This window comes from Archocentrus centrarchus, chromosome 18 (genome assembly GCF_007364275.1).
Source record: "Archocentrus centrarchus isolate MPI-CPG fArcCen1 chromosome 18, fArcCen1, whole genome shotgun sequence".
Classification (NCBI taxonomy): Eukaryota; Metazoa; Chordata; class Actinopteri; order Cichliformes; family Cichlidae; genus Archocentrus; species Archocentrus centrarchus.
Window position 1 is genome coordinate 5,394,490 of NC_044363.1, and position 142,390 is coordinate 5,536,879.

At 41.6% G+C, this 142,390-nt stretch overlaps 7 protein-coding genes across 14 annotated transcripts in view; 2 read left to right on the forward strand and 5 right to left on the reverse strand.

Annotated features, from left to right (window-relative positions):
* Positions 1-5,271: 5,271 nt before the first annotated feature.
* Positions 5,272-29,584, reverse strand: cfi (complement factor I). The gene is made up of 17 exons (XM_030754094.1): positions 29,323-29,584; positions 22,140-22,363; positions 21,444-21,597; positions 21,011-21,074; positions 20,766-20,922; positions 20,413-20,618; positions 14,562-14,663; positions 14,351-14,473; positions 13,773-13,802; positions 13,652-13,672; positions 11,744-11,892; positions 11,217-11,320; positions 10,870-10,974; positions 10,242-10,417; positions 6,706-6,807; positions 6,482-6,630; positions 5,272-5,521 (listed from the first exon to the last, which is right to left on the reverse strand). The coding sequence occupies exons 1-17, from the start codon at positions 29,380-29,382 to the stop codon at positions 5,453-5,455; spliced, it is 1,995 nt and encodes a 664-aa protein (XP_030609954.1). The 5' UTR covers positions 29,383-29,584; the 3' UTR covers positions 5,272-5,452.
* A 6,576-nt stretch (positions 29,585-36,160) lies between these two features.
* Positions 36,161-67,093, reverse strand: ttc39b (tetratricopeptide repeat domain 39B). Its single transcript, XM_030753636.1, has 19 exons — positions 66,838-67,093; positions 49,912-49,946; positions 49,625-49,729; positions 49,390-49,521; positions 48,307-48,377; positions 48,125-48,192; positions 46,706-46,770; positions 46,522-46,627; positions 45,773-45,838; positions 45,561-45,669; positions 45,333-45,400; positions 45,167-45,226; positions 44,767-44,928; positions 44,576-44,667; positions 44,076-44,196; positions 43,823-43,934; positions 42,390-42,507; positions 42,163-42,279; positions 36,161-40,234 (listed from the first exon to the last, which is right to left on the reverse strand). The coding sequence occupies exons 1-19, from the start codon at positions 66,874-66,876 to the stop codon at positions 40,138-40,140; spliced, it is 1,743 nt and encodes a 580-aa protein (XP_030609496.1). The 5' UTR covers positions 66,877-67,093; the 3' UTR covers positions 36,161-40,137.
* A 1,082-nt stretch (positions 67,094-68,175) lies between these two features.
* Positions 68,176-82,228, reverse strand: psip1b (PC4 and SFRS1 interacting protein 1b). 3 transcript variants are annotated; one of them, XM_030753106.1, is made up of 12 exons: positions 82,109-82,228; positions 80,098-80,222; positions 79,918-79,982; positions 79,702-79,837; positions 77,421-77,852; positions 75,552-75,719; positions 73,231-74,508; positions 73,045-73,151; positions 72,068-72,956; positions 71,182-71,283; positions 70,782-71,070; positions 68,176-68,983 (listed from the first exon to the last, which is right to left on the reverse strand). In XM_030753106.1, the coding sequence occupies exons 2-12, from the start codon at positions 80,179-80,181 to the stop codon at positions 68,964-68,966; spliced, it is 3,570 nt and encodes a 1,189-aa protein (XP_030608966.1). In that variant the 5' UTR covers positions 80,182-80,222; positions 82,109-82,228; the 3' UTR covers positions 68,176-68,963. The 3 variants fall into 3 exon arrangements, with proteins under 3 accessions (XP_030608966.1, XP_030608965.1, XP_030608967.1); XM_030753105.1 differs by having other exon boundaries at positions 82,031-82,167; XM_030753107.1 differs by lacking the exon at positions 82,109-82,228 and adding an exon at positions 80,379-80,469.
* Positions 82,229-96,672: 14,444 nt separating this feature from the next.
* LOC115796612 (uncharacterized) lies at positions 96,673-99,575 on the forward strand. The gene is made up of 5 exons (XM_030752977.1): positions 96,673-96,719; positions 97,004-97,064; positions 98,625-98,820; positions 98,900-99,145; positions 99,475-99,575. Exons 1-5 carry the CDS (start codon positions 96,673-96,675, stop codon positions 99,573-99,575), a joined length of 651 nt encoding a protein of 216 aa, XP_030608837.1.
* A 4,289-nt stretch (positions 99,576-103,864) lies between these two features.
* On the reverse strand, positions 103,865-108,736 carry LOC115796613 (zinc finger protein basonuclin-1). Its single transcript, XM_030752978.1, has 8 exons — positions 108,710-108,736; positions 108,388-108,490; positions 107,642-107,811; positions 107,494-107,559; positions 106,310-106,496; positions 105,399-105,455; positions 104,493-104,663; positions 103,865-104,088 (listed from the first exon to the last, which is right to left on the reverse strand). Exons 1-8 carry the CDS (start codon positions 108,734-108,736, stop codon positions 103,865-103,867), a joined length of 1,005 nt encoding a protein of 334 aa, XP_030608838.1.
* Positions 108,737-120,301: 11,565 nt separating this feature from the next.
* ccdc171 (coiled-coil domain containing 171) lies at positions 120,302-137,338 on the reverse strand. 6 transcript variants are annotated; one of them, XM_030754078.1, is made up of 24 exons: positions 137,224-137,338; positions 135,979-136,138; positions 135,221-135,491; positions 133,142-133,292; positions 132,500-132,669; positions 131,177-131,323; positions 131,006-131,098; positions 129,880-130,040; positions 129,607-129,745; positions 129,096-129,305; positions 128,923-129,012; positions 128,455-128,658; positions 128,001-128,168; positions 126,766-126,933; positions 125,164-125,659; positions 124,187-124,297; positions 123,928-124,106; positions 123,718-123,849; positions 123,369-123,548; positions 122,835-122,980; positions 122,691-122,745; positions 122,419-122,550; positions 122,052-122,204; positions 120,302-121,903 (listed from the first exon to the last, which is right to left on the reverse strand). In XM_030754078.1, the coding sequence occupies exons 2-24, from the start codon at positions 136,119-136,121 to the stop codon at positions 121,655-121,657; spliced, it is 3,948 nt and encodes a 1,315-aa protein (XP_030609938.1). In that variant the 5' UTR covers positions 136,122-136,138; positions 137,224-137,338; the 3' UTR covers positions 120,302-121,654. The 6 variants fall into 6 exon arrangements, 5 of the variants coding, with proteins under 5 accessions (XP_030609938.1, XP_030609939.1, XP_030609936.1 ...); XM_030754079.1 differs by lacking the exon at positions 137,224-137,338 and adding an exon at positions 136,826-136,891 and having other exon boundaries at positions 125,179-125,659; XM_030754076.1 differs by lacking the exon at positions 137,224-137,338 and adding an exon at positions 136,826-136,891.
* Positions 137,339-137,353: 15 nt separating this feature from the next.
* The window catches only part of wdr55 (WD repeat domain 55), an 8,416-nt gene continuing 3,379 nt past the window's right edge, over positions 137,354-142,390 (forward strand). The window contains exons 1-2 of the mRNA XM_030754082.1: positions 137,354-137,911; positions 139,338-139,444. Of these exons, the coding sequence (XP_030609942.1) occupies positions 137,354-137,911; positions 139,338-139,444 (665 nt within the window). The remainder of the gene's footprint in view (positions 137,912-139,337; positions 139,445-142,390) is intronic.

Here is a 142,390-nt window from a genome sequence, read left to right on the forward strand (position 1 = left end):
CACATTGAATATTGCAGCCTCTAGTTTTGTTTTACTTTTTTTTTTTTTTTTTAATATGTGAAAGAGCATTACATGACAGTATGGGATGTATTGCAACATGAATAAAAAAAAAAGATGATAAAATAAAAGATCAAATGCACTTTTTTGTATACTAGCACAACAGGTAGAGATAGGACAACAGTGGACTCTTTTGCAAAAAAAACATCTTCAAAAACAACATAAAACCTTCTTTTATATTTAACCTATGATGCTAACACAGTGCCAGGAGTAAGACCTTTGGATTCAGAGTGATGCTCAAGTGGAATGCACACTGACCCCCAACAATGCAGCCAAAGTTTGATTGTGAACAGTCAGCCTTTTCACACAGTTATGATTGGTCAGTTCAAATGATGCTCCTCACGCATTACTAAAGTAGGAATAACACAGTAATATCCTCTCTGTTGTTTTTGAAACGGGACGTCTATGAAGTTTGTAGAGTCATCAAGTAAAAAGGATGAATATTGTCTTGGAAACCCAAATAAGAGTCACACATACAGAGGTTCTTTCATTTGAAATGAGATAATGGTGTTAAATGACAAACACTGTCACCAAGGCTGTGTAACAGTCTACCACTACCTATCTATGCTCAGCTGACTCTGGATTCTTTTAAAAGCAGTTAAAAACATTTCTGTTTTAAAAGACCTTCTATTATAGTGTTTAATTACTGCTTTGTTATTTACCATGTACAGTGCTTTGTGACGGCTGTCTGTGAAAAGCGCTTAATAAATAAACTTTACTTACTTCTCTATATACCACTGTATGAGTCAATTAGCAGTTCTGCTGTGTAAAAAGTGGGCTGTTTTTTTTATTATGATCATATTACATGTATTGAGCATTTATGTTCAAAAAAATTCATTATACTTGTATGACACATTTATTAGGATACCTAGTCTCTGTGAATATCAGATCTCCCACATCTGTGGACAGCAGAATGGCTACAGGCCTGCTAGCATCTGCTAATGGAGCACAGAGTGTAGGTGTCTGCAATGTACTGTAATGTAAAAAAAAGTGACTTACTCAATGGCAGGGGTTCTATTACAAGATAAACTTTAGAGATGTAACTGACATCAGAATTTCTGTATCACTGCATTGAATCGATGCTCAGATCTGAACATCACAGAGGGAATGTGAAATGATCTGTAAAGTCATAAATAAAGCAAATCATGAGACTTCACAGAGGGAAAATCTACATGAACAGGACTGATTCAAACCATCTCTTTATGTACTATTCAACATCCTTCAATAAAGCTCATAATAAACACTCATTTGATATGAACCCATAACCATAACCCCATAACCCCTACCCTTAATTTATCTTATTTTATCTTTTATTGTATTCTAACCCTAAAACCCTTATTTATTTTATTCTAACTTCCTGCTGGAGGTTTCTTCCTGTTAAAAGGGAGTTTTTCCTTCCCACTGTCGCGAAGTGTTTGCTTATAGTGGGTTGTTTTGACTGTTGGGTTTTTTCTGTATTATTGAAGGGTCTTTATCTTACAATATAAAGTGTCTTGATAAGACTGTTATTGTGAATCAGTGATATAAATAAAATTTAATTCAGTTGAATTGCATCTATAGGACAATTTCAATTGTATAGCAATCAGCCATTAAAAATTATGGAATCAGCCACAAAAGTCTGCAGTCTCAATTTAAAGGCACTCAGTGAAATGAATTCTGTCAGTTTCCAATCTTTCTGTAATCTATTCCATGAGGAGGGTGCAGAGTAAACAAAAGCCTTTTTTCCCAAGTCAGTGCGAGCAAATGGGACAGTAAGTAACAACTGATTCTGAGAACGAAATAAGTAAGGAATATCGCTTCTCAGTGTAATTAAACCACAAATATAGGCTGGTAGTAGCCTTGTAGATAAAAGTGTACCAGTGACAGGATCTACGGATGGACAAAGCAGGCCACCCCACCCAAGCATATAGATCACAGTGATGAGTAGATGCCTTACAATTGGTGATAAACCTGAGAGAGGCATGATACACAGTATCAACCATCCGAAGGCATTGTGCCGAGGCATTCATATACAGCAAATCTCCATAATCCAATACAGTCAAGAAAGTTGCCGCGACAAGACACTTTCTGGCATTGAAAAAAAAAAACACAACTTGTTTCGAAAATAAAAACCGAGCGTAAGCTTCAACTTCTTTACAAGGTATTCCACATGTGGTTTAAAAGTAAGAGAATCATCAAGTAGAAGACCCAAGTATTTATAAGTATGCACCAACTCTATTTTGTGTCCCTTAAGAGTGAGCACTGAGGGATATTGTTCTTGCTTCTTCCTGGAATTTGAAAATATCATTAACTTAGTCTTATCTACATTGAGAACAAGTTTTAAGTTAAATAATGAATGCTGGCCAGCAACAAATGCTTGCTGCAGGGATTCAAGAGTCTCAGTAAGAGTTGGACCATAACAATAAATAACTGTGTTGTCCGCATAAAAATGCAAATTTGCACCTGACACATTTAGCTCTAAGTCATTGACATAAATAATGAATAAAAGAAGACCTAGTATAGATCCCTGGGGCACCCCCTTGTGGACAGTAACAAGATCAGAACATAGGTCATCATGTTTGATGCACTGTGTTCTATTACTAACACCAGGCGACTGCATTCTCTGAGAAACCTGACTGGAGCAGTCTAAGTTTTAGTATATCGTGATCCACGGTGTCAAAAGCTTTTGATAAATCAATAAAGAGTGATGCACAATATTGTTTCTTATCAAGTGCCACAGAAATATCATTAACCACCTTCATTGCAGCTGTGATGGTACTGTTTTTTTTTTTTTTTTTTTTTTATAGATTTAAAAAAAAAAAGGATGATATATAGATATCAGTGTTAATTTTGACAGCAAATTTTGATTTAGTTTTAGTCATATTCTTTTGACGAAAATGTAATTGAGTTTTAGTCATAATTTAGTCATCTGAATAGTTTTAGTTTTAGTCTAGTTTTAGTCAACAAATTATCATAAGAATATAGTCGATTAAATCTACAGTCAATTTAGTCGACTAAAATTTAAAGGGTCCATCCATCCATCCATCCATTTTCTTCCGCTTATCCGGGGCCGGGTCGCGGGGGCAGAAGCCTAAGCAGAGAAGCCCAAGCTTCCCTCTCCCCAGCCACCTCCTCCAGCTCATCCGGAGGGACCCCAAGGCGTTCCCAGGCCAGCCGAGATACATAATCTCTCCAGCGTGTCCTGGGTCTACCACGGGGCCTCTTCCCGGTGGGTGTAAAATGTAAATGTTTTTTCTTCAGTTCCCTTGAATTAGTCATTATACACACTTACACAAAATTAAACATTTATTAAAACATTAGCGTTTCACCTGCTTCCCACACACCTGATCATTAACACCACCTTACTGAGATAATCCGAGCGTTTTACAGCAGGACGCTCTGACAGGTACAGGGCAGTGTTCAGGACTAAGATTAGGAAAGGCTAATCCACCGCGGTGTGGAGATTTTCTCTAAACACAAATGCTAAACTGGGAAAAACACTTTACCCTGCATGACATTAAAATGCTTACCTTTGCATGGAGATCTGGGTGACTGGTTTGCAGATGTTGTTTAAGATTTGTCTTTTTTTACCCGAGATAGTCGCCCCACATGGTTTACACATCGTTTTGTTTGTCACAACGTCAAAGGAGAAATGTGTCCATACATCGGCTCTTCTCTTTCTCCCTGCTGACATTGGTTACATAACTTAGTTCTATCGGAAGTAAAGACAAATCACAGGATAGTTTGGTCTTCCCGGGTTTAGAGCAAATTTGTGCAACTGTGCGTTTGATTGGATGTTTTCCTAACTTGTCCCGCCCTGTCACAAAATTAAATCAGTTCTGATTGGATGTCATCCCCGCCAAACATTTTTGTCTCATTTTCATTCGTTGACGAAAGTTAATTTCGTCATCGTTTTTATCCTGTTAGGTAGTTTTTATTTAGTTATCGTCTTGTTTTCGTCATGAAAAAAAGGGCCATTGACGAAAAACTATGACAAAAATATTTTGTCAACGAAATCAACACTGGCAGATATACCTGACCACACATACATGTGCTCAACAGACAGACACACAGAGATAAATACAGTAATGTTATCTAGTTAATTTTGTAACCAATAAAATAGGCAAATTTGATGACGTGTGATAAGAAACAGTTACGTCTTTCATACAATGAATACACAAACATTGGTGATATAAAAATGAAAATAATACATGTATCAGTTCATCTGTGTAAAATAATCGATACTCTTTATAATCGACAAAATATTTATTGTGTGTTGTTCAATTGTGTCTAACTGTGACATGCATGGGAGGGAAATTTGCTACTGTGGCATCACCAACATATATAAGCACATGAAAAACTGAAAAGAAGAACTGAAGTGAGGAGGAGCAAAAGAGGTCAGAAGTCACTGGCAGAGTCTTCTCAGAGCGGAGGACATGAATCACATCTGTTCTTAATGTTCAAAGTGTTATCGCTCATAATTGTTACTCCAGCAGACTGATTACCTACAGGCTACATTCAGACATTCAAACAATATGTTCAGCCCACTGAAATGTGGTAAATTCTTTTATTGCAACTGAAAAATATACCTCAAACATTAACTATGAATTTGTTTGATCATAATAAGGTTTCTGTGTTGACTGTTGTGTCATTTTTATTTATATAGCGCATTTAAGGTGTGTTTTGTTGTGCTAATTAACAGTGGAAAGCAAAAATCAAACTAAAAGCCTGATGACTGATGATGGCCCTACATGAGCTGCTTTGGAATCAGCACTTGGTGTCAAATCCATACCAAATGTTGCAGTATCGCACATCCTTACAAGTTAACTCTTGACTCTCAGTTCCTGCTTTGTTTAGCTCCTGATCCGCTCCATGTTTATTTATTAAATTCTGAAGTTTGCCACCAAATGAAGCTGAGTTTTAAGTTCATGTCCTGTTTCCTGAGTACTGCAACAGGGTCCTTTCCTGCCTGCCATACAGCCCGTCCTTGTTACTACCCTTCATAAGATCACACATAAAAATCATGTGTTGTTAAAATGCCCTGCGACAGACTGGCAACCTGTCCAGGGTGTACACTGCCTCTCACTCTGTTGCAGCTGGGATGGGCTCCAGCCTCACTGCAACCCAGAATCAGATAAGCAGAAGAAGATGGATGGATGTGTTGTTAAAACTCCAGCAGTGTGTGTTAAGGCCTAAATTTAGTTGGGAGATGGTTACATGAAAAACTCCGTCTCATTAACAGCTTCACAAGCAGATTTTATTGGTGTTTTACTGGATACAAAGTGGTAATTTAATTCCCGTACAAACACCGAGCAGTCACATGAAACAGTGAAAGGATCATTTATCATGCAGTTTTAGCCCAAATGAAATAGCACAACTTTACTGAAATGTGGCCACATGCTGCGAGTTTGTGCTATCAGGAGTTGAATTTGGTGACAGCAGGCCAACCTGTTTGAAGCCTGATCCACTCAAAGTAATGAGCGACCTGCCAAACAGACACAGACACACAATGTTATTGTTTGTAATAACGCTGATATGCTGATGTTAGTCATGATATATGAAAATCTATTGAAAAAAATTTGATTGCAGTGCACTTTTTTGTAATCCAAATTGTTTTCTGCATTTTTATAATGCTCTGAAATAAAACCTAAACTGTCAAAGCTATTTTGATTTATACATCGAAGCAATTGATATCTAATTAAACAAACAGACAAAAAAAAAAAGAGCAAAAGCAGTAGGGGTTGGAAAATGACGCAATGGAAGTTCAAAAACTGCAGTTCCTCCAGTGTCCACTTGAGGTTTCAAAAAATTACTCAACCCCAGTTGACTCCAATGTTAAAATGTCCAACTTTACAGCAGAAATAAACATGTTTACAGCGTGTTATAAAAAAACCAAACATTTTGGTATCTCTGGTTAATTTCCTCCTTCTTAACAAACGACGGGTGGATTTTTTTTTGACTGACGGACAGAAGGCGATACAAGGTGGATGTAGCTGCTAGCTGTCTGGTAGGCTTCAGCTCAGCTAATTGGAGTCCCTGAACTGGACCTCTGGACCATGTTTATGCTGTTGGAGCATTTTTAACATGATTATCTGACCAGTAATATGGCTGCTGTGCACTTAATTGGACTAACAGACCATACAAGATGCCTGTGCCCCTGTTTTGGTGTGTGAAATTCTAGGACTTTTTCTTTGGATGTTATTTAGCCCTAATCAGCAGGTATTTCTGTGTTGCACATGTACAGTCTATGGAAGCACACTGGTTATCACTCCACCTTCACATTCAAATATGGTCACTTCTGACTCCAAAAGAGGTATACAGCTAAAATCTCAAACAAATGACTAGGTGATCAAATCAGGGATCTTTTGCTTCTTAGATGAATGTGTATTTTCATAGTATATTATACAGCACAGTATAAAGCATGTATTTTCTTTGTGTATTATACCTGTGTATAAACTCCCGGGAATCCTGGCTGTCCACATCTCTCGCCCCAGCTGACGATGCCCCAGAGGTAAGAAACCCCCAGCTCATCTTTGCAAACCAGAGGACCTCCACTGTCACCCTGGCAGGAATCCACACTGCCCTCCAGATCACCTGCACGCACGCACACGCACATATACACCTGCACTATTTCCAGGTAGCAGTGATGAGTGTGTGTGGATCACTCACCTGCACACATCATGCCTGGTTTGAACCGGTCTCCGTAGAACTGGCTGCAGTTTTCGATCAGAGAAACGTTGGCCCACAGCAACACCGAAGCCGATTTGCCCTCTGGACACAAAAGCAGCAATATTTAACATTCAGTCAGATCATCAATCAAACCAGCTGATGGTATAACAGACGATCTCACAAAGTAGATGTATGGATAGCATGGAGCTAAACAGTGTTTGTTTATCTCCATGCTGTTGCTGGTTCCCGAGCTTTCTCGTGAGCTTCATGTTCTCCTTACAATAGAACACAGAAAACATATCAAATGTTGAAACTGGTGAAAATCGGTCATTTTAAGAAAAATATAAGCTCACTTTGAATTTGATGGAGCCATGACAGGGCCGTGTTTACCACTGTGTAGCACCTCTTTTAAGAACAGTTAAACATCTGGAAACTGAGGACAGCAGCTGCTGGACTTTTGGGAGAGGAACGTCCCATTCTTGTCTGATAGAGGATTCTAGCCCGGGTCTTATTTGTCATATTTTTGTTTCACAATGCTCCAAATGGTTTCAGTTGGTAAAAGGTCTGGACCAGGGTTATAATAGTTTGGGATTTTACATTAGCGTTTAGTTTTAGTTCGTTTTTTTTTCCCCTCTAATTCAGTTAATTTTCAGAGTGGTTTTGCTCGTTTTTTTTTATTGGTTTAATGCTTTGTTTTAGTTTAGTTTCATTAGTTTTGACATGAGTTTTAGTTTTTCATACTTTGTCAGGTGCAAGATTCAAGGCGCAAGAGTGACTATTGTGTGATAAAAATTCAACAAAATATACCGTTTAAAGAAATATATTCAACAACCAATGGTTCACAAGACAGCAGCGCTACGTGCTAAATGTGTGTAATATTAAGGACACACATGAACATCAACAGGGAGAAACAAATGAAAAACATGAACTCCAAAACTCGGTAAATTCTACAATAAACTCCCAATAAACTTCAGCGTCAGTGCAGCAGATTAACAACAGCTACATGTGGTGTTTGACAAAATCAAACTCTTTGAAGGAGTCAGAGCTCAAATCCAGCTGCATCCTGATGTTGAAGCTGCTTCTGTTTTGGAGCTAGCTTGGTTAGATGCTCCTAATTAGACTTGCAGGGTTTTTGCAGCCTCTGTACAGAACCTACGGAAGTGGCCGACCTCATGTCCGCATTTATGCTTGAGTAGCGTGATTGTGTGTGTTAATTACCTTGTGGTCGCATGCTGGTGTTTTATATGCGGTGCTGACTGGGACTTTTTTTTGTTCCTCCCTCTTTGTGCTCAGTTTTTTTGACTGCAAACATATTTGTCCCTGTTTTTTCACTTTCTTCATTCCCTCGAGTCCATTCCGGTAGTTTCAGCAGTCTCCCTCCAGGAACTTGCTGACATTTTTGAGTCCTTATTGATTCTTTGATTATTATTCCTGATTGTTATTCTCTGACTGATAAAGTAGCCGGAAACGTACAAGGACGGAACAGGTTAATCACAACGTTGCAGGCTGAGTGGACCCGACGAGTAGTCACGTTTCTACATTTCTCCAGAGGTGAACGTCAGGTTGTGTCGGTTCAGAGCGGTTGTGCGCTTCTCAGGTGGACGCTGATGTTGGTGTTTTTTCCTGACTGAGAAGTGTTCCACACATGTTTTCATCATCCACAACAAGACACTGGCTTCTATCTGTGCTGTTGGAGTCAAAGAAACTCCATGTGGGACTCTGCTGCTTTCCCTGCAGACCGCTGCCATTACTATGCGGACCAGCTCGGTGAGCACACAGCTGCCTGATGGCGCTCCCAACTTAAACTCGGAGAGTGGAAAAATTATCAATCCATAAGGTTTTTAAATAAAATGACAAACAAGAAAAGGAAGGTCATTTTATCTATAATTTCAGTTAGTTTTAGTTTTTTAAATTCACACTACAGTTTTAGTTAGTTATCGTTTTTTCCTTTTAATTTTAGTTTTTATTTATTTCAGTTAACGACAATATTTTTTCAATTTCAGTTTTCATTATTTCGTTCGTTTTCATTAACTATAATAACCCTGGTCTGGACTGCAGGCAGGCCAGTTCAGCAGCTGGACTCTTTTACTACAAAGCCACGCAGTGTGCAGTTTAGCATCATAAGTCATAAATGGACTAGTTCTTGTATAACGCTTTTCTACTCTAATTGAGCACTCAAAGTGTTAATACAACACATTTGCATTCACCCATTCACACCCCATTCATACAAGCACTTCCATATGAATCTAAGTGCTTTTACTGTCTAACGTTCACACACATTCGTACTCCAAGGCTTGCGTCAGAGAGCAACTTTGGGTTCAGTATCTTGCCCAAGAACACTTTGACACGCAGCCCAGAGCTGCCAGGAACTGAACCTCTAACCTTCCAATTGGTAGGTGACCCACTCTACCGCCTGAGCCACAGCCATCGTCTGTGCATGTTTTCCAAAAAGAATTAAAACATTTTGACCACAGAACAGTTTTTCACTTTTCCTCAATCCATTTTAAATGAGCTTTGGCTCGGACACAACGGTGGCATTTCTGGACCCCGTTCACATATGGCTTCATCTTTGCAGACCTTTAGCCTGAATTTGTGGATGAAATAGATGGCACTAATTTCTGGAACTGTACCTCAGTCCATGCAGAAATTTCCATGACAGAACCATGACAGATTACAGTGTTACATGAGGGCCCAGAGGTCACAATTTGTAAAAACAGTTACTGGCAAATTAGTGAACAATCCATATCAGAAACTGCCTCGCTGTGATTCTCTTTTTATACACAGTCGTGTTACTGTTGAACTCTTGTCAATTAACCATCAAAAGTCAAAAAAGACCTTACTATTTTTTAACCCTGTAAGCACCTGAACAGTGAAATAATTGCCAGAAAATTCAATTTTTCTGAAACTGCAGTGTTTAATAAACCTTCTGACAAATTAAAAATATATATATATATATATATCAATATGCATATGATATATAAACTCATGTATCTAATATGATAAACTTGGCCTTCCAGGGTTAAAACGGTACATTTGATATGTTTTCAATGTTCTTTGTGAATAAAATATCAGTTTATGATTTGCAAATAATTTCATTCTCTCTTTATTCATGTTTTACACAGGAGCCAAGTATATTTGTCTTGGATTGTTTTTGTAAATTATGCAGTATATACTAATTTAAATGAAATTAGCTTTTTTGGAGAGAGGGGCAGTAAAAATAAACAATGAGGCTATCAAACCTAAAGGCAAAATGCTGTAGAGCACTGGTACGACAAAAGGAAAATAGACACAGCCTAAAATGATAATAAATACATAAATCATTGCTTACCTATAATTAAGTAAAATAAACAAGTATGGACTCTAGCTGGATGAAAAGGCAAGTATCAGTTTAAGTGGACAGATTATGAAGTGGTGCAAGAAAAATAAAAAAAGAAAGAAAAAAATAAAAACCTTGATTGCCTTTCATTTTTAACCTGCATTTAACAACATTTTTGTTCTTCTTGTGACTGAAAACAATATTTTTTTTGTGTCCATACCTGCAGTTCGCCCCCACCCAGAGATGCTGCAGGTGTGGTTGGGCTGGAAGAGTTGTGTGGACCAAGGAACACACACGGCGCTAATGGCCGGGTTGTCCAGCAGACATTTGTTTGTGAATGGAAGTTTCTTGAGTTTTATCAGAGCGATGTCGTTCTGATATGTGCTGGCAATGTAACTGTGGGATGTAAAATTTGTTTGTATTTAATTACACATTCAAATGGACCTATTGCGCTTTTTTTTTTCTGTCACATATCTGCTGTTGCAGTTCTGGATATTCATTTTAAACAAAGCTTTAAATGATGAGGTCACTGTACAACTAATCCTTATGAACCACAAGCTCAGACTTCAAGCTGATCTAAACACTCAGTTTTCTTCTACTACTGGATCTGTATGATATCGTACAGAGTGATTATCCCAAATATGGTCATCTCAGGTGTAGAAGCCCCACCTACCCACCCAATCATAAGAGAGTTACCAGACAGGAAGAAGTGAGTGTCCACACAAAGCCCAGATAAATCAAGATTACTTTAAATCCTGTGACGCTGCTCTAGTAGAGTGAAAGAGTAAAAATATTCAGCTGTAAATGAATAAAACACATTTGTGTGCCACAGATTGTGTTATTCATACTTGGGGTGGATGAAGATGTCCTCAACAGGAACAATATCAGTTGTGCCTTGAGCGCGAATTTTCTTCCAGAGAGAAAACTTCACTCTGAAGGCCCCAGGGTTAGGTCTATAAACAGCAAGACAGCAGAAAATATGATTATTACTGTTAATGCCATCACAAATACATTGATTTACAAAGCACAGCATGACTATTAAATGCATTGACCAGAATATGAGCTCCGTTTTTCTGGAAATTATATAAAATTTAAGAGAGGAGAGGAGAAGCTTAATGGGTGTGGACCTTTAAAGCAATGCCAACTCTTAACGAGTGTTTTAAATCTATTGGGAAGGGTGGATGATTTGCCCAACCTGACACAGTGAGCAGCAGTGATGACCCAGCAGCCTCCAATATAAGCTCCCCCACAGTCAATCCTCCTGTTTTCCTCGAGAGCAACCTGCCACTGGATCTGGGTCTGCAGACACAGGAACAGACTTTTCATATTTTTCTTGTTATTTGTAACAAGCAGCATATGTACAATTATCCTCCGGGTGTGCAGAATGCGATGTTGGATTGTCTAGTGTTGAATAATCAGGCCCCATCCAATCTAAAGACCTCATATCTACTTTATCTACTTTCTGATATTCAGATGTTGACAATTTTTTAAAAACAGTGGTTTCTGATTCTTCTTCAAGTGTTCAATGGGCTTTGGCTGAATGCTGCATATAAGGATCATAGTTTCCCCAACTTCTAGAAATCTCAGCAGTCAGCAGATGACCAGGTGAATTTCAATCTAGAAACCACTGCTACATGGTAAGATTATTTAAAAAAAAAACTCACAAACACACACATATGACCAGTAACTGTATTCAGAAAGTTAGATTTGATTCGAGCTTACCGGCTTTGCTGGGACTCCTCCCACTACCCTCTTGGCTCGTCCATGACTAGTCCTTCCTCGATCCCCTGCTTCCTCATCGTCCACTGTGGTTGCATTTGGAATGCCACAGTACAGCTTGGACTCCAGGATTTTTCTGCTGGCTTTAGTTTCTAGTCACAGTGATCAACACTTAAGAGTTGCATAACACAGTCTTGTTCAAATTCATATTCAGCTCTGATGAGACTTGACCTGGGGGCTAATCTTCTTATGGCCTCTGACAGTGTGTTAACCATAGTATTTTATGACAGAGAATAGAACATGCCATAGGTATTAAAGGTACTGCTCTGCAGTGGTTTGAATCGTATTTATCTAATAGACTCCAATTTGTTCATGTACTGTAAATACATTAAAACACTAAGGTTAATTATGGAGTTCCACAGGGTTCAGAGCTGTAAACAAATATAGCAACAAACTCTTTTTCAGGCTAAATGAAGATCTTCTAAGTTAGTGAGATACCATTCCCTCTCCAGCTTATGGGTTATCCGCTTTAAGCTGCGCATTTGTGAGTTATACCATGGAGTCAGGCCCTTCTGATTTGAGGCTTTGCCTTTTCAGAGGAGCCACAGTATCCATGGTCCTACGCAGTGAGGATGTGAAACTACTGATGAGATGACCTCTCTCTGTGGGAGTAGAGTTTAAGTAGCTACTCTGCACATTTTTCAGGGAATACTGTTAAGTCTTCAGTTTCTATCCCATATGTCAGGACAAGATCCAGAGTATGATTAAAGGGGTGGGCGAGCTCCTTTATATTTTTAGAGAAGCCAATTGAATCTAATAATAGATTAAATGCAGTGTTGAGTCATTTTCAGCATCTACATCCGGAGTTATAGGGTTAATCACCCACTGAAATTATTTTACCTGAACTGAGCAAAAAATCAGAAAAAAAGTCTGAGAAATCAGACAGAAATTCTGAAAGAGGGCCAGGTGGACAGTAGAGAACTGTTATGATCCTGTGCCGTCTGCCCAGCGTTTTGTGTTTAATTTTATTTTCCTTGTGTGCTCCCAGTTTGTTTTGGTTTTCATAGTTCTTAGTGCTGGCTTTATCATTTGTGGTTTTCTGGTTCCTTCATCCCTGTCTCCCCAGCGTCTGTGTTCTGGTGTCTGTTTGTCCTTTTGTCTTACCCCTGACCGTCTTTGTTTCTGTACTGAGTGTTATTCCCAGTGTTGTGACTAGTCTGCATTTCTGTCCCATGTCTGTCTGTTTCCCTGTGCCGTGTTCCTTCCTTGGTCACTTCCTGTTTTATTTTGACAAGTCTTGTGTTCCCCGTGCTTTGAGTTTAGTTTGCTTCCCCTGTTATTAATTTCATTTGCTTCACCTGTGGTGCCCTGCTGTTTCCTCTTGCCCTGATTACCTGATGTGTATTTAAGGCCTCAGTTTTCCTCTGTTCTTTGTCGTGTTGTCTTCTATGTCCAGCTGTGTGCGTCTTTGTTCCCCTCCCCTTGCGCTTGTCTCCTGTGCTTTGTTTTTAGTCTTGCTGCCTCTTGTCTTGTGAGTCAGATTCTGTTCACCTGTGTCCTGTCTTCCCCAGCTATGTCCTAATTATCTTAAGTGTATTTAAGCCTCGGTTTTGTTCACTTCGCTTGTTGCATCCTTGTCTGTGGCTTCTCTCCTGCTGTGTGCTCTGTTTGTCCTGAGTTTTGTCTTAGAAAAGGTATTTCTGGCTCCGTGCTGGCTCAGTTTATATCAGAATCAGAATACTTTATTGATCCCAGAGGGAAATTTCTGTTGTGTTTACTCTCATGTGTATTGGCACATAAAGCTGAATTTTGAGTTTAATCCTGTCCTCTGAGTCCTGCATTTGACTCAAGGATTAAAAAATACAATAAGGTGTGCCAGCTCCTCTGATGAATCACTTTGAGTCTACATACCATTCATGGGAGAGATGTACTCTGAAATAAAGAAAAAAGCATCATTGCTAATAATCATCACCACTAATAAAACATGTTTCCAGTTAAACATTCAAACAGCTGCTGTGAGGATTTCATTTACCTGAATTTTTGGGCACATCTGACTTAGACTCTGTTTTAAAAAACAAACACATAGTTGTAATCACTAGGGTGCACGGAAACAAATTGATGGTGGTAAAATTTCAGCTATAAAAATCGCGTACATGAAGTTAGCCTCTTTTAACGGTGATGACTATTTTTAATGTGGTTATATGAAGCAAATCATGACACAATCAGTGTAAAAAGTTAGTTCACTTAGATGTGAACGATCTAGTTATGTCGGGTGGACTTCATATTATGGTGACAACAGGAACATTTGAGTTACCTAAGCTACTTGAGTAACATTAGCATTTTAAAGAAATGTTCATGTTAATCTTGGCTGTGTAAGCAACAGATATTGTTGAACTATCTGTTAGAGTTAGGGTCTTGGATTTATTTGACTGCAAGCCAGGCTTGTCGGTGTTTGGGTAGATCAGGAATCTGAGCAAAACCAGTTTTAAATGCGCCCCCTTTTTAAGTGGAGGAAACTAAATTGCAAAAAGGAAAATAAAATCTTTTCTAAAAGCAAACATCTCCTGTTTTTCCAAAACTGAGTGGGAGCAAAGGCATTTTGTTCCTTACTTTGTAGGAGCACGGCTTTCTCTGTTTCATCCTCGCCATCCAGACAGTCGATCTGTCCATCACGGAGTGCATCTTTATACACACACATTCCCGTTTTACAGCGGAAAGCATTTTTTTTACACTCTGAAACACAGTCATTCACATTGTGAAACTTTGAGCATATAGGGATATTAAGCTCATCTACGTATGTGTTTGTGTGCGTTTGGTTTACTTTTACAGCACATCTCATCACTCCGGTCGCCACAGTCGTCAATTCCATTACATGCCTGGTTCAGTGTCACACACTTCCCATTGGCACAGGTGAAGGGACAGCCTAAAGCAGATAGAAGAGTCAAACTACTTTTAAAATAAAGAATAAAACTTTAAATTTCGTCAAAAAAAATTCAGTTCTCATATGGTAATCCACGAAGTCCCCTTTGCACTGTCTGTAAATGGTCATATTCAGGGAGCCATATGATCCTGATTATAATAAAAAAAAACTGTCAGTGTTGGGGTTTGGAAGCACAGCACAAGACGGCTGAGATTATGAAAACAGAAAGTTTAATTAAGGCCAAAAAATGCTTTGAGAAAGCTCAAGTAATGCCTAAGATACAAAGTTATCAACAAAGTCTGTTTTGTCCATGTGTCTTGGCCCTTTTCTGTGTTTAGTTTCCCTTACCATCGCTTACTTGTGTGTGCGTGTGTGTGTGTGTGTGTGTGTGTGTGGGGGGGGGGGGGGTTCCTTCCCTTAGTGTCCCTCCCTTGTGTTGTGGTGTCTCTCGTGTCTGTTTTCCCCAGTGTGTATGTGACTCCTCCTGTGGTGTAAAGTCCACATTTGTATCTTGTGTGGTCACTTCTGGTTTTATTTTGACAGTCTCGTGTTCCCTGTGCTTTGTGTTTGGTTTTGCTTCCTTTGTATTATTACTTTCATTTTGTTCACCTGTTGTTCCCTGCTGTTTCCCCTGTCCCTAAATTCCTTGTGTGTATTTAAGCCCTCAGTTTTTTCTCTGTTCTTTTTGTGTCATTGTCTTTGCTCCCCTAGCTGTGTGTTCCCTGTTTAGTGGTTTCCCCTCTTTTTTCTCCCAGGCTTGTTACAGTCGTCCCTCGCTATACTGCGGTTCACTTATTGCGGCATCACTGTATTTAAAAAGAGAAAAAAAAAATTATTAATTCAGTTTTGTGGAGTTTTCACTATATTGCGGGATTTTGCGGGTATATAGGTATTTCTGTAACAACCCATAACTATGTTCATCACTGGATGAAGAGATAAGTTACACCTTTAGTGGAAATAAAAGTTACAGCTGAGGGTGAAGATGCTGCACCACCTTCATCGCCCCCAGCAAATAAAGCTGATTGAGTTTAGCTCTAGTGATGGTGAGATGAAGCACTGAAGCTTTCCATTCAATCAGTGAACCCATGGGTTGAAGCTTCACGGTGCTTCATTTGCTCTACTGCACCATCAAGTGGACAGTCAATGTAAATTAGGCAGCGTGATTATAATTACAAAGTTGCTTTGGTGTGTGAAGCTTTGAACAGAATAAATAATTTTTGTGATGGTAATAAATAAATCCTGAACTAACTAATATGGTGTCTGTCTTTATGATACAATGTTGGGGTCAAGAGGGAAAGTGGAAATATATTGGGGAGAGGGTTTGATATGAATGTGATTGTGTTACTTGGTTTGTAACTGTGCTCACTAGGGATATTTTATTTATTCATTTTTATTTAGAAATAACACCTTTGCCACAGTGCTGGGCTTCACCTGCTTTAGAAAATACCCTTTCACAGGGCACAGATGAAGCTGGGGTAATAATTTATTACTATGCGCACACCTTATTAGGAGAGATCAGCTCAAATTGTTCCCAGACAGGGAGAATCTCCTCTTTCTAGATGCCAAAAAAGGAACAGCTCAAACACATTGCAAAACAATAGGCAATAGTCCCCAATACCACAAAATTGTTTCGCTGGGCCTTTATATTTGTTTCCTGAATCACTCACATGGTACAGTTGGCTTGCAAGGCCACATATGTCATCTACACAAGCCGCAAATCTCCCAGAAAGAAAACAGAAGACACTATCCATCGATACACGCTTGGAAGCCTCAGCACAGAAGGACACAACAATATTTAGCTCAGTTTCACACATCCTGCATTTGGGTCCAACCTTGCCTGCCGCACAGCCTCACGTGACAGTTTCAGGGTAAGATTTTTTTAACCTTAATTAATTCTAGAACTTCTAAAATTCCTTCTGCTACTCCAAGTTGAAGGGCAGCAGTCTAAGCAGAGCTGCTCAGACCTTCCTCTTCCCAGCCATCTCCTTATCCTTTTCTGGTATGGGACACTGAAGGGTTTCCATAAGAGGTGTAATCTCTGCAGCATGTGTTGGGCCAGCCCTTCCATTTGGACATGCCACAAACGCCTCACCTATAAGGTGCCCAGGACTCCTCATGAACTGCCTCAATTGGGTCCTTTCGATGTGGAGAAGCAGCAGTTCTATTCTGAGTCCATCCTGAATGATCAAACATCTAAACCTGTTCTACAGATCAGACCAGACATCTTTTAGAGGAAGCTTATTTTTCTCATTCTTTTGGTCTCATTGTTGTGGTCACAAGCTGTGAACATAGGTGACCACAACAGACCTGTACAATATCCATATTACTGCAGATACCAGTCTGTCTGTTGATCACTTCGTCCACACTTCTCTCACTTGTGAACAAGACTCAAAAATAGTTAAATTCCTCCTCTTGGGGCAGCAACTCATCCCAGACCTGACACTTCATCCATTTCCAGCTGAGAGCCATAGCCTCAGACTTGGAGGTGCCAATTCTTAGTCCCACCACTTCACACTTGACCTCAAACTGCCACAACTGTGAGGTCATGGAGGTCACCACCTGTCAAAGCCAAAAGAACCACATTAGCCGCGTTTCCATACGGAACGACTCGGCGCGGGTCGACTCAACTCACTGCAATTTGACGGCATTTCCATTATAATCAGGTACACTTTGCAGGTCCTTTTTCCGTACTCACTCGCCCGAGGTTCTAGGCAATCTGTAGTGATCCGAAAATGTGACGCGGAAGAACAGCATGCCACTGATTGGCCAGGGGGTGTTGCCACTAGTGGAGTCATGAGAGCAACTCCTTCGCCAGAATCAACTGTGACATTTTTAAAACCCGACAGCAAGAAACTGGAGGCACATACAGTAAAGCACCAGTTGAATGCCCAGACCGACAGTTTGCAGCAGTAGTTTTGCAACATGAGAGCCATCTGAAACACACACACAGCATACATATTATAACCCTATACTGCCGGACGATCACCACTGAAGCACCGTTACCTGCCCCTACTAGCCGAACAGCTGGTTAAAGCGGAACCTGAGGCAGCCGATCAAAGGAACTTTGAATTACTGTAATAACACGACGAATTACTGACAAAAAACTGCACTTCACCGCCAACATAGGGTATTACTATGGTGCTATTACGATAATTGTTGCCGGAAGTCCACACTTTTGAAGTACACTGAGCCGATTATGACATGTTCGGGGTATAGGGTTATAGTTAACAATGATAAACTTCATCCATTAAAATATTGTACGGAGACTTATGCATGATGATGATATTAAACTGGCATTAGCTGTTAGCTTGCCTCTATATCATCCATTGTTGTGTTGTGTTTTGAGCTGCATACAAATTACGTCAAGAGACTACTGCCCGCGCAGCTGTATCGACTCCACCCACACTGAGGTGGTCCTCAATTGCAATGGAAACACAACACGACCGTGGCGAGTTGTGTTGAGTGAGTCGATCCGTGCTGAGTCATTCCGTATGGAAACGCGGCTATTGTCTCCAGAAAGCAGAGTTGATCCTGAGGTCACCAAAATGGAAACCCTCTATTCTCTCCAAGCATGACATCCCAGTATACTTCAAGCCTAGTTACACTTTACGATAAAAATTGTTCCATCCCAAGGACAAAACCCCCAAACACAAGATAAGCAACGTAGTGTATGTTGTCTAGTGAAGAGTGCTTAGACCTCTACATTGGAGAAACCAATCAGCCTCTGTTTGGTTTTTCCAAACATAGAAGAGCCACCTCAACAGGACAAGACTCAGCTGTACATCTGCATCTAAAGGACAAAGGGCACTAGATGCCAATGTTCACAGTTTAGACTGGGAAGACAGATGGTTTGAAAGAGTAAAAGAAGCATCTATATCCACTGTGAACAACCATCATTGAACAGAAGAGGTGGATTACTTCACCAACTTTCCCCCACTTCCTGAGCTCCCTCCCATGCATCTCAACCCACATTCACACCTTTGTTCCTGTGACCTCAATAGGTCACTTGATACAATGGGGTGAAGTCCCTAAGGCCCCGTTTACACGACACCGTTTCAAAATGAAAACGGCATCATTTTGCTGCATTTTGGCCTTGCGTTTACACGACAACGGTGTCGTTTTGATGCGTTTTGCCCTTCTGTTTACACGACAACTGAGTGAAAACGATGTGTTTTGGAAACGGGGTCCAGAGTGGAGCGTTTCGGAAACGCACCGGCTTGCGTTCTCGTGTAAACGCTTGAAACCGGGGTGATTTGAAAACGGGGGACTCGCACATGCGCACTATGGTTGTGATGGCCACAGTTTTCCGCGCGTGCGCAAATTGATAAACAGTACTCGTGGATTCACGAGTGCTTCTTATGCTTTTCTTGTGTTTTTACTGTTTTGTAATTCAGCGTTGTGTGCACCAGCGATCCAACCTCATCGTCAGTCCACACAAAACCTCTCACATTGGCCGTTTTGTAAGTAATGAACAATTTGCCGCACTACCTACTGTGTCACTCCACGCATGCAAATGATTTCACTCAAAACCACTGATTGTAATGACCCACATCTCCTTTCACACCGTGGCACATGTGATTATGCACATGAACAATAGTGGGTCACAACCACCTCGAGGGGACTACGCCCACTGGGGTTTAAATAACTGGGTCCCTCCACCTCTTGGTTTGAGAAGTGAAGAAGCCTTTCAGATGAGAGGTGAAAAGTCTTCAAGAAACAAAAAGCAGTCCAGTCGGCCTTTTTTCAAGCTCCAGAGACTTCTATGACCTGGATGACTGAGAACCTACACAGACATACCTCTACCACTTGGTTATAGCAGAAATCTTGTCCATAAAATTTCAAAACAGAATTGGTGATCGATTTATAATCAACACTGTTAAAACCCTAGAACATCAAAGAAGTTTATTCTCTTTTTTTTTTTTTTTTTTTTTGGACATATGAATATTGGCTTAGTTAAAAAATAATAATAAAAAGACAGTCCAGGACTCGTAAAGAAGAAATCCACAAGAATCCACTATGAAAAGGTCTACTATAAAATGTTGTTAAAGTAGCCACTGACCAACAGCCAGATTAGTCTAGAGCAGTTCAGAAGGTTTTAAGATGGCCTCTGTAAACTCCTCTAATTCCCAATAATTTGGGTCAAATATTGGCACCTATGAAGAAACTAGATGACACTTCTTCAAACTCCTGCATTTGATCACTTTTCCATTGTCCATCTGTCCATCACACTTTCAATAACTGTACAACTTATTCACTTCAAACTTGGAGGATAGATATATATTGAAGAGTACAGGTGCAGAGGATGAGAACCATAATGCTACCTCCACTTATACTGGTTTAATCACTGTCGGCAAGCTTGTCATCATTCTTTCATCTCTCAGCTGTCTCAGCTCTGTATTTCCTATGTCAGATATCTTTATCAATATTGAATGAAATAAACTTCATGCATAAAATATATACAGTTCTACGGAGTACCTTTGAAGAACAATTATTCACTGTGTAGATCTGTAAATATTTAACTGCTAAGCTCAACACTTACTTTTGTTTACTTTCTGAGAAGCCTTTGAGCAGACACATGTTCTTTGGAACACTCTTGGTTCTAAGTACCTTTTACTTAAACAAACAAAAACATACTTTTTCCTGTACAAACTTTTTACCAATTTGTTTGAATTTGTTACAGATTGTTTTTCTCATGCACATCTCATTTTGGACAGTTTCAGAGAAGAATAGAGTAGAATTGGCACATACTGACCTCTTGGTGCTGTTGATTTCTGGTAACAGGTTGCAGTAGCAACATTCTTATTGCCATTAATACTGCCAATCGTCACCTTGTCGTAGATTATGCACTCAGCTAGGGACGTTTCATAACCTTGGCAGTAGACACTAACGCATTTTTCTGGAAGTTGTCCGAGTGTTCCCAAGCTCCTATACTCCACAGAGTCTTTGGATGCTGCACCCCTGTACACACAACATTAGAAGTGTGTGGCTCTAATGTTGTAGTTTGTTGCGTGAAAGATGTTTTTTATTGACCAATAGCTGATATGCATGTATATTTATCCTACATGTTTATGCTTTACTAATGTAAATTTACACAATTCCTCTCACAGTGGTATCTTCTGCTCCTTGCATGCCACGTTAGCAGCTGCCATGTTCCAAAACTTCTTACACACCAGTAATTCCTCCACACCGCTGCTGTTGGGAATGAAGAGCCTGACTAATCCTGTTTGTTCATCTATTGAACTTGTGAATTTTGGGAGATTTGCTGTTGTGAAGAAAAAGAGGTTAAAGTAACAATTTGCAGGACTGTCAGAAACAATCACAAGGCTTTGAATGTATCTGAGAGAACAAACCGTCACAGTTTTCCCCAAAGTGGGACATGAAGGATTTTTTTGTCCGGCATGAGAGCGCCATCACCTGGAAAAGAAATAAAAACTGTGTTAAACGACATGGTGGTGGTGGTAGTAGTACCTTCTCATGTACAAATTTATTTTCTAATATTATGAAACCTCTTAACATCCACAACATCGCTCGTGACTTATTTAGGTTAAAATTAGTTTCGTTTTTTTTAGCGTTTTGCCATACCACAAAAAAATCCCTTAAGAGAAGAACTGTAAAACAGAAACGCATGCAACACATGTGATTTGCTAGGTTTTGAAAATGTAAAAAAAACCCTATTCTTAAATTGTTCATGGTTAACTTAGTGGGTGTTAAGAGGTTTTAAAACCTTGGTTCTGGTTCCTGCCTGGAGGTAGAGCAGTCATACCGAGGACTATCCTAAGTTACCTGGCAGTAGGATCGGTAGATTCTGTTGTCGCGGCCACAGACTGGGTTCAAAGTCTCAGTGGGACACAGATAAGGAAGTTTACAGGTACATCTTCCTTCAAAACAACGCTCCCATGGAGGGCAGAAAGCTACATCACATGATGCACGAGTCTTCCTGATAAATGCACAAAAACAGACTGCAAATCCCACAATATTCATGCACAGATATTTACAGTAAACCTGTAAAATCTGACAACCTCCAGTGGTCGGTCTGTATCTCTCTCTCTCTCCTGTGTGTGTGTGTGTGTGTGTGTGTGTGTGTGTGTGTGTGTGTGTGTGTGTGTGTGTGTGTGTGTGTGTGTGTGTGTGTATGGAGATTTTTGGATTTCTCTTTGTTTGCCTTTGTGGATTTATATAGAACCAAATCACAACAGTCACCTCAGGGTGCTTTAGATCTCACTTGATGCTGACTTGAGTATAAAGACCCTACAATAATGGAGAGAAAACCCAAACTAATAGACAGAAATTCACTGAGATAACAAATTTAAAATTTCACCAACAATGAGAGAGAGGGTTTTTTTTTTCATATTTTTTGAAAAATAATGGTGGCCTTTGATCTTGAAAATAAAATCAAATGTCCACAAAGTTAAAGTTAAATTGGCTCAAAACTTTACTCAGAGGTAGCATTAAATTGTTTCAGGAAATGAGTCCACATACCCACATGTAAATGACTCCAGAAACTCATCACTCTCAGGTGTCTTGGGGGTTTTGGTAGTAGCCAGTAGGGTGGGAGATGTTAGTGTGGGAGATGGTGTGGGAGAGGTTGGTGTGGGAGATGTTGGTGTGGGAGAGGTTGGTGTGGGAGAGGTTGGTGACTTTGTTTCCAGCACAGGGACTGTCTCAGTTACATCTGCTTCATCCCCATTGTCTGATGGTTTTACCTGGAGGAGCAATAAAAACATAGTACAGTGTTACAGCAGTAGAACAGACACTATCCATACACATCTGGGGGGGGAAAGTATGAAAATTATAAAAAACTTCATGTACAGTATCATTATGACAGAATAATGAAGATTTTGCATTAGTTTGGTCTTGTCATCACATCATTTATATTCATTACTCTATGCAGTCATTCTTTGAATTTGTACCTGCTTGGCTCAACTCAACTCAACTCGATTTTTAGGGTTTTCCATAAGGTGTTAGTACCTGGTACCAGTGCATGCCACTGATTGGCCAGAGAGTGACATCACTAGATGAGCGACTCCTTCACAAAAATCAAGTATCTAGATGGAGAGACTGTTTGTGTTTGTTGAATACAAATGACATCACGTGACTTTCAGGCCGCCTTGCTGAGGTGATACTCAATTGTAACGAAAAGCAACTAAAACTGAGTAGAGCAGAATCGAGTCAGAGGACCACTGACATCGGACGTAAACCGTGTCTCTTTTCTTCGCCTGCGATGTGCAGGGAATAGAGCGGATTGTGGGACGGATACGGGAGAAGATGCAGAGGGAGACCTGCACAGGTGAGCTGACAGTGCATCACTGCATCACGCAGCAAAGTCCTGAAGACAGAACGCGTCATAAGCACCGTAACACTGACAGTGAACTTTATAATAGACAAAGGTTTAAATCACTGGCAGTTTCAGTCTTTTCTGGAGGAAATAGCTTCTGAATTTGGTGACGTGCCTTATCACACAGGTGCGATGAGCTGCCTGAGGACATTTGTCAGTTCATAGAAAGTGAAGGAAAAATCTCAGAGGGCTCCGGGGGGAAAGGTGGCTGTGAGAGTCGGCTTTTCTCTGTGACATAATGAAACATCTTAATGCTTTAAACCTGCTTCAGGGACGGGACTGCATGATTACACACATTTATGAGGCAGTGAAAGCTTTTCAAGTCAGGTTGCACCTGTTGGAGGCGCAAATGCAAAAAGTAAATTTATGACACTTTCTATGTTGCCAAAAAAAAAAAAAAAATCAAACCAGGTGTCCACCTGCTGTGATTGCAGCTGCACTTTTGCTGATAAGCTGGACATGCTGTGCAGTTTACGTAGAATTTTATGAGTTTCAAGCACAGAAATTCACATCACAGTTTTTACCTGGAAAAAATTGCTAATTTTCATTAGCTTGAAATATTCTCTAATATAATTTTTATATTTTATTTACTGTGTTGAGGAAAACGTTGCTGTTTTCTCGCCATTCAAATTCATATTACTGATTAAAATGTTTTAGTTTTAGATGTTCAATGAATGTTAGTTCTGTTCAGCCCATGACTTAGATCATTTTTTCAATTCTGGGACGTCTGGTGATTGAGTTCGACACCCCTGTCTTAAACACTACACCGCACAGTCACTGATTTCATGACTGTCCTATTGATATTAAATATTGACTGCCAACATTCTCCAGCATAAAGTTTTGATGGCCAGTTCATTCAATTAAAAAAGGGTCAGTTTTCAGATGTGGATTAAGCCTAGTCTCAGGCCATAAACCTTTTTTCAGGGGAGGTGTTCATTGGATATTTCTTGTAATTTCCTAGTGTATTTAAGAGTAGAATGGGAGGCAGAGCCTTCAGCTTTCAGGCGCCTCTTCTGTGGAACCAGCTCCCAGCTTGGATTCAGGAGACAGACACCCTCTCTATTTTTAAGATTAGCAGCATGTCTTGTGTCCTGTCTACCCCCCCCCCCCCCCCCCCCCCCCTTCACCCCCAACCAGAACCAGAAGTTTCTTCCTGTTGAAAGGTTGAGTTTTTCCTTCCCACTGTTGCCAAGTGCTTGCTCGTAGGGGGTCATTTGATTGTTGGGTTTTTTCTTGTTATTGTACGGTCTTTACCTTACAATCTAAAGCACCTTGAAGTGACTGCTGTTGTTATTTGATGCTAGTTGAATTGAATTAATTTGAGAGAAGGTGTAAAGCATGTCTGGAAACCCTGCTGGAAATCCATCGATTCACCCATTATCTTCTATGTATTGAAATGAGGTATAGTGGCAGTAGGCTAAGCAGATTTTCCAGATGTCCTCGTCAACACTTTTCCAGTTGCTCCTGGGGAATTGTTAAAAAAAAAAATTAAAGGAACACTTTTTAATCAGAGTCAGTTAAACTTCTGGGCGATTGAGCTGGTCAGTTAAGTAGCAGAGTTAATCAGTTTCAGCTGTTTTGGCATTGATGAAATTAACAACAGGTGCATTAAAGGGGCCACAATGGGACAACCCCAATACAGGAATGGCTTTACAGGTGGAGGGCACTGATATTTTATTTTCCTCCTCATCTTTTCTGACTGTTTTTTTTTCCCCACTAGCTTTGCATTTGGCTAGGGTCAGTGTCACTGCTGGTAGCATGAGGAGATGCCTGGACCCTACAGAGGTTTAGAATGAGCTCCCCAGTCTAGATCTGTGACTGAGCCCAGACACATTACAGAGGAAGCTCATTTTGGCTGCTTGTATCCACCCTTACTCTTTGGTTCATTACCCGATCACATGACAGTAAGTGAGAACTGGAGCATAGATGAACCAGTAAATTGAAAGCTTTCCCTTTTGGCTCAACTCTTTCTCCACTACAATAGGCCAGTATCCTGCTTGCATTACTACTGATGCCACATGATTCTACTGGTTGTCTCCACAACAAATTGTGTTGGTGGTGTTTGCGTGTGATGTTGGAAACTGTGTTATCCAGGGCAATATTCCCTGTTAGGGCATCCCAAGGTGAATTGGTCCTTGCAGGGGACCAGACTAAGATTGATTTGACACAGAAAATTTGGTGCTGGGTAACCTCGTCTGACAGTTTCAAGCAGGAAACTGAAACCCTTTCCTGCAGAGAAATTTTGGGATTGGGTGCATTGTGGACTGGGCCACAGGCAGAAGGCCAGGAGGTCTGTGGCACCATTATAGTCCTCCCGCAATTGTCCTGCTAAAATTTTGAGGATAAGATTTTATTTTTAATGCTAATCGCAATCTTTCCTCCTGCTTTGCAAACCAGAGAAAGCGCTCCATGCATTTCTTTAGTAGACTTTAACCCCGTCTATATTGATAATTGTTGGCCTCAGTTTGTTTAAAGTGCTGCTGGATGACTACCAAGAAACAGTTCAGTTGTTTGGCCCTTTATATAAACATGACCTTTCCAACCCTGAAATTTTATCTGTATCTCTGAGGCTTTTTGAATAGAAACTGTCAGCTGTTACCAGACCTAAGAGTAGAAATCTGCCCAGGCAGCAAACCTGTGACACTTCTGTTCAGAAGTGCCCTTTGGCTTTGACAAGAAACTAGAAGAATAATGAAATGAACAAGGGTTACTTTTTAACCATTATAGTTTAACTTATAGCAGTGCTAAATGAATTCTTTACATTCTCCACTTGAAGAAATATGTAGCCTATATGCCAAAAAAAAAAAGCTAAAATGAGCACCGCAGCCTATGTCTATCACTTTACCCTTATAATATCAATTGCTGAGGCTAGCACAGATGTAAACAATGCTCAGTCTAGACTCCACCTAGTATGTGGACAGTGTTGCTTAATGCTCAATCTGTCAGTGGATTTTGGTTAAAATTTATATAAAACTGGCTTATTTATTTTTTATTCAGTCTTTAAATTATTAGGTTAGTATATTTTTTACATTTACTATTAAAGTAGCCTACTTATAATTTTAATTTCTGCAGTCACAGGTAAGACTCAAAGTGGCATGCAAAGCTTTAGAGCTGCTGTCACGATCAGTGGATTACTGTCCGTGGAGCATGGAAAAGTGAGGGCTCCAAAGCAGGATGCATGGCGGCAAACAGGATGAAACTGAACGTGAGTCATTTATTGACAAGCTACTGAAATCCAATAAAGGAAAAACACATTGTCCAAAATGGAGAAACTGAAAACTATAATTATCAAAACTGTGGAAACAGACTGAAATACACAGCTAGCTCACTTAAACACATGGCCTGGACTCTGAAGCCAGCCTCCTGGAGAGAGGCTGGACTCTGTTCCAGTCTAGAGTTGCCTGAAAGGCAGTAGGCTGGGGTGGGTAGGCTGGGGTGGGTATCCTTGTATCCCCTCAGCTTGTTGCCTGTACATCTGAGTTTTCACCGGTAGATGAGAGGGTCTCTTCCCTGCGCGTCTGAGCTGGAGAATGGTAAGTGGCAAATGGACTAGTTATTATATAACGCTTTTCTACTATAACTGTGAACTCATACAATACGTTTGCATTCACCCATTCATACAAGCACTTAATTCTGTAGCTAAGGGCTTACTATCTAACATTCACACACATTCATACTCCGACAGTTGCAACTTGGGGGTCAGTATTTTGCCCAAGAATACTTAGCATGCAGCCCGGAGCACCCAGGAATCAAACCGCCAACCTTCCAATGAGTAGGTGACCTGCTCTACCTCCTGAGCCACAGCCACCCAGAATGGTCCTGACTCTTGTTTATGCTTATGCGCCGAATAACAGATTACCCAGTCTTCGTGGAGTCACCGGGTTGGGTGCTTAAAGTTGCTCCATCTGGTGGCTTGTCCTCCTGGGAGACTTCACTGCTAACGTGGGCAATGACAGTGAGACCTGAAGGGGTGTTTTTGGGAGAAATGGCCTGCCTGTTATTGAACTTCTGTGCAAACCACAGTTTGTCCATAATGAACACCATGTTTGAACATAAAGGTGTCCATGAGTGCACATGGCACCAGGACACCCTAGGTTGCAGGTCAATGATTGATTTTGTAATCATAGTATCAGATCTGCAGCTGCATGTTTTGGACACTCAGGTGAGAGGAGAGAGGAGAGGAGCTAAGCCATCTTCTGATCATTGCCTGGTGGTAAGTTGGCTCAGATGGCAGGGGAGGATACTGGACAGATCTAATAGAGTGTGCTGGGGACGCTGGCAGAAGCCCAGTCTGCGAGATCTTCAACTCCCACCTCTAGCAGAATTCCAAGGGAGTTGAGGAGATTGAGTCAGAATGGACCATGTTCTGCACCTCCATTGTTGAGGCTGCTGCACAGAGCTCTGGCTGCAAGGTGGTTGGTACCTGTCTCAGTGGCAATGTCACAGCTTGTGAGCCAGCCACTAAAAGGACTCAATAATGCATGACCTCAAAAAAAAACCAACCAAACAAAAAAAAAAACAGCTCTGCAGTAAAAATAATTGGGCATAGATAAATGTGCAAGGGAAATGAATGGGGGAAAAGTCCTGAGCATGGGGGCCACTGGGGAAAGAAAGAAATAGGAGGATTAATGTCTTTTGCATGAGCTCTCAAATACCAGATTGTGACTAGGGCTGAATTGTACGTTTACTTCACTATTCACTTGGTAATTCCTGAGAGGAAGGGGGATGACTAGGATGCTGCAAGAATCCCACAAGTTTCCAGGAGTAGGAGGGCGAGCAGGCAGGCAGGCAAGTGAGCAAGCAGATTATAGCCGAAGAAGAGTCTGTGTTCGCGGCAGCTACAAAGATGGAAAAGGTTGACTCCTCAGCAAAGGGCTCGTGATGGCTGCGATGGAGGAGAAAGTCGGCACTTCAGTGGAGGTGGTAAGTAAACCACTGTGGTACGAGACGATCTGGCGGAGAGTGAACGGATCCACTGGTCCTTAAATGCTGGCCCGAATTGCGAACAGGTGCGCGCAGCCGATGAGCGGAACAACACTCCACTCAGCTGGGAGGAGCCTGCCAAAAGAAGGCCCTAGACCTCAAAACGAACCCCACAAAATCCTATACCATGACAGGTAATCACTGAAACAGATGCTGAACACTGGAGGTGAAGGAAGATCAAGATGAAGAAAGAATCCTCCAGACTTGACTGACTCGTGGGACCTCGGAGGATGCTTTGGGTAGTGACCAAAAGAACAAGATCGCGGCTACATGCAGTAGAAATGAGCTTCCTCTGAAGGGTGGCTGACCTCTCCCTTAGAGATAGGATAAACAGTGCAGTCATTCAAGAGGGGTTCAGAACAGAGCCCCTACTCTTTCACATCAAGAGAAGCCAGTTGAGGTGGTTCAGGTATCTGACTAGGCTGCCTCCTGGGTGCCTCTTGAGTGAGGTGTTCCAGACATGTCCTACTGGGACAGTGTTCCCACAGATAAGATGGAGGATGTGGCTGAGCAGAGAGAGGTCTGGGTTTCTCTGCTTGGGCTGCTGCCCCCATGTCCTGGCCATGGATAAGTGGAAGAAGATGGAAGGATGGATGGAAGTAAAGTTTTAGCTTTGTTTAATAAAAGAAACAAAAACACAGTATTACTATAATTGTAATGCATACTTATAAATAATGTGCTACAGAGTAGTAATTATTTACTCATCCCTACTGAAAATACTGACAATAATTTACACTAAATGGCCTGTAATCTACCTTTATGAGGCTCAAACATGTTCCCAAGCTTTTTAAAGCAACACAGATGGCTGCATTGGTGGGAGTGTGTTGCTTCAGGTTGTCAGAAAGCCAAAATAAAAACTTACTAAGCAGGCTAACTGATTACACCATGCTTTCATCCAATTTTGGGCACTTTTGAACCTCAAGACGCCAATGGCAATAACGCTAAAACTAAGGCTTCAAAAGGTCTATGGTTCATACACTAAAGCTTACAGTTTATCAGCACTAACCATGTTGACTGATTACATTTGCCACAATGACTTTTGACCTCCAATTCCCAACTTAAAATCTTATTTTCATAAATATGCATTGAGATCCAAATAATTCCATAAACCTCTTCAATATTTTGCCCAAATTCTTTTAAACAGAGTTACTTTAAAATAATACTTGAAACAGAACTATAAGTAATGGCTGTATATACTATAAATATGCTCTATAACAGTTACAGCTGCATATTATGCTCTATTTTATTACACTGTACCGAACTCTGGCCTTATTAGCCATGCTGTGCAGCACATAAAATGCTGTTAAACCCAAAAAGCCAGGGATTAAAGAGAGGCCAACTCACCATGTCAATGTTAATGAGGAGAAGAAATAGCAGGGAAAGAGATACTCTGGCAGATCTCATCCTGAGAAATTTTACCAGAACTGGTAAAAATGTTCGCAAAAATGTTATTGTCTTGATCGTCTTGTTCTTCCAGAAATGTTCTAACAGGTGAAGCAGAAGAAATAAAAATGACTTAAACCTATTAAAATAACCTGCAAGTACAGAGAGTTATTCTCTCTGTCATGGAACAACTGTCAGTCTCTCTTCTGGACACAGATGTCCCCAATCAATCATTAGCTTGTTTGTGTCGACAGATAAGTACACAGGATGATTGATCCGGCTGACAAATGATGAAGAGTAGGGGGGAGGGGTTGTCCAGTGCATATAGGGAAAAACCCAGATTCAAGCAATGAACACAAATGTGTTTTGAGGGTTCTATGACTAAGTTGCTAAATTACAGGTTGAGCCTAAAGTTGGAATTTCATGGTGGCCTTTTAATCTGAATATGTTACTTAGGCTAGAACCATAAATTAGTCAGGATAATAGCATTTTTAAATTCTCAGCTATATAAATGTGTTCCATATATTAATAATGGCTCCAAAGAAATACGTGCAATAATGACTAAAGGATTATACAAGAGGGAATTCAAGGAGTAGCGGAGATTCATGATGTGTACTTTCTTTATACTGTAACTGTGGCAACTTACTATGGCAGTAAAGTTGAATGAAAGTGTTTTTCTTGGCGTACTGTATCATGGCATGAATCGGCACAGCACTGGTTCAGAGCTGTTGTGTGAGGAGCTGTTAATGAACCTGGATGTTTTAATAGTTGTGTAGTGTAAGTATAGCTTTAAGGGAAAAAAAATTTATGAAATAATTTTTAGGCAAAGCCACCAAACATCTGAAACAGTTTTTATTCATTGAACTAACGATTCTATACATGTTTTTTTTTAATGTCCCGGTGACCACTGAAATAAAATTTAAGTTGTCTCTCTATGCATTTGCATTTCTTATTTCCAACAAGGTCTTCATCAAAGCTAATAAGTTTATACTTTTTGAATTGGAGGCATTTGATTATGTTTTCATCAATTCTAGAAAAATCCCAAAACAACCTCCTTTTTAATCTTTCCTCACTGATGACAATTTAACACTGAGGAAACAAAGGTTAGCACATCTGTAGAGCAACCTGTTGGGATGCTCGCAGGTATTAAAGGAGGGGGTTATCATTTATGGCTTCCACTTTATACGCCATTTTGTGAGGTGCCCAAGCCTATTTAAGACACAGTTGGCTATAGTGCACACCAACATTCCCTGCATTCATTTTAATGGACAAAATGTTGGGAAATAGGCTGGACAGTCTAACCTAACATCATTGATTGGCTTTGGACTCATGAATTTTGCAATCTTTTGACCATCAGTTGTTAGTTTTTTGGAGCCACAAGTGACCATACTTAGACAAGTGCTAATTATTAAACAGTGGTTGGCTTGGTTAACAAGCTGTATCCATAAACTGTATGGGGGTGAAGTAACATCCAAATAAAACAAAGCTATCCCCAAGTGTATATTAGAGAATCTGCAGTTACTGCTTCCAAATTAGTTGTCAATGACATCTACAGTACTAGTCAAAATGGGCGAGTGTGTCCAAACTTTTGACTGTGTGTCTTTGTCAAGCCACTAAACCAAAATAAACCCCGGCTATGTTGAACTTGCTTTGTTGGTACACGCTTCTGGCTTTGCTTGATTTACTTGAGTCTGGCTTTGTTTGGATCTTTTTTTTCTTTCCAAAAATTAATAAAATGCTCACTATTCTGGATCTACCACCTGTTGAATCGATGGTTGGCAGCAGTAGTTTTATACGTGTTACCTTCAAACTCACACCATGGAACTGTTTGTAGCTAAAGATGTTTTCACTGATTATCAGCAAAGTATGGTGGGAGCAAAGCAGTCTGCAGACTTCATATTTGTTTCCTATTAAAAATTTGAAATGCAGCAGTTTGAAAAAGACAAAGTCAGTTTCAGCATATTAGTCTTGCCTATATAAACCTATTGTTATAGTTTTACAGGACACCTGCATCTAAAAGTTGTGACTAATAATGCTAGAGGCCAACGGTCTTAAGTGGTATATATCCTTTTCCTGCTCTGCCATGTTATGTTTTTGTTGAAAAAAGTGGAAAAGGGGTTGGACCTGATGGGAAATAAGAGTAAGAAGAGGAGGGCAAACAGACAGATGGAAGTACAAACAAGTTAATATTAAATGCTGAATCAATAAAAGAGCATTTCAAAATCACTGTGTAACACTGACACAGACTGAGGCATCAGTTCCCACTGGCTACTCAAAGGTAAACTCTGGAGATATTACACATTTTTTTCAGTTTAGTGGCTTTACAGTTGTTGTCTTCGGGCTCTCTTGTGTTCAAAATTTATTGATAACACACCAGAGTCACACATCCCCACTGACACAAATGTATTTATTTGATAAAAACTATCATGAGCAAGGACTTCCAGGAATCTCCAAGCTTTTTCCAAAATGTTCAACTTCCCCTCATATTAAATGTTTTTTTATCGTCAGTTTCTGATTGTAACATAACTTTAAAAAGAGCTCATTTGCCTCTAACAGCCTGCTGACTGATTTCTCTGTAAAAGAACTGCAGGTTGCTCTCTTCATCAAGTGTGAACATCATTCATTAATGTTAGCTTAGAAATGGAGCTCACTAATCACCAATGTCACCAGATGACCAGATTCAAACAGCCTCCAACTCAAACTCCACATAAGGGCACTGAAGTGGCTTCACATAGGGTTTAAAAAGAGACATGATTAGAGACCAAGGATGCTAACTAACTAGCTGCTTCATTGTCTGCCTGTGTATGTCTGTTTGTCCCCATTAGCAGAAATTACTGGCTAACATGAATCCTGAGAAAACCAGTATTATCAAAGGAATTTGACCATTACAGGAACATTATGGTAAACACTAAGATGGTCTAAAAGATGGATATATGGATGGATATAGTTACCGTGAAGCTTTGAGATAAACATTTCTGCCATTACCATCTTGGTTACAAAAAAAAAAACTCGTTCATTGGCTAATGACTTGTGATTGACTAGTTGTTACCCATTGAGCGTGTGTTTTGACATCACAGATAATCCTTTTTTTGGGTGGTTTTTGCAACCACAGCTATCACCTTCTGGTGGCTTGCCGGTTTAGGGTACATCCACATTGGCTTCATTTTTCTGACAAGGAAACTTCGTCCATGTTTTATACTACAGGTCAGCATCACAGGACACTCGATTCTCAGAGGGATAGTTCGGTTTTTAGAATCAAATCTCACCCTGAGCTTTTTTTTTTCTTCTGGCTAATGTTAGCCAGCAACATGCAGGCATCTCACATAGCAAATACTGTCCATCATATCTACAGCTAGCTGGCAAGCCGTGTCTTGTTTGGGAATGTTATTGCTAGCAAAATCACATCTGAGCAGAAATGTAATATACAAAGGGATTTGCATCAGGAAGGGCATCTATTGTAAACATCTATCTGCCAAACCAAATGTGGTGACCTCTTGTGAATAAGGGAGCAGCCCAAAATAGCTTTTATTAACAATAATGTATGTAGAACCATAAAAAAAAAATGAAGAACCCCAGTAAGTTATTGCATTTGAGACCCTGGAGATTTCATTTTCACACCTAGTTAAGTTAACCAAAATAATCCTGCAAGGCAGGTTTGGTTGGTTTAGGTCTAAAGATGCAGGCAGAGGCTGAGTGATCTCTAAAATATAATAAAAACATTTTTACAGGGTTTAAGCAGATCTTAGCTTGGAAATAAAAATCACATCAAGTCCACTTTAGAAGATTTGATGTGGTTTGAATGGCAGGTTCTCAAGCTGTCTTATGTGTGTTCATGTGTTTACTGTCATGTTAAATTAAGTTATGCCCCCCCCCATTTTCTTAGTAAGACGGTTTACTCAGTGACTAACAAAACATGCCAATCAGCGTGACAGCAAGCACGCAGCCCAGCTACTTTAGAAACAAATGAAACCTATAATTTAGTCTACTCTGACATCTAAACTCTATAAACTAAAGAGTGGATTTTGTTACAGTAAGAAAGGCGTGGTCTGTCTTTCCATTTAAAACGGCTTTTCTATGATCACTGTAACAGTGTATCACTTTCCAACAATAGCGGGTTTTCATATATACAAAAATTCTTGGCACCCATCCAAAGCTGTTTTTAGACAGTGGAAAATCACGAGTGCCACGATGAAGAGAAAAAAGCAAGTCAAAGACAAAGCAGTTGAACAAACAGCAAGCTTAAATTAATGTGAAATGGAATGGATGTTCAGCGGGTTAGGGTGAGACGGAAATGTATTAATGAGTGAAGAGAGAGTGCTGAGAAGGTGGAAGGAGTACTTTGAGGACCTGTTGAATGAAGAAAATGAGAGAGAAAGGAGGGCAGTTAGTGAATCAGGAAGTGCAGAAGACCGGTAAGTAGGAAGTGAGGGCAGCTATGATGAGGTAAAGACTGGAAAAATGGCCATACCTGCGGAGGTATGGCAATGTCTAGGAGAGAGCGCAGTGGGCTTTTTGACCAGATTGTTTAACATAATCTTGGAGAGTGAGAGGATGCCTGAGGAATGGAGAAGTAGTGCACTGGCACCAAATTTCAAGAACAAATGTGACGTGCTGAGGTGTAGCGACTGCAGAGGGATCAAGTTGATGAGTCGTACTATGAAGATTTGAGACAGAGTTGTTGAAGCGAGGTTTAGAAGAGACAAACAATGAGCAGCAGTATGGTTCATGGCCATAAAGAGCACTACAGATGTGATGTTTGCGTAGATAATGTTGATGGAGAAGTATAGAGAAGGTCAGAGGGATCTAGAGAAAGTGTGTGATAGGATGCAGAGATAAACCGTGGTCCTGCATGAGGAAGTCAGGACTGGCAGAGAAGTATGTGAGGGTGGTGCAGGACATATATGAGGACTGCGAGACAGTGGTGAGCACTGGCACTCAAAATACTTTCTTACCCAGTACACACATTCATGCAGCTTTCTAACATTTGCACGCAGTTAGAGAAGCAAGGCTGACATGGTTTGGACGCGTGCAGAGGACGGATAGTGGATATACTGGACAAAGGATTTTAAAGATGGAGCTGCCAGGCAGGAGGAAAAGAGGAAGACAGCAGAGAAGATTCATGGATGTAGTGAAGGAGGACATTCAGAGGGTTGGTGCGACAGAAGAGGATCCACTGTGGTGACCCCTAAAGGGAGCAGCCAGAAAAAAAATATGGTACAATCAGTATGTAAACCTTGTTCTAGAAATAAATGAAAACACAGAGCTTTAACAGGCTTTTATTCATGTTGCTAACCACCAGCTGCATTTCCAGAACTATTTAGTCCAAGAGATCAGTTGATCACATAAACAGTAATATGGTTATGAGTGTATATGTTAGAGGAGCCAGAGGTTGCACCTGAATAAGGTAACCAGATTTTTCCAGAAATCTGGGGCATATCCATTTTGGCCAATATTGAACTGAATTTTGTTTCAATATTAAACCCAAGAAGTATAACACTAGAGTAAATATTCACACAGTTAGCATTGTAACAAGATGAGTAACTTTGTAACTATGCGACTATACAAAAGTCATCTTGTTACAATGCCATGTTGTCCAGATTGGATGTAATGTTGAACAACTGCTGCTTAGATGTAAATTTTACCATTATTCGCAGTGAGTCTATATTTCGCAGACAACTCAACCCGGGTACACAAAGATCTCTAGACCAGAAGCATTAATCGTGTACATTTCTTAAAACCAACACAAATTGTTTTTATAATAAGAGACATTTCATAGATGTTTTTCAGAAGGTCTAAATGACAGTATTAGAATAAAAACATACAATAAAAATTACAAAATTTATTATTGTTGCCAAAAATGGTGCGAATGATTTGGTTGACATGTACTTTCCAGTCTTAACTAGAAATAGGCCAACATAATGCATTTATTGCATTATTGGCATTGACGGGAAAGAAGAAGCAAAGAAGCTTTATCATCTTGGAGTGTAAGGCAACTAGCAAAAGAATTATGGCTTTCAAAATGTACTGAACACATTTCACACATAGTAACTTGGACAATACACATATTCTTTAAACACATACAATAAACATTTACCCACGAGATGAATCCAACAGCCCAGCAGTTCACTCAGATGATAAATGAGCACTAAACACAAATCCGTTTGATAACTTTTAAAGTCACAATGATCTTTGTCTTATTGAGGTTTCGCATGTGATGTCACGTGCACGTTGCTCGAGAGTTGTCATTCTTCCCCTCGTGAACAGTGGTCGCCAGATGGCCGCGGACCAATCTCCAGGCCCGTGTGACTGAGGCCTTACTCACTCGACCCAACATTCAGAATAGCGGACACATGACTACAAAACGTCTATAAATAAACCATTTCCGACAACATTTTAACTTAACATTTGAAATAACTTTGCTTTGAAGGCTAAAAGGTGTAACAAGGATTTAAAAATGAAGCCATAAACCAAAACAAACCATGTATTCAGTTATTTTTCAACCTTCAAGGTACAGAGAAAAATTTCAAGCAACTGAAGCTAAGTAATGACAATCTATTAGAATCACAACTACTAACATAGAGGCTATATGAGTAACCTCTATAATTAGTAGTTGTGTGTTTATTTGTGTACATATACACATATGTGTGTGTGTGTAATTGGGTGTATGTATGTTTAACTACAGTGGACTTTGTGCTCTTCGTAAATCTAAAACCGCAGACACAAGCAGTGACTCACTGACACACAGAAGCACGTAAACACACCAATAATAAATTAAAAACACACCATAATTCAAAATGAACAATATTCTTCTGTTTTCGTTTTATTGCACCGCGTGGATCACCACATCTAACGCCTGTGATATCTCCTGGCATAAAGCGCACACAGTAACGTATCATAACTGAGAGAAAAAAAAACAACACAACCAACAAACAGATTAAACTTATAAAGAATAAACTGTGATGCAGCTCCTATAAACACAGAGGCACTGACATAAGCTACTGAATGAAAAACACGTGGACCAAAGCCTTCTATGAAGAAAGTCTGTGCCCACAAAAGGTGCACATTTTTAAAAAACCAAAAAGCACAAAGCCGTGATTATTTATTTTTTTTGGTGATTGATGCCAATAAGCTTAGATTCTAATCAACTCAAAAATGCCTCCATTGCCTCACGTTAGCCACTGATTATTTCATTATTTATTCATTTTGTGGCTCATTAATTTATGTCGACTTTAGGCCCGTCACTTCTTTAGTCCTGCATTTATCTAGTTTCCTCAAAATTGTCTAAGGACACACTGCACACCATGCTGAGGTATGCTAAGCTTTTGGTTAATAGCTCTTTGGGAAACATCTTGTTGGTGCAAAAATTCTATTTTACATCTGTCAAACTGTTATAGCGGGCATTTTTCATCAATTCAGCTAAAAAAAATTGGAACAGATGATGTGTTTTTGTGACAGGCAGCTGGCATCAAAGTGTCTTAAAATACTATTTCAGATTAGTTCTTTGCCTAGTTGTCTGTGTTGTGTGTATACGTAACAGTGTTGTGTATACATAAGTTGGACACCTTTTGTAACTGCTTGAAGGATTCAAAGTATGTTAAACCATTTAACAATGACAAAGAAAAAACCTTCCTCTGTAGATAGTCAGGCATAAGGACTGGACTGAACATAAGTGAAAAAACAGCCAATGTGCAAAGAAAACTGTGAAAGAAGGTCTGAAGATCTATTAGTCAAGACCGCTTTGAATGCTGAGAAAATCCAGCTCCTTGGAAGCAAAATACAAAGAAACAAGGAGTGGCTCAACATGTAACATTTTTTTTTTCCTTTTCTTTCATAAATTAACTATTAAATGTTTGGGTGGCAGCAGGAGCTAAAACAGCATATTGTACCATTAAAGCTACATTTTATTGCACAGAGAACCATGAAGTATCTTTTAAAACCTACCTAATCCTTTTAACAATCCTTACAGAGGCAGATTCACCTTTCCTAAATATTTTTTTCCTAAATCTGAAATTTTAGCTATAATTTTGCTAGGAATTACTGTAATAGTGTAGGATACTACAGGACAATACTGGGACTGGACCATTTTCATTGCTACCACTCTTAGACATAAGCCTGTGGTCTTTTATGTCCACTTATTATTATTATTATTATTATTGATACAAGCATTACCAGTGCACATTGGCTAATTTATGTTGTTGAGCAATAAAGTTTCAGATCACACAGGCCTGAAGCAAATCACATCCAAACACTTACAGGCACAGAAAACACACATTAAATAAAATAGAAACACACATCCAGAAAGATGCACGTGGAGAATTTGGTCTTCAGGTTGTTACATTCGTGGAATGGAGAAGGCTAACTGTCAGTTATTCAAGTACAACTCAAAGTTCTTTGCACTGACGTTTGAAACAGAAGCAAAGATGTGGTTAAGCCGACGTTCAAGAACAAAGAAAAAACATTAGTGTACTGGTTTTTCAGACATTTTAAGTGAGGTTTAGAACATTTTAGGGGTAAGCTTTCCTTCACTGTCCTCTGAGATTTTATTAAATCTCTGTTGTGTTAACATACAGCATATCAAAATAATAATAATAATAATAATAACAACATCTTGTTTGGACAATATAGATTGTGCTTCTTGTGATTCATGGGTACACGATAAGACACTAGAGCTGCTCTTTAAGTATGTTGTAGAGCTACATACTCAACAGGTATTTAACAGAAAGCAATACAATATAACCAAGGAAACAAACAGTCATCTTCCATAACATGTGCGATCATAACCAAAGCTGTAATCATTGAGAACGTCCACCAGGATGAACGTAAACCCTTTAGTCTTTTTTTTTTTTCCCAGCGGAGGGTTGAGTAAATATGGAGTGTGGAGAGGTTTAATTTTGTAAATATTTCCCAAAGGCAGAGCTGCTTCGGTGTGAATAAATCATCTCTTTGAGCTGATAATGATCCACATTCCTTCTGACTGAGTAATCATTAACTCAAGCTTTATGCTCAAAAAAGGAGTGGAGCACAGATTGCCACTTGTGCAGTGCTAGCATGATGACAACCAAGTCTAATCTCAGTCTAAGGCAACTAGAAAAATAATTATGGCTTCCAAAATGTATCGCATACACGTAAAAAAAAAAACGCAAATTCTGGAAAATACATGTATATAATGCACATATTGCAGTTAGCCTTTTGTTTTGATTTTAAAAAAAACTTTTGAAATCAAAGCTTGAATTGATTTGGGCTACTTATTATTATTATTACTCCAGTTATTATTATTAGTAGTAATAGAATTGCAAATGTTCGTTGGCTTGTTTCTCATTGGCTTCTTCTTTTATGTTTTACTGCTCATAAAGTTTAAGTAATTTCTCTGTTCTGCCTAGCAAAAAAAAAGCTAACGTTTGAGGTTGGTGGCCAGAACAGTGCTTACTTATCAGGGGTGTAGCAAGTCGTCAAGTTTGGGTCATACCTTATTTTCTTTAATGAAATTAGCTACTTTCAGCTGCTCCCTTATCATAATGGGTAGCTCTGTATGTTTGATTTGGCAGTTTTATACTGCAGTATACAGTTCCTAACACTAAAAAAAAAAAAAAAAAAAAAATTTATGTCCAGCTGGAATTGAACCAACACCTTATACTTGCCAAGCAAATGTGTTATCCACTACTCTATTTCCAGGTGAGTCCAGCTGGTCGGACTTTGTTAGATTGTTTTGTTTTTGAGCTTTTTATTTCAGTCTGCTTAAGAGATAATCGCTGCCTCCAAAGCCGCTCTGCGTTTGAGAAACACAACGTGGACGCTCACGGACCGACAGAATAACTCACAACTTACTAACAGCACAGATCCTTTTGTATTGCTGTTAAATGTGTGCGTCTACAGCCATTTGTGTGTTTGTCTTTTAAATCTGCATATTGCCCAGTATGTATGAGCTTGGAATGAGTGTATTACGCCTTATCTGTGTTTTTGTATAAGCCACAGTCGGTGAGAAGGCTGTGATTGCTTGTGCACGGACACATTTGTGTACCACGTGCATGTGTGCCATGTAGGAAATGAAAAAGGCAAAGAAAATATAAAGCATATATATAGAGAGTATATACTGTGTGTCCCTGCTGTTCAGCTTTAGCAGTTTCCACATGCTCCAAACTGAAGTCAGCCAGTATTTATGATTCCTCCCTATAAAGATTTACTGTGACCCATCCATGATGAGAATTATAAAAGATAGATGAGAGTTTTTGGCCCATTCTGACAAAGAAGGAAACTAACACAGAGCTACAAAAGAGAAATTTTTGAACCTGCTGATTGGATTTCCTAGCTGTTTTTTCACTCTGTAGCCCCCTCTTGTGGTCTGACAAATAATCTCTAGTTTTTAACTTGTGCTTTTAGATGAAAAAGTGCAGCAGTCCAATCAGGTACTACCTAATGGAATTTGAGGACTTAATATTTTTTCCTCCTATGCAAAAAGTTTCTCTTAGTGAAAGAACATTGTGGACTCAAAAAGAGTCTTCATTAACTTTTCAGTTACAGATAAGCCTGCACGGACTGAACCATTGCTCTGCATCTATCAATAAAATCTCCATTTTAACTGGTAGAAGAAGCAAATATAATCTCATCTTTCCAAACTGCAGAAAAATAAAAATAAATAAGAAATGTAAAAGGTAAGAAAGAGCAAGAAAAAAAAAAAAATCCCAGGTGGATGTGTAATCTCAAAACCCAGACACACCTCCCACTTCTTCCTTCACTCCAGCTGAGCGAACAGCTGCAGCCTGAGTTGTTTTTGTGTATTTATGGGGTCCCGGCAGGTGATCCTTTGAGGCTGTTGAGGGCTGCGTGGATCCTGAAGTGCAGTCTGGACTCCATGGAGTAGTCCTTGTAGTTCGTCCTGATGAAGGCACACAATCAGAATCTTAAATAAACATGAGTTTCACAATCCCGCCTGTGACGTAACATGTTGTTTGGTTGGTACATGTTTCTAAAGCACCATAAACAAGCGCCTCACCTTAGACACTCCATACCAAACAGCAGCTTTCCTTTCCTCACCCCTGAGGGTGTTTTAAGTTATGCTTGTAATTTTCGATTCCACGAAAAAAATACCTGTGTAAATGTCCGTTCTGTGGTGAAAAGTTGAATCTATGTTGTTACCATTTATGTACAATAGAGGGTGCTGCAGCCTAGTTGATAATGAGCTGTGCCTTCACTAAAAAACCGAAAAACAAGAGTTAGGGAGGTTTTTGGCGCTTTTCCTGTGTTCGGGGTTGGAATATCCTGCAGATGAGAGGAAGATGCTCTTCATCTTTGTGAATCGGAACTGGTAGCGCACATTTGTCAGAAAGCAGCTCAAGGAGGACTCGTAGCAGCACAGCAGGAACTTTAGCTTGATCGCCTTGCAGCCCTTGGACAGCGGAGCGAGGTACATGTTTAGAGTTGTATTAGTTCACAAAGTTTGTACTTTATGTAATATATTCATGTTCTGAGTCAATCAAAGGCACCTAAGCAAATGTATTTATGTTTTCTTTTAGTTTTCACGGTGTATTTGGTGCACTCCAGCAATATTTGGGTTTGACTGAAGTAAATGTGAATCCACTGCACCCGTCGAAGCTCTCCGTGTTTTCTTGGGTCTGAGGGTCTGCTACAACCTGAGACACATTTCACAACAAGCACACCTACAAGCAGTGGATGTAGTTGTAGAGCAGAGGAATCACACCATGTATTTAGTTTTGTACAGAGGTTTTGTAACTTTGCTCTCAGAAATATATAGAGGATTATAATATGACAGTGTATAAACTGATTATATAGATAGATAGATAGATAGATAGATTTTTTAAATAGCTAATTCTTGTAATTAATTTGTGATGTTTTGTGAAATATAAATATAAACAGAATGCACTGATGTGCAGATCTAATAAGTCCTACTTTATTCACCATAGAACACATATCAGATGTTTAACCCTTTCCTGTCCTTACCTGCCGTGAACAGCTGGTTAACACCGAGTGCATCACCGCTGATTGAGTTACCGCTGCTCAACATATAATAAAGTAGAGCTTTAACTTGCATTTGTGGACAGCACAGTAAGCTGTGTTCACAGACAGTGATTTCAGTGTCCTCCTGTCCCTCACTGACTCCAACACCTCCAGCTTCTGACCAGTGATGTTTCCAGCCTTGTGAATCAATTTGTTGATCCTGCTGGCATCTCTGGGACTGATGCTGCCCCTCCCCACCCCCACCCCCAGCAGATAACAGCAAAGTAAATGAATTTATATGCAGGTCGGCGAAACCTCTGCCTCTTAAAGATGCTCTTTTTATTCCCAGTCATGTCACTGATCAGTTACCAATTAACCTCATTAGTTGCAAAAAGTTCCTCCAGCTGTTTATTTTTAGTACCGCTTACTTTTCTAGCCTTTTTCACTCCCCATCTCAAAACAGTTGTTGCTGTAAATTCCCACTGGGTCCATTTTCCCAGTTTAAACATTTGATGTGTTTTCTACGTTCTATTGCTAATAAAATATGTGTTTATGAGATTTTCAGGTCATTGTATTTTGTTTTTATTTAAATTTTACACAGCATCACAACTTTCTTTGGAATTGGGGTTGTAGTTTCTAAATTTTCATGAAATATTTACATTTTAAAAGAAACTGAAGTAATGAAACAATTCTCGCTTTTCTGACCCATTTTTGATCCTTAATTTGACTTTTGTCTCGTCACAAAAGTAAAATGGCGCCACGACTGTCAGGTGGCAGAAGTGAAGCTGTTTATGGAAACTCATCCTGAGTGTAACAGTTGCTGAGTGTCACAGTTTAGGCAGAACTTACTTGGCGTTTTCGATGTATGTGGTGGCCTTGAGGACGTCTCCCTGTTGTTTGTACAGCAGACCCAACTCGTAAAGGGTGAAAGGAATCAAGTAGTGATCATATCTGATTCGGCCCTCACTGAAAGTAAAACACATTAAAGTATTATCTCTACTTTCAGAGGATAAACAGCAGCATTAAGCACCTGCACCAGTTTCTGTGCACGCCTTTCTTATCAGAGTTTGCGTTACCTGGAGAGCACCTGTGTGAAGCAGAGCTCAGCCTGCAGTAACCTGCCCAGGTGCTTCAGACAGAGTCCTTTCAACATCTGGACCAGACAGCTGTCATCTGTATGAAACTCTGACGGATCTGAATGAGAGACGCACCGTTAGACACATTTTTATAAAAGTTGCTAACCTTTTATTACCCACATGCTAACATTCAATCACATTATATAACAAACTAAAGTGCCCCCCCTCCCTTTATGGAGCTAAAATTTGAATGGATTTAGCTCCTGGAATACACTCTGGGATGAATAACATATATCTTATATGGATAGTTAATATCTTCCAGACTGGAAAACTCCCAAAGTTTCTTTTGTAATAACTGCCTCATATTTGATGAAGCACAAAATATAACAGATCTATAATGATGTGTCTCAACAACTTAATCTGGAGTCCCTAAATGGACGTTTGGTAATCAAATTATTTCATTTTTTAAAATGTCGTCTGCTTTCCAGTATTTTATTTTTGCAGTCATAACATCCGTCAACATATTGGTTCACAGCAGTCAAAAAAGTAGATGGTGATTCAGATCACCAGCTAAATATTACATACTAGTGTTCAAGTGCTCATTAACACAAATAACTAATTGTCAAGATGATTTGCTGAAGATCAAATTGAGCAGAAGAAAAGAGATTTAAGCGACTTTGAGCATGGGCTGGTCTGAGGATTTCAGAGAACTGATCTAGTGGGATTTTCCCTCAAAACCATCTGTACGTTTTACAGAGGAGAATGAGAAAAAGATAAAATGTCCAGTAAGCATTTTCTCTTGGTGAAAATACCTTGTTGATGCCAGAAGTCAGAGGAGAATGGACAGACTGCTTCAAGCTGAAGGCAGCAGGAACTCAAATAACCACACAACCAATGTATACAGTAGACTGAGCGCACAGCAAGCAGGACCTCGATGGGCTACAGCAGCACAAGACCACACCAGGTGCCACTTCTATCAGCTAAGAACAGGAAATTGAGGCTACAGATCACACAGGCTCACCAAAATTGGGCAGCAGAAGATTTTATAAATGTTTCCTGATCTGATGAATCTCAAATTTTCTGTGACATTCAGATGTTATGATCAGTATTTGGTGTGAACAACATGAAAACATGGATCCATCCTGACCTATCACTGGTTTAGGCTGGTGGTGTAATGGTGTGGGGGATGTTTTCCTGGCACACTTTGGGCCTCTTATTGCCAACTGAGCATTGTTTAAACACCACAGCCTACCTGGGTATTGTTGCTGACCATGCCCATAGTGTACCCATCTGCAGATGGCTGCTTCTAACAGATTCAAGCATCGTGTCACAAAGCTCAAATCATCTCAAACTGGTTTGAGATGATTTGGTACTGTTGGTAGTACGCAGTATCAGCAGTACTGCTAATAGCAGAGGTGCAGTGTTGAGCTCACTGGGGTCGTTGCGCAGCTGCTCCTCAGCCTTCTCTATGGTCACCAGCAGGGGCTCGGTACAGTCGGCACGCTTCCCAACGATGGTGAAACCGTTCCAAACGTACATCATCTCCTAAAAGAGACAAACAACAGTCTGGGCGATGAGGCGTAGTTTGATGTTTTGCTTGTTATGCTTCACTTCTGTGTTATTCAGAGTTCATCAGATGCAACTAACCACCTTCAAAGTAGTCAGTTTAAGTGTATGTTTGTGTACCAGTAAAGGGATGACCAGGGGGACGGGGTTAGCAGCTTTGTAGCGTCGGGACTTCCTCACAGCAAATTTCTCTGTGGGGATGGACTTCCCCGCCAGGCGCTGCTTCAGCCCCTCCACCTGCCTGTATGCACAGGTACACCTTCATATTACTGTCCTGCTAATCCTGACCTTAAACATGGCTCTACTCTACCTTCAACCCTGAAACACTTCATTAAACCTCAAACAGCCACAGCAAAAGAAAATCAAATAAAAATGTTCTAAATTGTACACATTTTCTAAATCAATCTTTAACTTCCAATACTGTCCTCAACTGATGCCCCAAAAAACACACAAAAATGTGTCCACAGTTTAACAGTTTTCATTTTACTAATTTCCCCAGTATCCAAAAACAGTCTGTGAACATATGTTCACAACTGCATTTTGATATTTATTTCTAATTTTCTTTAAGTAGGTTGATTCACTTCAGGGTACTTAAAAGTTAAATGTGCCAACAGGCTGACCTGAAGAGTTCCACAACGTTCTCCCCAGTCTTCTTCGCCTCCTCCTCTGACATCATGCTTAAAATGGCTGCTTTCTGGTAAACATAGATAGCCTGCAGAGAGGAAGTGTTTAGGTGAACTACCAGTGATTTTCTTGGTTGTATTTCTGTGCCTGATATACAGAAGACATCTTTTTCGACTTGTGAGTATACCTTGGACCAGCGGCTCTCCTTGCACAGCAGGTCAGCGTAGTGATACGCCTGCTGCCACTCCTGCTGGTACGAGTGAGTCCACATCAGCTCCCAGTAACACAGGTGGTGGATCTGCTTCCACTCCTGCTGGCTGCTCACACACTCCTCGTACTTGGCCCGGGCCTTAAAAGAAAAACAAAGGATGCTTATAGCTGCTTCTCAGGTTTGGAAAAGATAATGGGAGGATTGTAAAAATAAGGACACTCAGTGAAGGAGGAAAGACTTCTACTAACAACTTTAAGTCCACATAAATTAGGGCACATTAGAATTTTTTGTCTGATATATCTGCTCCCTTAGGGCTAGGTTTTAGAATAAAGGTTCAGGACTTCAGTCGCGATGGTCTTCACAAGAAAGAACAAACCTTCTCAAAGTTTCCTCGCAGCGCAGCAATGCGAGCAGAGTAGAAGAGGATTATGGAGCCCTGAAAGAAAAAAATAAACATGACATAGTTCTTTTTTCATCTTCTTTAATCCTGGGTTAGTTTGGCTAAATACTACTTTGTGGAGTTGCATTTGTGGTTGACTTACTTTGGGGTATTTCTGTTGGTACGGCTCCAGCAGAGCTTCAGCTTCCACCAGATTCCCCTCAGCAGTTCCTGATCAAAGAAAACACCAGAGCATTCATCACCTAATCTACTAAACAATTTGTATGTCTGTAACACAATCATTAAGCAAAACAATGCTGGATATGTGGTCAGACTGAAGCTGAAGTGCCCTCTACCACGAAAGAAAAAAGGGGGAGAAAAAGTTTCCTACCCAGAATGAGTGAGACATATGTGTGGTAGAAGAGCAGAGTCAGAGCGGAGAGGATCGACCGCAGACTGTGGCTGGAGGCTCCCTCTCTCAGCTGGGACAAACCAAACCCCTGCAGACACACGGAGGCAGTGAGAATCTCATCTTTCACAATTTCTGCGTAGCCTATAGCGTTTTTTTTTATAAATGTTATTTTAAAGTGAGTTTGCACCGACCCTGTTTCCTGAGAATCCAATAAACTCCAACAACCTCAAAATCCTCTGAGGGAGGAGAGACAACATCTGAAAGACAAAGATTCCTTCATACTGTAATTTCATTATATGTGGCATGTAATGACAATAAAGCTATTCTATTATGAAGAAATAATCAGTAAAAATGTGCTCTAAAGCAGTTGTTATGTGTTGATGGTCAGTGACGTGTGTCCAGCAATCAGGTCACCTGTGAATCAAACAGGCTGTAATGGGACTCTAACAAGTAATGCCAATAACCATCAATCACACTGTTTAGTTTAAATGTGAAATAAAGGATAGTTTTTAGCTGTTCCATCCAACTAAATAAAGAGGAAGCTCAAACAAAAGTTGTCTGTATGCAAATAAACTGACACATATTTAAATTTAGCAGATTTCTTGCAGATTACAGTAATGTACGAGTTTATATTAAATTGGCTTTTTTGGGATCGCTAAAAATCTGATCTCCTGGCCTGGTGACCCAGTGGGGACAAACGGTGGACACTGGGTGTGCTTTATTCTATATCTGAGCAAGTGTATATCTACTATTTGCCAATATGTAGATGACAAATTCCTAATTATGGCAAACAAACAATAAAATCATCCCACCTATATTAACTAAGTTAAAAAAAAAAAAATTGAACAGTTGCTAATCTAAAATGTAAAAGAAAAAACGTGGAAGCAGCCGTTAACTTGGGACTTCTATGGAAGTATTATAAACTGCTTTGAAAACCCACCAGGTTGAACGATCCAATGCCCAGCTTGACTCCGCCCTCAAACTGTCTGAATGAATCCGACTGGCTGGCCAGGTCTTGTGTAACATTCAGCACATTTTGACAATCCCTATTGGATGACATAACAGTTTTTTTTTAATACGATGCATTTTTAACATTGTGTTTATTCCATAAATCAAAGACTCACTTATAGATTTGATAGCTGGTTCGAATCTTGATTCCTCCTTTGATGAAACTGATCATGTTCTCATCCTAGAAAAAGGCAATATGGAGGAAATGTCACTTAAAGAGCCTCATCATTAGCACTGTCACCTCTGCTTTTTCTCGCTTGTTGGGAAATAAAGTATAGAAAGGCAAGGCTGAGACGGACATGTGCAGAGGAGGGATAGTGGACAAGGTTTGTTAAGGTGAAGCTGCCAAGTAGGAGAAAAATAGGAAGATCACAGAAGATAGTAGTGAAGGAGGACATGCCGAAAGTTGATGTGGCAGAGATACATATACAGGCATAGGGCAAAATGGAGGCAGATGATCCACTGTGGCGACCTCTAAAGGGACCAGTCAAAAGAAGAAGAAGAGCTTGTTCAAGTTTGGTACCTTGTGATTTCAGTCATATTTTTCTTTTGTTAGAAGCCAAATTTTGCCAAAAATCATCCTAAAAGAATAATGATTTTGATGCAGTTCACACTTCCAAACATTCCATTCCTTTTAATGCAGACCAGCGGGTGACACCTATGGCTGTAATAATAATTGCAGTCCTTTAGAAGTCTGTAGGAAAACGAATAGGAATACTATCCCCAACCTCTACAAACACATTTTACTGATGAGTTTATGGGCTCAGTCACTCATTTTGGGACACACTGAATAAAACATTAAGTCCATTTTGTAAATTTTGGTCATTCTAAGACTCGTAAATGAGGATTACTCTAGCTAGTGAGTTCCAGTGTCAGATCCACCTTCACTTTCACATCAAAAGTGAATTAGCCCAACCTGAAAGACGTGGACAACCAATGCGTATCTTCAACCACCTTTCATTTACCTTCCATTATATCCTGCAGACCATTAAAGGTAGCAAGCTATGGTCAGTGAGGAACCAACATGCAGTCTATCATGTCTCTTGGTGGAAATGTATTATCTGCCAATTTCTCCTACATACAACAGGTTGACTAGAAGAACAAACTGATAATTTACCAATATAACCCAGACTTTGACAACGTACACTGGATACTACCTGTGTAAATATAGGTAGTATCCAACATATTTCTGGTATTTCTTCTTGTCATATTTGGAATATTATTTTTGCCTTTGATTAGATTTTTCATTAATTCAGAAAATATCAAAAATGTGGTTATAAATTTTCTTTGTCTCAGTGTTGAAGTGGAGCAAATACAAAAATAATCTCTTCAAATCACAACTTTAGTGGAAAACTCTCATAAAAGCCTCTGTGCTTCAGGTTTTCTCCCATTTACTTGAATGCCCTCAGAAATTCAAATGATCTAGTGGCCAGTGTGCAGTTAAAAGGGGTTTTCAACTAAATTTACATATGACATTTAGATGAAACAGGTGAAAAGATATACAGGTAAAGTGAAAGACAGACAGCAGCTCTTACCTGTACGAAGGTCAGTGTTGCTTTCTGCAGCAGACACTCGGCGTAGCAGAGCTCTGCGTGCATCTCTTCTGCAAACACACCAACGCAGCACACTGAGATTCTGCTCTCTTTACATTTTCTTCACTTCCTGCAGACCTCAGCAGCCAATTGAATGATGTTTGGGTGGGGCGGTGTTTACGTACCTTCCTGCAGGTTGGACTGCTTGCTGATCAGCCCTGACAAAGACCCGACCATCGAGTTCTTCTTCCTGAACCTACAGAAACAGCGAGGACACTTTAAATCTATTTTCCCCAGTCACTACTGTCATATGAAATGACATTAAGAGTTATATATTTATAATAAACAAGTTTTTCATGATATTTACCTCCTAAACTTAGGTAGTGGTAAAGTTGCTGCTGATGCCAAAATCCAAACAAATTTACAACATTTTTAATTCAGTTTTTTTTTTTTTCCAAACTTTATTTTATTTTGAAAAGGATCAACACTACAGTGGACCGGTTTAATAAAGTAGAACATTTTTTTAAATTACACAGCTGTGGACGAGACCTAACGTTTCTCATTTTAGAGACACTCTGAGATAAAGTCCTAAACTTAGATAAAGCAGTAAACTTCCAAAAAAAAAAAAAAAAAGAAAATTAAAAAACCCTCATAGTATTTCCCATTTAAGAAGGACGAGGGTCTGAAGATAGATATCTTGGATAAACCTCCTTTATGAACCTTAGATTGACCAAATTTGCAAAACAGACTAAACTGTTTTATTTAGTATGATGTGTTTTAGTTAGTATGATGACCGAAGCCCAGAAATTCATTAGGAAAGTGTTTACAGAGGCCACAGAGGAAGGGAGCAGAGTACCGTTTTCTCACAGACCCATAGAAACCCCAGCTGTTGCTCCCTGCTGGCCACGAAAAGGAATGCGGATTTAAGGCATTGGCTTCACGTTTCAGACCTAGAAGTGCCATCCACCTTTTATAGTCTATGGGTAAATATCAAGGAGCCACTGTGGTCACCGCATTAGTCGTGTTGTGCACAGCAACGTTGCCACAGCCTCATCACCATTTATATGCGTACTCGCTATAGTGACACAGAGTTTTACTTTTGGCCTAGTGCAGTAAATAAAGCTTGTTCCAGTGGCCCGTAGGTTAAATGAAAGTCATCATCTGTCATCTATAAAGGCAGAAAAAGCCCAAAGAGACACTAATGTGAGCAGGATGTCAAGTCAGACTCTTTACTTTATCTCCGCCATAGTCCAAACACTGCCTCTCACCTCTGACAGGTCTGCAACGCCTCCTTGATGGTTGCCATGGCAGTCTGGATGTCTCTGTGCTCGAAGGTCATGGTCGCTTGCATCACCAGGATGCTGCTGTAACCCAGAGCGTGGTACATGCTGTCCCTCCACCTGCGCACAGCAGCAGCAGACATTAATAACAGGGAGCTACAGCTTCAGTAGACACTGGGGAGAGAGAGAGAGAGGTGCAGTAGAGCTAAATCGCCGTGGTTACCATGGTTTGAGGAGATCCAGGGCTTGAGAAAACTTGTTGTTGAGGACCAGGTTGAGAGCACACTGAGTCTCCTGAATAGCAGTTTGCAGGTCCATGTTACTTGACCTACATACACAAAGGTAAAACCAGCTGTCAGCACAGAAAGCGACTGAAAGTAAAGGAGATACAGTAAAGAATTAGCACACACACACACACACACACACAGCCTGTGCTCCGTGTGTGTGTGTGTGTGTGTGTGTGTGTGTGTGTGTGTGTGTGTGTGTGTGTGTGTGTGTGTGTGTACTCACGCAGGTATCCGGTCGAAGGCATCTTCGAAGCAGTCCTGAAACACACAGAAACACAGTTTTTTTGGGTTTGTCCTCCAGGAAAGCGCTACGAGGCGTCTGATTGGACCGTTCCGGTTCTGAAGCAACACATTCCGTTTGTGCTGGATCATTTCTGAGACATTACGGAACTATCGGGTAAGAGCGTGCGATATTGACAAAAAATAATATCTCGATATTTTCTGTCATTTTCTCGATAACGATAATAAATGATATTTTGCATTATTTAAAAATGTGTTCATACAAGAAGTGCAAGCTGGTAAAATATAAGACTTAAATCAGTGTTTTTGAGACACTGACTTATTTTTTATTTTATTTAACCAGGAAAAACACGTTGAGATTAAAATCTCTTTTTCAAGAGTGTCCTGGGCATGACAAAACTTCGGCGAGTTTTTCAAAAGCAATTGCTCAATATGGAAGACTTTACAGAATTAAAATAAATTAATTAATTAAAAAAAGAGGCTGTCCAGGGGGATTCCACCTACATTATAGCAAAATAAATCACAGAAACTACACACCTTCATCGGATCAGAAACCCGCTTTTTTCGCAAGACCGCTTCAGCGTATTATCCGAGGCTCCAAACAGGTGAGCTCCGAGAACATCGCTGGGTTATGACGCAGTGATTGTAACATACCTGCTTTAACTTAAAGGATATTATTAACATCCATCCACCCGTTATTTTCCTCTTTCGTAGTTTGTCTTGGACAGTGGTTTCCCGAAACTTTTCATATTCCTCATACTCGCTGATGATAGAACAGGTTAGTTGTCGAGCTATCCGTTTTCTTTCAAAGTCTGCAAACTGCAAACCACCTCCTCGCCTGGGAATTAATTTGTACCACACTTGTCAGCTTCAGGAGTGTGTGAATCCCCTGCATTCCTATATTTCTCAGACTGGCTGGACTGCAGCTACAGCCCTGAGAACGTGGCCTATAGAAATTAGAAAATGAATGTAGGGAATGTTCCCATCATTCCGTGTCTCAGGTGGCTGTTCTGAAGTCTGGAATTTGTTTTATTTTCTAGTTAATTCTTCCTGAGCTGAGAAGGATCACACAAGAGAGCTTAATGTGTGTAATAAGAACCATGCAGCAAAGCATTCACTCATTAGGCTAATTTGGGGGTTTTCCATTCATTTCTGTGCAAGTCAGCGTTTCAGGAAAGATCGCTGCAAGAGGAACTGCTGCCCATTGCTTAATGCTTTTAAATGTTTTCAAAGGCTTCAACTCGGCCTGAAGACACACACACACACACACACACACACACACACACACACACACACACACACACACACACACACACACACACACCTTTATTTTGGACAAAATTCCTCACCAGCCTCCTCAGACTGACCTGAGCCTGAACCAAAGCCTCAGATGTTTGAACTGCAACATTTCAAACAAAATTCTGAGACAGAGTCACATTTGTAACACACCTCAGAGGACATTACACTGACTTACAATAAACCAATTCTCCACTCACATACTGGCGTGATGGTGTAAACAGATTTGTGTCCCCACTACATGAGTAACATTCGCGCGGCGTGTCAGCAGCACGCTAATAATAGCTGCGCAGCGGCTCTTTACATAACAGAGTGCAGCTGCAGCCACAATGAGCTCAGTAAAATAACTCTGCCTGCAGGCAGCAGCTTTCCACTCTCTGTGCTCCACATTGGAGCACTGTGACCCACATAACCACCAAAAACAGCATTAACTTGGCTACAGAGAAACAAAATTATTACATAAAGAAGTAAAGCTAGTGCAAAAAAAGTGCAAAAGAAATCCATATAAGGAAACAAAAATGAAAAATGATTAGAAAGACAAAATGTATTTGTTTTATTTCGTTGTGTAGTCAAAGAGGCGCAATAAAAACCATAAAAGGAAGTAAGATGTGGGCAACAAAAATAAGCATGAAAATCAATAGGCAAAGAAAAAAGAAAAACTACTACTGAAAAACATAAAACAAAGATACAAGAATTAAAAGAAAAAGAAATTAAAACAATAACAGTACAGTAAAAATACAAAAAACAACTGCAGAGAGACAACATGGCTACACAAACATATAAACATGAACACATATGTTGGTGTATGTGAGTGAATGAGTGACCTGCATGTGTGGCTTTGTACAGCTGGGGTTGGCTCTGGGGCTTGCTGTAGAACATGGTCGTGGAGGGTGGGTGTTACCCCTCCACGACCATGTGGTCGTAGGGTGATGATGGCCCGGGTCTCCCGGGTCTCTGTCTGCCTCTGGCTCCTGGGCGGCATTGTTGTGGCTTCTCACCCTCATTTTCAGGTATGTTTCATGACAAAGACAGAGGCATCTCAGGTGTGGTTTGTGTTTTCGCTGTATGTTTTCTTTTGCAGGTGCAGCATTTGATGATGGACATGTTGTTTCTCTTGTTTTTCCCCTTTTTACTTTTCGCTCTTTATCTTTTTCCCTCTTCCTATCTGTCAGCTCTGGTACTGCACATGCATACATGTGATTAATAATAAAAATGAACCAATAAACAAAGAAAAAGAAAAACACTAGCAAGAGGAGCCTACAGAGACTTTATATAAATGCTTGGCACAACAGTGGATCCAGATCATGATTCTGATCGCAAAAACTACAAAAACAGACAAAACCACAACTTCCACAGAATGAGTTATTAGACACATAAGACAGATGAACACAAAAAGTAGAAAAAAGAAGAGAAAAAAAAAGCACAAATAGAAACTAAATAACCACAAAATGGCCCCAAATCCAACACATTTCACATTTTAACTCATTTCAATTTAGGAGTTAAAACGATACAATGAAGTAACACAACTACACAAGTTCGAAAAAATTGCTATAAAAGGGATAAAAATGTATTTATATTAAGTGTTGGCATCTCTTTGACATTGTTCTCTAATCTGAATGTCAGCTGCTGTAAAGGTTAATCACAAAAATCAGCCCTGATCAGTATTTTTTAGCTGAATTATAGACCGTTTTTTTTAATGTGCTTGGTGCAGGAAGAAGGCTGCGCTAAACCTGTGTGTGGATTAGTAAGGCCTGTTTTACGGGTGACTCTGCACGGAACATTTGCCTGCAGGCAGCAGCTTTCAACACAGATTTTACAAAATGAAGGCTGACCTGTTCATATACCTCACTACAGCTGTAGGTGTGTTTTTACCCCTGAGCTTAGTCTAACAGGCTCAAATCCCTCCGCCCCACAAGGCCTTCACTGAAAACAACAAAATAGGCAATACAGGACGATTACAAACACAATCTCAACAAGAGAAGCAAAAAAGGACTAAAAACCAACAATCTCAACAAAATTAAAACAAAAAAAAAGTGATCACTAATACCCACAAAAAAAAATAAAAAAATCACTACACAGAAGTATAATAAACATAATAGTGATAAAATGTTCAAAAACAATGACAAAGAATTAAAATAATAAAGATACTTGAAAAGACTTAAAGGGAAAAAAAATGACAAAATCTGACTACATATACGAGTAAAACAATGGAGTGACAAAAAATATCTATAGTGAGACACAAAAGAATGACATTCGCAAAATGACTACACAAAGAACTAAAACAGCCATAAAGAGGTAAAACACTGACCGAAAGACACAAAATGCCGTAAAAAAAATGTAAAACATCTAAAAAAATAACATAAAATGACCACAGAAAGAGGGGAAAAAACAAACAAACAAAAAAACCACAACCATGTTATGGCCCTGGCCGTATTTCAGCATAAACCTGTGTGTCTGGTATGTCTGAACTGTTTTTGTGTGTTCTTTCCCTTTAACCAATTAATACTAGCTGACATGCCCTTTAACAGTCTTTAACTCACAGCGTATTGCTGCCGACATGTTTGCATTCCTGTAATTACACAGCACTTTGTTCCGGCAGGAAAAATCCAAATGGTTTCTGAAAGCTGAGAAGTTGCGCTTTAAAGGGTTAAAGATCTGAGAGGTTTTGCAAGTTCCTCTTCTGACTGGTTGAGCCATAATGGGCTGGCTTCGACTTGTCAGCTGCTGATTTATCCTCATTGTCAACTGGCCATTTCAAAAAAACCCTGTCTTCAGCAGTTGCTCCCTGGCAGGAAGTCCTGTTCTCAGCCTCCAAAGTTTCCATGAGAAAAATTTGGCTTTGTATATACTATTTTGTAAATAGCTTAATCACTGTAAACATCTCTGAAGCAGAAGGGATGAACTGCCAATTTATTTTTGTAGTTCTCTCTTGTTTCTTGCATCAGGGATAGGAACTTGTCTTTTGTTTGACACCGGGTATAGGTAGCACTTCCTTGGAATACAGCTGGTTTTGTTTGTTATTCACCTTTAATTGTGAATTGCTATTAGACTTCTGGTTTTGGGGACCAGGAAAGGGACATCTTTTTGAAACCCCTAGACTAGGGCATAAACATAAAGTGGGGGCTCATCCGGGATTTGAATCTGGGACCTTCCTCAGTTTTGCCGGTGTGGGGTGTTGCTATGACACTCGGCAATGATCTAGCAGGTGAAAAGGTCTGTCGCTGATTTTTGTGTGTATGATCCTGCTGCTGACAGCATGCCCTCTGTTTTTTTCTGCTTGTGTTGTCGCTAGCACACACAAGTGTAAATATGGTGATGTTGATTTGATGGCCCTGAGGAAACTGAGCCACCTGTGGGAAAAAATGTCCGACCTGTCTTCTGAGGTAAACAAAGCAGAATTTGTCCAGCACAACAGACCGACCCAACCCTGGCTAAATGTTTCAACCGCAGGTGCTCAGTCTTGCACATGACAGGTTTTCCAGACATTTAGGAATAAGAAAGACTTGCCATCACAAAAATCCGCGATGCCTCAAGTCATGATAAGAATGGGGAAAAAATACCAAAAGACACAAAATGACCACAGTATCCAGTGTTTTTAACAGGTGAATTATGGAGAAAGTATATTACTTTATGTTTAATGATTTGCTCTGTCTGAAGGTCAGATGGAAAAAAAAAATAGCAGATGAAGGAAGAGGAGGAGAGTCACAGTCAGCAGAACATTTTCATAAAAATGGGACGATACATAATAAAAATGTGTGAATCCAAACAGACGCTGTTTCCTCTCTCTTTCCATACCAACAGATGCTCTGTGTGACATTCCCCTCTCACGCTGTTGCTGTTTTGGTATGTTTGCAGCATTCACAGCGTTCCTCGTATAAACACCATAAGCTCCTCTGTGTTACAAATGAATGCTATTCAACCTGCCAGTCGAGCACATTCACTCCCAACACAATGCAGAAACTCAAACTCACACTCCTGCTGCAGACAAATTAATAATGAGAGATCCACTGAGACCATCTTTCCCACATACGTATGAGTATAAGGACAACAAGCTGTGTAGCTAAGGAACAGCTAACCTACAAATAGTATAGCATATCCCTTAGCAATAATAGTGAGATGCGGTTATATCATATCATTGAGTTAGACTTAAGTGTAGTCTCAAAATGCCTTTCTAATAAGCAAAGTACTAAAATTAAGAAATTATCAGTAAGTAATGGTAGTTAAAAAAAAAAAAAAAAAAAAAAAATGGACACTTTAAGTGTTGATGGTTTAAAAATAAAAAAGCAGAAGTTCTTTACATTTAAGGAGCCGAAACCAACGTTTCTACATTTCCTTTCAATGTCTGAAAGGTTTGTTGTAAAACCTACTAAAATCTAAAATTAACACACAAACATCTCATCCTCTTTTTTTTTCTTTTCACTTCCCCTCTGAAGACGTTCTGTTTTTATGGCAGCAAACACAGTTTAAACCCTGTAAAAGATTTACTATATAAAAAAGTTATAACCCTGTAAATCAGCGGTGTCAAACATATGTCCCAGGGGGCCAGGACCAGCACACCATTACATGGCTTTGTAGAATAAGGCTACAGATAAGGAGAACATTTAGTATATGTTTGAATCCAAGCTAGAAGTTTGCATCATCATCAGCTTTACAGCCTTATTACAGATGAAGTCAGTTTCATGACCTGCCGTACCACACCTAAGAAAGGTATCCAGACAGATGGGTTGCTTTTTTTGTGAAAGGAGTGGTTTCTTTTAAAACTGGCTGGTTCACTATATGTGAATGTTCCCACAATAAACAGAAAATCTGGGTATTGTTATAGGCTGGGAACAACTGGACATAAATATAACCCAAGATATCTGAACAACCTTAACAGCTAAGGTAAAAAGCTCATTTCCAAGTTTTATTGTTTGATTTTTATACATTTTACTCAGGGCTTTCAAATTATGCCAGCAGCAGGCGCATTTTCCACCTACTCCACCACTCTTCTGCGTCTACTACTACTTCCGGCGCCGCGCGAGCAGGCAGCCAGTTTCAGCAGCTCCGCACTAATTCCGTGTTTTTTCTCATTTTGTTTAGTATTAGATGTGTTTTTGTGTTTCTGTATCTTCTGCTCTTTTTCCTCATGATGGAGCAGACTTTTTTCTGGAAAACTTTGTTTTTATTTACCCTTTTTATGGTGTTTATGTTTGGAGACTGCGAGAGTGGCCACGCTCCTATTGTTTACTCTCGGGACCAGCTGATCTCCATCGGGAGCTCCGCTGTGCCTACTCCTGCAGAACGACTCGATATTCCCCGCGAACTGAGAAGGAAGAGACGCGGGAGACGTGCGGGCATAGGTCGTCGTTGCCAGGGGAGAAGGTACAGGCCCGTCATCCCGTCCATCATCATGGGAAACGTGAGATCTCTTCCCAACAAAGTGGACGAGCTGGCGGCGCTAACGCGACATCAAAGGAGCTACCGGGAGAGCAGCCTCATGTGCCTGACGGAGACGTGGCTAACCGAGCTAACCCCGGACTCACACATAAACATGGACGGCTTTCATTTGATCCGTGCCGACAGAACCAAGGAGAGTGGTAAGAAGAGGGGCGGGGGTCTGGCTGTGTTTGTAAACGATAGATGGTGCAACTCCAGACATCTAACCATCAAAGAGACGCTCTGCAGTAAGGACATTGAACTGCTCGCTGTTAGCATGAGGCCGTACTATCTTCCTCGGGAGTTTTCACATGTTATTGTGATAACTGTGTATGTGCCGCCCTCTGCTAACGCTGCTGCAGCCTGCGATGTCCTCCATGCTACTACCAGCAGACTCCAAACACAGCACCCACAGGCCCTCTTTCTGATCTCAGGGGACTTTAACCACGTCTCCCTGTCCTCCACTCTCCCCACCTTCACCCAGTATGTCACCTGCCACACCAGGAATACCAACACACTGGATCTACTGTATGCCAACATCAAGGAGGCATACAGCTCATCACCTCTGCCTCCCCTGGGGGGCTCAGATCACAACCTGGTTCATCTCCAGCCTGTGTACAAACCCTTGGTACACAGAGAACCAGTTGTGACACACACAGTGAAGAAATGGTCTGAGGAGACTGAAGAAGCTCTGAGAGACTGCTTTAGCTCCACTGTGTGGGAAGAGCTTTGTGCCCCTCATGGGGAGGACATCGACAGCATCAAGGACTGCATCACTGATTACATCAATTTCTGCGTGGAAAACACTGTGCCCACCAGGAGGGTACGGTGTTTTTCAAACAACAAACCCTGGATCAACTCTGAAATAAAGGCTCTCCTGAAGGAGAAGAAGAGAGCCTTTAGATCAGGAAATAAGGAGGAGCTGAGAGCCGTGCAGAAGGATCTGAGAAGGAAAATCAGGGATGGAAAAAACATCTACAGGAAGAAGATGGAGGACCAGCTACAGCAGAGCAACATCAGTGGGGTTTGGAGGAGTTTGAACTCAATTTCAGGCCACAAACCAAGCCCTAGGGTTGTGGGAGACTTAGAGTGGGTTAACAACCTGAACCAGTTCTTTAACAGGTTTGACCAGCCACCCACCCCTCCCCCAGCCCAGTCCCCCCTGCTGTCAGCCCCACCATCTTTAATGACTGCCAACCTTTCTTCTTCTTGGGACCTCACACCTCTCAGCTCTCAGCCATCACCCACCCCCTTCACTTCTGACTCCATCTCACAACCCCCATCCCCCACCTCCATCTTGTCCCTCTCAACTCATCATGTGAGGAAGGAGCTACGTAAGATCAAGGTGCGAAAGGCTGCTGGTCCAGACGGCATCAGCTCCAGGCCCCTGAGGTGCTGCGCAGATCAGCTGTGTGGCATCATGGGATACATGTTCAACCTGAGCTTGAAGCTGGGGAAAGTACCACAACTGTGGAAGACCTCCTGTGTGGTACCGGTACCAAAGACCAAACATCCAAAGGATCTTAGCAGCTACAGGCCGGTAGCCCTGACATCGCATCTAATGAAGACCCTCGAGAGGCTGGTCCTCAACCATCTACGCCTCATGGTGTCGTCTTCGTTGGACCCGCTGCAGTTCGCCTACCGGCCTGGCATCGGGGTGGATGACGCCATCATCTACCTCCTGCACCGAGCTCTGACCCACCTGGAGAAGCCTGGAAGCACTGTGAGGATCATGTTCTTTGATTTCTCCAGTGCTTTTAACACCATCCAGCCAGGACTTCTGAGAGACAAGCTGGAACTGTCAGGAGTGGACCACCACATCTCCGAGTGGATACTGGACTACCTCACTGACCGCCCACAGTACGTGAGGACACAGGGCTGTGTCTCTGACAGGCTGGTCTGCAGTACGGGGGCCCCACAGGGAACTGTGCTGGCACCGTTCCTCTTCACCCTCTACACTGCAGACTTCTCCATCAACTCCCCACGCTGCCATCTGCAGAAGTTCTCTGACGACTCTGCCATAGTTGGCCTCATCACAGGTGAGGATGACTCAGAGTACAGACAGTGGACTCAGGACTTTGTGGACTGGTGCCAGCGGAACCACCTCCTGATCAACGCCGCTAAAACCAAGGAGCTGGTGGTGGATTTCCGCAGGCGCAGACCCACCACACGGACCCCGGTGAACATGCAGGGAGTGGACATTGAGATAGTGGACTCTTATAAGTACCTGGGTGTTCACCTAAACAATAAACTGGACTGGACTCATAACACTGATGCGCTCTACAGGAAGGGTCAGAGCAGACTCTACCTGCTGAGAAGGCTGAGGTCTTTTGGAGTGCAGGGGACACTCCTGAAGACCTTCTATGACTCTGTGGTGGCATCAGCCATCTTCTATGCAGCAGTATGTTGGAGCAGCAGCTTGTCTACAGCTGAGAGGAAGAGGATAGACAAGCTCATCAGGAAAGCCAGCTCTGTCCTAGGATGTCCTCTCGACTCAGTGCAGGTGGTGGGAGACAGAAGGACTCTGACCAAAATAACATCACTGATGGACAAGGTCTCCCATCCCATGCATGAAACTGTTGCTGAGCTGGAGAGCTCCTTCAGTGACAGACTGCTGCATCCTAAATGCACAAAGGAGCGTTACCGCAGATCCTTCCTCCCAGCAGCTGTAAGACTGTATAACCATCACTGCTCCCAACAAAAACCACAATAGCCTACACAATGTAGGATAATATATAATATACTGTAAATAGTCCGGCCTGTTAAGGTTCAACACACAGGCACATCATGTACATTGTATATAGTGTTATTATTATTAGTAGTATTAAGGTTAATATTGTTTGTTGATTTTATATATATTCTTTTCTTAATAGTGTGAATTATTATATCTTTATTTATATTTATAATAACTGCGGCTGCTGTTACACCCAAATTTCCCCTCTGTGGGACAATAAAGGCTGTTTCTTCTTCTTCTTCTTCTTCTACTTTTTAATTTTCCTAAAAAAAAAAAAAATTTTGCGCCGTCCACGTCTCCATTTCCAGCACCATGTGGACGCACGTGGCAATATTTACGTTCTTTCAATCTGAGCCATTTGATTGGTTCATGGCTGCCATGTGACTATTCATATCGTCTGCTGCCGTCACAGCTTCGGTCTCGGTCATAAGGTACCTGCTACTTTGGCATGCCCCCCTGCTACTCCAAAACAATTTGAAAGCCCTGTTTACTCCCATTTCATTTTAGTAGTTACAGACGTAACTTTAATCCCGTCAAACCAACAAGTTCTCAGAACAAAACTGCAAAAAAATGTTGGTTTGCATATTATTGCTAAATACAAACCAACCACAAAGAGACTAAAAATGACCCCAAACCAACACAAACTCAGTGTAAAATGAAGTTTAAGGAACTACAATGACACAAAAAGACCCCCCCCCAAAAGAAACAAACAAACAAACAAACAAACAGAAAAACTACAGACACAAAATTTCCACACTAAGTATGAAAAGCAATGAAAATAGGCAAAAAACAGCCATATAGAGGCCTAAAAAGCACCCACAATTATAATAATAAAATCACAAAGATACAAAACAAATACAGAAGCACAGAATGACTACAACAGGTACAATGAGAACAAAGAGGTGCACAAAAATAGTCAGAATTAATACAGAGCCACAAGCTAGCACTAAAACACATAAAACATGAACACAAAACAACCATAAAAAGACCAAAAACCGACCACCTAAAGAATATAAACAGCTACAGGGATGCAAAATATTGAAACAAAATGACCCAAACTAGACATTAACAAACATTAAGTAAGGAAGAATAACACAAAAAGATTACAAAAGTCAAAATAAGCACAAAACTATAAAGAGCTCAAAAAAACAAGCACAAAAACAAAAAAAAGACCACAGAGACATAAAAATAGAGACATAAACACACAACAGTTTAATGATAATAAGATCCAGGATTTCTAAACAACTTTTAAACAACTGAGGTATAATTTGATTATATACATGTTTACTCCTATTTGACTTTATCAAGTTGTAATGGTGAATTTAAACAGATGAGATGATTTTCTAAAACCAACAATAAAGCAGGTTTTTAATGTTTTAAAGTCTGTGATGTGGAAAAAGCTATGCCACCAGTGTGTGATGTTACAGAGAAGAAGAGGTCAAAGTCAGAGAAGCTTCTCCTGTGACTGCAGCAGCTTCCTAATCAATTAGTCAAGACCTTCACTCGGTGTCCGATTACCAGACACACAAATAATACGACTGCACTCGAGGAGCACCCACAGAGCACTCTCACCGGCCCGTCAGGACCTCGCGACCTCCGTTACATCCTCCAGAACCAAATCAACGACCTCTCAACAGCACAACAAACTTCTCTGTCATTCTTTACTTGATAACTGTGGTCTAGCCCTGACCTTTGACCTCACACAGGAGACAGAACACAGCCAGACAGTGGTCTCCTTTTGTATTCTTAATCACATCCCGCTAACTCAGCTGGTTACACAGCAGCCTGCACTCAACATCTGAAACCACTGCTGAACCGTAGGTGTACTTACACTTATTATACGCCGTTAAGTGCAATTGCAACAGCAGCCAGTTTTACTTTTATCACCAACGTTGTTTTTTTGGACCCAGGTGGGACCATATTTGAATGAGAGTGTGAAAACCCCTATAAGACTGCAAAGAGGATCCCTGAACAACTGAATCTTTTAAAGGTGAACACATAATTTATATAGGTAGCCCTGAAACTGGCTTGCCACATGCTGAAATCATCACCAAATTCTCCTCTAGGAACCCTGAAACCTGCAGACTCTGAACACCTGAACAATCCACTGCTAAAATCTGCTGCATAAATAAGAATTGAAGAGTCAAATGCTTCTTAACTGGCTATAAGAAATGTGCATGTTATACACTATAAAGTTGGCTTGTGTTTGCTGATGCATTTAATGCTGTTATTTACATTCCTGCCATGCCTTTGGATGTTTCCACTTCAGTAGTAGGATAAACTAAAGGTCCTGGACTTACAGAGGGTCAAACGTCATAGCAAAACCACCAGACCTAACATGATAAAGAGCTTCTGTCTGAGGGGAGGCAATGACCTTCCACTGAGTTTTTTTTTTTTTTAATGAACAACTTGTTTCACATTACTCAGAGCACAGGCGAAGTCAGCTGAATTTCTCTGTAATAAGATGAATTAAGCCTGAAGGAGTCAAACAGAAGAGCATTTGTCAGCTGCAACGAGGAAATGACCAGCTGAGGTGTGAAGCAAGATGGCCTTAACAAGAAGAACCAACAGATGTCATCCATTGTAATGTCTGCAGTGGGTGTGTGAACACAAAGTCCAGCTGAACTGAGTCCTCCGAGGGGGAAACAGTCCTTCCCCTTTGAGACCCTGAAAGCTCCAAAGAAATAAAGAGAACTACGGAGGTTTACAAGAGGCTACTCAGGTGTCATTGCTTGGTTGCTCCAAGTAGTTCTAGAAACACCTTAAATCCCCTAAATCTTAAATCTCTCCCAGTGACCCTTACAACTCAGGTAAATAGCTAACAAAGCATCTTAACGATGTCTTGGACCTCTTCAAAAGGTGGCTAATCAAATGTAACTTGCTGAAACATCTACAGCACTGTTAAGACCTCTTTTCTTGTCCCTTACAGCAGCCTACATTTCATCAGGTTTAGGAATTAAACCTTATCCAGCTGCGAAAGCTGAGGTAACTTACGTGGGGAAGAAAATCATGTCGGACAGAATCTGAGGGCTGTATGTGCAAATGATTGGTGAATTTCTCACAGTGCATCTTCCAAGAGCCACTGATGCTAGAGGTTCCAAGACTGGACCCAGCAGTTTTATGGTGCTATCATACTACCAGCTTTTTAGTCTCTCTTTCACGGGAGTGTGTAGAACCAGTGACTGTACAAATATTAAATATTTCCTACAGGGATCCAAACTAAAGAAATCCAATAAAAACTTACTTGGAACTCTTTGAAAGAATCCTCCTGAAACAACTGTAGAACCTAAAAGATCTCTTCTAATACCTCTTTCATTTGGACCGGTGTTAGATCAGAGCCAGTCCAGCCTGGGTGCCTTTTGAGAACAACCTACATTTTGACAGGTTTGGGAATTGGAAGTTGGATTTTTATGGAACCCCCCACTAAAAGCAATTAGACTTAGTGGTTCCAACTTTGAGTCCAGTAATTTTGCTGTGCTGTGCTAGTAGTAGCTTTCTGGCAATGGCACCAGTACTTTTTTTCCACAGAAATAGCTGGTACCAGTTATTGAGTAGGCACCAGCATCAACACTGCTTCAGTGGAAAGAGATATAAGGCCCACTAGCCATGGTCAGGTGATGGTAGAACCCTTAGAACTGAAGAAGCTTTTTTTGGATGAGTGGTGAAATGTCTTGAAGAAAGAAGTCAGTCACCTTTATTCAAGCTCCAGAGACCCTTAGATTAAAGTTGTTTTGTTTTTTTAATCAAGTCTACTAAGTTTGTACCTCTTCAGAGGTGCCTAAATATACTGTAACCTCTGAAGCAGCTGTAGAAACCTCTAAGACCTCCTCAAATACTTATTTTCCAGCCTATATTTTGACACTTTTAAGAGCCCAGAGTCACAAGTAAAATATGAAGGGAAAGTTGGGATTATTTATGTGAGAAGTGTCTAAAAGAATCCAAAGGTTATATCTATAAGTCATTGTTGGATTTCCTGTGGTAGACGCACCAAACGCCAAATGATTCTAACCTTGGACCCACAGCAAGATCAAGATCAAGAGTCTTTATTTGTCTCCCTTGGGAGAAATTTGTCTTGGTTTAAAAAGAAGAATTTTGTGCTTCTATGTTAGTACAAACTTTCTGTTTATAGTTTATAGTGGAAAAACAGTGCTAGATTATACACCAGCATGTGTTTGGGTGGAAAAGAATAACGCGATACACTGTACTGCCACAAGTACTTGCTTGTCTGCCTTCACATGCATTTGAGTGAGATCCCATTCTTACTCTATCCGGTGATGGAAGCAGACTGATTTTACTCTAGAGTCCCTACAGAGATCTACACTTAAAAACAAAGATGCCTAAGCACAATATAATTTTCTGAAGAAGCTGTAGAACATTAAAAACCTCATTCAATACTTCTTCTCAAGTGAAAGTGCTGGTGAAGAGCCAAATCCTACTTGGTGCCTCTTGAGAATCGGCACACATTTCAATAGGCTGAAAGAACCAATATTAGAGCATGGTAGGGCAATTTACCTGGGAAGAAAATAATGCCACGAAGATTCTCAGGCAGGGGTGGCCAACTCCAGGCCTTGAGAGCCGGTGTCCTGCAGGTTTTAGATGTGTCCCTGATCCAACACACATGAATCACATATAGAAGTCATTAGCAGGACTCTGGAGAACTTGACTGCCTACTGAGGAGGTAATTCAGCCAGGTATGTTGGATCAGGGGCAGATCTAAAACCTGCAGGACACCAGCCCTCGAGGCCTGGAGTTGGCCACCCCTGTTTTCAGGGCTACATCGGCAAATCATTAGTGATTTTTTTTTTTTCGGGGGGGCATCTCGAAAAACTGGTGCTCCTAACTGTTCCAACGTTTGGTCCAGCAATTTTAGGGTGCTTCCTTTCATTGCACCAGAACCTCTACAAAGATCCTATCAAAATCCCATAAACTGAAGTTTTTTCTAAAGTCCCTGCATAGATTGAATTTTTAAAATACACAAAAGCCACCTTTAACATCTTTCTTCTAGTGTATCGGCTGAACTGAACCCCTGAACCTCCCAAACCTAGTAACTTATAGTATGGAGTTATTATGGAGTTTCCCAGAATCTCCTGGTGCACCTTCAGCCCCCTCAGCATGTTTTGTCTCTCTTTGTGGTCATTTTGTGTCTTTTTGAGGATATTTTAAGGGGGCATTCTGTGCCTGTGTATGGACAGTGTATTTTGTTTTTTTTTAATCTATTGCTGTGTTTTGCATCTAAGTAAATGTATATATTTACAGCCACTTTGAACGTGTTAGAGGCTCCCAAGAACCTGTTAGAACAATCTTTCATTCAGACAAATAAAATTAAATAATCAGTCTATGATGGGCGTTGCAGAGTTTATTTGACAGGTTTGTGGAGATGCATTTGAATGAATGAAAACTTCTGCTCCCAAAGAACATCTGCTGGTCTCTATATCCTAACCCTAAATCCAGTCTACAGGTCTGCTGAACCCCTTCAAGAGTCTCATCTAAACTAGAACTTGTAAAAAAAATCTACATTTCTGACCTCAGATGATCAGGCTCATGAACTCTTTTCCTACATTACAGCTGCAACACTCCTAGTTTGAACAGTGTGAACCAGGGTGGAATATCAGGCTTTACTGGAAATATAAAGGTTAAAAATTAATCCTGTCAGCGCACTTTGCATTATGTTAACCACCCACAAAGTTAGTATACTGTGGAAATTTTGACTTCCCTAATTTCAATGATGTTATCTTTGACAACTGAATCAGAATAAATGTGATTAGGGTGAACTCGTATTTCCCGTTTACCATGCAGAAGGCAGCCTGTGGCTGAAATCAGAGCTGACATTTACATGAAGCCGCACACACATGCAGACACGTGAACCAATGGTATCAGCTCACTTAACGCCGATTACACAGCACAGAGACATAAATCCAATAATGAACAGGCTGCCTCGGCAGCTCTACGCATAAATGAGGAAATACATCCATAGCTCGGTGAGTAAGGGCACAAACACAGAGAGAACGTGGGTCGCTGTAAAACCTGAGTCACTACAGGGCAGTGCTGTAGAAACATGTGACTGAGCAGCCGTCTGTATATTTAACATGTGACAAAGATTGAGGGAAACCTATCAGTTTAACCCTGTGAGGTCCAACCCTTTCCTGAACTCCTGTGTTATGGATTTCATTCCGAATGAAAGCCCAAAATCTCATATTCTGATAGAGCTATGATCCTGTAATTTGGTCCTGACTATTAAAGGAATCAAGATAAAAATTAATACTGTGCTGCAATTTGTTTTTAATAACTTGCTTGTTTGTCCTTTTCATGTATCATTTTCCTTTGCTTTTGCGCCTTCGTTAAAGTCAAAATCTACTCCTCATCAGCCTGTGGCACCTTTAGTCCAGTTCAAAGCTGACTTAATTCTTTGTTTAAAATGTAGTAAATGATCTGAGAAAAAAAAAAAAAAAAAGATCTGAAATAAGCACGAGTATGAGTTTTGCTGTAATTGAGCTACCCTACACATGCACAACATTGTATTGTATTGATTAGGATCTCTTTGCAGTTAGTTTGAGGTCATTTTGCATCCATGGACACAGTGTATTGTGAGTGACTATAGAAACACAAACACAGGGAGGCCAAAGAGAAACAATGAAAATCACTGAAAATCACTGAAGTATTGAAGAAGCAGAAGGTTAATTTCCACAGACACACGTTCAAAACCCCCCAAAAAATGCCAGAAATTGATGAGGAATACCAGATTATGAAGGCTAACTTAACAATGCTACAGTGACATAACTACATACACACAGGCGTACCACAGAAGCCTGTTGCTCCTGTAGCAGGACAGTAGTGGGAGTTTATTTTTCTTGTATTTTAACCAAGAATCAACATCCAGAGAAATGTATAAAGTACCAAAAACTGCAGGTTCTCTGAAGTCCACTAGAGGCTGAGTCAATCCCTATAGACTCCCATATTAAAATATCCAAATATACAACATAATTAAACATCTCTGTGCAGCTAAATTCCCCCTTCATATCAACTCTACAGGGGATATATGTTTATATAATTCACCCATTTGAACTGCATTAAAGTTAGGGGTGTGGCTTCTGTCTGACAGGGGCATGGCTGCCTGATAGACTTGACCTCAGTTAACTGGAGACCCTGAACTCGACTTCTGGACTGTGCTTGTGTTGCCTGACAGTCACATCTGGGTCCAAAAAAACCCCAACATGCTGGAAGCCAAAGTACTAACTTTGAAGCTAAAACAGTGCCCCTGTGTCCATCTTTTAATACAGTTTATGCTTTTAGACTAAACACAGATCATTATATATATATATATATATATATATATATATATATATATGAATGAATGATAGCTGTGGTTATATCACATACAGTTCACACTGAACATGTGAGCTTCTGTGGAAATCGGTTTGCGTGAGCGGTGAGAAGTGTGAGTGAAATGTGATCTACGGCTCCCACCTCCTCCTCTGCGGCCGCTCCGTTGCCTACGTGGGCCATGTCTGCGCCCGGTGCCTGTCCTCCCTCGGGTCCGCAGGTCGCCTGGTTCCGCTATAAGGAGAGGCGCAGTCCCATGTCTGCTGCAGCCGAACCTCCGCTCCTCTGCGGCTGCGCACGGATCGCCTCCCGCTGCTGCGTGGTGTCTGTGCACCTTATTATTTGATCCCTATCACTGTGGGTCCTGTTCGTCCTTGCGTCAAACGCGCTTCCTTGGCTCTCCTGTCTTCCGTGAAGGAAACACGACGCGAAGAGAAAACACACTCCCACATTTCCGTTTCTCCGCCCACAGACCTCACAGAAAGGAGGCGAGAGAGAAGAGGAGAGAGGGAGGAAACGGAGGAGGAGAGGATGTTTGTGTAAGCAGATCAGGCAGGGGCGTAGATTAGGTTTGAACACTGTGCGGGACACATTATGCCAGAAGGGGATTGAACCTTTTCAGCTCAATTTATGGATTAAATGTCTTTATTTATGATAAAAAAAACTGTTAAGTAAATACGTTTAATGTTTTATACCAAGGGCCACTATTAGATACACCTGTTCCACTGCTGATGCAAATATTCAATCAGCCAATCACATGGTAGCACCTGCTGAAGTTCAAACTGAGCATCAAAATGGGGAATAAAGGTGATTTAAGTAACTTTGAAAGTGGCAGAACTGCAAGAGGAGAACTGCTTGGAGCTGACAGAAAGGGAACAGTTATTCAAACCACTTGTTAAAACCAATACAGTAGAGCATGTTTGAGTGCACACTGTGGATTGGCTACAGCAGCAGAAAACCACACTGGGTGCCATTCGTCAGATGTTAAGAACAGGAAGTCTGTGGCTACAATTCACACAGGCTCACCAAACTTGAACAGAAGAAAAAAATCGTTTCGATTTCTGCATCAACATTCAGATGGGTCAAAAGTTGGTGTAAACATAAAAGCATTCATTCGGTCTCGTCTCGTCTGTTCACGCTGCTGGTGATGTAACAATGTGGCACACTTTGGACCCCTCAGTAGCAGCTGAGCATAGTTTAAACACCACAGCCTACCTGAGTGTTGCTGCTGACCATGTCCCTCCCTTTATGACCACAGTGTACCAACTTGTGATGGCTGCTTCCAGCAGGGTAACTTGCAGTGTCACAAAGCACAGATCATCTCAAACTGGATTCTTGAACATGACGGTGAGCTCACGGTACTCAAATGCTAGCAAGGTGTACCTAATAAAGTGGCTGCTGAGTGTATGTGAATAAAATGACTCCAGACTCCAGGATAAGTTTGTAAAAGTCTTATTTGTGAAATAAAAAATACATATTTACATAAAAGCTAACATCACAGGAATAATAAAAACACATCACTGAATCACAATAAAAGTCATAAAAGGGTTTACAAAAACCAAAAAGCAGCCATAACAGTTTGTGGACCTGCTGCCTGTCGAGCTTTAATGCTTCACTTTAGAATTTAATAAAATAAAATAAAAAAACAGGACAAACGTGTCAGGAGACTTTAGCTTCAACTTCTCTCACATTTCTGAGTTTATAAATAAAAAAAATTAAACTGCAGGTATGTGAGGACCTCACGTCACTGAGGTGTTTTAGAAAAATTACACATCATAGCAATAATCCATCACAACGGATGACAGAGTCAGAGTCGTGTCAGCTAGGTGCTGAAAAAGAAACTCTCACCTGTCAGAGCTTACAGAGAGGGCGGTCAGCTTAAACATCAGGTACAATTTAATGCTCAGGTGTGTAATGCTCACATGTGAATTAGACTTTAATGCTCTCTTCATCAACGTGGAAGAAAGATAAACATCCATTTAAAATGAAACCAACTGCACCAAAACACTTAATAACTTAATAAGGCAGGATAAGCACAAGCTCCAGGAGGAACACTGCGCACCTGCTCAGGTGGGACAGCCCACACTGTGAGGAAATAAACGGACAGGTAAACACGCCACTGAGCGTGTGCAATGAGGTAAGTGGTTTATGAAGATCCCATCATCACTAGGTGTATGTGTGTGTGAAGGAGGAGGTGTCGGTTCAGGTCCCCCCATAGAAGATTTGAGTTGGTTCAGCCCAGATCAGCAGTTTCCAGTAACAAGGAGCCTTCAGGAAGAGTCCACTGGAGCTGGGGGGGGGGGATTATTAAAAACAAATCAATAAAAACACACAAAAAAAAAAGACTAATTTACACAAAAACAAATTAATTTTAAAAAAGAACTAAGACCAAATAAATAAAATAATTAGGGCTGCATAAAACGATTATTTTAGTAATCGAGTATTCTATCGATTATTCCAGCGATTAATCGAGTAATCGGATAAGAAATACTTTTTTTTATTAACAGTTTATCTGCATATTTTAACTTCCGTACTGCAGTTTCTCGCCATGTGAACAAACAGCGGTGAATGGAGCAGCTACAAAGTTCTCTTTTCTTCACCTTAACACTTGCTGATCAGGTGCTTGATGAAGGACCTCCAGCTGTTTCACAGATTTAATGGTGGTTACTAAAAGAAAAAGCTGCTGTTTTGGACGCTGGAAAAACGTTTCCTTTTTCACTACTTGAGCTCACCGTCACAGCTTCGCCTCTTTGCGCTTGCGCAGTTAAAACCGCTGCCTGCTATGAGTGTTTTGAAAAAAAAGTGGCTGCGGAGCCATGGCGCATGTGTGAGTAATGGTGTAATGCTTTGTATTCACAAGCATTCTCGAAAATACGTTTCTACTGCAGGTCTATATTTAGTCACTAATAAGGGATTAAAGTATAAAAAATATTTTGAAGGAGCCCCTCGGTCCTGGGGGGCGGGCCTTCCGGTACCGAACCATCGCTAGTGCTAATGGCCCGCGCTCGCTAGCAAACCAGTTCTGGTAGCTACAGCTGAAGTAGAGACAAAAATAGCAGCTGAAATTCTCAGCGAGCACAACACACACAGAGAGCAGTGGAGGCGTGGAAATGCGTGTCAGCGACAGTTGCCACCCGTCCCGTAAAGTACGGAACACGGCATGTTACGGAGCCGTATTCCACGGAGTCCCGTAACATACGGGGTTCTGTATTTTACGAGACAGGTGGCAACTCTAGTGATGATCCACTCTGTGTTAAATGAAATCCATCGCAGCGACGGAGAGCTTTTTAGAATGTGTGCTTGTGTATACGTGAGTGATTCACACTCCAGTCCAGTAGGTGGCGGTAATGCAGTTCTATGTTGGTTTGCCAGCCCCCAATAAACCCACAAAAAAAACGTCAGCACTAATGCTGCTAATGCTAGTGAGGAGCGCCGCTTACACCGAGACAGCTGAGCGCTGCAGAGTTTAAACGAGGCATCGACACAGTAAATTTGTGTCGATAAATTTTTAGAATCGATTTAATCGAGTTAATCGATGAATCGTTGCAGCCCTAAAAATAATAATGATAAATAAAAATTAAATTAAATTGTAAAATAAAAAATAATGTTCACTATTGTAATAAACAATTGCTGCATGTTCTGTTTGTAATTATACCGTTTATAAAAATAAATAAACCACCATAAAATACAATCCTCAACAACTTTTAAATGAAAAAAAATAATTTTAAAAATTGTTAAAAAAAATATTTTTAAATGTTAATGTTTAACACGAAAATAAAACCTTGCAAAATCACAATAATTATTTTGTGTATTTACGTATTTTTTCATTATTAAATATCAACAAAACTCTATTCAATTTGTTTTGCTATTACACAAACTATTTAGATTATTGAGTTAGTTTTTATAAATTTACAATGAAATATTCATCAAAACAATTTTTAACAAATACTAAAGATAATATTTCATTTATTAAATCAGAATTTGTTTACAAAATTGAGCTGTTTTTAATATTTTAAGTTTGTGACAAAAACAAATTTACACAAACAAAAACATTTTTCTTTTTGCTTTCACCTGACAACCGTTTTTACCTCCAGCTTTATCGTCCTCCTCCTCCTCCTCTCCCCCATCGGCCCTCCTCTTCTCCTTCACCTGCCCCATGCGCCTCTTCACCTCCTGCAGCAGCTCCTCCCTGCTCAGCCCCTCCCTGCAGCGCTCCACCCTCTGCGCCTCCTCCTGCTCCTTCTCCTCCAGCAGCGAGCGCAGGAAGGCAGCGCTCACCACCTCCTCCCCCTCCCCCACCAGGAAGGCGTTCTTGAAGCGGTTGTAGAGCATCGACGCTTTGTCCATGATGTCCTGGTTCGCCCGATAGTAACGCATCTACTCACCAAAAATAGCATAGGTCAGGACTTTCTCATTTGTTTCATGCCTCAGTGCTGATTTAAGGTTAGTAAAAGGCGTGAACACTTTCTCTGCTGTGTGTGCGTTTACCTTCCTGAGCGTGGCGACGAGCTCGCTGTGTCTCTGGACATGTTGGGAGGTCACATAGACCATACTGAGCTGATCCAGCGCTGTCAGACACTTCCTGATGTCCTGAGGATGAAGACAGCCTCTCAGTCTGTTGTGTTTCAGTAATTATACCACATCGCCTGAACTATTAAACTAGTTGACTTTTTTGGCCACTAGAGGGCAGAGTAACTCCAGCAACATGTGCATGATATTTAACCCTTTAACAGCGGGCGATCCCCGCCAATACACCCCTTACCTGCCCTTACTTGCCATGAACAGCTGATTAGCACAGAGCGTGTCACCGCTGGGATGTCAGATCAAACATACTTTGAATTACTGTAATTACACGACTGTTTGTCTTATCAGAAAAATTAAAAGGGTTTCTAAAAGCTGAGATATTGCGTTTCTCATCCAACATAGGGTCATTATGGTAATTGTTGCCAGAAGTCTGCGAACGGCGGGATATTTGAAGTATGTTTTGTCGCCGATGACAGGTTCGGTATTAAAACACACCTGTCTCGCTCTCCCCTCAGCCCCAACCAAGTGTGGCAGATGACTGCCCCTCCCTGAGCCTGGTTCTGCTGGAGGTTTCTTCCTGTTAAAAGGGGGTTTTTCCTTCCCACTGTCACCAAATGCTGCTCATAGGGGGTCGTTTTGACTGTTGGGCTTTCTCTATAATTATTGTAGAGTCTTTACCTTAGAATATAAAGCACCTTGAGGCGACCGTTTGTGATTTGGTGTTATATAAATAAGATTGAATTAAATTGAACTTTGCTTTGAGTTTAATTATAAATTGATAAAGTTTTATATTTTTCGCATCACTCTGCAGTCATTAATCTGTAACGAGCGTAAAGATTTCAGGTCTTACAGGATTGTCGTTCTTCAGAGAAATCCGGATGTCTCCGTGGATCCGGTGCAGCGTCGAGTCTGTCAACGTCACCGTCGAGCTCTTCCTCTGCTGCTCCGCCTCCGGTTTACTTTCTCCTTCACTGCTCTTCCTCTCCACCTCCATCGATGTCTCAGTTCTGTTCGCGCCGTCGCTCTTCTTCTCCTCGCCGCTACTCCCCTGTCCTCCCTTCTCGTTGGCATCAGGATTTTTCTCGCCCTTCTTCTCTTGCGATTTGGATTTTTCTGCCTTTTCCTCCTTTTTTGGCTTTTCTTCCTCCTCCTTCTTCACCTCTTCTTTTCTTTTTGCTGCCGTCTCGTCGGCTCTGCTCTTCTTCTCTGCTTCCGCCTCCCTCTTGTTCTCCTTCTTCTCCACCTCCGTCACGCTCTTGGCTTTTTTCTCATCCGTCGCCACTCTCGTCCTTTCGGATTTCCTCTCGACCTCGACGCTTTTCTTCACCTTCCCATCGTTGGACTTTTTTTCTTCAGCGCTCTTCTTCTTCTTCTCCACCTTCTCCTCTATCTTTTTCTCCTCCACCTTCGCCCTTGTTCCTCCCAGCTTGTCCTCTTCCTTCATGGCCGTTCCTCCCATCATTGTCTTCACCTGGACTTTTGTCCCCTGCTTGGCTGTTGCCTTGACGATCTTTCCAATTATTTTTCTCTCGTCCTTCTTTTCTTCATCGCTCTTCTTCTTCTCCACGTCTCTCGCTTTTTCTGCCTTTTCTATTTCCCGTGTCTTCTCCGATATTTTTCCCCCCTCCTTCTTGGAGCCTTCTTTCTTCTTCTCTGACGTTTTCATGGCTGCGGCCGACTCCTTCTTGCTCCTTGTCGGACTTCCAGCTCTCCTCTTCTTCACTCCATCGCTGCTTCTCCTGATGAGAAAAGAGAAAGAGGTTCAAGCTCCTCCAAACTGCTTTTACTATCCCAGGTGTTTTGTTTGTTTTCCCCCCGTCCTCTTACTGAACGCTCTTCATCGCCTCCCTCCTCCTCGCTCCTCTCCCGGCCCTCAGCAGACCCCTCAGAGACTTTAACACGCTCTCCCTCTTGGCAGCCAGGTGGCGCTGTCGCTGCAGAATACATTTTTTCAAATATTTGTTTTCATCTTTCTCGTGAATTTAAATGTTTTATTGAAAACAGAATCTCTACCTCATCGTTTGAAGCAGCACCTCTCCTTTCCGTTTTCTCCTTCTGCTCCTCTTCCACCTTCTTCTTCTCCTTTTCCTCCTCTTTACTTCTCACCTCTTTCTTTTCTTCTGAAATGTCCTTCCTTTTCTGCTGCGCCTCCTTTTCTCCCGTCCTTCTCGTTTCTCTAGCCTCCGTGCTCCTTTCCCTCCTCGTCTTCTCCTCTTCCACCTTCTTCTTCTCCTTTTCCTCCTCTTTACTTCTCACGTCATTCTTCTCTTCTGAAATGTCTTTCATTTTCTGCTGCGCCTCCTTTTCCCTCGTCCTCCTTGTTTCTCTAGCCTCTGCGCTCCTTTCCCTCCTAGTCTTCTCCTCTTCCACCTTCTTCTCCTTTTCCTCCTCCCCTTCTCTTTGTAAATCTCTCTTTGCTTCAGGAGCATCCTTCCTGGTTTGCTGTTCTGCCTCCTTTTCCCTCGTCCTTCTCGTTTCTCTGGCCTCTGTGCTCCTCTCTCTCTTTGTCTTCTCCTCTTCCACCTTCTTCTTCTCCTTTTCCTCCTCCCCTCCTCTCCTTAAATCTCTCTTTTCTTCTGAAGTGTCCTCCTTTGTTTGCTGCTGTGCCTCCTTTTCCCTCGTCCTCCTCATCTCTCTGGCCTCCACGCTCCTTTCTCTCCTTGTCTTCTCGTCTTTCTTCTCCTCCTTCTCAGCTTGCCTTGTCTCTACTTCCCGTCTTTCCTCCTCCATTTCCTTCTCCTGCTCTTTGTTCCTTTTTGATCGTCTCTCTTTCGTCGTCTTTTCTTTGGTCATTGCGTCTTTCTTTCCTTCGCTGATGTCCTGGCTTTTCTTCTTCACCTCCTCTTCTCTCTTCCTCTTGACTTCTCGGCCCTCTTCCTTTTCTTCCCCGTCCTCTTTCTTCTTCTCATTTGCCTTCTTCTGTACCTCCTCATCTTTCTTCTCCTCTCGTCTCCTCTTGACTCCTTTGTTGTCTTCCTTTTCCTTCTCCTGATCCATCTTCTTGTGAATCTCCTCCTCGTTCCTCCTCTTCACTCCTTGGCTCTCTTCCTTCTTCTCCTCACTTGCTTTTTTCTGCTCCACCTTCTCATCTCTCCTTGTCTTTCCTCCTTTGCCATCTTCCTTTTCCTCCTCTTTCTCCTCCTGATTTTTCTTCTGCACCTCCTCCTCTTTTCTCCTCTTGACTCCTCGGCTCTCTCTCCTTTCTTCCTCCTCCTCGACCGCCTCCTTTTTCTTCTTCTTCCCACCTGGAGTCGTCACAGCCAGAGCCGTCTTCTGCTGCTCCACATCAATCTGACAGAAGGAGGAAACATCAAAACTTTATTCAAACACAGAAAAAAAAGAAGATTAAAAAAAGACTGTCAGGCCTGAATTGTGTTTCTGATCATCTCTCATGGCCAAAATCCTGAATTTTAATTAAAGAAAGACATGAAGGGTTCTTTTTAGTCACAGCTTGTCCTTTTTATATTGTTTGATGGGCTATTGGAAAAGACACATATACAGTTTTGATGGGTCACATATAGTTAGAGCTACACTGTATTGCCAAAACTATTCACTCACCCATCCAAATCACTGAATTCAGGTGTTCCAGTCACTTCCACAGGTGTATAAACCAAGCACCTGGGCATGCAGACTGCTTCTACAAGCATTAGTGAGAGAATGGATGGATGATACCTGTGCAGCAAGTCTAGTTGTGAAATTTCCTCACTACTAAATATTCCATAGTAAATTGTTAGTGGGATTATGAAGTGATTGGGAATGACAGCAACCCAGCCACAAAGTGGTAGGCCACCTAAAACCACAGTGGGGTCAGCGGATGTGGACGTACATAATATCACAAGACATTTTGGACAATTTCATGCTCCCAACTTGAAATTGCAAGTTGGGAGCATGAAATTGTCTTTGTGGGAACAGTTTGGGGATGGCCCGTTCCTGTTCCAGCATGACTGCACATCGGTGCACAAAGCAGGTCCATAAAGACATGGATGAGCCAGTTTGGTGTGGAAGAACTGGACAGGCTTGCACAGAGTCCTGAGACTCTGAGCCAGACCTTCTCGTCCAACATCAGTGTCTGACCTCACAAATGTGCTTCTGGAAGAATGGTCAAAAAATTCCCATAAACACTCCTAAACCTGTGGAAAGTCTTCCCAGACGAGCTGAAGCTATTATAGCTGCAAAGGGTGAACTGACATATCAAACCCTATGGATTAAGAATGGGAAGTCACTCAAGCTCATATGCGTGTGAAGGCAGACAAGTGAATACTTTTGGTAATATAGTGTATTTGTGATCTTTGAAAGTAACTTATAATTGGCAGCATCACTCGCTGTGTCGTCACCTTTGAATCCGCGGCTCGGCGCCTGGTCCTGGTCGGACTTGCGGCTTCTTTACTTTCATCAGAGGCTTCAGCCGGTTTGGCTTCCTTTGCTGGAGTGTCAGAGGTGCTTTTAACCTTATCTTTACTTGCTGCTGTGGTTTCACCCACTGAAGCTCTGACTGCTGCTGTCTGAACAGAAGGGAAACAAAAAAGAAACATTTATATACATTTGATGCACTTAATGTCCACTTTGTTCTTTCCTGCCACAGTGAGCTTCACTGAAATAAGTAGGCATCATGTGTTCACACCGGATGAATCTGGTTCCAAGTTCCCCTTAAAGTTCCCCATAAGGCTGGGCAAAAATCATCAGCCCCACAACTGTTGATTGCTGATACATTTGTTAAGGTGTGTGAGTGCAGTATTAACCTTTAAAACTGGTGCTGTTGAAAACCTTCCAAAGCACCAGTTTGAACCCGGTCCCTCTTGCACATGGCTTTGTTACCAGTATTGACAGCCAGCTTTGAAAGGATTCCCACAGGAGCTTTTTCCACAGAGCTTAACATCAACCACACCAAGCCAGGTCTCCAGGGTACCACCCTTCCACACTAATGAGAAACTCCATCAGCGTCTGTGTACAACTCTTAACTAACAACACAAAAAGAGAGGAGGCGCCACTTTGTAGTTCCGTTCGGTCACTGGGAATTACAGCCCATTTAATTTTTGTGTAATTTTCAAGGAGGTAGACCACATAATAAGAAAAATATCATCAATATATTCATCCCATCGCCCGAACGTAGTAAGATGGGCCCACAGTGGACTGAAAAAGTGGAGTGGAAAAACATTGAGAGGATGAAACTTACTCTAATCTCGATGAAGACCAAACCCTTTTCCACATTTCCCTTCCTTCCCAGCTACCTCCTCCAGCTCTTTTAAAATAAAAAAGTAAAATTGCATTTATATAGCACCTTTCAAGATAAGACAAAGTGCTTCACAACAGATCAGGCTTTTGGGAGAACACAAAGGTGTTCCTAAGCCAGCCAGCAGACATCGCTCTCTCTCCAGCGTGTCCAGGTTCTGTTCTCGGGGCTCCTGCCAGTTGGACAGCCCTGAAACACCTCACCTAAGAGGTGTCCAGGAAATCACCTGGTAAGATTTTCAGCTGGCTCCCTTGATGCTGTGAAGCATCTCTGAAGCTGAGCCTGACATCCTTCGGGGGGAGGTCATTTCTGCCACTTGAATCCACAATCTTATTCTTTTGGTCATTACTGACAGCGTGTGGCCATAGGTGAGATGAGTAAAACCACTGTGGACCAATCCATCTGTCAATGTCCCCCTCCCTTCGTGAGCTGCCAAGTCTCATCACGGCTGCTTCACATAAAACTACAGTGTGACTCGGAGGTTCAGTGAAGCCAGAAGGACCACAAAGCAAAGACGTGACGCAAACTGGAAACACTGCCCACTGGCTCCAACTAACTGGCAGACACTGAAACAACCACCAAGGATGGGCTCTTATACAGAGGCTTAAAAAGCCCACAGCAATGGGCTCAGTGTCCCATACTACCAAACCAACCCCCTACTGCCACAGGATAGCCCGAGGGATGTTGCTGCCCATGAACTCCCACACACCCTCAAATGTCCTCAGGGAGATAAACAGCTGCTCCAGTGCTCCACGACCAGGACAACAATAATCCATTATTCCTCCTAAATCTCAAGTTCAACTGATAGTGGACTCTCCTCCCCAGTACCCTGACAACACCTTCCCACAGAGGCTGAGGAACGAGATACTCCTGAAGTTCCACAGATGAACCACTGCTAGTCTAGAGACTCAGTCCCCAGCCAGAGCAGTCCCACAACTTTAAAACATTTCATACTGGTCTTTCAGGTTCTCACCTCTTTCTTATTTTTGGCTGGGGTGGTGCTTTCACTTGTAATCCCTCCTGTACCTCCCGGGCTACTGCTTGCTGCCCTTCTGCTTCGTGTAGTTGCAACAGTCTCTGCAGCACCTGCAGCGGGGGCAGCTTTAGGAGTTGAAGCCTGTTTGGACTCTTCACTTTGCTCTGGAGCCAGTCTTGCTGAAGCTCGTGTGGCAGTTTTTCCAGCAGCTTCCTTTTCGCCTGTAAGTGTGTGTCTCCTGTCAGCAGCTGGCTTACTGTCTGGATCAGGTCTGCTGGGAGCTGATTTAGTGGCAGCACTTGCAGTTTTAGAAGCAGATGCCAGTTTAGCAGGTGTAGATTTGGTTGCTGATGTTGGTTTAGCAGGTGTTGCTTTGGTTGCAGAAGGCGGTTTGGCAGGTGTACTCTCTATGCTTGCCTTTCCCGGTACCTGAGCAGAAGACAGAACAGAGAACATCCATTAGAACTGAAACTTGGCTCACTAATCAAGTAGAGAATATGTTAGAAATGAGTTCTTCCTCTGGCCTTCATCCCTTTGAGCCCAGTCTGTTCTGATTGGTCAGTTTCCAAAAGTTAATAAAAACAAAATAAAAACAAACATAGCTGCGACAGAGTTCACTCTGACTGCAATCTGACTGGAAATGTGTGAGTAAACAACACTAGAAACAATGTTAGCCACAATGCTAACAAATGTGTGTGGGAAAGATCCAACCTGTGTCTACTGAGGGATTCAAAGGTAACATTAAGCTAGTAGAAATTCAGTGATTAATTACTTCTGATAACTGGAAAACAGCCAATCAGAAAGTTGGGGTCCTTAAAGAGACAGTAGCTGACATGTTGCATCTCTAGAGTCCACGGGCTGGACTGAAGGCTGATATCAGATCAGTACAGAATCTAAATTAGGAGTGCCAAACTCCTAATGGGTCAAGACCAGCCAAATTTTCAAATCTGATCTGAAGTGAGCTGGACCTGCAAAAGCCACTGAATCCATTTCACCTGCTTTGGTGCAACTCAAAGTGACAGCAGGTGTATCATTGCTCTCTCTCCTCCCTCCTGACTGATTTTTCTCTAGTTTTTCTTTTATGCTAGTGCCCTTAACACTGCTGGTAGTATAAGACGGTACCTGCAGTCCACTCAGTTTACACAGGCAGTCTAGCTCCTCCAGGACGCCACATCCACACGTGCCATAACGAGATGATTTGTTGTGTCTCGAGAGTGTGGAGGAGACATCAGGAGATGGGCCTTTGTACAACGAGAGCTGGACGGGGTTGTGGAAGGGCAACAACCCCTCCAGCGGCTACTCGTGTGCAGATTTATGACCAATCTGCCAGAAACAGACTCCATGCATGAAGTCCTGATGTTCTTTAGTGGGACTCACTGCCCAGCCCATCCTGCAGCTTGACTGGCAACAGCAGAAACGGCAGGTCCACAGGCGCCTGCTCACTTTACAGATGCTGCATGTACAACGTTCACCATGGCGTCTGCAGACTCTTTCATCTTTATCACATGTGATCAGCACGAACCTGCTCTCATCTGTGAAGAGAACGGGGCACCATTGTTGGACCAGCAAGTTCTGCTGATGATCTGGCCTAACTGGACAGACTGAAGTACCACATCGTATCCTCTACAATAATATCAGTGTAAATTTTTACATGGTATAAGAGTGTCTGCCATCAATGCCAGCAGCTCATTGAAGAAGGATATCATCAGAAATATACTGTTATCACAAATTTCTTGAAATATTATGATAGAATTTTGCAGCTATATCGCCCACCCCTACCCTGAAGCTGTTGTACTGTGATGATCGAGTGATCGCTTAAGTTTTTTTAAGCAGTGTATTAGAAATATTACAATAAATGCCTCCAGGTTTTTCCATTTCTTTTAGTATAAAAAAACTAACCAACCATTCATTTTAAAAAGCACATACACAGCACTGAGAAGATTAAGTGACATTTCAACTACACACATCTTTACACGTGCATCACAACTTAAAGATTTTTAGTATTTTGGGATCAAACAAACTAATATTTTGCTACTTTATGATTCAAACAACTTACAGAGAGTTCAAAATACTTCTAACATCTATCCTTCTATACGAATTGGAATCATTAAAGTGCATTAAATGAAATGCCATCCATTGGGTTAGCTGGGCTCCTTAGAGGGTCAATAAATATCTCTGTCCTAGACAATTTCAGCCCAGCACCATTCAGATTAAATAAACTGTCCTGGATCATAATCTGAGCATCCAGTTTACAAGTGAATCTTAAAAAGAGACTGACTTTGATTTTACTCCCGATTCCGGGCGTGTTCTGGATCTCCCACATGCCCTCAGTGAAGCCTTTGATGCGAACGCCGCTGCCGTACTTCATCTTGTTTCCCACGAAAGGGACGATGTTCTCGGGCGGGAGGTAGCCTCTGGAGAGGAGAGATTAATCACACGTCGATCAATGTTTCTGAGCAAACAATGCGATTGATCGGCAGCTCCGTGTACGTACATCTGATGGGTTCCATAAAAGAAGACCGGGACTCGCTTCTTGTACTCCTCGTCTGACTTACAGATCTGCAAAACACAGAAGAAGAGTTAAAGCGCACGCAGACGCAGACACACACACACACACACACACACACACACACACAGCTGCATGTACATATTTACAGTTCAGGTGTAAGCGTACCCTGGCGGGCCAGTGAGGGAAGCCCTTCATCTTGGCAAATACCAGGTCTCCGGGTTTGAACTGGTCGCCGTTCTTCCCCGGCATCCTGCCGCATCAGAGCTCGATCACACAGCAGGAATCAAATACTGAAAAACAACAAGAAGCAGAACATTTAGACTGCAGCAGCTGTTTCACACACTTTTTTCCTGTCGTATTTGTAATGACAGACTGTTGAACATTCACATCATACACGGGCAGTATTTCAGCAAATGTGGCTAAAAAGTAATCTTTATGGAGAAAACCTGAGCAGATGTTGATTCCAGCTGTTCTTCAGCCCGCAGAAACAATCACACAGCTGCTACATACAGTAGCATCACAGGCCGATATCTTTAACAATTAAAAAAAAAGAATTGGGTGGGTGCACAAGTTTGAATTTATTTTGGATTTTTTTTCTTTTAATAAGTGGTGCTGAAGGTTCTGCAATATCTTTTATCTTGACAAGACCAACGCCTATCAACTTCTCATTAGTGATCATAATTGACTGAAATTGGTAGTTTTTCTTTGCCACCATAAAAAGGATTTGTTAGACAGCCCTCACTGGACTCAACAGTACTCCGAACAATAGGAAAGTCCAAGGAAGTCAGTGAAAATCTAGGAAGTAGAACTGTAGATTTGAAGTTGGAAAGGTCTCTTGGAGCCATTACTAAACACCTGCAGATTCCAAGACCATCAGTTCAAACAACTGTACTATAAGTTATTCTGATGTGTCACCAGTTTGCCAAAGTCTGGAAGAAGATCTAAACTGTCCACTCTCAGATGAGTGTTTTGGTTGGGATGTTGAGGAACAACCCAGGAACCACCAAGGCTCAAGCCTGCTATCAAATGGAAACTGCTGGACCACCAGTGTCACTGTCCACAATGAAGCCAGTTTTACATCACAGTGGACTGAGAGGGTGCCGACCAAGATAGGAGCTCCTGCTCTAAAATCAACACCTTCAAACTCGACTGAAATTTGCACGAGCCAAATGCCTTCTGGAGAAAAGTTTTATTTCTTCAATGATCACAAACACACACCAAATCTGGTTTCTGAATGGATAAAGCAGACCAGCATTAAGCTTGTGGAATGGCCTTCCCAAAGCCCTGAGCTGACGTAAAAACCAGCTCTGTGCCAAGAAAACCAACCAGTGTAAATGAAGTCTACTGATTCTGCCAAGAGCAGTCAAATTATTCAGCCAGAATTACACCAGAGGCATGTTAATGACTACCAAAAGTGTCTGCTCAACGTGCAACTTGCCAAGGGCCATTTAAACAAACATTAGTGGGGGTGTATGTATATATTTGACCCTCTATGTTTACTTTGACCCTGTATGTTTACTTTTGACCCTGTGTGGATTAGAGAAAACTAAAAAAAATAAATACAAACTTGTACACCTAGTACTTGTTTTTATGCTGTACAATCATACACGCCATCATGACATCTCACAGATATGACAGGGATTCAAACCAGCAACGTCCAGATCCAACCCTGCTCCAGCCCCTTGTGGGAAGCAATTCCGTTATTTTTTTTTTTGAATCTCAGGGCCTGACTTACGGGTCATTTTCAGTAATACTTCCTCAAATTGAATACGTACAAAAATAATAATTTTAACGCCAACTTGTTGCTGTATCAATTATGAATTCCAACAGACATGTACTAAATCTAACAGGATGTATTCACTTGAACTGCTTCCGGTCGTTTCGATCATAAAAACATTTCGCTCTCTGACCCTGAAAAGTCCCTCCAGCTGAGGTCTGTGTGCACAGAGTCTCATCAGTTTCGCTCTCAGCTACGTGTTTACGCTTTGTTTACAAATACAGGCTAACACCTGACAGCGCGCGCTCCAAGCTAACGTGCGGACTCGCGCACCTGAGCTCCGTGTTTATCGCATCTATCGTGAACGTGAGGCGGACTCACCTGCACGCAGAACGACTGTCGTCTCGCTCCGTGGACAAAAGAAACCCGAAACAACGAAGGTCCTTGTAACTAACCTACCCTCTCCTGTACGTCGCCATATTGACCGCTGTTCTCGTGTCACGTGATCCCCAATGCTTTTCCCGCCGCTTAGCGGACCGTACCAACCAGGCAGGAGTTCTTGGACTTTACCACCTTGGGGTAAACGTTAATACTTCACGGTGAGTTCGTACGGACCCTTTTAAACGCAAACTGGGGATTGATCAGTATCATAAAAATAAAAACTAACTACTGCTACAGAAGGACAACATCAGACAACACTGCGTGAAATATGAGGACATTTGAGGGTTGTTTCTAGTGATGCTACCTCTGACACTGAGGCTCGAAACGCTTAAAACTCGACAGGTCAAGTCGAGTTTGAAGCTTTTTTTTTTTTAACAACTTTATTGTACAAAAATAGCAACAATACAATCATAAACAGAAACATACATGTATTATACAGCAACTTGCAGTTAAAGCGAGAAACAACAGTGTAGAAGAAGTAAGACAAAAAATAAAAAAGTAAAGAATAAATAAATAAAATAAGTGGACACACGAGGGTTTTCAGATAAAATCATTAAGTGTATTACAGATAGATTGTCTTAAGAGCCTTTTTGTATTTGGGATAAGGTTGTAATATATTTCTCTAAGTCAGATTTAAAAATGAAGAATTCAGGTTTTTGATTTGAAAACTTGCATGTATGTATGTAAAATTTGGCAGCAAATAAAATAAGATTTATGAGAAAGGGGGCATCAGTGTTTTTACTGTTGAAATATCCAAAAATAATATTGTGATAAAATAAAAGATATTTTGATAAATGTTCTTATTAACAAATGTGTTAACATCTTTCCAAAATTTATAAGTAAATTCACAAGACCAAAATAAGTGTGAGATAGTTTCAGGGTGTAACTCACAGAATGAACAATTTACATCTATGTCTTGTTTAAACTTGTTTAAAAACACTTTCGCTGTGTAAAACCTGTGGAGCAGCTTAAAGGAAACTTTTTTGTTTTTGTTTGTTAAAAGAAACTTCTGTGGTAGAGACCAAACTTTTTCCCAGTCAACATCAGGAGCAAATTTATTCCAATAGACGGTCGCAGAGGGGGAGGAGACCAGATCTGCCTGAAACAGTGATCTGATTTTAGAGTTGGAGCTTTTATAAGAGGAAAAACAGATTTTGCCCAAGGGGACCTGGGTTGGGTCTGGATATGACAGTATGAGGGGTGAAGAGAGAGTGTTAGTTTTAAATAGCATATGAAGACCAGAAGGGATTGCGTCAAATACTATAGCATATTCTTTTGGGCTGATGGGAATCTTGTACCTTGTAAGGAATTCGGAGTAACTCTATAGTGAACCATCCTTGTTAAAGAGCTGACTGGCAAGTAAAATACCATTGTTAAACCATGTACTGTAAAATAATGACTTGTTTTTGTCTGTGTAGATTCTCAGTCATCCAGGTCATAGTAGTCTCTGGAGCTTGAAAAAAGGGGGAAAGTTGGTGATGTAATTCATCTCCTCTGTTCAATGATGGTTGTTCACAGTGGTCATAGATGGCTTCTTTCACTCCTCTTTCAAATCATCTGTACCATCATTGAACAGAGGAGGTGGATTACGTCACCAACTTTCCCCCGCTTACAGTGCTGTCCTGAGCTCCCTTCCCAGACGTCTCAACCCCCATTCACACCTTTGTTCCAGTGACCTCAATAGGCCACATGAAACAATAGAGCGAAGTCCTAAATTGGTTTCAACTGAAACCACTGATTGAAATGACCCACGCCTCCTTTCACACCTTGGCACATGTGTTTACGCACATGATCAATAGAGGGTCATAACCACCTCCAAGGGACTACGCCCACAGGGGTTTAAATACCTGGGTCTCTCCACCATTTGGTTGAGAACTGAAGAAGCCTTTCGGATGAGAGGTGAAACGTCTTCAAGAAACAAAAAGAAGTCCAGTCACCTTTTTTCAAGCTCCAGAGAATGACTTGTTTTTATAAACAATATTGGAATTGTTCCAAATGTAACATCTTTGTGGAGAAAAATTATGTTTATACAAGAGAGCCCACGCCAATAAAGCCTGTTGATGGAAGTCAGAGAGTTTGATTGGGATCTTTTGGATATTGTAATTGCATAGCAGGACAAATTTCAGACCGCCTAACTGTGAGAAGACGTGATGAGAAATGAAGGTCCAGATGGAAGTGGGATTTTTGAGCTAAAGTCTATGAAATTTAATCCTCCTTTTTCATATGAATTTAACACTACAGATTTCTGAACATAATGAGTTTTATTTCCCCATAAAAAACTGTAGAGCATTTTGTCAACAGATTTGCAGATGGAGTTATTAACGTGTAAAGATTGAGCGGCATAGGTGAGTCGGGAGATGCCTTCCACTTTGATGATTAGAACTCGACCTTTTTAAAGACAAATCTCATTGCAACCACTGATTAAAGACCTTCTGAGCTTTTTCAACGAGAGGAGGAAGTCGAGTTTGAAGCAGCGGGCCGGAGCGTGCTTCAGTTGACGTCACTGATGACGTTCGAACCACTTCACCGCTTCATTCAGGCTGAATCAGCTGACTGGTTTGATTTCACAGGTAGAGCTTTGGAAGTCTGGTGTTTAAGATGACTTAAACAACTTCACGTCTTTTACCAAACTTTCTGTGCATCAGTAACAGCTGGTTTGTGTGAATTTTGGACGTTCAATAATAGGGCCATCTAAGTTTTTCTAAGTGTGGGAATATTTTGATTTGTTGCCACCGAATAAGGTAAAATAAGTTCAGTGTAGGTCTCCATCCATCCATTTCTTTCAATTATATTGGGAACTTGTGCAGATGTTGATGCTTAAACCACATCAATAGCCCCCAAAATATAATGAGGTTACAGCCAATTAATATCTCAGTCGCCAGGCAAAGGAATCCAGCTTTGACATCGAAGCATCCTGGGTATTAATAAACTACTTTATTATCAACAAAACATGATGACACTAAGTCAGATTTAATTTAAAGCATAAAATTATGTGTCCACCTTTAAATTGGATCCAAATGTGCTATTAGCAGCCAGCGTGTCAAAAAGCAAACAGGATAGCTCGGACAACGTCACTGGCCATAGATACGGTGATCACAACACACCTATTCAGTGGTTATTCAAATATAATACTCATAGTGCCATATCATTCAAGAGGTGCTTTTCTTTCTCCCTTTCTTACTTCCTGGTGACACCAGCTTCTTCTGTTCCGCGTGAAAGGATGTTCTCAAAGGCTGGGAAGCTGTCCCCAAAAAGAGAAACCACTGAAGCCCATCTACTGTGGAAAAATTACTCCTGAATAACAATAATTTAAAACAAAAAAAAAACCGAGGTGCATAAGCACACATTTCCTGCACACCAAGCACAATAACAAAGGAAATAACTGTACATCATTATTATTGAGAACATCTTCCCTGTCCAAGATGTGATTTAGAATCGATGACAAACCAAACCATTTTCCAAATGCATTCATTTTTTCATTTCATAGATGGAATTACTCCAGCACATAATTATTAAAATGGGCTACAAAGAACAAATACATAAAACACAATTTGAGGAATTGTCCCAACACACGTTAAGAAGTGTTATTATGAAAGGTGCGTCACATCTACAGGGCTTCATTTGGCTGTGCAACAACCATTGTAGCCAGCAGATGTCACCCAAGAGCACTGAATGAACCTTCGAGTAATGAACCAATTTTTGACACAATGGTTCAAAAAGGTTCAGAGCTTCAGAAAGCCTCACTTTGCCATCACTAGTTTTTTCGAAGTCTTGTAATTCACACTCCAAACCACCTTGTGGCGGTAATGTTTTGCCAACCGAGAAGACGGAGAGGAAGTACTACGCGTCGCCGGTTTAGCTGTAACCACGTGCTCGGTTCCGCGTGCGTTTTATACATGTGTGCATTTATTAAAGCGACGGCGTTCAGGTAACACCTAAGGTAACGTTAAAGAACTCATTCAGAATGGATCACATGTTACCATGCATCATCGCTCTCTCAGCTGCCTCGCCGGGCTTTTCGGGTGAGTCATTGTTGATATGAAATGACTCGTGTGTGTGTGTGTGTGTGTGTGTGTGTGTGTGTGTGTGTGTGTGTGTGTGTGTGTGTGTGTGTGAGAGAGAGAGAGAGAGAGAGTCAGTGCTGTCAGTGAGCGCAATCTCAGCGGATCAGTTAGTGATGAGAGTTTGAAACCGAAGCTTCGATACGTGCTTCGAACCCTGGGCTTACAACTCCATAGGACCACTGTTTGGAAGCTTGCTTCAGGGCGAAAAAAATCACGTGACATATGACGTCCGAAGCACTAACTGCTTCATTCTCGAAATGAATCACCTGACTATATGGTTTCCGCGGGGTAGTAAAAGGTAGTAAAATTTCTGCCTGGATGAGGCAGAAATTAGAAGTTGACAATGTGGAATATATTTTTGTTGTTAAGGAACTGAGAGGTTTGCACACTTAACACAGCTGATGACCACCTCCACGCATTCTGGCTCTGTCCACAATACAAAACTTCTGGACAGAAATAACCACCAAACTTTCACAAACCTCAATCCTCTTGAAAACCACTGTGTTTTGGAGCTGAATGCGCTTTCATGTAGCGTAAATGAAATCTCTGGTCATAAGCAGTGTTTTTGAGCTGTGCTGTGTTGTTGAAATTGAGCAGAATAACATGAAACACGATTAGTTAATCTCTCTTTGCTTTTAATTGAGAGTTTGTAAAAAGCAGACCAACATTAAACATAGCGGTGAACGTTTTAACCTGTTAACTGGCCGAACCAAAATCACCTGAAAAAACTTTGCCCTCTGGTTGTTATTGGCTCTGGAAAACCCCTGTCGTTGCCTGTTAACTGGCAGTGTCCTGTCCTTCGGGATGTAGTGCATTTTATTTGAAAGGCTAGACCCTCCCATTTTGATTGACACCTTATTCGGCCAATCATATTAAGAAATGGGTTCTCAAGAGCCAGTAATAACTAGGGGGTGTCACGTAGTTTTCCGGTCTTTAAGTGATGACGTAGAATTCCATTTCCGGGTCCAAACTCTCCTGTGTTCAATACTCAGCAATGCTGTGTCACTCGTTGTTTTGACCGATCTGAATGTAATAGTGAACAGTGACCAGGCTGCCATAAATGGACAGCCGTTTATGGGCCTCTGGACCCAGAAGCGACGTCGGACTTAAAGACATACCTGTCAAGTTTTGTATTTAAAAATACGGAAAATTTCCCCTGAAAATAGGTCACTAAATGACGTCATCGCCTAATTTGCATAATTGTCCATTTGGATGTACTGTAGTTGCAATCGAGGCTGCAGAAGAGAGGAAAAACATCTTTGGAGAGACAAAAAGTGAAGAAAAAAAACACCATAAATATGTTTAGAACTACAAATAAACTTTATGAAATAACTTAATAACTTTAATGCATTTCATAGACCCACATTACCTAGATCAATTTTGTCCAGTATTGTTTAATACGGGGTTGTTCCAGCTGTTGGCACTAACCTAGTGAAAGTAACTATTCAGTTTGGAGCGGCACAGGAATGCTTTAAAAAAATTGAAAACTGAAAATACGGGAAAAATACGTGAATTTCCTGGCCAAAACGGGAGACTTGACAGGTATGCTTAAAGACCGGTTTCGGTTGATTTTGGTGCAGCCAATTACATGGCCGATTGGCCGAACGAGGTGTCAATCAAAATAGGAGGGTCTAGCCTGCCATATAAAATGCACTGCATCTGTTCCGCTGACGGGACGTGGCTGTCTTCGACCTCTGAGGGGAGAGAAGGTAGAGACTTGAGGCTCCGGCACAGCACGAACAGTTCAGAAACAATTTGAAATGAGAAAAAAAAGCAATTTATTAACTGATAAAGTCGTGTTTTAGGCTGATTATTGCTAGCGGATCTATCCTGACCCAAAGTACAGCCGTAACCGGTTCTGAATGACGCCTTTACAGCAGACAGCCGCTCCAACTTTTGCTGGTACTGCGTACCAGCGCAGAATCTTTTAGTGGTAAGCAGTACCGGACCGTACCGGCTTACTTTCACCCCTGGTGCCAGTTTGTCCCAGTGGTCATTGCACAAAAGCGATAGCAAGTGTATTCATGCTAACAAAGTAAAATGAGAGAAAACCTGAAGTGTTTTTTTTTGTGCTCATTGGAGTAAATATTACTGAGTTTATGAGCTCCTTGAGTTGCCTACTGGCATCCTTTAATGTTGAACTGTACAAATTGAGATAGATGTGGAAATAATTTTTAAGAATAGATGGTGTGACTGTTGTCATTGCTTAACAGGGTGGTGTGGAAAAATGAAAAAGTGTAGCTGCGCCCTTTTACAGAGTCAGTGTTTGATCTTTTTAACCGCTCTGCTCTGTTTTGTTTCTTCTTTCAGACCAGAACATCATCCCAGCCGAGTGCGGACAGAGCATCACTCTGCCATGTCAAGCTGCTAACAGCAACAAAGCCATTGTAGCTGCAGAGTGGCGCAGAGCTGACCTGCAGCCAGAATATGTTATTTGTTACCGGGATGAGCAGTATGATCCAGATTACCAGCATCCCTCTTTTGTGAACCGGGTGGATCTGCAGGACAGACAGATGAAGGATGGAGACCTGTCTTTGGTTCTGAAGGATGTGGCAATTAATGACACTGGAACATATGAGTGTCATGTCACTCAGACAGAGGGAGAACTTATGATGCTTATCAACAGCATCTACCTGAGAGTTTCTCCTCCAGGTGAGTGAGCAGAGTTCAGTGTGTCTGTGATCAGAGGTGAAGCTGCTTCCTGGTTGTTGTTTCTTTGTGGTAGCTGGTTTGATAAAATCTTCTTAAAGGTACTCAGTTCTTTGCTTTAAAACTGTGGTACCTGTTCTGTTGTGCCTAGATTTTTAAGCACCATGAGGAACCAGTTTTTTTTGGGGGGGGGGGGCGTAAAAATGACACTTTAAATTCAGACCAATTACATGGTAAATGTATGGCAAACCAGGCTGATTTCGTTCATAATATTCATGGATGGGATTTTTGTCAGCCTGATCACCTCACAGATGTTTTGCGGTTGATGTGGTTCTTTTGGCTTCATCAAGCAGTGACTTCCAGCTTGTACTGGGGCGGCTCACAGCCGAGCATTAAGAAGGTGGGATCAAAAAAGGGTGGGGAATGAACTGTTGGCCCAAGTGCAAGACTTCGAGTGTCTCAGGGTCTTGTTGACAGACAGATTGGTGAGGCTGTGCCGGTCTGTTGTGGTGAAGAGGGAGCTATGAACTTCCTCTGAAAGCTGAAATGCTCACCATTGTCACCCTCACAAAGGGCATCTTTAAGCCAAAAGTGACGTCACAGCTGCTGGTGTGTAAACATTCAGTGTCCTGAAAAATAAAAAAAGTCCAATTTTTAATTATTTGTTTACTTCCTGAAGAGTGCAGCTGTCCTGCACCCCTCCACCATCGTGATAAAACTACAACCAATGCAGTGACCAAAAGTCACTCGAGAGGGGCTCAGAGTAGAGATGTTGCTCCTCCACATCGAAAGGAGCCAGTTGAGGTGGTTCAGGCATCTGATTGGGATGCTTCCTGGGCACCTACTGGGTGAGATGATCCAGGTATGACCTACCAGTGTGTCCCAGGTCCAGGCCTGGGACACACTGGAGAGATTACATCTCTTGGCTGCCTACGAAACCCCCAGAAAAGCGGAGGAGGTGGGCGAGGAGAGGGAAGTCTCTGGGTTATCTCTGCTTAGACTGATGCCCCTGCGGCCCTGAGAAGCAGCAAAAGATGGATGGATGTTGGGATACATACATCATATTATGAAAGGCTCAGAGGAACAGTTCATACCATAAGAAATAGATTTTTTTTTCTAATTATGAGAATAAGTTGATTGGCATCATGGGAAAGAGCGGACTGTTATTCTGCTGAATTTAAAAGTGAATATATTTATTGTTGTGGTCAGTGCTGTAGCAGCTGCCCATCAGAGGTGTGTGTGTTTAAACTGGATCCAAGGTGTAACTGTCTCTGAATGGTGGAGAGTTTTTGTCCAGATCAAAGCAAAATTCATCTTCTTGATTGTGAAGTCTCTGACAGACTGATCAGTTTTCTAATCTATTAGCAGATCCATAGACTGTATATAAAAGATGCATGTAACCACTGTGATGTGATCGATTGGTTTGGGACACACTTTGAAGCTTTAAAGCTGACACCTCACACCTGTTTCTCACCTGCAGGTGAACCAGGAGGATCTGTTGGACTGATAGCTGGTCTGTCAGTTCTGGGTGTGCTGGCTGCTGCTGTTGCTGCTGCGTTTATGATCTACAGGTTTAAAGACAAACCATACCAGACTCCAGCTGAATAGATGCCAATTTAAAAAGCCCTGCTGCTACTCTTCCGTCACCTCAACATGGAGGAAGATAGAGGGCATTGAACAGGCAACGATCCTCAGTCAAGTGCTTATGATCCCAAAGTGCTGTTTGTTAAATTTTAATATTTATAGATGAAGTATTGCATAATATAGAAATTTTTATTGAGTCTATTTTACTGAAATCTCTGAAACACCTGAATGAAAACTGCACAGACTTTTAACTAAACAGCTGCACAGGGAAGCACACCGTTGACACTGGTTAGCCTCGAGTAACTTGCTACTACTACTGATTCTTAATCATAACTGATTGAGATGATGTTTCATAAGTACTTTTACTCTAAGAAAAATAATCTCAATTCTTATTTAGCTTCTGTGTATAAGGAAACGAGCCTGACAATCAATGTATTGAACACTGCATTTATTTGTTTTATCTATTTATACTTGTATTTATATTCTTATATGTACACAGTTGTCTCATTACTGTAACTGTTTCTATGTTTGTTGTTCTATGTTTCTAGTTCTCTGAACTTTTCATGTGCAGACATGAACACCAAAGACTGGACATTAAAGTGTGACAAGTTCATGGTCTCAGTTGTTGGTTTCAAGTCTTACTGAATAAAACATGAAGATCATTTTAAAAACTTTTGTTGCCATCGTAGACAAAAAGATGATTAAACAAGGGTAACTGTGTAACTGACAGTGACAGCGAAAAAAAGGCTAACACCTATCAATGTTAAGGCCAGCTTTGTCCACCTTGCCCTTTTTATCCTGGATCTGCCCCCGGGGGCGTCCTCCCAGTAGGACATGCCTGGCATGCCTCACCAAGCAGATGCCCGAACGGCCTCAGCTGGCTCCTTTTGCTATGGAGGAGCAGTGGCTGTACTCTGAGCCCCTCCCAAAGGACTGCACTCCTTACCCTATCTCTAAGGGAGAGGCCAGCCACCCTGCGGAGGAAGCTCATTTCTGCCGCTTGTGTCCACAATCTTGTTATTTTCTATTACTTTCAGTCAGCATGCTGATCCTAGTATTTTGAGAATGCTCAGTTGTGTGTCCACAGGCTGAAAACCACACCACCTTTCATGATTTTAAACTGACACTTTGCCATGACCTGTTTAGTTACTTCACAGACATGATGGAGCTGCTATCAAAATCGGCTGCTCATGCTGTAACTTAAAAGGACCCCTGACAGTGCAGCCAACTCTGCAGGACTGAACCCCAATGACTCCTGCATGGTTCCACAGCACAAGATGTTAGGGTCAGAGTCCACTGTGGACCACACTGATACCAGTGAGTGCACAACATGGACTTTAATGTTGGCGGTGTCACTACAGAGGTTTATGTTTCTCATGATGGTAAAAAGTAGAAATTTGATGAACATGAATTTCATTCACACACACACAAAGTCTGAGATTAATCTGTGAAATGATTTCCTGCAATGATGCAGATTTGCCTGCTTCTTGGCGCCATCACATTAGGACTCCACTCAAGCCAGTCAGCTGATCAGGAAGAAGAGGAAGACGTAAACTACCAAAATAAAACAGAAGATGATGTAACTTTGCAACATTTTCATCAGATATCTGATCTGAAACCAGCTGCAGGTTTAATTTAGATGTAAGCTGACGTCTTTGTTCAAAAGATTTGTTACAGAGCTGCTGTGATACACACACAGAACATGATAACTGGAATATGTGCTGTTTGTTTACATATAAAAACAACCAGAGATGAGCATCAGAGTCCATTTATTCAAATGATCTCCACAACAGAGGGGAGAGGACAAAGTTAGGGAGACCCACAGAGACACAACAGAAGCATTCATAAGAAATATGAAATGTGACAGGACTTTCCATCAGCTGAACATTAGCTCTGCTTCAGACCTGATGCTCTGTGGTGACATTATCACAGGTATCCTCCAGTCCCTGCTCAGCCTCAGCTTCTGGGGTCTTTACCGTGGATACATGAACGCCATTTCCTGGAAAATGTAGAAAATGTGTCAGCAATTAACACATGAAGAGTTCAGACAGAGAATGATTCAGAGTGTTACCTGTGGCTCTGTGTTGATAAAAAGACACCATCCGGAGAATGGAGATGAAGCATAAAAACAACACCACCAGGTGGAGGACCACTCTGGATGCAAAGCAGAGGGAACTGCACTCAGGGGGCGATGCTGAGGCAGGTGGTGTGATTGTGGGTGGAGCTGTCGTTGCAGGTCTACCTGCAGAGAGAATCCCACCTGTTCAGGTGAATATGTGGATGCAGTAAGTGGTGAAATCAGAGTGAAGCTCCTCACCTGTGACAGTGATCCAGCTGGATAAAGACTCTCCATGACCGCTGATGTCACACTTGTAGAGGCCTTCATCAGACCTGGAAACATGCTGGATGGTCATGTGACCTGTAGGCTGCTTCCTGATGAGGGAGCCATCTTTATAGAAAGCAGCTGGGAGGTTGGAGGGAGTGGTCTTTGTTTGACAGAGCAGAGTGACGTCATCTCCCTCCATCACAGGGAGGACAGGACTCTGCAGGATCACTGATCCACCTCAACACAGAGACAAACTACAGCATTTCATCCATTTACACACAGCTTCATCAACACTAACTCCACACACTCAGCTTACCAGAGACTGTGAGGTTAACCATGTTACTGATGGCACCCTCTCTGGACTCACACCAGTAAACTCCACTGTCCTGTGGGTCAGTGTAGCTGATGGTACAGGAAGAACCAGCTGGTTTTCCAAATCCAGACTCTCCACATTGATTTCTCTGTTGTTTGCTTGTGTTTCTCCTCAGAGTCCATCCAGCAGAGCTGTCGTCCTCCTCACAGCTCAGAGACACAAAGTCTCCTTCAAAGAACTGAGAGCTGCTGGGACTCACAGTCAGAGGAGCTGTGAGAGCGGAAATGATACAACAGTGATGACAGGTTCAGATCATTTTATAAAACATGGAACAAAACACACAACTCTTATTTTTACTTGCAGCAAGGGGAAACCGTCCTCTGAGCTCTCTCCAAACAAAGAGGAAAAGATCTCAGAGGGACGGCCTCCTTCGCAGCTGTTTTATTTCACTTGCTCACATAGTCAAATCACATGTGTTTACACAAAGCTCAGGTTACAACATGGTATAACATGGTATACGTATACGTGGTACACATGTATGTGTGCATGTGTGTGTGTGTGTGCGATCCCTATCAAGGTAAAAGAAACAACAATATAACATAGAAAACAAATTATCAACTTATAAAAACAGGAGATATGATAATTCATAGCAACCAAAATAAAGTTTCATACAACAATTCCAACAAGTGATCCTTTGCATTTCTGTCCACATTAAAAAAAGCTACCAGAGTATCACAGAGAGGAGACCTCCAAACACAAAGTCAAACCAAATCAGAGTTTGTTGGATGCAATCAGAGAATTTCAGACTGACAGGATGAAGTTACTGACCTTGGTTTGTGCTGCAGCTCAGCAGTGAAGTGAGAACTAAAGAGAAATGAGTCTGAGGTCAGTTTAGAGTGAAGTGATCAGAGAGCAGAGCAGACAGCATCTCTGTGGTTACTGTGAGAAAATACTGAAGCACAATCAGAGCAGGAAGGAGGAAGACTGTTGAATTCATAAATCACACTTTGAACATGTGAAGAAGATTCATGTTAGAGCCAAACATCCCTAAAAACCAGCTGCAGAGGACTGTTGTTGTTTGCTTTTATATCTTTCATCAGCTTCTAGAAACAGACACAGAGTGAACTTACAGAGCAGCCACAGCAGAGATGTTTCCTCCATCCTGACATAAAGTCGATCCTTTCATCAAGATGATGGAGGAGTTTTCTGTGAAGCTGTCAGAGACGAGGACGATTTTGAATGTAAAATTTGATCTTCCTGTTTTTGACAGCAGCTCAGCTCAAAGGAAGTGAGCTGGAGGTCTTTTTGTTTCTGCTCCTCTAACAGCTTCTCTGTTTTTACCACATGTGGTCAGAAAGACAAATAGTGAAACTATTTTCAGAGAAGTGAATAGTTAATTGTTGATGTTTGGAAAATCCTACTTCTAATAAGCCACATCAGTGCGGAGCAAAGACCGAGCTAAACACACCTCACACATCACAAACTCTCTTTAATGTCAGTAAAACATGAACATGATTCAAACTAGAAGGAATCATTTGCAGTCAGTACTTCAAGTTAACAAGTGTGAGATTAATGAGAATCATCGCAGCAGGTTTCACGTAAACAGGAAGTGCTGTGAAGTTTCCAGTTTCCAGATGGAGTAAGTGTGAGTGCTGACACAGATCTAAAACTGTGAATTACTCTTGGACATGAATCTTTAGAGGAAACCGAGATCAGCAGCAGTTTGAGAGCTGATTTAAGTCCCTATTATTACACATCAGAGGGCCAGTGAACTTGATGTGGTGCAACTCACATACAACACTTTGGTTTGACAACAGAAATACTAAACACACAGACACATCATCATGGTGACTAAACACTGAGAAAAAACACATTTAGCTTGATTTTCCTTTGACTGTTACAGCTGCCTCAAACACCATCAATGAACACAACTCCATGCGCCGAACCACGAGGTTCACAGCCAGTCAGGTAATCAGGAAGAATGATGTAACACTTCTCCACATGAAGATGGCCCCTAAAAGGTGCCACGAGATGGATTTTATATCACAGATGATTTTTCATGACAGATGCTTGTATGACAACACTAAAAGATTTTGAATCTTGAATAAAAACTGCACCAGAAAGCCAGACATCACTGGGACGACGCAACCCCCCCCACTTGACACTCCAGGATATGGCTTCAGCATATTAATATGACGATACACTTCCTGTCTGAAGCGGAAATTACAGTTTTCTTTCAAACACATGAGGGTCAGCATCCACTCATCCTCAGCCAACTCCTCCAGCTCATCTAGGGGAGACCCTGAGGCTGTCATGGTCCTTGTTCCCCGGACAGACTTGCTGTTTTTCTGTCCCTTCTCTCTCTCTCTCTCTCTCTCTCTCTCTCTGCCCTGCAGCCTGCTCCCAGTAGGACATGCCTGGTACATGTCACCAAAGAGGTGCCCCTCCCAAAGGACTGCACTCCTCACCCTATCTTTAAGGGAGAAGCCAACCACCCTTCAGAGGAAGCTCATTTCTGCTAGTTGTATCCACAATCTTGTTCTGTTGGTCACTGCCCACTACTGATCTGGGTATTTTCAGAAAGCCCAGTTATAAACCACACCATAAACCACATCTCTGGGGCACTGGGGTGAGGGTGAGACTTGTTTCATTTTGAGTGCGTGTTTGAGGCTTTTGGGAAGTTGCTTGAGTGAGCACAGTTCTCCTTGACGCTTGTAATCTAAATTTGTATTTTAGCATTGATAGGTGCCAGGTGATAGGTGACAGGTGACAGGTGCGCTCTTAAACTGGAGTTCAGCAGGCCTCCACCCTCGCGCTCTTCTGGCCAGGAAGGGGAAGAGATAAGACTTGGCCAAGTGTGGTGGCACTAACAATGTTGTTCTAGAAGATGTTTGAGTGGAAATGTTCATCATTTGTGATACCTGTCTGAACTGTCTTAAACCATGAGATACCCCTGTGATGTGTGGCCTTGAGCATGTGACTCAAGAGTGGGCGTGGTGTAACCAAAAGACAATTGGTTGGGATTCAAGTTTCATGGGTTAAGACTTTATTTAAATTAGGAGGGGTCAAAGGCAAGTGGGCAGTTACCATCTTTAGGATATAAAATGTTTGCCACTCTTTGTCTCACTGGACCTCTCTCTGTGTGCTCTTCTCTTTCCTGTCCTCTCTTTTTTCCTTTCCTTTCAGCATCTTTCTCTGTCTCTGTGTTTCCCTCTTCTCTTCTTTCTTCTCTCTGTCTGTCTGTGTGTGCATCTCAGTCTTAACTATGTTACTGTCTGTATCTTGGTTTTTGTTTGTGTTCTGTGTAACTAATATGTTTAATGAACAGCCTGCACTGGTACCTGCTCGTCCCAGTGAGTTTTTGGATATTTTGGGTTTAATTGAGTTTGAATCTTCGGCCAGAAAGAACATCAAGACCCTAAGAAAATGTCACCGACAAGGCCTCTTACAAAATGGGAACTATCACCCAGTCTACCATTTCTTATAGGCAATGTTGCCACCTTCCAGCATTCAAGTGTTGCAAAAAAGTGTCAACCAAGATAGCTCCACAACATCCAGAGCCGTGAGAAACCTGTGGTGTATTTCATCCACCTCAGAGGTCAGGTGATCAGAGAGTATTTTAACTGGGCTGATGATGTAAGCCACAATGAGAGACAGGTCATCCAAACTGTCCTCAGACTTCCTCTACAGAGGGTGCATCAGTGGTCTTCAGAAAACCCACAGTGAAAATTAGCTACAGAGACCAACACAGTTTTTGTAGCATGCAGTAAACATGTTTATTTCTGCTGTAAAGTTGGACATTTGAATATGGGAATCTATGGGGACTGACTCACTTTGAGAGCCGGCCTCAAGTGGACAATAGAGGAACTGCAGCTTCTGGATCTTAGAATAGAATAGAATGCTTTATTGTCATTATACAGGATGTACAATGAGATTCTTCAGTTGTGTCTTCATTTTTCCCAAATCCTGTTTCTTAGTTTCAGTTCAGAAGTCACTGCACCTATCCACAAAGCATGGGGCAGGCTGGCCAACAGGAAGGTTAGTTCATGTGGTTCAAATGAGCGGACCCCAGTCTGGCCTCATGGGCTAAGGGCCAACTGCCAGGTACTTGCCAGGTGCTCACATGACACATTACTGGTGGGAGGTACTAAGACATGAGGAGAGAAAGTAAGAATGTACATGCCATCACCAATCTCCTACAGATCTAGGAGAAGTAACCCTAATAGTGTATACTTTGGCTAGTCCAATGGATCAGACTAATAGATTCTTGCAGCCTGGACAGCTGCATTCTCGAAAGGTTACATACGCACTAAAAGGTGACTGAGGATTTGCAGAAACCAGTGTGCATTGACCACACTGCTCTGTGGACAGACAGCATGCAGCCACAATGTTTATTTCTCCTCTCTCTGACCACATTTAAGTGGCTGAAGCAGAGAGAGACTAAACACCTGCAGATCACTTCCTCTCAGGTAAACCACTGCCATCAACAACGTTTTCATCTTTAATAAACTCAGTACGTCATATAACTATCAAGTTTTATTTTTGATACTCTTTTAAATCAAAAGAGTTGGCAACTCCTCACCTCAAAGATGGTCAGACTACAAGTGAAGTCATCATAAGCATGCTGACGTGCCTTCAGGTTCTGCTGTCAGTTGTAGATTTTGTTGCTGTTCATGTTTAAGCATGTTTGGTTCAGTTTTAATCCCTTGAAAATGATATTTTCATGTTTTTTTGTACCAAACAAACGTTCAACATATGATCAGTAGAGAGAAAACCACAACACTGACACCCGATCACAGAGGAAGAGGAGGAGGAAGAGGAGGGTTTTACTTGCTGTGAGCTGGTCTCAGTGTTGGTGTGATGTCAGTGAGCAGCAGGATGGAGGAATCGTCCTGCTGTGTCTGCTCTGTAAGTTCACTCTGTGTTTTCATGGCTCTGCTGTCTTGTTGAATGTGAAACTCTGACCTGAGTTTAATTTCTCTTTAGTTCTGATCTCACTGCTGAGCTGTAGCACAAACCAAGGTCAGTAACCTTCTTCTGTCACACTTTAAACCTGAATCACTCTGACAGGAAGAATGTCAAATGGCTACAAAAATTCATCCATTTGTTCATGTTGAAAGACATGAAGTATCCTTTTTTTCATTAGTTTGTCCAATTTTTAAACTCGTTTATTTCTACAGGAAGAATGTTTCATGTCTGCAGTGTGTATGTTGGTGAGATTCTTCATCACCCTGGCAACAAAGAAAAAAAGGAGAGAAAAATTGGCAACATTTGAACAGAAACTTTCTGTAGACCAAACCGGGTAGCAGTTTTTCCTTTATTGAAGCATATTGCAGGATCAAAGTGAGCAAAATATTATTTGACCCACTTGGAGGAGAAGCTCTTAATGGTGTAGATAGACACAACCAAGCAGTTCAGGACCATAAAGGTCAGCTGAGGGCATGAGAAGTTCACTGTTTGTAAAATGTGTTTTATTATCAGAAAATATGGATATCCTTTATTCCTGTATTATCCTGGTTCTTCTTCGCAGCTCGTCTGACTGTGAGTCCCAGCAGCTCTCAGCTTTTTGAATATGATTTTGTGTCTCTGAGCTGTGAGGAGGACGACAGCTCTGCTGGATGGACTCTGAGGAGAAACACGAGCAAAAAGCAGAGGACTCAGTGTGGAGATGGGTGGGGAAAACCAGCTGGTTCTTCCTGTAACATCAGCTACATTGATCCATTGGAAAGTGGAGTTTACTGGTGTGAGTCCAGAGAGGGTGCCATCAGTAACATGGTTAACCTCACAGTCTCTGGTAAGCTGAGTGTGTGGAGTTAGTGTTGATGAAGCTGTGTGTAAATGGATGAAATGCTGTAGTTTGTCTCTGTGTTGAGGTGGATCAGTGATCCTGCAGAGTCCTGTCCTCCCTGTGATGGAGGGAGATGACGTCACTCTGCTCTGTCAAACAAAGACCACTCCCTCCAACCTCCCAGCTGCTTTCTATAAAGATGGCTCCCTCATCAGGAAGCAGCCTACAGGTCACATGACCATCCAGCATGTTTCCAGGTCTGATGAAGGCCTCTACAAGTGTGACATCAGCGGTCATGGAGAGTCTCCATCCAGCTGGATCTCTGTCACAGGTGAGGAGCTTCACTCTGATTTCACCTCTTATTTCATCCACACATTCACCTGAACAGGTGAGGTTCTCTCTGCAGGTAGACATTCAAACCCAGTCCCACCTAAAACTGCAACATCACCCTTGTCTGTTTCCAGACTGGTCCTTCACCTGGTGTTTTTCTGTCCATACTTCATCACCACTCTTCTCATGGTGTCTTTATATCTGCACAGAGACACAGGTAATGCTTAGACTCATTCACTGAGCAATCGATATGCTGATGATTAACTCCTCTCTCTGTCTGAACTCCATCTTTTTTTTTATTTCTTTTTTTGTTTTTTTTGTTTTTTACAGAAAACAGCCAACATGCCTCCATGATAAGTATGCATCCAGGCCAGGGTGAGCAGGGATTTGATGATTACTATGATGATGTCACCACAGAGCATCACATCTGAAACAGAGCTCATGTTTAAAAGCCATGTTTATCAAAAATTCAGTTAAATTTTGCATTTTTTAATCATACTGTCGGTGGTTTGAGTCGTGCCAGAGAAATTAATCCCCTTTCAGGTTGTGTCAGGAAGGGCAGAAATCATAAAGTTCTTCTAAATCAAATGGGGAACTATTCACTGTGGCAGCTGACAGTAGCTTCTTTTTATTCATACTGTCTCTGTGTGTCTCAGTGGTACATTTTCATGTTGACAAAAACCAAACATTCCTGTACAGATTTGGATATCTATCAGTGATTTGTACAATATAAATTTTCTTCTAAATGAAACCTGCAATTGTTTATTAGATCAGATATTTGTGGAAAAATTCAACGAAGTCAAGTTAAAGTAAAGTCAAAAGTCTTTTCTGTCAGTGTTTTCTTTCCATGTGATTGTGTGTTTGTGTCTGGGGATGAAAGAAGAACACTGACTGTGTGACAGTTTAATGGTAAAGAAAGAGGAAGGAGGCTGTTATTGGCTCTCAAACTGCTGCTGATCTCAGTTTCTAAGATTCACATCAAAGAGCAGCCATCAGGTTTAGATGTGCGATAACGCTAACGCTCATGCCATGTCAGCACTCCATCTGCAAAACTTAAACCTTCTCATCACTTCCTCTTAACATTCACTAAGCCAGTGGACACAGATGCAGGTATGACAAGTAGGGAAAGTTTCACTGTTTTAACTATAAGGCTTTAATTATGAGAATTATTATGCAAGAGGGGGACAGTGGAGAAATCCAGGTGGGATGGTGGGATCTGTGATTGGCTATCAGAGTGGGCAAGTAGGGAATATGCAGAGGGCTGGAAGAAACTGGCTTTTGCTCAGAGACATCAAACAATTTACAGACTCTTGTGAACCTGGGGAGTTTGCCACTGTACTGTTGATGAAGCTCAATTAAGGCTCTCAATTTCAAAAGGATCAATAAACTGAGATTTTTTGTGTGTCTGTTCCAGGATGTGGTTACAAAAGGTATTAGTAGAAATGTTAACGATAATCACAGAATAACCATCTCTTACAGCATGCTGAAAATTGATTTAACTCTGTCAATACTGAGAACATATTTTTTCTGGTTTTATATCTTCATTAACCCAGGGAGACTAAAAGTATTTGTATAAAAGCTTAGAGGAAGGCCTCCAAATGAGGGCAAAATAGTTTTGCAGAAGGTAATAAGACGTCTGCTGAAGGGTTTACTGTTGTGGAATGGGGCTGTAATGCTGCAGCTCAGCAGTGAGATCAGAACTAAAGAAAAGTTAAACTCGGGTTAATTCAGAGAGTTAAAACACAGAGTGAACTTACAGAGCAGACACAGCAGAGACGACTCCTCCATCCTGCTGCTCGCTGATATCACACCAACACTGAGACCAGCTCACAGCAAGTAAAACCCTCCATTTCCTCATCATCTTCCTCTGCGATTAGATGTCAGTGTTGTGGTTTCTTCTCTACTGATTATTAGCTATTTCCTTGTTGGTTGGAGAAAAATAGTTGTTAAATGGTAAAACTGAACCAAAACATGAGGTAAAGATTTACAAAATAAATAAATACAGCTGACAGCAGAACCTGAAGGCAACATCAGCACCTGTGTGATGACTTCACTTACAGTTCAACCAACTCTGAGGTAAGGGGCTGCAACTCGTTTGATTTAAAAGATTTTCAAAAATCAAACTAAATCACCTTAAACATTGATTTCATTCATCATGTTGCAGATTGGAGTTGTTTCTTGTTGTAGATGACAGAGGTTTAGCTGAGAGGAAATGATCTGCAGGTGTTTGAGTCTGTCTCTGCTTCAACCACTGAAACATGGTCAGAAAGAGAACAAATAAAGTATGTGGCTTCACTCTGTCTGTCCACAGCGCTGTGTACTCACTGCACACTTATTGTTACTTTCTCTCCTCATATCGTAGTCCTTCCTACCACTGATGTGTGATGTGAACCCCTGGTTGCTGGACCTTAAGCCAGGGGACCCAGCTGGGCTCAGCCCGGATGGGAATGTGTCCTTATTGCCATTTGCACTTACTGCACTGAAAATCCCAACTTTGTTGGAATCCTTGTGAGGGGTGCTGAGAGACACCTCTCAGGGAACTCCACAGTCCTGCTGTGGGACATTTTCTTGCAGGACATGAGGGGGACCATCTCAATGGAAAACACTCCATCTGCTCAGGCAGAGGAAGGATTTGATGATGTCAACACCGCTGTCACTACAGAGCATCATTTTGAACCTGGAATTGAGCAAAAACATTTGGGATTGAAAAATAAAGGCAAAGCTGCAGTACCAAAAACTGCTCTACCTCTAATGTCCATGTGAGGGGGATCAGCCCCCACAGACTCCCATATTAAAATGTCTGACTTTGCAGCAGAAATAAACATGTTTACAGCCTGATACAAAAACTGTGCTGGTCTCTGTATCTAATTTCCACCATGGATCTCCTGAACCCTGATGACACACCAGTCATAGATGAAGTCTGAGGAAAACTGGGATGACCCACCCATTATTGTGGCTTTGGTCACTGGTCCAGTTAAAAATTCTCTGGTCAACAGTCTCCTGAGGTGGATGAGATTCAACTTGAGTTTCTCAAGGTTCTAAATTCAGTTCATTGCCAGTGAATTGGTAGCCTGGGTGAGTCTGCTGAGGAAAAAGAGGCACTGGAGCATGTGCTCCACCTTCAGGAGGATCCTCAGCCTTCCTCAGGAAGGTCTGTTCTAGGGTCCAGGAGAAGAGAGTCTGTTCATTAATCCAATCTTGGATCCAGGAGGAACAAAGTGATTTTTGTCCTCGCTATGGAACACTGGACTAGCTCTGTATCTTATCAAGGATATTCAAGGCTATGTGGGAGTTTGTTCACACAGTCTACGTGTGTTTTATTGTCTTGAAGAAGGGATTTGATTGTGTTCTGTGACGGGGTACTTTGGGGGTGTTGGCCCATTGTTATTCTGTCCATGTATAACTGTAACGAGGACTCAGTTTGTTGTGTAACAATAAGTAAGACTCATTCATGGTGAATGTTGGACTCCATCAGCGCGGCTCTTTGTCAGAGATTCTGTTCAGAATTTTTATGGAAAAAATTTCTAAGTGCAGCCAAGAGGCAGGGGACTTCTAGATAGGATCTCGTCTTGTTTTCACAGATAGTGAGGTTTCATGTGGCAGTTCAGACTGGAGGGCACTGCTGCTGGAATGAGAATTAGCACCTTCAAACCCGAGGTCAGAAAAGTAATGCCAGCTCTGGGTCTCGTTTATGAATAAGAGGAGAGTAGAGAGATTACAGATCTGTTGTGGTGAAGAAAGAGAAGCTGCCAATTTACTGGTCAATTTCTAGTAAATTGATCTCTGCTTTTAAACAGCTAACATCCATCTGGTCATTGACGACTCATCTCAGAGAGTAGTTAAGGTTGGGTTTTGTTTAAGCTGCTTGCCAAACAGGTAATATTTGTAAAACAAGGGCAGGGAGAACAGGTGAGATAAGATACTGAACTGAATCTAAGATAACATGCTCAGATTTCAGTTACAGTGCTTATTTCATGCATCTAACTTATATTGTAACGTCTTTGGTGACCAGAATGAAAACAAATATTAGAAATTTAATCTGATTCTCTTTCTTAAGCAATCAACATTTTTTTTAAAGTTGTTGTAGGAATTTAACAAGTGAAGCTGTGTATATTTATTATTTATGTCTGAGTTCTTTGAAGAACATTGATATGTTTAGACCCCATATTAACATGTTGGTCTATGTTGGCCAAGTTGGTAAATCACAATATGAGTCCCCACATTGGACTGTAATGAGACATATTCCATATTGGGTTATACTGAAACTTTTTACATGCTGGACTATATTGAGGCATATTTTGGGATATGTTGAGGCTTTTCCCATATATTAAGACTTACTCTGTTCTGTACTATACTGAGACTGCATCTTATGCTATGTTGAGAAGTGTCCCATACTGGGCTGTATTGAGACCCGTTCCATATTGGGTTACAGTGAAAAATGAGTATTGCTGGTTTCAATATTTTTAATCATGTTGCAAATATTTAACATTTGTACTGAGAAACAGTTATTTATTAATCTTTACAAGACAGCAGTGATTCAAAACAGTTTCTTCTTCATGTTTGTTGAAATCGTACAGAGTGATGCATTCTATATATTTTCTGAGATCTAGGCAATAATTCAGAAATAAGAAATCATCAGTGTTATCACATTGCTTTTGTGTATTTTGGACAAAAAAATATTTATTCCCAAATGTAAAGTTTGATCAGCAACACTGTCTCTTCAGCACTCCTCATCCTCATATCGCCTCCTCTCCAGCATCTCTCTTTCTATTTTCACTGGCATGCTTGACTTCCTGGGCTTCTTCTTTGGCACGGGGCCAGCAGACTCCAACTGCCATCTTTTTCCTTTGCAGCAATGTGATGCCGCTTGACTGTCGAAGTTTGCCAGGGAGACTGGGGTGGTGCAGGGAGCATGGTTGGTCAGAAGGGGGCGTTCAGTTTTGTCTGTTGCAGAATTAACCACAGGGATGAGAGAGGGAGGTGAACCTAGGGAGGAAACACTATGAACTGGACGTAGGTGGAGAGGAAGTGGAGGCAAGGCCTGGGGGTTATTAAGGTAAAGGTGTTGTTGCTGTGTTGGCTCTGGGATAGAGGGTGGGAAGAAAGAGGCGGGGAGTTGGCGTGATGCGGTGTGCTGTGGTGATATCCATGTTGAGGGTTTGTGTGACCATTTAACCCACTACTCACAGTATGTGCATGTCCTTCTGTGTCGGCATCGTTACTTTGTTTCCAAAGTATGTTGGTGTTCTCCTTTTCCCTGCACATATATGCATGACTCTCTTGTATGTTTTTGCGAGCCTGTTTAGACTGATGTAACTGTGTTTCAGCATGAATGCTTGTATGGTCACAGTGTATGTTTCTGTAGGTGTCTCTGCTGGTGGCTGTGTGAAGTCGTGGGTTCGGGTTGGCACTATGTCGGTTTCGACTACGCAGCGAGCTGAAGACCATAGTGCAGCCTGCCACTGTACAGCGATGTTTGATCTTCAGGTGGACAGCATTGTAGTGAATCTTCAGTGTTCCTGCACAAATCAAAGCAGGACTTCAATTATGGTAATAAGTAATGACGACTTCAAATAGTAACGTTTCTGGGCTGAAAACTACATGGAAAAAATTTAGATCAAAATTTTTATCATTTCAACAAAGACAAAATTTATATGACCTTGAATCAAACCTTGTGGAACCCTATTAGCAGACAAAGGTAATGATAGGCTGCTGTATTGGTAGAAAAAAACTGTTTAGTTATACCTTAAAGTACACGTAGTTAAGGAAGGAAAAAGTAAAGGATAGAATGTGCAGTTAGAGACTAGTCACCTGGACAAAGTGGCGAAAACGAGATAAATGGATGTTGAGGATCCAAAACAGAGCCTCGTGGTACTCCAAGAAATTACTTTGTTATAGTACTAATTTATGTATAATGCCAGTATTGATTTTAGCCATCAGTAAAACACATAACTGCACAAACCAAGTATGTATAACTAACATTTACTTTCTACAGTAGTAATCTAGATGAAGGTGGTTAGCCAGCCACCTGTAACTTAGCTACACAATATGTACTACATCTGACATTTGTGGCTTGTCCTGTCAAAGTAAATTTTGTTTTCATTTCATTTCATGATACTGATGTATGCAGTACATATTCTGGTCTCTTGGCTTTCGCACATACAACACATACAATAGTGCAACATGAAAGTATAATCCTATATTTATATAGAGTCCTCTCAGAGTCCAGTGGAGTCACAATGGCCCATCCCTACCTTTGTCATAGAAGCTTTTCCCACAAACCCCGCAGCAGACCCTCCCTTTTCGACCTCCTGCAGAGGATGAAGAAGGGACAGAGCAGAGGGAGGAGGGGAGAGGATGGAGGGAGGAAGATGAGGATGAGAGAGGAGGCAGAGATGAAGAAAGGGAAGTGGCGGGAAGAGGACAGAGGAAAGAGGAGGAAAAGGACGGGAGAGGATGTAGAGAAGAAGAATGGGAGCATTGCACTTTCTGGGAAATTGTCAAAGGTGAGGAAGAAGAGGGAGAAATGGGCGGATAGACCGAAGAGGAAGAAAGGACTGGTGAGGAGTTTAAAGCAGGAGAGAGTGAAAAGGTGTTCTCCTGTTTGGTCGTTCCCCTCTGAAGGTCACGGTCCTGGTCAGTGTGGAATGAAGGATGCCACAGTGAACAAGGTGTGCTTGGCTTGTCAGGGTCTGTTTTGATTTTCAAAGCTAGTTCTCTTTTTGACTGATGCAAGACTGGATTAGTCTCTCGTTCTCTTCTTCCTCCTTCCTGCTTGCGCTTCTCGGCCAATTTGGTCCCACGGGACTTTTGTAAAAACTGTGTCAGCTTACTGGGAGGAACTAGTTCCTGATAGAAGAAAAAGATGGTCATTGTAAATAGAAGAAATAAAATGTTCTATAAACAACCTGGAGGAACTTTAATGCACGAGGTCTGGAGTGCTTAGGAAAACGTACCTTTGTGGGAGGAACCAAACAGTGGAAGGCCGAGCTTGGAAAGTGGAATGGCAGCAGAAAAGAAAGTCCACTAGGGAAATTTTCAGAACGGTGGACGGTATTGTTGAGGTCAGCAGTGTCTGTCATTTTCTCGAAATGACAGACACTGGCCACCAGTCGTGAATCTCCTCTTAAGTTCCTTAATGTTGTCATTGTTCCTCCATTCGTGCTTGACTGGCAGCTCCTCTGGGCGGGTTTCAGGTCAGGATCAGAGAGGTGCTCGGCGTTAGCCACAGACTGAAGCATCAGCTCAACTATGGGTCGCGTCTCACCAAAACGAAGGAACTGTTTGAAGATGAGCGCTTCTTCTTCTGGAGTCACCATAAACCAGCGGTCCAACACCTTTCCATTGGGAAACTGGAGAGAAAGAAAGCTGTTAACTTCAGAGTGGTTGTTGGAAAATGTCTAGCAAGCGTTGGTTTTAATCAGTTCATACTAGTTGAATGGACAGGTTCTTAAATTGTGCTTTTCTACTCGTACTAATTACTCAAAGCACTTTAGACTACAAGTTACATTGACCTCAACATTCATGCAGTACTTTAAGCTATACACTTTAATCATTTTGTCATCTGAGGAAAATTTAGAATCACCATTTTTTTATAACTCACCTGTTTTAATTGTATTAACATTTAAAGTTTGCATTATTAGAGGTGTGGGCTCTTTTTAGCGACAGGTGGATGGTGACGCAGGAGGCTGTAGCTGCTAGCTGTTTGCTAGACTTCCCTGAACTGGATCTCTGGATTGTGTTTGTGCTGTTTGTGCCTTTGGACCATTTTTAATGAAACTATCTAACAAATAACGTGGTTTGCTGTACAGTTAACACAGCATCAAGGGTCTTAACCCTGTGATGCATAGTGGTCACTACAGTGGATGGCTGTTCAAAGCTGTTCTCTTGTATATGCCTGTGTTTTGTTGTTATAGTTGCATATCAGTCAACACATATTTCTGTGGTTGAAAACTCAAATGCATGGTGTCCAGCTGAGTGGACATATTTGTAACTCCATAAAAATTAGGTTCATAAACCAAATTGTAATTGCATTTCTTTTCTTGCCTAAAGAGAAAAACATTCAGAAAAAATAAATCTTGACTGAGGTTCTCATAATTCATGCATCAGAGAGTACTGACAGCAGAGTTAAAGTAAATTATATGTACAGGGTGAAAGCAAAAATCTCATCTAAAACAAAAGCAATAGTTATTTTAGAATAATCTTAACTTTTAGCTTTTTCAACATCCATCCATCCATCCATCATCCATCCATCCATCCCTCCCTCCCATTTAAGATTAATCATATATTTGTTTCAGCTGTTCATTCTTCACTCAGTAATAATAAGTACATCTTATTTTTAATGTTTACCTGCAGCATGTACCCTCTAACATAATCCCCCAAATTCCAGCCCATGGCGTGCAGTATGTGGCCGACCTAAAAAGGACAAGAGTTACACATTAAAACCAGTAAACTGCTTCACCACATTCCTACCAATTGCTGAGGAGTACAAGCTTACCTGCTCTGGGGTCAGGATGCTGTAGAGGCGGTCCAACAATATCTTGAGTCGAACCGGAATGGCCTGAGCTCCGTACAAGACCAGGGAGCTCAGGTCGAACACCAGCCCAGGAAGAGCCACTTCCACTGGGCCGCAGCTGGGGTTAGGCTGGGCCTGGAGCTTCTCCAAGGCTGAAGGGGAAAGAAAAGAAACAAACCATGGCACAAAGTTCAGTGTTCAAGTGAAAAATGAGGTACATTAGTGTTGCTCTGATGATTAAAAATACACACAGAAGTCAAAGGTCATTTGATGGATCTGCTACAAGTTGGACTCACCTGTTTGTCAGTGCAACAGATGTGTGTTCACCGTCTATGAAACACAGACTAGACCGTGTGTGTGTGTGTGTGTGTGTGTGTGTGTGTGTGTGCGCGTGTGTGTGTGTGTGTGTGTGTGTGTGTGCGCGCATGTGTGTGTGTATGCAGATGCTCATTCCAGATGCTCATACTGATGTGATGACAGCGACACCTGACTTCATGTCACCATAGTGACGGCACACATCTGCACTCTGCAGGTTAACCCGACTGTTCGTTTTATCAAGAAGTTTGTTGTTTTCTACAACTTCACGTTACAAACAAGTCAGAGCCGACTCGTTTACTTATCTGTCAGTCACATGACGTCTGTATCACACGTCAAAAAGCGCCCTAACTCCCACAAGAGTGGATATTACTCATCCACAGTAAGCGTCGTATGTGTATGTGTGGTATTACCGTGTGCCACCCAGCCGTGTCCACAGCGATCACATGACCTGAGCTCTATACTTCCTGGTCTGAAACACACACAGCTGCAGCAGGACAAAGTGCACCTGATAGACTGGTGAAAGTAGACACACACACACACACACACACACACACACACACACACACACACACACACACACACACACACACACACACACACACACACACACAGTAATGTTAAAATACACAAAAAGAGAATCTCATGAGTACTTTCGTAACTTAAAACATTTTTATTGGTTTCCATTCTCACACATCTCTAATAAAACAGACATGTCTCGTTAACAGTCGGTACCTCCTCGGGCTCCGGAGTCATCCTCATGTCTCGGTCCTGCAGTCAGAACAGAAACATCAGCTCAGGCCTCCGATTGGTCAAATAAAATCTAACCTAAACTTTCATGAAGAATTATAGTAAAATTTTCTCTTTGCCTCTTTGTAGCAGACAAAAGGCGCTGATTCATTAATAAAAAATACATATTTTAATTTTTGTTTTATTGTGTCCAATAATTATAATTAATTTTTATCACAGGGAGCTTACTAAGATTCAGATGAATTACAATGTTTTTCTTTTTGGGTTTAATTTAGTTATGATGATTCATAGGTTTCGTTATTCTATATACCTTTATTATTTTTTTTTTAATTATTACAGTACAATTTTAAATCATTTGAAGTTGAATAATTCTCTTTCTCAGAAAAGGTAACACTTATATATCGATCCATCCATCCATTCACTTCCGCTTATCCTGTTCAAGGTTGTGGAGCCTATCCCAGCTAACATAGCGCGAGAGGCAGGGTACACCCTGTACAGGTCACCAGCCTGTCACACTTATATATGATATATTTAATTGTAAAATGTATATTTACATAATAATGATCTTAAATAATGTTCATAAATATATGTTCTATTTTCTGGAAATAATTCTATTAATTTACTTCTTAAGTCACAAATTAATCCTAATTAATCATGATAAACTTTTTTTAAATCATATTTTTTTAATTCTTGTTGAGTAAAACACATTATTTTATATTATTTTAATATTATATTTTTCTAACATGTAAACAGCATTTTTTTTAAAAGATTGAGTAAAATTAAAAATTAGTTTAAAAAAATTGATAAATTCTCATTTTATTAAAATAAAATGCTCTAAAGTGAGATATTCAAATAGTAATATGATCAAAAAGTAAAGCATACTGACCTTTGCATCTGATGTTAAATTCTCCACTGATTAAAAAAAGATTTTCTTTTCAGTGATTTCTTTTCTCCTTTGAATCTTTTTCTTTTCTGATGGGATTTTTTTTACTTGTTCTTCTTCTTCTTGTGTTCCTTATTATCGTTTTATTTCTTCGTGTTTTGTCTTTCGTCCGTCTTTCCTTCCTCCTCAGGCTCACTCTCTCCTCTCATTTCTGTCCCTGTGCTGTAAAACTCCACTTTTCTCTCTCGTGCATATATTTTTCTTTTCAGCGCTCTCCATCCTTTGACTCCGCCTTCTATCCACACTCACTGGATTGGGCTCCTTTTGCTGTTTTTGTTTTTTTAATTTTGCCCCCCCCCCCCCCCCCGAGTCTGACAGACAATGATGATGGTGATGATGATGATGATGATGATGATTATGGTGGTGGTCTGTGCAGTTTCATGCTTCTTATGCCTTTCAAAAGAAAAGTTGCAAAGTGCTTCACAATGAAAACACAAACTCGTCAGAAATAAACAAAAATCTGTTTTAAAATAATGTTTGTTTTTTGTTGAATATCTATTAGTTATACATCCAGGATCACCACTGTGAAAAAACAAGGTCAAAGGTCACAGTCATAGAAGTGGAAAGATGTGAATTATCATTCTTAGACTGCTTCACTTATACCAAAATTTCAGACTGGATATTTGATGGCAAACATAAGGATAGTAAAAAAGACCATAAACAAATTCATTTCTCAGGTATATACAGTATATTATTTTCCCCAGGAAGAGGACAAAACTCAGAAACTGTCAAAAAGGGAACAAACCCTTGAGTGTTCAGTCAGGACAAACAATGTGAGCAATCTAAAAATCACTTTAAATTGTTTTTATTGTTCAATTAAAAAACACCTCTTTTAATTCACAATCCTGGCTGCACATCACATTTCTTTGCTTCCCCACAGGTCATCCGAAGGGACAGATGCCGTTCTCAGGTGCTGGGCAGAAAAGGGAAGACTTTATACAGCTGGAAAATATAACTATGTGAATAAGGCTCCTGTCCTTGGTGTGTCCATCAGTGTCTGTGTCCCCTGAGAAACAGCTTCCTCCTGGGAGTAAAGTTCCCCACCTGAGGGTCAGATTGAATCAGGGTGACAGTAGGACTCCTGCCCTGCAGCTACAAACAGCCACAAGGTTAAACCAATTACACCATGCTGAGAGTTTTGATGTCCTCTCAGAGCTTTAATGATGCAGTCAGGTTCTCTTGCAAATAATGAAACAAGACACAAATAAATGTCACATTATTCAGAATGTTTTTGAAGCAGCTGACTGGGTTATGAGGTAAATCTCAGGCATCAGGAGATGATAAAACATGCTTCTGTTGCACAGATGTGTATTCTTTTTTGTTTAGGACCTGCTTTAGTTATTAATTTTCATTGTGAATTTCTGGATAATTTTATATATTTTACTGATCTTTAAAATTCAAAGTGTACACCCAGGACAGGTCGCCAGCCTTTTGAGCCATTTAAATACAATTTAACACCAAGCTGAGATGGAATTAACATCTCATAATATGTCATGTAAGAAGATTGACCAAATGTGTCTTTATGTGTTTCTTTATTTGTAGTTATTGGTGTGAAAATAAAATAAAAGCATAATTGATGTTATCACTAAAACCAAGTAAGATCCAGACCTTGAATGAAGCCATTTGAATGCTTTTTAAGGTCTTGAACTGCACAATATGTTTATGATATTTTAAGGACCTGTACATCATTCAGGTTTAGGCCAAAAAGAAATTTGCTAAATCAAAAACATTCCCAAATTAATCTGTTAAAAACATCCAGTAGAGCAGCATTTATTTCACTCCTTCACACCGAAATCATCAGAAGAGAAAAGGTCACGTCAAAAGCAGAGAGACTTCACGGCTGTCCCTCGTGGGAGCTGAAATGACCTGAAAAGTTCTTGTATTGTTGCTGTGAGGTGGAGGCACTCACACACAGTAAAGGTAGGGCTGTTGGACAGGCTGTGCGTCCGCTGGGATCCGATGGACCTCTTTCCCGTTTTGATGTCCTACTAATTAGAATATCAGACGATAACACCCCGTTAGCGTGCGTGTGATCATCGCCGTTTGCTGACACACTTCCTGAGTGGAACCTCTCTGAGGGGTCGTGTTTGAAACAGCAGCGGTACCACCTCCTTCTCCTCGTTGTCTTGATGGTGTGTTTGTAAATCCTGGTCCTCTGTTCTTGGCTCAGTCAACAGGAAACTCAGTGAATCAGGCCACACTGGCTCTCTGACACTCTAACAACAAACACGGAGTCGAACTGCAGCAGGAGAAAATGCTTGAAACGACACTTTAACTGGAGGTGTTTAAAAAGACTTTGTGACTTTGTGTCAGTGTCCTAACGTCAGAGAGAGTCTGAATCAGCGCCAGAGCAGATGCTGAAGTTTGGTTTCATTATGTGCTGCTGGTTGAGGACCTTTGAATGGCTAAACAGTTTTCCAACTTTACAGAAATTTGCTGTAACTCTGTGTCACAGTCATCCAACTAGTTACAAAAAACAATGTAGCGTGGATGGGAGAACATGTTGCTCTAAAACCTGTATATACCTGTTTCCAGATGTGCTGCCAATTATATAGGCACTAATGCACACCCGTACCATCAGAGATGCAGGCCTTTGAACTAAGCACTGATAACAAACTCTCTTCTCTTTAGTCCAGAGGATGTGGTGTCCAACTTTTCTAAAAAGAATTTCAATTCATCCAACTGCAGAATGGTTTTCCATTTACCTCAGTCTTTTTTTGGCCTTTTTTTTTTACAGCTTTATTTGATAGTCAGCAGTGTAGAGAGAAAGGAAATCGAGGGGAGAGAGATGGACATTATTCTGAAATTTTTCCACATTTGATTTGTGAACCTCTTTATTTCTGAGAAACTCTAGCTCTCTAAGATGCTCTTTTTATACCCAATCATGTTACTGACCTGTTCGAAATGTTCCTCCAGCTGTTTCTTTTTCGTACCAATTACTTTTACAGCCTTTTGGTGCCCCCGTTCAAACTTCTTTGAGACATGCTGTGACCATCAAACTCAAAATGAGCTAATATTCTTTTTAAATGATACATTTTCTCAGTTTAAACATTTCATGTTTTCTGTTCTATTGTGAATAAAATATGGATTCATGAAATTGTGTTTTTATTTACATTTTTACAACATCCCATCTTTTTTGGAATTTTGTTTGTGTCCATCTCTAAAGACATGATTCTGAGACTTTTTCCAAGTTCTGTTAAAAACTCAAATAAAATAATCTAAACAGGAATGAAGAGAGGTCCAAAGGGTCCTTAGAGTTTGTGGCATCATCCAACCTCGTTTTCAGCTGGGCCCTCGACACATGTTTGGGTTTAGTGTGACTGATCTCCATTTAAAGGGCTAATACATAAAAAATCTGCTCTGCTTCTAGCATCCCTTTTCCCCGTCTGTCAATTTCTGTCATTTGTCACTGCAAACGTTGAGTTCAGGAGGCTCCAGAGGTGAATTTTACATGACACTAAAGACTCCGTGTGTGTTTTGTGGTGAATATATTTAACAGGACATATTGAGTGTCTGAGTGTGTGTCCTCTCTTCCCATCTTTGTTCCTCCCCCACTCTTCGCAGTCCCTTATCCCACCCCCTTTGTATCTGTGTCATTACTCCGGAGAGCGCGAGGGTTTCTCTTTGTAGCGAGTCCAACTTGGCAGCAATGCAGTCACTGCTGGGAAAGTGTGTGTTTAAGTGTGTGTTTAAATGAAATGTGTGCGCTGTCACAGGTGGAACTAGGACAGCAGGCAGGGAGGACTTGGAGATAGAAAATAAAAGTTTGTGGAATATTCAGATGGGAAATCGAGAACAAAAACAGGACACTGACACCTTTTAATTCATTCTTTTTGTACTTATGTTTTGTTTTCTTTCGATGTTCCAGCTTTTAGTTTGACTTTTTTTTCATTAATGAACAGGAGGCTCAAACTCGGAAGAAAGTTCCTGTGAAGCTGATAGAAAAACAAACCCGTGAAAAGAGAACCTTTTCAGGTCTTTAATCCTGTTACGGTTTAAGGATTGCGCCACGGATTAACGTCTGCCGTGTGTGAAAGGATAAAATGGGATTAAGTGGTTATTTGACATTTCATGGTGTCACATTGGACATCAGAGCAGGGGCAGATTCACCACATTAAACAGGCAAATGCTCGACTTATTACTTCTGCTGTTGTCTGATTTTGCATAAATGTGGCTGCTATTGGGTAAAGATGCTCCACCTTTCTCCCTGCAAATGTCAGTTTGCAATCCTAAAGTCAGTCAGCACATTAAGCTGCTGTATCGATCTGGAACGAGTCTCTGAGGATTGGCTAAGGTTCAGGAAAGAGAAACTGGACAAATTCACAGGTGATTAAATCCATTTCAAAGATAACTACCACAACGTTCTAGAGTACTCTTGAATCCTAAGAGCTTTGATGGATTTCAGCACCGTCTGCTTAAAGAAACATCTCAGCCACCAAAGCTAAGACTTCCAAAATTAACCAAAGAACAAACAAAATCCCAATATCTGAACCTCAAAACTGAAAAACAATTACCCACCTAATATTCAGATATCACCATGAACAACATTCCCCAAACATTTGGTTAACCTTCTCACATTACTCACAGTCCATCAAAACACTTCCAACCTTTTCAAGGCCTGAATTCTCCAAGACCTCTAAAGGTGTCCTCTGATGCCAGTTTTGAAACATCATCATGTACCTTTCAGATATGACTTCTTCACACTGGTTCATGGTTTGCTCCCCTTTCCTTTGGCCAGATAGTAGTCCAATGTGCCCCTCATCCCAGGTCTCTCAGGCCTTCACACCTGCAAATTTCAATACTGACTCCAAGCACAAAGGTTCCAGTTTGTCATCTTGTCTCTTTCTGAAGCCACTGAATTACATTTCATGGTCTCTGCTCACTATATTGGTGCTTATATGTGGATGGACCTGGATTGTCTTTGTTGGTGCATTTCAAAATTAAAGGACTCCCCAACAAATTTACCTAAACTCTGATGGGCATTAACGGCTTTGGCACCACAAATAAAATGTTCAGAAACTTTTTGGTTCACTGGGAACTTCCTGGATATTTTTTCTTTGGAGCTTAATGGTCCAAATATTTTAGTCGAAATATGTCTTATGTACGGTGGCCCTGAGAGGTCAAACACACTGCAACCAAATAGAAAATAGTTGCAAATACAAAAATATTTTCCCTCACAGACTCTAATAGTCATAGCAGACATTGCATTTGCATATACGTTTTGGGGGAACACTGAGATAAGCAGCCTTAAGTTGCAGCCCATCATCAGTTTGTTCCTCTGCAGGTCACTTTGACACTCAAGAGTCGAGGCGGTTAAAGCTGGCAATCCTGTTGTGTCGCTGCGTGCCGGAGCTTATCTTTGTTTCTGGATTACATGTTTTATCCTCAGAGGGAATTCATGGCTCCTCAGATTTGTCACTTGAATCTGGTTTTCTATGAGAGAAGCTGCTGCTTCATCAGGAATTAAACTTAATCTGTCATTTGAGAGCGGGACAAACTCTGACCGCTGCCTCCTGTTCAATGAACCTGTCATTTCTCTGTGGGAGGAAAAAACAGACTCAGCTGTCCTCTCTGTGATGCTAAGCTAAGCTAGCCGCTCCATTCAAAGCGAATGACAGGGCAGTCAACAACTGAGGGAGGAACTGGGTACCAGCGACTGTGGAGGGGAAAGTTTTCTGAGCACACCAGCATTTTTCTTTGATACAGACTTTAAAGCTTGCAGGCTAAACAGAACCAAAACTTTCAATCTGTGACAAACAAATTTGCTAAAAAAGCAAACTGGGAAAAAACTTTCAGTCTGCTAAAGGCCACTGCTCTTCTGTATTAAAAAGGTACTTAATTTAAATTCCTTCTTCCTTCCTTCTACTTCTGTGTACTTTCAGTTCTTTTCCCTCTAATGTCATTATGTTTCCCTTTGAGGACATTTTGCCTGTGAGGGCAAAGAAGAACTCAGGACAACACGACCAGCAGGTAAGTTGGATATAAGAACGGAAGGAAGAGTGAGAACAGCGGAGGGAGAGCTGAAAGGGACTCCTCAGAGAGAGAGAGAGAGAGAGAGAGACAAACGACACACACCTCCAGAGGAAAGAGGAGAACCACGTTCAGCTGAATCAGCACAGCTCTGTGTGTGTCTGTGTGTCAGCAGCTTAAGTCGCTTTGTAAAGACGTCACACACTCAGAGCCTGAGGACATTTTTCTGGCATTCACGTTAATGCCAAATAAAAAGAGAGACAGCCCGAGGCATCACACACGCACACAGAGTTGTGATGCTGATGCAGTAGTTATGAAATATTTTTTTCTCGATTTCTTTTCCTGCCTGAAAACTTTTGTTTTGTTCTTCTGTGTTTCTGCATTTACTTTCTCTCTTTGGGACTGTTGTGTTTCACTCTGAGGTCACTGTTTCTGTGAGGTAGTTTTAAGTTTCTTAGTGGTCGTGTAGTCAAGTCAAGTCAAGTCAAGTCAAGTTTATTTATAAAGCATGTTTAAAAACAACAGCAGTTGACCAAAGTGCTGTACATTTAAGATAAATAAAATAACTTAAAACACAATGTAAAAGAGATAGTTAAAACAGGAAGCATAAAATTATAAAAACCAAAACAAAAATAAAAGAAAACAACATCAGTAATGTATCCAGTACTCATTTTGATTTAAAAGCCAAAGAATAAAAATGGGTTTTCAAACGAGATTTAAAGATGTCAACTGTAGGGGAGGTCCTGATGTGAAGGGGCAGCTTGTTCCATAATTTCGGAGCAACAACTGCAAAAGCCCGATCACCTCTATGTTTTAATCTTGACCTCGGTACAGTTAAGAGCATTTGCTCAGCAGACCTCAGTGATCTGATGGGAGTGTGCAGGCTTATAAGATCAGAGAGGTAGGTAGGTGCTAACCCATGCAACGCCTTAAAAACAAATAATAAAACCTTAAAATCAATTCTAAAACTGACTGGTAACCAGTGTAAGGATGCAAGTATGGGGGACATATTTTAGAAAGAGAAAGAGCTTTATTTGTCACATACATTTACATGCAGTGAAATTCTTTCTCTGCATTTAACCCATCACACACATGGAGTATGTAGTACACACAGCACAGCATGGAGCAGGGGGCAGCCAAAGGGCGCCCGGGGAGCAACCTGGGGGGGTGGGCTTGCTCAGGGACCCACAGTGATGCCAGCCCGAGGATTTGAACCAGGGTCCTCTCAGTGATGAACCCTCTTCTTCTCCCCTAGGCCACCACTCCAAAGGATTAGCAGTCCATCGCCTTAACCACTCGGCCACCTCGTCTGACTGCAGAACAGGGACATGAACCCTGGACCCTCAGATTAAAAATCTGACGCTCTACCTACTGAGCTATCCGAGCTATATATGGTCTCGTTTATGAGTGCCGGTTAGTAATCGTGCTGCTGCATTTTGAATCAGTTGCAGACGACGAAGTAGCGACAGACTGACACCGGAATAGAGACTGTTACAGTAATCGAGTCGAGATGAAATGAAAGCATGGATAGTTTTCTCAAAATCCGTGGAACAGAGAAATGGCTTCACCTTTGCAAGCAGACGAAGATGGAAGAAGCTAGATTTGATGACGGTATTAATGTGCTTGTCAAAACTAAGATTTGTGTCAAGGATGACCCCCAAGTTCCTTGCACAGGGTTTATTATATATCTTTAAGGGGCCAAGGTCATAGAGGTCAGGGGTACCAAACACAATGACCTCGGTTTTCTGCTCATTTAATTTAAGAAAGTTTTGAGCCATCCATGTTTTAACTTCCTCCAGACAGTCCAGTAAGGCCTTCAAAGGACTCACTGAGTTTTTTTTCAGTGGCAGATAGATCTGCGAGTCATCTGCATAACAGTGGAAGGGGATGCAGTGTTTTTCAAAGACTGAACCCAAGGGGAGCATATAAATTGAAAAGAGGGCTGGGCCAAGAATGGACCCCTGGGGCACCCCACATGAGAGCAGGCTTTCAGAGGAAGAAATCTCTCCCAGCCTAACTGTAAAACTTCTGTTCGTTAAATAGGATTTGAACCATTTAAGTGCAGTCCCTTTAATACCAACAAAGTGCTCCAGTCGAGATAAAAGGATACCATGATCTATGGTATCAAAGGCAGCACTAAGGTCTAAGAGTACTAAAATGGCAGAGTCCCCCAAATCAGTAATAGTTAAAAGGTCATTTAAAACTTTTAAAAGTGCGGTTTCAGTACTGTGATATGCTTTAAACCCAGACTGGAATACTTCAATAACACCATTTTGGTCTAAGAAGGTCTGGAGCTGAAGGAGGACAACTTTCTCCAAGACTTTTGAAAGAAATGGCAGTTTAGAAATTGGTCTGAAGTTGGATAAAATGGTTGGGTCAAGGTTTTGTTTTTTAAGAATAGGTTCTACCACCGCGTGTTTAAAATCAGCAGGGACACAACCAGAATTAAGACTGCTATTGATAATAGACAGCACACTCTTTCCCACTGTGTAAAAAACATCCTTTAGTAGGCGAGATGGAATAATATCTAAAGGACATCTTGTGGGTTTCAACTGGTTGACTACTTCATTCAGCAGTGAGAGAGACACGGGCTCAAAGTGGTCAAAGGTAGTAGCGGTTATTGTGTGAACAGATGGGTCGGTGACAGGAGGGATAATATGAGACCTAATATTAGCTATCCTATCAACAAAAAATCTTAGTAATTTTTCACACACAGCTTTAGACGCAACAAGAGGAGGAGCACCGGGAGGATTTAGAACAGAGTTAATAACAGTAAATAAAATGCGGGGTCTGTGACAGTTATTAGACACAATCTCAGAGAGATACTTTGTTTTTGCTGCTCTTACAGCTCTCTGATAGTTCAGTAAAGATTCTCTGAGCGCATCAAAAGACACTTGAAGTTTATCCTTTTTCCATTTACGTTCGGCTTTTCTACACATCTGTCTGAGTTCTCTGGTGCCACTGTTCAGCCAAGGCTCAGTTTTAAGTTTTGGTCTCCTGATTTTGAGAGGATCAATGGTGTCAAGGATTTCTGAACAGGTGGAATAGAACAGAGAAAGTAAGTCGTCAGTGTTCAGCTGGCTGGGCCAATCAAGAAGTACTGCATTGTAGCTATTTTGATAGCAACGAATAAAGTGATCAGCAGTAACTGAATTAACCATGCGAGATCGGTGTGTAGGCACATCAGGTTTGGCTGACTGACATGAAAGTGAAATCTCAAATATTACAGGCATGTGATCAGAAAAATTAACTTCACAAATTTCAATGTCACAGAGAGGCAGGCCACTAGACAGTACAAGATCCAGAGTATGTCCATGTTCGTGTGTCGGGCCTTTAACTAACTGCGCAAAATTAAAAGAGTCCAAGACATTTAAGAAATCATTGGTCATGGGCGCATTTAAGCAGCAGACATGAATATTAAAATCACCTAGGATTAAAACACTGTCATATTTCGGCATAATTCCTGCCAAAAATTCAGAGAAGTCCTGGATAAAATCCTTGTTGTATTCCGGTGGTCGGTAAACCAGTGCGCACAGTACAGGGGTGGACAGCTTGATTTCAAATAACTGCAGTTCGAAGCTGGAGTAAACATCAGCTGTTAGCTGCCGGCAGCTGAAGCTGCTTTTATAGACAGTAGCTAGCCCTCCGCCTCGGCCCGTTAACCGAGGAGAACTGAAATAGTGACAGCCTGGAGGGACAAGTTCAGAAAACGGGCTCAACTCACCCAAGCTTAGCCAAGTTTCCGTCACTAGGAGAAAATCCAAGCCTCGAGAGGTGAAGAAGTCATTCAGGATAAAAGTCTTATTGGCTAGAGACCTAGCATTAACCAGGGCAAGCCTGGCTAAAACAGAGTTGCTATCCGGCTGCGATGCACGACCCAGGGGGCGAAGATTCCGGTGATCCACTCCACCTCTACGGAGACGGGGTGAGGGATGCCGAGGAAGCTGGACAGTAGGTCGCGGAGCCACAGGTACAATCCACCGATAAGCGGGTTCCAGTGATCGCCAGGATATGGTCCACTTGGGGTCCGGGGCAAGACGGTTCAGAAAGTCGCGGGGGTTGACCATCGGGGAGTGTTTAAACTTCGCTGACACACCACCTCGTTTCCCTCGTTTCCTGTGGCGTTTCTTGTTTGCATGAAGACAAAGTGGGCTGCGGCGAAGGTACAGAGGTACAGTCTTCAGTACAGGTGGGATTTGAAACTCCTGACGTCCTGGAAGTAGTCGATATTGCTCTTCAACAATGACTTTGATAGTTAGAAGGAATTGGCGGTCATAAACCAAAAAAGTGGAGACATTACTGAAGAGAAACAAAGCGAAAATAAGCAAAACAGGTAACAGCTGACGGCAAGCCACACACACCGGCGCCATCTTGAATATCACAACATGGTGTCAGGGTGTAGTGTTTCGGAGATGAGCTTTGTCATTTCTTTTTTTCAGTGAAATTATTTTTTTTTGTTTAAGTGATTTTGTAGTTCTTTGGAATCATTTTGTTTCTCTTGCAGATCATTTCACATCAGTTTGATGCCACTTTTGTTTCTCTTGTCACAGCCCGGTTCAAGGGAAGGACAAAACTGCAGGAGGCCACACATGATGGTAACAAAAGTGTTTATTTAACTGAAAAGAACTAACATAACCAAAAATATGTCAATCAGTAGTGTGTAGTGTGCAGTGTCTGGATGTGTGATACAAAAGAGTCAAAATGCCAAGGAGAGCCCCCCCCCCAAAAAAACAAGACAAAGGTTCCCCACAAGATCTGGAAAATATATCAAATGATCATCAACATACAGTAAACTTACCAAGCCACAGCTACATAACCTATTTAGCTCAGTAATACCATTACAGCAACGTACAGTCCACTAAACTGACTTACCCAGGGCTGTCTCCCTCCCATAAAGCCACCTACCAAGCTCTCCTCATGCGTTCCCAACCTGAGGCTCCCAAGACTCAGCAACCTTGGTACCTTTGGAAGTACTTTAAGAATTGTGGGACCCAGGAAAGAAAACTGCAAATAAAAAAAACTAAGGCAGAGCTGCACGGGATAGAGCATCAGCCACGACATTCTCACTGCCCTTAATATGAATTATGCCCAGGTAACAAGGCTGTAGGAACAACGCCCATCTCATCAAGCTTTGGTTAGGATTCTGAAGAGATCGCAGGAAACTCAATGGGCTGTGATCTGTAAACACAACAAGAGGAGCACCTGACCCAACATAAACATCAAAATATTGGAGAGCCCAAATTAGTGTGAGCCAGTGTCACACTCTTTAAAGTCGTTTTTCCTCTTTGTGGTGATAATGAGCTCTTAAGGAATCATTTTGTGTCCTTAGAGGTCATTTTCAGGTTCTTTGGGATTGTATTTTGTGTAATTGTGGTAATTTTGTGTCTTTTTACTGTTATTCTTACAGGTCGTTTTATTGTGTTCAGTTAGATTAGTAAAAAAATGTTACCATGACTTTAAAGTGACTCTTCAGAGTGTTTTTTTTTTAATCAAAATCTGACAATAAATTAGTTAAAAAACAAAACAAAACAAAACATATATTCATATTTCAGCAGCATTCCTGTTTTAGCTTTTAATTCAAACACCTTCATTTAGGGTACTGCTCGTGATTTCTGTGCAAACAAACCTTCAACTTGATGGTGGATCAGAATATTAAAGTAAAATGAACAGTAATTCAAATTGGTAAAACTGGAGACAGGAAACTGGAAGAACGTTCTAAAACTCTTTCACTCTTTTCTTTCTTTGTAACGTTTCCTTTCAAATGAAACGATCAGGAACAAACTCGGCCACAGCGCACGAGCAGAAACGTGTGAGTGACGGAGGCTGCGGCAGCAGCAGCAGCTGCTGATCCGTCACCGAGTCGCTGTCGTAACGCTCGACCATCTGGCCTTCAGGCGCCTGTCACCAGACAGCTGCTCGCTGCCACCGCCGAATAAAGTTTCGATTGTCTGGAGGACAAGTTTCCAAAACCAGAACGCCTCCATGAATTCAAAAAAGTGGTTTGTATCATTACGGGATCATTTCCGCCCTCCGCTCTTCGTGTGTCCTCTGTTCTTCTTTGTGGCTTTATTTGCCTTCGTTTTGCCCACAGTGGCTTTGCAGAAAGGAGATGGGGGGGTGCAGCTTGCTTTATGTGAACAGGCTGGTTTTGATTGTGAGGGGGCGGGACTTTTAGTGGTCATCAGGTTCCCTGACAAATCACAGAGGGGAACAGGTTGTAGTGTTTCCAGGTCGGCGACTGGGAAAGTTTCGGGGAATTCAGACACCTGAAACAACGACAATCATTTATAAAGATATTTTTTGCACTTTTGCTGTATCTGTGGGTACATTTATACTGATTTTACATCATTTAAAGACACTTTCACACTGATCACAGTGATAAGAGATCAGGATTTAAAGGAGTGGGAGTCTCACAGGGACAAAGGCCAAGTTGTCACGGAGACAGGCATCCTGCAGCTCGCTACGCAGTGCCGTCACATGACTGCGGTGGGCAGAGACTTCCTGCTCCAGCCAATCGATCCTGGAGCTGCAGGTGTGACACAGCTGAGAGACGATGGACAGAAAGCTCTGCACAGGAAGAGAGACATGAAGGGATGAACTGAGAGTAGCGAAGGGTGGAGGGAAAAGAGGAAAGAAAGGTGGGGAAGGAAGAAAAGAAGGAATGAAAGATGGAACCAAGACAATAAGGAAGGAGGGAAACAAGAAGGAATGACAAGGAGGAAAGAATGAAGTGTGAAGGGAGAAAGAAGAAGGAAAGAAAGACCCACCCTTCCCCCGTTACCTGGCATGCTGCCACCTCAGGATCTCCCATGATGCTCTCTGTTCCACTCAGCTCTAGGTTCTCCAGGGGTAACAGTAAGGGGTGGGGCTTGGCTGTCAGGGAGTGCTGTGATTGGACGAGACTGTCCCTGAACTGAAGAACACGCAGCATCGTGTCACCACCTGTATGTTTGTTCAACCATCTTTGCGAGGACCAACATCAGTCGGCATGAGAGGACATTTAGGCTGGTCCCCACTGTGTGTGTGTGTGTGTGTGTGTGTGTGTGTGTTTACCTGCTTGCAGCTCATCTCTGCAGCCTTCATGCAGCTGACCACACGGTCCTGACGTCTAAGAAACAACAATGTAAACAACAAACACCTGCAAAGTAAACAAACAGCTGGAAGGAAGGAAAAAGAGAAGGAAGGGCGGGCTGCTACCTGGTGGCATCTCTCAGCTCGTCTTCAGCTCGCTGCAGCCGCTGCTCCACCTGCTTCTTCTCTTTCTGAACCCCCGACAGGTGCTTACCCAGAATCCTCAGCGAGCGCTCCTTCCGACTCACCTCCTGCCGAGCCTCTGACAAAACCTACAGAGAGAGAGAAAGACAGAGAGCACCTGAGGTTACCTGAATTTATTTCTATATTAATAACAAAGATGGAAGCGATTTAAGACAGAATTTAGTGTCACTGGTCACGTTAGTAGTTTATGTACAAAGTGAAACCCTGTAATGATGTGCTACTTTGGCAAGCAATTCCTTGGAAAAGAGATTTAAATCTAGACTTCCTGGTTAGATTAAGGTTAAAAACAAGAGGCGCTCGGGAGCGAGGACACGAGTGTGTGTTTAATGCATTAAAAAAAATAGATTCAGATCCTGTGTGGGCGTGGCCTACTTCTGCCTGCTGCAGGTAACACACTTACTGTTGATGTTTTTAAAAAAAACCAAACATTTGTGTAGTACCTGGTGTGCAGTGTACCTGTGTAGTCTGATTTAGTGTGCGCTGCGTTTCGGCCTGCTCGGCGGCGTGTCTGTCGACTCGTCGCTGCAGCGTGTGCAGCTGGTTGCACTGTTCCTGGATCAGCACCTGAGCCTCCTGCTCTCTACTCAGAGCCTGACGGAGCTCCGCGCACACACTGTGGAAACGCTTGTCTGGCACCTGAACACACACACACACACACACACACACACACACACACACACACACACACACACACACACACACACACACACACAGCTGTGTGTTAAACACACTCCTGACTGTATGTTTTTGTGTGTGTGTGTGTGTGTTTGTGTGCGCGCGCGCATGCGTGCGCGTTCTGCCTCACCATCCTCGTCTCCTTCCGTAGTCCTCTCTTCAGATTGGCCACCTCCAAACGCAGGCCCCGCCTTTCCACCTCTGCTGAGTGCAGTCGCTGGCTGAAGACCAGGAAGTGCTGCTGGAGGATGGACACTAAACTCTGAAAACACACAGAGGTCAAAGGTCAGCAGGAGAAGTGAGTTTCTGCAGAAAAACAGTTTCTCATGTGTTTAGTGACCTTCATGTCAGGCTGTGGTGATGTTGTTAGTCTACTCAGGCCAAGCCTCAGGCGGCCGATCAGCGTCTCCTTGTGCACGCTGCAGGAGGACAAGCTGGACTGTGATTGGTCGAGGAGGTGATCCAGGAGACGGGACAAGCCTGAGCTAGCTGCTGAGATCAATATCGGAGGGGAGGAGCCTAGAAAGACACATCATGTTGTGAAGGAAGTCTCTGTGGGTGACTGTATCCATAGTGTAGACAGCTTGTGTGTAAGTTACCACTGTGCATTAGTGTCCCCTGCAGGTCAGACATGGAGGTCAGAATGGTGCACGAGAGACGTTTAGAGCGAAACAAAGGAGCAGCAACGCCGTCACGACCTTCACACACGTCTATAAATTAAAAAGAAAAAAGTTTAGTTTTCTTATTTTTTAAATTCAGTAATTAATTTCTTTTATTTATAAAGATCATTTCCAAACATCATTCTACAGTAAAAAAAAAACAGTCAGCACAGCTGCCAATCTTCCCAGGAGCGACATCCCAGCAAATTCACCTCAAGGTCAGAGTACAATGCTCAGAGAACCTGCAAAGAAACCAAGAGCTCCATCTCAGACTCTACTGTAGCATTTAACATGCTAACTGAGGCCTGTAAAGTTCAGGACAGTACAGTTAGAAAAAGACTGAACAAGCATGGCTTGTTTGAAAGGGTTGCAAGGAGAAAGCCTCTTCTCTCTAAAAAAAAAAAAAAAAAAGAGAAAAATAAAAGTGTGTTTTAGGTTTATAAAGTTGAATCTGAAGATACCCTAACACTTCTGGAACGATGCCCTTTGCACAGAGAAGACCAAAGTGGAGATGTTTGGCTCAAACACCACATACCAACTGTCAAGGATGCTGGTGGAGGACTTGTGATTTGGTCTATCACAAACTCCTCTGTATACCAAAGTATTCTAGAGTGGACCGTGAGAATGTCCTGTTGCTTCAGCTAAAGCTTGGCTGAAGCAACAGGACATTGATCCCAAGCACAGCAGAAACTCTGCAACAGAAAGGCTGAAAAATGGTCTCTTAGCTGCTGTACAACACGCACGACATGCAGTACATACGGTAGTGAAACAGTGCAGGAAACTTCATGTTTGTGTCTTTGTAATCTACAACATCAGTTTTCTGATGGTTACATGGAGACATTTTGCAGACGTTTCCTTGAACTCCAAAAAACACGCTGAAAGTGTTTCCGTCCTTGTTAATGGTGGTGAAAGTGTACCTGATGCGTCCTGACCTTCCTGTGATGCTGCATCCTCCTCTCCACACACGCAGACAGCCGGAGCTCCGCCTCCTCTCTCCAGACGAAACAAAACTGTTGTCTTTCTGGCCAGAGACCACCACCTCCCCACTGCCAGCACAACGCACACGCTCTTCCTCCACCTCCTCACCACCCTCCTCATCCTTTCTCTTTCCTTCTCTTCATCTTTCTCTCCTTCCAGGGCGTCCACCAGCCTCCTCACCTCCTCCTCCAGCTGCTCCCGCTCTGCCAGCTGCCTGGACAGGAGTTTCTTCTGCTCAGAGAGCGTGCGCACACAGTTTTGAGAGTGCCTCAGCGCTCCACCCAGCAGGGCGCAGGCTAAAAAGAAGGAGGATGACTCCTTGCGGCTTCGAGAGAGGAGGCCTCTGAGCTGGGAGAGGTCAGAGGTCAGCGAGGAACAACGTTGCTCGAGAGAGGAGGCGTGATCGCGGAGAGAGTTGCACTGCGAGCGGCAGAGCTGGAACAGAACATGAGGAAAGAGCAAAACTTCAAAAACACTCAAGATTAAATGAAATCGAGCAAATCATCCCTTCAGTTTTTGACTTTGTTACACTTCTAAATACTGTAAAATGTAAAGACACAAACAGTCTTTCCAACCACAGACGAGTTAATGTCCAAAATGTCCAGCTTGGATAATATTTATTCTAATGATATTTTTTGGAGCTTTTTAGCCTTTATTTTGGTAGGACAGCGGAGAGAAGAAAGGGAAGCTGGGAGAGAGACCAGAGGGAAGACACACAATAAATGGCCGCAGGGCAAATTCGAACCCGGGCCTTTGGCATTTGCTCATCCAGGGTCTGTCTACAATTCAGGCGGTGTAATGTCAATGAGACATCACTGCTCTTAAATCAGCTATTATGAGAACTTACTTTTGTAAAAAGATTCATTTATTTTTGCCTATTTTAATTATAAGTAACAGCTACACTATTGTGTTATTGAAATGGATTTACACATTTGTTTGCTGGAACAGCAGATTCATACTTTGTGTTAAATCCACGCTGCAGGTACATCACAACTGCAAACTCTCTGAATCACTGAAGGACCTACAACATAAGCCTGCATTTTATATTTGCAACTTCAGCTGAGCTAAATCACGGAAATATTTACAAACAGAAAATATCATAAACTTGATAGACAAAGTTCTCCATTTGTAATTCTTTTTTAAGCAAATCCTGTGAAAATAGTCACGTTGTTCATACAATGTGACTCTGCCGAGTCTCTGCTGAGTGACTGACACTTTGTAACAGCAACTTTGTAACTAATCACTAACAAACATTTATTATCCTGTCTTTTTCCTCCTCTTCTCTCTTTGGTCAGCTTGTTGTACTTTTATAAATGTTGCTGTGGTGAATTTCTGCTTTCGGGGACGATAAAGTTAGAAGTGAAGTTTTTACATCTGTCGTATCGTCTTTTCTCAGAGGATCTGAGCAAAGGGACGGAGAGCTGAAAACTTTCTGCTTCCAGCCTGCTGATTCAGCTCTGAGCGTCTCTGTCGCTGCAGGGAGACACGACTGACTTTCACTGTGCTGAAACACCCCAGGGAGAACTGTGTGTGTGTGTTACCTGCAGCTCACTCTGCAGCCCCCTCACTGTGTGTGTGTGCTGTCTGCTCCACTCCTCCTCCCTCATCCTTGCACTCTCCTCCAGACGGGACAACACACACTCCTGACTGCGCTGCAGCTCACGCACACGCACGCTCTTCTTGTTGCACGCACTCTGCAGGTGGGTGATCTGCAGAGAGAAAAGCAGGTGGGGGAGGGGCAGAGGAGCGTGAACATGTCAGCAGATTGTTGGCTGCAGATGTGCCACAGCTGGCAGGCACATGAAGTGGAAATCAGACGTTAGGGTGAGACAAAACCTTCTCGTTGTAGTTCGGTGTCACCTCGTGTACTGAAACTCTGCTCAGGCTTTTGAAGAGGAAATGACGCCACAATCCTTGACAAGCCCCCAATTTGTTTTGATAGCAAGTAGCTAAGGTTAGCCAGGCAAGCTATGTCTATGTTAGCTAATTGATTAAAATAAATAAATACATTTTTAATCAAATGAAGCCCATCTGGTCAATTTTGGGGGTCAAATCTGGCATAGAAAGTTGATGACATTTGGTGACTACAGGTGAGAAACTGCTGGTGACATAAAGTGGGCGGGGCTCCTGATTCACTTTTCTCAACTTTGAAATGACTTGAAGTGATTAATAATGAAAGTGATAAATACCAGTGATTGACTTATGATGGGGTATTAAATACAATAGAAGGTTACCTAGGCTACTAGAATGTAGATTAGCCTATAGCGACCGATCGTCGGCTGTGTGGATGCAGCTTTGAGTGAAAGTAGAAGCTTGAGTGGATAAAGTCTCAGACCACACCAAAGAGAGGCACTGCCATCTAAACACGTATTTATAATTTTTCATTAACACTTGGCTGTAAAAGAAGCTAATTAAGGCAAGCGAGGATCTCGCTATCGCAAATTTTTACTGGATCTCTGCCAAAGGAGCAATCAACAGAGCCGCAGTGACTGATCAATCATCCTTTTATTCTTGAACTTACAGATGGACGTAACTTCCAAGTCTATAGAGTGAAGCTAAAGAGGAAGTCATTGAAACCTGCATTGTTTCTAATGACCAGCAGGAGGCGACTCCTCTGGATGTTTGCTCGATCTCTGAGCTCAGTAAACACTTTCCTGGACTCGGATACTAATTTCAAGTCTTACTGAACAAAACACATTTATCTGAAAATCACAGGCTTGTTAATAAAGCAGGTGAAAATGGGCAGATTCATCTGGGTGTCTTTCACAAAACACACCTTCTCGTTGGCCTTCCGGAGGTCAGAGGTCAGCTGGTCCACCTGTTCGCTCATGACATCGCACAGCTCTTCCCAGGTAAAATTACCCAAAATGCTCTGGGACTGATCGAGGAGGACGCAGCCGGCGAGCAGGCGCTGGTAGAGGCAGTAGAGGAAGGACAGATGGGCCTGACACACAGACACAGAGGCTCAGTGTGAGGAGGCGTTACTAGATTTAACCTTCAGCTTTAATTCTATAATGACATCAAGCTGCTGAGGGAGAGAGGGGTTCAAACTGTGACTCCACTGTTATACAACTTTATTCAAAGTGTTTCAACAGAATTGAATCAGCAAAAGAAAACACCGGCTTCCATAAAGCAGCTGACAGATTAATGCGGCATCGGACTCACACAGTAAGGAGGCAAAAAGAAAGTGAAAAGTGGGATGAAGGTCAAACACTGTGTGTATTAATCACCGTCGACTCTTTGTGGTAGTGTTCAGTTATCCTCTGGACTTCTGCTGTCCTCTCCTCCCTCTCCTTCTCCATTTCTATCACCCTCTCCTCCCTTTCTCTCTGCAGCTCAGCCTCCAGGCTTTGGGTTTGTATCGACCAATCAGAGCTCTCCTGGCTTAAGCGAGAGACTGCCTCCTTCAGTTTGAGCATCTCCTGCTGAGACTCCTGGAGGAGAAAAAAGAGAGAGTGAGCCATCTTCAAATGTCCTCAGCTTCTAAACAAATGTCTTCACTTTACACAAAGGTCCATACACATTACAAACCAGCTGTCCTCTGTACACAAAGATCCTCACTTTCCAACAATGTTCTGAAATTTTTTTAAAGAATGACACAATCGGTTCAAACATCCTCACTATCCCATCACTGTCGGTCCACATCAGCCCTCCTCTCCTTATCTGGGATTATATTTAGGAAAAAGACCTGTATTTACATCAATCTGCCTCCTCTGATCTGAGGTCAGCTCTCGGAGAGTCTGGTTCTCCCCCTGCAGCTTCTCTGATGCCAGCAGCAGATCCTGGACCTGCCATAGAAGAAGAGAGGAATAAAATCCTAATTCACAAGAAGAAATGCAGGAAACTACATATAAATGAGAGGAATCTGTACCTGCTTGTCAGCGTCTAACAGCCTCTGTTGGTCTGAGCTGAGCGTGGTCCTCAGCAGCTGCAGGACTTTGGCAGAAAGACTCTGTTTCCCATCATCCTCTGCAGGTTGCATCGAGTGTTCGCCTGTGCTCGTGTGCTGTTGCAGAGCGTCCCTGATCTGTTTCACACAGGCCACAAACTCCTCCTCCGTATCACACTGCCTCTGAACGGCCTGAACGCAGAAGACATGAGGATTAAAGGACCAGTTCACAGAAATGACCAAAAATATTTCAAATACTCCTCAGATTATAGCGTCACCTGCAGGTGTTGTGGGTTTGTCCATTCCAGCAGGTTCAGAAGCAGTCAAAAGAAAAAGTATTTCACATGCAGAACATACAGTGTCAAAGTTTATCTTTTTGGATTACTTAATTTATAAAAAAATACCTTTTTTTAATGATAATCAAAGTTGTTAAGATGAACTAGCTCCCAAAACTGCACAATCCATGTATTTCACACAAATCTCCTCGTTTTACCTGCTCCAGCAGTGAGTGTGTGTCGGCGTGCCGTCTCTGCTCCTCCTCCAGTTTTTCAGAGAGGTCGGAGGTCGTCTTCTTCTCCGTTTCCAAAGCCATGCTCATGTCACACTTGGACTGCTCGTACTCCGCCTGCAACCTGCACACACAAGAAATCAAAAGCAAATACAACAGGTGTTTATGGACGTGATATCAATCCAAGATCAAAGAGCCAATAATATTCAGTGATTAGATCACATGACAGGTTATCGATTCTCAGTGTTGTGACCTCACCGCTCCAGAGCGCGCTCAGTGCTGCCGCTCCTCTCTCTCTCCTGGCTGTAAGCGTTCTCCACCTCTCTGAACTGAGCTCTCAGCAGCTCCAGGGTGCTCTGCGCCTCCTGCTGGCCGGACCGCTCTGCTGCCACCACCGCCTCCAGGTCCCGCACCCGCAGCTGGTGGTTACATGATTAGTGAGAAGATTTTATTGATCTCAGTTCTATTATGATTGTTTTGTGTGGGTGGAAGTAGGTCTATGCATGTTACTTACGTATGTGTAAAATATGTTGGGCCCTACGGCTGAACTTCCTGCTTGTATCAGTTCATAGCAGATAAAAGGAGCATACTTGTCATCTTGGTCATAATCGCTGTCTGTGATTATCCCTCTGTGCCGCACACAGATACTGGAGTAGTTTTTTTTTGGGATGGAAAATTATGTACTCAGCACAAGAAATAAAGTTTGCAAAAGGGGAACATGTTCTGCTGCGTTTGTGCCCCTCGGCTTCCGTTTCCGGCCGAGGAACCGCCCACACCCACACATGTAAAGGATCAGCTCGCAAAGCAGTGGAAACGGAGGCTTGTTCTTAAGGGGTTTGCCGGTTCCTTGGAACCGGCACAAACACCGGCACCTTGTCATTGGAAACGTGGTATTAGACTCTAGTGCCTGGCTTTAACCCGAGGTTCTCGCTTAGACTCGAGGGCCTCAGCTTAAACCAGTGGTTCTCAAATCCAGTCCTCGTGGCCTGGTGTCCTGCAGGTTTTAGATGTGTCTCTGCTTCAACACGCCTGAGTCAAATATAGAAGTCATTAGCAGGACTCTGGAGAACTTTGCATACCGAGGAGGTAATTCAGCCATTTGATTCAGGTGTGTTGGATCAGGGACACATCTAAAAGCTGCAGGACACAAGGACTGGATTTGAGAACCACTGGCTTAAACCAAAGTCCTACCTCTGCTTACAGTTATGATAGGTTATGAACGAGACCTGGTTTTTGATCCCAGTTCTGGATCAAACAGAGATTTTATGTGATGTGGTTTGATTAAAATTCTGTTAATAGGTTTCCTGTTTTTGATTTAATTATGTTTTGCCCACTCTGCACTTTCCTTGCATATGTTAAAGCTCCGGCTCTATGTGTTTGTTACCTGGACAATCTCAGAGTTGAACTTTGTCTCCAGGTGTGCGGCTCGCTCTGCCTCGATGTTTAGCTGCAGAGACTTCACCCTCTGTTCCAGCAGCTGGAGAGAGAAATCACACATCTGCTCGTCCTCCTCTTTACCACATGATATTAAAAACAGGAACTCGTCTCCCCTCACCTCCTTCTCCCTTCGGCCCCTCTCCTCTCTGTCCATCAGCTGCTTTAGCTCGTTGGCTCGTCGTCTTTTCACCTCGGCCTCCTTCTCTTGCTCCTTCTGCACCTCGGCCATCCTCCTTTCTGACTCCTCCAGAGCCACCTCCTGATCCTGGGAGACCAGTAGGCACAAACCAAACTTCAAGAAACTTATTTGGTGGCTGTGGCATTGATCAGTGCCAGTCTTTTGGTGATGTTAGTGATTACTAAACTGAACCAGTGTTAGCTAGAGTTGCTCAGTGTTGACAGTGACAGCTGAAGAGAGGCACTGATGTTGTAGCTGTTGTGCCTGATCTTAGCCAGGTCTACCCTGAAACATGATTTTAATCTAAAGGGACATTTGGTTAAATAAAGGTTAAAAAACATAATAAAATTGTGACATCTGCCTCATCTCACTGTGTCACACCAACCCTCTGCATGTCCTTCACTACACCCATGAACCATCTCTGTGGTCTCCCTCTTTTCCTCCTACCTGGCAGCTCCATCTTCAACATCCTTTGTCCAGTATATCCACTATCCCTCCTCTGCACATGTCCAAACCATCTCAGCCACGTCTCTCTAACTTTTTCTCCAAACTCCACAGCCTGAGCTGCCCCTCATTCATTTCTCTTCTTTCCAGAGCGCACCTTCACCTCTCCAGGCTCTCTTCCATCTGCTCTCTGCTCTCACTACAGATTGTATTATTGTAGGGTCTTTACCCACAATACAAAGCGCCTTGAGGCGACAGTTTGTTGTGATTTGGCGCTATATAAATAAAATTGAATTGAATTGAATTAGTGTCTTCTGCAAACATCGTAGTCCTCAGACTCGTGCCTGACCTCATCTGTCAGCCTGTCCATCACCACTGCAAACAAGAAGGGGCTCAGAGCTGATCTCTGATGTGATCCCACCCCAGTATTAAACCCATATACCGCACACCTCACCACTGTCCCCTGTAATTGTCCTGCTCCACCCTCACATACTTCTCTGGCACTCCTGACTTCCTCATGCAGCACCACAGTTCCTCTCAGCACCCTCTCATTTACTTTCTCTAGATCCACAAAGACACGGCGCAGCTCCTCCTGCTCTTCTCTAAACTTCTCCATCAACACGCTCAGAGCAAAGATCACGTCTGCAGTGCTCCCTCTCAGCATGAAGCCGTACTACTACTCACTGACTGTCACCTTCAGCCGTTGGCCATGAAGTATTTAATACTTGAAAAAAATATGACTGCCTGTTTGACTGCATCGAGTTATTTCCCAGCTTTATTTTCAGCTGGTAAAAAGGGGATTTTGCTGTAATTTGTAACCTGTAGCAGTCGGTGCAGTCGCTGGTTTTCAGAGCTGAAGCTCTGAATCAGTCGCTCTCGCTCCTCCACCTCCTGCTGCAAAGCATGCTGGTCCTCCTCCCTGGCGTGCCGCGTGATGTCCAGAGCTTTCTGCAGCTCCTCAACGGTCTGCTGGAGCTCCGTCGCTCGCTCTGACACACAAACACAAACACGGTTAGAGCTGCTGCTGCTCTAACGCACACTGTTTTTAGCAACAGGAAGCCAGAGTCATGGAGTCCAGGTAAGGATTTTGAGATGATGATTCTGACCTCCTGAGTGCTGATAAGGGGTGGTTCTTATTTCATCTTAGGCTGGAAGACATTAAAAACTCCTCAAGCACAGGTTGTCCTCTACATTTTCCATCAGGATCAACACAAGAAGAAATTCTGCGATGCCAAACTTCTGAGGAGCTGACGGTGTTTTTGTGTTTGTCGCTCTTCATTTCATATATACTGTTAAACCCAATAAGATGCTGTACAGTGCACTATACACTATACAAAAACACCACAGGAGGCACCCTCTCTAAAGGCCTGCTTTCTTCTGATTATCTTCAGGAAGCCTGCTGAGGGGCAGCGTGCAAAACTTCAGAGCAGAAAGTAAGTCAGGTGCGTTTGATTCGTGTACCTGTGAGTGAGCGTTTGTCTCTGCTGAGCTCGGCGACTCGCTCGGCGTCTCTGCGGCTCAGTGTCAGCTGGTACTGAAGCTCCACCCTCTGAGCCTCGCCGCGCTCCACCGAGGAGCGGAGCCGGGTCAACTCTGCCTGCAGCCCACACACCTGGACACAAACACATTAAACACACACACTAACATTATTCTTTTTTTTAATTTGAAGATTTTTATTTGAATTTTGTCTATTTATTGTTAATATTTTTGGATTTTTGATGCATCATTTTAACTTTTTGCCAAAAAAATTTAAACTCCTTTCTCATAACTTTGTATCCTTTTTTTCAGTTTTGGTGACAATTTTCACTCGATGTTCCAACATCGAGTGAAAATTTTTACCTGACAGGCTGCACTTTTTTCATCACGTTAACTCACTACTGACAAAAAGACTGTTTTCATTTTTACTTTGCTCAAAATTTTGAGGAATAATTTTGTAATTATAACTTTTGGATTTTAATTTGATCTTTTAGTCTAATCACTTTGACATTTATCCCAGGTTTGATTAGTTTTTTAATGCCTTATATTGATATTTGGCCCAAAACGTTAACCTTTTTAGCCCCCCCCCCCCCCCCCCCCCCACAATTTTTTTCCCTCTTATTTTGTGTTTAATAGCAAATTTAAATATTTATGGTTCCACAATTTTGACATTATTTTCCATAGGTTTAACAAATAATATGATCTTCATGACTCCCAAAGCGCTATTGTTTATATATTTTTGCCTCAAAGTCTTACATTTTTATAGAATTACTAAATGATTGCTGATTGATTTTAAATACAGAAAGATGATGGATCACCCCTTTCTGCCACTGTAAAAAAGTAAAGCCTACGTGGAGGAGGTGACGTTTATGTTCTATACTGCAACCACTCAACAGGAGGCGATGGAGGTATCCCCGTTTGTAATTGAAGTCACTGTAAAGTTAAATTTAGACCATATAACAAAATACACATATTTATATAATATTATACAATGAAGTAATGAAATATTAATGAATGAGATTTAAAAACAAAGAAAAATGATGATGAAATGTAGAGATGTTGTGTCAAAATTAAATTCCAGTCAAAAAATTAAATAAATTGTCAAATTCTCAACATCAAGCAAAAAATACTATATAAAACCTCCCAAAATTTGAGATGAAAATGCATGAAATGAAATGAAAAAAAAAACAACATTTTGAGATAAAAAGTAATGTCAAAGCAATGAGATTAAAAATCAGAATCATAAAATAAGAATTGCAGGTAAAACAGTCAAATTGATAAATGGATGGACAGCCATAAAGTCATAAAAATTTAAGCCAAAATTGTGATTTAAAATTTTGAAAAACATTTTCAGACTAGCCAAACTTCTAACATAAAATAAAGATGATAATATCATTTATTAGGGGGAAATTTTGTAAAAGTAAATGTCAGAGGAGATATGCTAAAGTCAGTGAGATGGTAGAAAAGTAAATGTATGAAACTGCATTAAATTAAAGCCAAAGATTTTATTTAATGTATCAAAATTATCATATTAAATATAAAAATGAGATTAAAAGTCACAAATATGAAATTAAAAGTCACAATTCTCACATAAATGCAGATTTTTAGGGGCAAAAAGAAATAGAATTATCTGAATTATTAAATCAATAATGTACCCATATGACCTTGACCTTTGACCCCATATACAATCCCAACCTTGCTTTGGTCATAAGCGATCTACCTACGAAGTTTGGTAAGTGTAGGCAAAATGGTCATTGACTTATTGAGTGGACACTTCAATGGACGCCACCCGGAGGCCCTCCACCTGCCAGTGAAAGAGGCCACGCCCCTAAGAATGCAAACTTTAAACATTAATACAGTTTAAAAAGGTCAGTTAAAAAAACTGACCCCCTGTATAGCTGATAAGAAGGGGGAAATTATCTCTAGTGAGCAAACCTGTTTTTTTTTCCCCGTAAATGTGTTTAGTTCTGCAGATTTTAACATGGGACTGACTCACTGTTGGAGCCTCAAGTGGACGTTAGAGGAACTGCAGGTTATGCAGGTTTCTGATTGGCTGTAACTCACTTCCTGGTTGTGGCTCGCCTTCAGCTGCAGTTTCTCTTTCTCCAAATCGTTGACTCTCCACCTGAGCCTCCTCCACTCCTCGCCCCCGTCACATCCTTCTGACGCCGCCCTCCTCGTTCTCCCACTCCTCCTTCCATCTCCTCTGCTTCGGTCTTTCCCTCTTCCTCTCTCCTCCCACTCATCCTCCTCCTCTCCTTTCCTCTCTGCCCTTCTTCCTCCATCTCCTGCTGCCTGCTTCACCTGCTGCGTAGGGTCAAACATCAAATGTGACCTGAAGAAAACAAGAAACACTGCAGCTCAGCTTCTTCTCAGAAATTAGAATTTTCTTTGAATCTCGTAATCTTCACATTTTTAATCTTTATATCTCAGTTTTACCTTTTGGTATAACATTTTATGTTGTACTTTTTGGCACAATAACAAAATACTGATTTTAATTTAAGTGAATTTTATGTTTGTGTTTTCAGCTCAATTTTTTCACATTTGTTTGACTAAGATTTTTAGTTATAAATCATAATTTTAATTCAACCTCAAATCATTACTTTTTATTAGTTTTATATTCATTTTTACTTTTTATGTCAAACTACACTTTTAATTTCTACTTACTTTTAATAACTTTAAATCTCTTATTTAAAAAAAAATAAAAAATTACCTAAAATTTGGACTTTTCTCGTCATTCTTTAATCAGTTTTATTCTCCCAGTTTTTGTCTCTAAATTGGACCTTTAGTCACAGTTTTTGTCCCAGCATTTCTGCGCCCACCTTGCCTTCTCCTCCACGGAGCTCCGAGCTCTGCTGCCCGCAGCTCTCTCTTCGATCCCCCGCGGCTCTGCTCTGCTCTTCCCGCTGTCCTCGCGCTCGCCCCGGTCAGTCTGTCTCCTCCTCTGCGCCGCTCCCGTCAGCATGTCTGAGGTTAATGACCCTGGAATCGCATTTAAATGTCCGTCACCATCTCTCCTGAAGCGGTCTGAGTTCCTGTTGGTAACTCTGGAGGCGCTGCTGGTTGCTCAGACGCTGCTGTTGCCCTGCCAGCAGACGCATCCGAAACTACAGCGAGCTCCATTTATAAATCGTATAAATTTATAATTACCTACAAATAATCACACAAAAATACACTTTTTATAAGAACGAATAAGAGTGGCGATTAATAAAAAATACCAGATGATCATTTCGGCATCTGTCACACAGCCCAAAAATCTTATTTCCATAATATTTCTGCTTTATAACTTAAATCTTTGCGCACATCCTGAAGACATGCCAAGTTCTTCCCGCTGAGATTTTCGTCATTTTAAATGAGTGTTTGGTGGATTAAATATATGCCGAATCATTTAGAACACAGTCTTTATTCTATTTAATTGTTGCCTTTTGAACTACCCTCTCTGCCCTCTACCAGCCATCGAGCCGGCAACACACTCCTTTATTTTGTGAATGGAGCTTTGTTCTCGTACGATAAACAATCCCGAAAAAGACGCTTTCCTTAATCAATAACCACCGTTCGATCTTTATTTTGGCCCCAAACCGACATTAACTAGTATGCGACGGCCTGTGTCATCTTATTTAGTCACAAAATTACCAAGAAAACGCTCGAAACGCTGTTATAAACACTTACTTTAACACTAATATCAGAGCCGTTTGAATCTGACGCCATTTTTTAGCGTCAGTACGTCATTTCCGCATCTGCGCTGGATTGGCTGATTAACCGGCCAATGGGATGCGCCGATATTTTTAATTTTAATTAATCAGATAAAATTCGGTTTTATTAATGGTATTATTTTGTTAGAATTTGGTTTTTATTAACATTAAAACGTTGCACTGCATGATTATATTAAGTAAGCAAGCAAAAAGTACTGAACACACAGTGTACACGAATAAACGTCGGCATGTTTTTTTTTTTTATTTTGTACTTTAAATATATTAACTTGCAGAGTATTTTTATTCTAATGAAGATCCACTGCAGCTGTGTAGTGTAGTTAACTTCACCTAGGGGAAAGTATGACTGGTTTTTACCTGCGTCGCTGCTTTAATTTAGCATAGAAGAAGAAAGAAGGGGGCACAACACACTCCAGTCCAATAGGTGGCGGTAATAAGTTGATTGTCAACCTCCATTAAGCTCTAAAGAAGCAGAGGGCACAACAACATGGCAGCTTCCTTAGAGCACGTTGAATCAGTGACAGAAACTCCAGAAAAGGACAAAAAAGAAGCCCCTGAAACCACCGGAGACCCCGAAACGTCCGATTCCGAGCCTTCCGGCTCGGAGCCAGATCCGGTCACTAATGATGACGAAGACGAAGATGAAGATGGGGGCGAGCCGCCCGGACCGAGGATCCGAGACACCCCCGTGGACCTCCGGCTGGAGGCGATCGCCAACACGGTGGCTCTACACCCAAGCAGGGACGTGCTGGCGTGCGGGGACGTGGACGGGGACGTGTACGCCTTCTCGTACTCGTGCACGGAGGGCGAGAACCGGGAGCTGTGGTCGTCCGGACACCACCTGAAGTCGTGCCGCCAAGTGCGCTTCACAGCAGACGGAGAGAAGCTGTACAGCGTGTCCCGGGACAAGGCAGTGCACCAGCTGGACGTGGAGCGGGGGAAGCTGGTCACGCGGATCCGGGGGGCGCACGGGGCCCCCATCAATAGCCTGCTGCTGGTGGACGAGAACATCCTGGCGACCGGAGACGATGGAGGCACCCTGAAGGTCTGAACATAGGATTTAAATTAGCACACGGGGTAACAAAGATTTGTAAGGGCCAAATTCATATACCACAATTCAAACTGGCGTTTTGATCTCTAAGATGGACCTTTGGCGTCCCAGACTGGTCTTCGAGGTGGTTTGTTGGTGCTCTAAAGGTGTCCAGCTTTCTTCTAAACTTACAGCATCAGTATCAGTTGGTCTTTGGACCACGTGGTTTAGCTTGAGCCTGAAAATGTACCCTGAACATCTACTTGAGCCTCCCAAAACTGACTCAGGCCCCACAGACTCCTCTGTTAAAATGTTCAGCTTAGCTGTTTAAAGGCTTAAAGTTTGCATTATTGGGGGCGTGGCCTCTTTGATTGACAGGTGGATGACAACACAGGTGTCTGTAGTAGGGACGTTCATTTTGCTGCTTTTATTCACAATTTCATTCTTTTGCCTTGTAAATAACTAACAATAATAGGCTTAATAAAAATGTTGGGCTTAAATTAACAGAGTTATTGTGTTTTTCTACTACGATGTCGGGGCTGCAGCGCCACCTGGTGACACATAGCTGCATAACATTTAGGACAACAAATGAGTACCAGTTAAAATCTTACTAAATATGCACATCCCTAATCTGTATCTGCAAGCTTTTGCCAGGCTTCACCTGAAGGAGTACACATCAGCCATCTCTCCATTGCGCTCCCGTCAGACTCCCATCATCTTAAACTGCAGTTTGTAACCGTGGCCCTCGCTCTGCTTGGTGTAGCTCGTGAACCGGTTCTTGCCCTGCTGCATTGTCTGGTTACAGTGACCCTTCAGCTCACAGAAGACTTCTAGAGCAGGAAAAAGAACTATCGCTAGGATAGGATAGGATTTTTTTTTTTTTAATGAGCAAACTAATAACAGCAGACAGAGAAAATGTGGCAGTTTTTCTGTTAAGAGTATGATGACTCCAGGATTTTTTTTTTTTTCAGTGAAATCAGAAATGGTAAGACTGGGATTTTTTCTTAAATCTGATATTGAATGACCCAGTCCAGAAACCAGTGGGTGATCCCACTGGTGACTACATCCATATTTTATGTGGTAATCCCAGCTGATGGTGTAATGGTCTGGATTTCTAAAGAGTCTAAAATGATCTTCTGTTGGTCTGAAATGGGGTCTTGGTGGTTCAGATTGTTTATTTATTTTTCATTGATGGTCTGAGCTGTTCTGATAATGTTTCACTCTCAAGGACGATGATCTGGGCACACCCACTGTTGCTAAAATGCTAATAATGAATACAGGTCGACCATGTGAACATGTCATCAGTTCCAGCTAAGGGCTGTTGTATTGATTGACACGGCCCCGTTTGTGGCCATAAAAGAGCAGCAGACTGTCAGTGACCTTTCAGTGGGTTCACTTTTTTCATGCAGACTTTCCCTCCTGTCGTTTTTCCTCTCTGAAGGTGTGGGACATGAGGAAGGGGACGGCAATCATGGACCTGAAACATCACGAGGATTACATCAGTGACATCGCTGTGGACCAGGCCAAGAGGATCCTGCTCACAGCCAGGTAATGATGACCATCAGGTTAACTGTTTTTGTTTAGTTGTTTTTTTTAACCACCATTTCTGCCTTAATGTCTAAAGAAGCAAAAACATGCAGAGAAGCTCCAGAAAGTTTCCTGTAAAGTGCAGAATTACAATATCAACTATAAACAAACCAAACAGTTCGGAATTTTTTCCTTATTTGGATCTGTCTGGGTAACTTTATTTCTTAACATCCACCAACAATGCAAAGTTAGCCTTCATACTACAACTGTTTTCTGAGTTAAGGGTCCTTTAAGCGAATAGAGAAACGGGTCTGCCCTCATAACTTGATAAGTACCGGAGATATTCACAACCAAATCAATTTGACATCCACTTGAACTGTCACAATCCAAAATCTTTTTCTTTTTTGTTTGGTCAGATCTATTTTCTCGATAGCCAACTTTGTGTTGGTATCATACTTTTAATGAGCGGCATTAATTTAATGTAACAAATAATAAACAGACAGAGGTACCCTGGAAGTTTGAGGTGTTTTCTGATGTTTCACTGAAGAAAACTTCAAAAAGTGTATTTTGGGTCAACTTTAAAGCGTCAGATCACCATGTAGGATTGCTGGCAGCTCCGAACACGTTATAGCGCATGAAAAGTCTCCTTTTTTTTAACCTACATTTGATACCAGACTCAGGTTTAATTTTGATCTTTAACTGATGTCTTGATAATCACAATGTCATTAATATGGGGTTTTTCCAGCATCAAGTGCATGTGATGCTCACCTGGTGCTATAACATCAATCCAGAGACAGTACTGTGCAAAAGTACTGAGTCACCCCTCATTTCTTTATATTTTGCTGTGAAAATGTGAAATAGGTGTATGTGCAAACATTTTTTGTACAGTGCTTAATGTTGCAACGTTTATGCCACAGCTGCCCTAAATTAACAGATATTTACTCGTATTCCTGAAGCGAGATTTATTTTAGTGGTTGAATATTAAACTTGATTCATTTCTGGCTTCTCAGAATAGTCCAGTGTGACAGCACAAACTTGAATTCAGTTTGAAATTCATCACTCCTGTTCAGAAGGATTTGAAGCTGTGCAGAGACTGTTTGAACAAGAAAGAGAAATCTGGAGTCCCGGAGCTGATGGACTGGACGAGTCAAAGTCCGGACTTGAATCCTGTTGAACGGATTTGAGATTTGGTGGATTCAAAGACAGATTGCATTAAAGTTTCATCCAAATCAAGTCTCTGAGAAGGGCCAAAAACCATTTGGAACTCAGTAACAAAAGAGTCTGTGGAAAGGTTCATAAAAACAATGCCAGCAATAATGCCTGCAGATATCAAGGCCAAGAGAGGCCATAAAAACATTTGTTTTATTGTTTTTGTGACAGGTGGTCTAATAATTTGTTAAGCACTATACAATTCTAACAAGCTTGAAAGCCAATATTTGCTATGATTGCCTTTATTCTTCAGCCCAGTCTGAATTCTCTGAGGCAGGACCGGGCTCTGGAGAGGCCAATCCATGACTGATAGTGTTCTGTTGTGTGTTTTTCTATCAAGGTATGCAGTGTGTTTGAGATCATTGTCACACTGAAATCAAAATAAAAATCTGATGGTATTTTTCTGTGTTCATAATTCCATCAAATTGGTCAAGCTCTCCAACACCACTGGCTAAAATGCCGTCCCAAACCATGACAGAGGCTGCACCATCTTTTACAGATGGCTGCAGACACTCACTGTTGTTCCTCTCTCCTAGCCTCCTCTGCACATATTGATGACAGTTTAAATTTGAAATCTGGATTCATCACTCCGTCAGAACTGTTGCCACTGATTTTTCAGTCTAGTTCTTTTGTAATTTGGCATACCGCAGCCCCCCCCCCCCCACAATTTCCCTTTTTCTCTAAGGCTTCAGTGAGCAGAAGATGGATCAACTGAAGGCTCGGATCTCTCAGATCCTGTGTCAGGTCTTTGCTGGATACCCCCCCATTTCTTAAGGACATGACCTTTAGATACTCTTCATCTACTGTAAATTTTTTTTGGGAATCATCTGTGCAAAAATATTCTTCTATGTGTGTCAAACTGTGTTATCTTTGGCATTGTTCAGAGATTGAATGAAAGAAATGGGAACAAATGTTTTTAGCAACAGGCTGACTTAAGTACACTTAAGTACACACAAGTACACTAAAGTACACAAGGACTGGATTGAAATGAATGGAAGAAGCAGCCAGTGCCCAAATTAAAAGTTTGAAAAGTTTTCAGAAAGCCTGGAGAGCTATTACTGAAATCCGCTTTATTACAAGAAAGTCTGGCTGCTTGGAAGCAAAATATAAAGGATTGAAGGGTGACTCAAGACTTTTGCACAGTGCTGTATATAATTGAAGAGTCAACACCCAACTCAAGATGACACTGATTTAAATACTGGTAAAGATGGTGTTTTCACAGAGAACATGTGCCACAAGGCAACGTACTGCAGAACTCTTTGACTCGTCTAACACACATCTCCAGAGTCATTTCTGTGCTTCATCTACCGATGTCAGTGCCAGCAGGGTGAGGTTGATGAAACATTTTGAATGCAGGAAAACAAAAGCCTGAAACCATCACAGTCTGTGACACTTGGATTGGGTGTGAAATTGATGTGGTTGTCGTTTTTAAACGGAGCTTAAATGTTTTTCCTGTACTTATGAAGCTATGAGGCCTCAAAAATGCTGGGAAAAAAATATTATGAATTCAGAAGCACCAAATTTCAACCCACCCTTGTGCAATTAGGGGTCCTGTAACCCAGACAATCATCATAATGAGAACGTAACATTTTCATGGCTTTATAAGATACACAGTCTGGCCATAAATGTTGGCACCCTTGAAAAGTTTCCAGAAAAAGTATTTCTCCCAGAAAATGATTGCAATCACAGATGTTTTCTTATGCACAAAAGCCAAAATCCATATAATTCTACGTAAACTCCAAAAATGGGCCGCACAAA

What these genes read in the sequence shown, in the direction of transcription:
- psip1b (XM_030753106.1), bottom strand. Translation starts at nt 80,181, where the DNA reads ATGCCGGGGAAGAACGGCGACCAGTTCAAACCCGGAGACCTGGTATTT. An exon ending in TTTTATGGAACCCATCAGAT is followed by an intron (nt 79,838 to 79,917) that starts GTACGTACACGG and finishes TCTCCTCTCCAG; the next exon opens with AGGCTACCTCCCGCCCGAGA. An exon ending in GCCGAGCCGCGGATTCAAAG is followed by an intron (nt 74,509 to 75,551) that starts GTGACGACACAG and finishes TCCTTCTGTCAG; the next exon opens with ATTGATGTGGAGCAGCAGAA.
- ttc39b (XM_030753636.1), bottom strand. Translation starts at nt 66,876, where the DNA reads ATGGCCCACGTAGGCAACGGAGCGGCCGCAGAGGAGGAG. An exon ending in CCCTGGTCATCCCTTTACTG is followed by an intron (nt 43,935 to 44,075) that starts GTACACAAACAT and finishes TGTCTCTTTTAG; the next exon opens with GAGATGATGTACGTTTGGAA. An exon ending in TTCACACAGGTGCTCTCCAG is followed by an intron (nt 42,280 to 42,389) that starts GTAACGCAAACT and finishes TTTTACTTTCAG; the next exon opens with TGAGGGCCGAATCAGATATG.
- LOC115796612 (XM_030752977.1), top strand. Translation starts at nt 96,673, where the DNA reads ATGAGAGACAGGTCATCCAAACTGTCCTCAGACTTCCTCTACAGAGG. An exon ending in GCAGGCTGGCCAACAGGAAG is followed by an intron (nt 97,065 to 98,624) that starts GTTAGTTCATGT and finishes CTGAGCTGTGAG; the next exon opens with GAGGACGACAGCTCTGCTGG. An exon ending in CAGCTGGATCTCTGTCACAG is followed by an intron (nt 99,146 to 99,474) that starts GTGAGGAGCTTC and finishes TGTTTTTTACAG; the next exon opens with AAAACAGCCAACATGCCTCC.
- cfi (XM_030754094.1), bottom strand. Translation starts at nt 29,382, where the DNA reads ATGAGATCTGCCAGAGTATCTCTTTCCCTGCTATTTCTTCTCCTCATT. An exon ending in TCCTCATTAACATTGACATG is followed by an intron (nt 22,364 to 29,322) that starts GTGAGTTGGCCT and finishes TTGCTCCTCCAG; the next exon opens with GTAAAACCATCAGACAATGG. An exon ending in GAAATCAACAGCACCAAGAG is followed by an intron (nt 14,664 to 20,412) that starts GTCAGTATGTGC and finishes TATCTGCTTTAG; the next exon opens with GCTGTCCCTTCACCTGTGCC.
- LOC115796613 (XM_030752978.1), bottom strand. Translation starts at nt 108,736, where the DNA reads ATGAGGATGACTCCGGAGCCCGAGGAG. An exon ending in ACACGGCTGGGTGGCACACG is followed by an intron (nt 107,812 to 108,387) that starts GTAATACCACAC and finishes TTTCCCCTTCAG; the next exon opens with CCTTGGAGAAGCTCCAGGCC. An exon ending in CCAGAGGAGCTGCCAGTCAA is followed by an intron (nt 105,456 to 106,309) that starts GCACGAATGGAG and finishes CATCCTCTGCAG; the next exon opens with GAGGTCGAAAAGGGAGGGTC.
- ccdc171 (XM_030754078.1), bottom strand. Translation starts at nt 136,121, where the DNA reads ATGCTGACGGGAGCGGCGCAGAGGAGGAGACAGACTGACCGGGGCGAG. An exon ending in ACTACCACAAAGAGTCGACG is followed by an intron (nt 128,169 to 128,454) that starts GTGATTAATACA and finishes TCTGTGTGTCAG; the next exon opens with GCCCATCTGTCCTTCCTCTA. An exon ending in CACCACAGCCTGACATGAAG is followed by an intron (nt 123,850 to 123,927) that starts GTCACTAAACAC and finishes GTGTGTTTTCAG; the next exon opens with AGTTTAGTGTCCATCCTCCA.